Below are 141,230 nucleotides of genomic sequence, written 5' to 3'. Positions count from 1 at the left end.
GGATAAAGAAGTGCTTGTGGTCCATTTTCAAGAAGTTTCCTAGCAAATTGAACCCATATGTCCACAAATTTTCCCACAAGTCCAGGGAAATAAATGCCCTGGACTTTTTCTTTCATCTATCTACACTGTTACAGTTCCAGGGTAAAGTGTAGTTGGGGAGCGAGCGAGAGAACTCAACAGCGCTCTTATTTTTGGAAGTAAATAAAATCAGTGCGGGCCCTAAGCCCAAAAACCGTCATAGATCCTCTAAAACTAATTCTAAAAAGTATTAGTTTTAGAAGATCTATGACATGTAAGCTAAAGTTACCAAGAAAAAAAAGAAAGATAGAACTTCCAGAAATAAGAGCGCGTTGAGTAAATGAGAGATCCTCCAACCAACTACACTTTTCCCCACACTATTCTAAGGACATTTCAAATGGCCTGCCCACACCAATCCTCTATGCCTCTTGACCTGCTGGCTATAGATTTTGCTATGGATGTGCGAGAAACTGCGCACCAGGTCAAAGGAACTGCTGAAGTCTCGGCACACTTAGCCGAGCAAGCACCGTTCAAACACAATCGTCGTCCGCACAGCAAGCAATCGCTACGACGTGGATGACGGTGGCGGCGGTGGCGGTGGCGTCGAAGTGGAGAGCTAATGGTCGTCAATTGCGCCTACTCAAGTGCGCCGGCCGCGTGCTACGGATTGTTTCTAGACGGAATCCGCGCCGCCACCACCACCATCACCACACATACACACACACACGATTGACATCTATCAACAAACATGCTAGGCACTTAGCAAACACACACACACATCAGAGTCGAACAGAGCGGCATATACGCCGAGAATGAATACGACGAATATGCATGGACTTAAAAGAGAAACCGCAGCATGAAATCGTGAGAAAACGATCGACAGTGATCGTCGGCTGGCTGGATGACTGAGTGAATGACTGACTGACTGACTGACTGACTGCCGCTACGAAAAGGTGTCATAACGCCGCTCGCGCTTCTTCACAGCTTTTACGATCGAGGTAAAGCGCCGACGTATCAAAGGCACCGACTTGTCACTGAGGCCGCTTATCGCATTATCAGCGCCCATAAAACTCGAGCTGAGAGCAACAAGCGACGAGGTATTGTGGCAACGGTTAGAGGGGAACACGCGTACTGTGACGCGATGGTGTTGGAGACGACCAGCTGCCAGGTGGTTGGTCGGTGGTCATGATTTGTTTGGAATACGAAATCGTTTATGAATTCCGCACACAAACGCATACGCGGCGACGTATGATCCTTCGACTCGACGAAATAATACGATTAAGGGTTAAATATGCGAACGAATGACGAAAATGCTGTATTTGAATCTTTTGCAGCTCCGATGGTTGGTCCCGAATTGGTCGAAAATCAGCGAAAAAAGAAGGGAAGAAGAGACAGAGGTGTTCAAATTCATTTCCTAACGCGAACAGCGTAAAAGTGGTACATGGACAGAGTAAAATGGCTGATGTAAACAAATCTGAAAGTTGAAAAAAAAATACATTCAAAGTTTGTGTCTAGCGAAAAGAAAAACTGTCTTCGTTCTGAATCTCGCACTGCATTCGACCGACAAAATCAAAAATTGTGAAGATTAAACGGAGCCATTCGATCCATTATATCTTTAATAAACAACATTCAGCTTATCTAGAGAATTATACACTATCAATGTAAAATCCAACATCCTATATAACTTATTCAGGACTTGTTTAGGATTTCTTTGAAATTGATATATACATATACGACAATTTCTATCGCATGCGAAAACCGGTCCCTAACATATTGTTTCCTCATTTTCTGATTTCAGAATTCTGATTCACTTCAGGTTGCTGTTTTATTCGCTATTTATTGCTATACTTCACTTCAAACTTTTCTTTTATGATAATCTATAAACGATGCTGCAAACCGATGTTTATTCGTTTTCAAACTTAATTTTTTTTTTGCTTCATGAAATAATCCCTGTAAAGGTTCGTAATTTCATCGAACGAACAAAAAACGAATAAACATAGGTTTGCAGCATCGTCTGTGGATTCTCATTTTAAAAAAAAAGTTGAGAAGAAAGCATAGCAATAAATAAAAAAAGAAAAAAATAAAATAAAATAATAAAGTAATAAAACGAATAAAACAGCAACCTGAATTAAATCAGAATAGTTTGCTTCTCATTTTTATTTCCTTTACAGTTCTCCATGGTTTCTTTACTTCGACGACTTCTATTTAAAAAAAAAGCGTCGATGAGCACAGATACACGAAATCAGAAAAGCATAAGCCAATTACGCCGTATTTGTACGAAAAGATACAATGTTCTAAACAGAAAATATACAGTATTTAAGGGAAGGTCCTACAGTGGTTACAATAAAAAGGAAAACTTATATTTAAGTACTACAAAGAAAAAAAAAGTGGAACGGTGGTAAAACAAAGAATGTTTGCGTAAAAGAAGGGAATCAGGTGAAAGAACACCGTGGAAGTTGCTGTGAGGAGATCGTCAGGATAGAAAAGAAAAGAAAAAACTGAGAGGAAAGGTTACGTGAGTTCATCTGCTTCTGCTTTAGTTTACATTACTGCACACAAGATTTTTAGCGTTCTATGATGTTCGCGCAAATGTGCTGTGAGAAATTTTCAAAATCTTAGACGGCGGTCGATAACGTGGAAATGTACTGCGCAACGAAAACATCAGGATTTGCAGGATAGTAACGCTTCAATAAAAGAAAAAAGTGGAAATTATCAAAGAAGGATATGAAGACGACATTTTTCTGTGAGTCTTACGTGCAATCACAATCTATCAGTCAATGTGGACAAAAGGACAATGAAATATGGAAAATATGGAATGATAGGCAAAGAGAGAGAGAGAGAAAGTATAACGAAATATGACTCAGAGAGAAGACATATAACGATGAAAAAGACTGAAAAACGAAAAAAAAACGACACCATACGAAGCTCGTTACCATTTCTAAATTTCAGAGTACGTTCGGTAACGATTGAAAGTGAAATTTTGGGTCCTAAAGCGAAATGGTTTCTATTTCCCAATGCTCACGTTTGCGTGCAAATTACGCCGGACTCAATAGTCATATCATAAGCTTCGTTTTCTGTTTCTGATTTTGTAGATTTCACTTTTTTGAACAACCTCTCTCAATGTTACAGGACAATTCAACAATTTTGCTTCTTTTGTCCTCTTTTTTATTCTCGATGATGAGAATCTGAATCACTTTTGGTCCCATTATTTTCTCTTCGAAGATCTTTACCAGTTTATAATTCGTTTAAAGTAACTTTTTTTTCTCGTGAACTCTTATCGTCGGTTCATTCGCCAGTCTCTGAAACATTTTAAAGGAGCCGATATGAAACCAGAAATTGTGGTCCCATGGGGAATTTCCTTCTAACCCTCGAGTTTGAATTGAAGGGACTTTTCGGAACATTCTCCGGAACTTACACAGAACAACGAGGCAACAAACGTTTCCGTTGTGAATTAGAAATCTATGTTTGGTTTCTTCTCGGGTCTGCATTTTTGTGTACTACTTCAGTAAGTTTATTTATTTATTATTAAATTTAACATTTAAATCTCTTCATAGCGCTATTTCTCGACTTTTCAATGGTAACGGTACCCTTTTTGTCAGTGCCCTTTAAAAGCATCACCCCACGAATCTGAAGTGGTACGGATTTCGGGTGGAGTATTCGTATACGGGATCGTAGATTAGGGAGAGGGGTGTGTTTCCATCCATTCCTTTCTAATTGCCGTAAAAACGGCCCGAAAGATGCAGCGCCGCACAGGGCTGGCGCGCTCCAATCGAACTCCCTGTGGAAAATAGTGCGCCGGAACGCTCGAAGCCGTATCTTCCGGGCCGTTTTCTGCGGGAATTAGGAAGAAATGAATGGAATCGCCCTCCAGATTCGTGGGATGATCCCTTTAAGAGAAAATTCCAGCAGCAGCAACACGGAAAAAAAGAGATGAAGATGAATGATCTCACAAATCCTTCTAATTTCTTGGAATCATACCGAGGATTTCGATGTGAAAGTGGGTTAAATGTCACCTTCGGCTAAATCCGAGCATGTCCTTCGCGAAGAAATTGCTTTGAAGAATGTGGTAATTTCGCCATCAAGAGCTGTCATAGGTGTTTCCCAACCGGTGACTAACGTCAATTATTCCTACATTACTGATTCATAGTCAGTATCTAGATCGCCATGTTCCCAACATTTCCAAAATGCTTTTCTGAAAGTATAGGCGCTGTCGAAAGTTGAGAAATGGTAGAATTTCATCGGCATAGTCAGCTGGTTGTTTGAAAACATTCGCAAGCCGGTTTTACCCGGTGTTCACACGTGAAGTAGCATCTATGCTGCACTGCTAATAAATAATGAGGAGTGGTCTTTTGTAAGTGTAACTAGCGCCATAACCAAGATTTCTTCCACATTTATACTTGGTTTACTTCACGCCTTTACTGGGGATCGAATCTGAGGTGGTACGAATTTCAGGTCGAGTATTCGTATACGGGATCGTAGATTATGGAGAGAAGAGTGATTCCGTCCATTTTTTCCTAATTACCGTAAAAAACGGCCCGGAAGATACGACTTCGAGCACTTCGTTGCGCTATTTCCTACAACGAGCTCGATTGGAGCGCGCCAGCCTTGTGCACGCGCCGCATCTTCCGGACCGTTTTTTGCGGTAAATAGGAAGAAATGGACGGAATCACCCCCTTTCCATAATCTACTATCCCGTATAAGACATACCATAATGACATAAATACTCCACCTGAAATCCGTACCACCTCAGATTGTGCCTTTAATACATACAGTCGGGTCAAAACGACATGAAGCACGGTGCAGTTGCGTAAGGGGCTGCGCTCGTAGCGGTGCGGTGAAGAACAGTGGTCAGGATCGAGTGGGAACTCTAGCCAGCACCATCCATCACTGTAGTTCGCGATGGCGTTTTGACCCGTCTATACCGTTAACCAGATATGACTAGCGGAAAACTAGAGACAGTACGATATGTGTGGTATTGTTAGTTACGCATCGTCCGCTGCTTGATTAATTAACTAATCAAACAGCAGATGATTAACCTACGATATGGTCAGCGCCGAATGTTTTCAATCGGGTGCAGCGCGGTGCAGAGAGAGCATGCGCGTTGTGGGCGATGCGTCGCGGACGCCGGGTTGAACACATCGGACGCTACCCATTCATTTACGAATGAGTTGGATGTTAGGACAAGTGACTCAACGAGCAAATACTCAATGGATAAATTTACAAGCTGACAGAAGGATTCACTTAGTAAGAAATTGGTCGAGTGAATGATCGAATCATTCCAGTAGGATGCACGACTACGTAAACAAATGGAACAAATGAAAAAATAGGTGAATATGTTGACGAAACGGGAAGTAAGGAATGGGCGAACTCATGCATTTCGGAGTAAATAAGTTGCAAGAGAATAATAAAAATTAGAATTCAGCTACCAGGAGGACCCCACTCCGAAAAAAAAAACAGTCCATGACATCGGAATCGGAACGCTGTTAGAAATCACGTTGAACACCATTAAGCCACACACACAGAGACAGACACCAGCTGTGCTTTGTCGGTGAATGTGCGTCGGCCGCTAGAGATCCTCATCGCTACCGTCATTTTTCACACGTAATTGCAATTTTCGTTCACCTTTTTTTGCCTAGTCGTCGCCAGCTAAACCATCGCTCATAACCCCAGTCGAACAATGACCAACAAAAACATTGCGTTCCACAGCTTTGAACATTAAACGGTTGGAGCGAACTCGCACCGAATGGAAGTTTTTCGCGGATAACAACATTGGAAATGTTTGTAAAGTTGGCGCTAATCACTTGTCTCCCAGGAAAACTAGTTGAAACGATGTGAGAAATGGAGAAATGACGTCTTGTGAAGCGTCCGGGGATGAATTGATGAAAAACACGATGGAGCGGAAGAATTATGGCAGCAAAACACCTATACACTGACACCTACAACAATTTCACAGCCGTGAGGACAAGCAGCCGCTGAGTGTGCACGGAAATGGTGGAGACGCCGACCGGCGGCGGCATCATCAAAGGACGCCGGCGCGACATCAAAGCATCCGGCATCACGTCGCGCGAGCGAACGATCGCATCCTCCACTTCACATGCGTATGAATGTCATCAGGTCGCGGCACCGATAAGGAGTTGTGGATCAGCATGTGAAGATCAGAACGATCAATCCTTGCCAAACATAGAGGTCAAAAGAAGTTGATGAATGCTCTGAGAACTAGTTCAAATCCCCTTCCCTCCTATTTTGTATGCTTGAAAGACTTGAAAATTATGAGATGGAACGAAAAAAGAATAGAATAGAACAGGTAAAAATAAAATGAAAATAGAAAAGAAGAAAAAATAGAAGAAAAAAGAATGCTGGCCCCCAATCATCATTTTGCAACTACTTCGTGATCTATTTGCAACATCTACCTCGATCTTATTGATATTGTCTACTTTGTGATTTATTACTGGTATTTTTGATTGTTGTTTTATTTGTGTTGTCTCTTGAAATCATTTAGAATATTTAGAATAGCCTCGATTTGCTTTTTTTTCATTTTCTTTTTTTTTCTCTGCTTTTTGTCAATGTGTGATTAATAGACCATCAGCGGAAACATGAGAGAATCTCCAGAGAACCCCCAGAGAAACGATCTCATAACGACCAGCGTCGTCGGGTGTGCTGAATCTTCAAAAAAAACATTGCTCTACAACGAATCATTAGAATTTCTTGAGAAAAAAGCAGAATGTTAAGAGGATGACACTAGTAAACGGAAAAAGTAAGAGGTGTGACTTTGACTCTTGTTTCTGTCTTTAACATGAACTAAAAACTATAGATATAGCTGAAATCAATTGAAATTACAATTACGTGCCTGCTCCAACCCAACCACACCTCAATTTCACGGTGAACACGATCTTTTTTCTTTAATTTGTATGAATAATGTATTTGTACTAGCATTTTACTGTTTTCGGTAATTATTACTCATTTAAAAGTTAAGAAGATAACTCAACATCTACTTTTGAACAAATGAAATCAACGAATGAAATATGTTAGTTTTTCACAATAATACCCATTAAGTTGTCCAGTAGTTTACTAGGTAACTTCAGTAACGCCCTGTTCGAAAACTGAAACTCAGCTAAACATACCTGGTGACAAATCAAATCCCTAAACCACTTCGTTCCTGAAGTTTAAGACTGGTGACTTTTTGTCATAGCCTACACCTTGTGCTCTGTCATCTTCTTCTTATAAATTCGTCTTGCGAAAAGAAAAAAAAAAAACGCAGAAAAGAACATTTAGCTGGAAATTATCCTCGGACTTGTAAAGACTCAATTCCCATGAATTGTTTGTTTTGTAGTGCGCGAAATTAACTTGAAAAACTTGGATCAAAGGACACATTAAAACTTTGCACGTGAGAGATAAAACAACTATACATTCCCAGATTCCTATCCTTTTTATAAGCTATGATTGCCTTTTGGCATTTATCTGCAAATACCTATAAGTGCCTGATCGACTCCGATTCCGCTACTACAGGAAACTTGGCTTCTGCTGCTCTTTCCGGATTTCTAAGTAACACTGATATAACGCAAAGAATGCAAAAAGAGAAACATATGAAGAACTAATTTTCATTTCCTAGCCTTTAAAATCACACCGGAAATCTGCTGAAGGAATAGAACACGAGTCAGAACACTCGATGAGGTTACAGGCGGACATTTAAGTGACATCACACAACCTTCAAGAGAAAAAAAAAAACAGAACAACGAATCATCCAAAAAAAAAGCAAAAATCTTCCTAGTTTTCTCTTGCGACTCATTTTGTGAACAAAAATGAGAGGATCTAATTCGGCGGAATGTTCGAAAATCGGAATCGCTTTCGAAGTGCCTGTGCGTTGTTGGTTATTGGAAACCTTTGCCAATTGCAGTTTGAACGGCTTCCCGCATCTGGCTTATCGCTGTCTTCTGACTAGGCGCCTTTATGACACCCGTTCCAGAGACGATCACATTTGCACCCGCTTCAGCTGGGATCTATAAAGACGTGCTTTAAAAGACCGTCGGTGCGCTTTTGTTGTCAGACAGTCCACTTCATCTAAGAAAATGCTAAGAGTGCAGGGATTTTCCTCGTTGTAAGGCTAAAGAAAGCATGTAAAAAAGAAAGATTAATCTTAGATCAATCAGAAAGTAGTAAAGGAGCGAAGATAGAACCTGAAATGAAATTTTGAAGGAAAAACATCAGCCAGTTATGGTTTCAAAAATGAAAAAGGGTCGTGACAATTTGGCATTAGTCTGTTCAACTCAATCAAACAAATAGCAAATGAACTTAGCAAATCTCACAGAAACGATCCCTTTTCTTTTTGAAAAGAAAAGAAAACATTTTACCCAAAATCTGGTCAGAGAGACAGTCAAATACCGGCTTAATATTTTTAAAACAAAAACATCTTAACATTTTTAAAACACAAGTAGAAAAACAAACTCCTAGGTAAAACACTGCTATTCTCGTCATCTCAAAACGAGCATTTAGTTAAGAATGCTTGTTTAAAACTTTTGGAAGAAAACAAAAAGAACTCAGCAAAAAGAAAGAAAACATGAATGCTAATTAAAAAACCAAATTTGATTTAGAAAATTCACATCAATATTTCTCTATTTAATGTTCACCTCAACGTTATCTGGTGAAAACAAGTAACAAATATCCTCCTCTTGTTCGATGGCGGTTTTCTTGTAAGGGTAACTCAAAGTATCACCCCACGAATCTGAGGTGGTACGGATTTCAGGTGGAGTATTCGTATACGGGACAGTAGATTATGGAGATGGGGGTGATTCCGTCCATTTCTTCCTGATTGCCGATAAAAAAACGGCCTGAAAAATGCGGCGAATGCATAAGGCTGGCGCGCTCCAATCGAACTTCTTGTAGAAAATAGCGTGCCGGAACGCTCGAAGCCGTGTCTTCCGGGCCGTTTTTTATGGCAATTAGGAAGAAATGGACGGAATCACCCCATAATCTACTATCTCGTATACGAATACTCCACCTGAAATCCGCACCACCTCGGATTCGTGGTACGCTGCCTTTAAACTACATAACTGCATAATTTTTCCTTTCTTTCGTCATGAGGAACTTTAAACGGTGTCCAAAGGATGAAGCGTTTCGCGGTATGTTGGAAATTGTTGCAACACGTTGAACCATAACAACTAATCAAGTGGAAATTCAATAATAAACCATCTCTTTCTTCAAAGAACAAATCTCAAGCTGTTAAACGACGCTCACCTGGATATTACCAGGAGAAATTCCGCCATCTACTTGGATGTTGAGGCCAGGATATGCCTTTCTAAGAGTACGAACCTGCAACATCTTATGATACCGCATGTTTAAGAAGTTGAACTAAGCATGAATCAGCAAAAAGGACATCTTCTTCATCTTAACAACTTCGCAACGACATACTTTATCCATCATGTCCCCCATGAACTTCTGCCCTCCAAAACCTGGTTCGACAGTCATAATCAGTACCATGTCGACTTTGTTGGCGAACCTGAAAAGGATTTTTGTTTCCAGTGAAGAGAGGAGCATTGTTACTGTCGCCAAGTATGTTACAAAAGGAATTTGATTACATAATACATTTGGAAATAGCTACAGTTGGACGACTTAGCAATATGTGGCGATTAGAAAGCAGAAACTTAATTCTTTGCACTCACTGCAAAACTTTATCCACTGGTGTCTTCGGCTTGATGGCGAAACCGACCTTCATGTTAGCTTGATGAATCTAAATGTGAGTTCAAGCTTTTTTCATGAGGGTACCCCAGTGAAACCCAACATAAGGTATGGATAACAAACTCCAATACACATTTACACAAGCAGCAAAGGTACTGTCCAACATCCCATACAAAATTCAGTCAAGTGCGTGACTTCATAGTAAATTTGAAGTCATATAACCTGCTAAAATTTTACATCAATGCATGGCTCTAGAAAGATCGCCACTTTGGATAATTTTTTTGCATACTGTATACATTTCTCTGATTAAGGTGAAATTGTGTAGCTTGGCTTATATCCACAATTTAAACTGCAATAAAGGCAGCTTCGTTTAGGAGAATATCTCCTACTGTTTGAAACTGGTTACTGACAGATGTTTCACATGGGGATATGGTTGATCCGATAAATCTCAGTGGTATTAACGGTACAACGGAGAATTCTTAATATCGAAATCGGATTAAACCAGATAGCAAACCAGCGAGTTGAACCGTCCTTTTAACATTTGGGTTAGTCTCAACCTAAAAAATTAATCGTCTCGCAAACCTTAGACTAACTTAGCAAAAATCAATCAAGACCATCAATTTTTCTAATCAGACGCTGAAAACTACTTCATATGGCTGTGAGATGAGGGTATTTATGGCAAGCAGTGCCAAAACGTAGGTTCTCATGATTTTATCGCGCTCCAAGAAACAGAAAAGACAAGTTTGCATCTGTTCAACTAATCTAGCTAACGGATTATACGTTCATACTCTTATACTTATATAGTTCATACGTTTATACTCATACAGTTACAGTTTTGTAGCCTTTGCTGAGGCATAGAACAACTACACAAGCTAGAACAAAACAAAAAAAAGTAGCCACTACTCAGTGGTAACGGGAGAAACAACACTGAAACACAAAGGAATCCCACTGCTATGACGATAGTTCTAATTCGACAAAAAAGCAACGAAGGACACTCTTGGATTCTACTACACAATTGTTGAGTTCCGCTAAGAAAAAAATCGCACGCAACATTAGGAAGCAAACAATTCAGTGAAATAACACATTCGTGGACAACGATACCTTTACTTTCACTGCATACTTTGCCATGCACTACTTGTGACTTCTTCTTGGTTAAAATGATTCATAGAGAATGTTCATGAAGGAAACGAGTAGGAAAAGGTGAACCACGTAAGAATGAAAAAAAAACGATCTAAAAGACTGATGCCTTACCTTATCAATAACACTCGACACCTCAGCATCTCCTCCTTTCTCATGAGCAGCCTCCCAGTGGAATGTGTACTGACTTGCTCCTGCAGCTGCCATGTTTGAAACCCAACGTCCCGGATCTGACACCTAGTAGAAAAGTGTTTCGTGAAGAAAATTAGTATCCATGCTGGATATGTCTATGTTGGAAGAAAACGAACGATGCCAGAAAGTAAGAAGTGGAATACATAAGCACTTTCACTTTTCCACAGGCACATATGACAAGTCGAACAAATGACAATAATCTTAAAATAAATAATCATGTTATAACAAACCATGAGGTGCACGTCGAAAAAAGGCTCAGGACCAAGGCTTTTCCTCAACGACTCAACTACTGGGTGTCCAAATGATAAATTTGGAACAAAGTGGCCATCCATCACATCCAGATGCAACCAATCGGCCCCTCAATAATTGGGAGGTTAGTTAATAGAAACATTCAATTGAACATGTGAAGAAGCCAAACTAGACTAACTACGACTTTCTCCAGAAAAAGAAAGACGTTCGATTAAACTCACCAGCAGCGAGGAGTTTCTTGCATTCACCTGCGAGGTTACCAAGGTCAGAGTTCAGCACTGATGGACATATAATAGGCCGCAGAATCATCTGTCAATATGTTCGCCACTTAGTCTCAATGCTACCGTTTTGAGAGAAATGCTTCAAACCCACAAAGTCAAAAATTTGAGGTCAACCACCCGTGCCATATAATACACAATACAAAACATTGAAGAAAACTTTATCCTTCATCAGAATACTCATCAAGCCTTTCGTACAAATTCAACACGATTAATAGCAGATCGGATGAAATCTGCCGTAGTTAACGACACCATAGGCAAAAAGATATCACAGATAACAAGAAAAAAAAGATAACCGAAACCATTTTCACGCGAAGATTACATGCTGTAATTCTTAACAATCGATATAATACAAATGGAGTTAGCTCCCGTTAGAAACCAAATAACACCGTTACCGACAAATAATGTAGGAACCTAAGGTTCTTCTGACCCTCTACGTAAAACATTAAGTCCCCAAACATAAATGATCACAGCAAAGAGAGTAGCAACAAAACTTCTGAGTATAGAGCATTTCTTTCGAGAAGTGCATTGATATCTAATATTTAAATAAACAATCGTCATGCACAATAAGGCAGCACACAAAATGACCTCAAATTTACAAGCAGCAAAAGATGGTTTCCATCATTCCTCATACGAAGTCGTACCATATAAACATTTCCGAGAACAACTGCTCTTCTACCTAGTTCTTCAGATAGAAAAAAACAAATATTAAGCAGCAAGTAATCACACTCGCTAAGATAATAGCATCTTTTCGCTTCTTGTACTGAATCTTCTGCATCACATTGTTGATCATTGGATACTTCTCTTAATAAGCGAAATTCACGACAAAACGGGGAAGAAAGAGAATAAAGACGGAGCTTCACAAGAGAAGAATAACAGGTATAACTATCAAAATAAACTTACTGGCCAAAGTGTCCATTTTCTTCCCAATTCCTCGAAGACTCATACTTTGACGTTGCAGATTTTCTTTCGTTGCCATCGCAATGCTGCAACAGAACGTCTTCTACAGTCCCAGAGTTCAAGGTAGGAAAATCTTCACGGTATTCGAATGTGAAATTTATTTTGTTGAGATTTCATGGTTTTTGAAGGCAGCACACCAGAATATTGAGTGTTGGGATCCCTCGTGGACAAATGAAGTTCGGAAATCTCTTTCAATTAACCTGTTGATGCAGATAACAAGTTTTTTTTCTAATTTCAGCTACGTATAGCAACCCAATTTCGATCCTAATGTATGCTAAGATAAAGCTCACCGCAGGAAATATACCTTCCGAATCGTTAAATCAACAAGTAGAGTAATTCTCGGATTGGAACATAGAATTACATCCTTGCACATCTACAAACTTAAGAGTCGAGTAGTCTCAGCGCTCCGTAGGTAATCTTAGTTTTCAATTTGCGCGTTCCTCGCCAACACTGGCGTTGGATAAGTAGGGCCAGATTTCAGTTACAAAATCATTAAAGTGGTACTAACGGCACATGCAATTTTTTAAATGTTCTTTACAAAAGGATGTAGAACGATGTTGGCAAAAACTCGCCTCATTTGTTCATCAATCAGCCTGTCGCAGCTGCTGATATGCTCGTTTTCCTTCAAATATAAATCGGATCCTTTCACACGATTATTAAGACAGGAGCCTTCTTGACTGGAGCTACTCATACCACCAGCAAGCAAAAATTCTCTAAAACAAATTATACTTTGGCACTTATTTTGAAAAATAGTTGGTTCGACATGAACTGGTGAAACCGTAGGTGTAATGCGAACCTCTGAAGCTGTTGCTGAACATTATCTCGAGCTCGGCGAAATTCAGTGCCATAATCTCGAAGAATTTCGCGATGTCTTCGAAGTGTGTGCTGTACTGCAGGATTCATCGCCCATCCTGCTGAACCTTGTGCTCCAACAACATCGTTCATCTGTAATCACAAGGAGGAAGTCTCATACACGTCAAACTAAAAACATCTAATCAACCACAATCAAAAACTCAGTTGAACACGACATGATGCGGGGAAAAGTTTCGCAAAACTGCACACCTCATCGTTCACGTGAGTGAGCTTTGTCAACAGTCCTTCAATTTCCTGTGTCAGTGTCTCAAAGAGAGCTTGCCGTGCCGATACTGACTTTTCATCACTGTCTAATCGACCTGAACATGATTCAGATTAGAAGCTGCACAAAAAAAAAAAGATATCATATCTTAGTTTATTTTGGCAAATTTATTGATTTGGAAAAAGTAATTGTTTTGACAAGAATATAAGATCAAACAACAGTTCGAAATACGAAATGGTGATAAAATGAATTTGGCAAAAATATCAATACGATACGATTTTAGCCGAGCCTAAACGTGGGAAAATACGAAAAGAGGGAAGCGATCAAGCCGTTCAAAAGGCCAAGTGCTTGGCGTCAAGCAATCCTTCTGAGATCTGCCAACCCGTTCGACTTCAATATGCAAACATAAAGAGTAACGAACGCGTAAGCACACTACACAATGATATATTGTTTCTGTACTTATGCTCTATAACTAGTCCTCTACTAATTTATTGATCCTGAGAGCAAAGCTGCAATAGGGAGGAGCCGGACCCTCCTCAGATGAAAGGAGTCTCGCTCGTGAGGTGCAGCTCAAGTGATGAGTGATGCTCAACCGTCGAAAAGTGAAAGGAGTCCCTTCGCCAACCGTCCGAAAGTGAAGAGGGTCTTTCGTCAACTGTCCAAAAGTGAAGAATGTCGAAGCACCAGCTCCGACTATCGCAGCTATACCCGAAAGAATGAAAACCTTAAGCTTGGTTGGTGTGAGGCGGTTTTGAACCACCGTTGCAGACGTTGCGAAACTTCATACCGTTGCACCACACCAAATACAAAATGGTGTTTGTACATGATAAAATGAGCTTCCCCGATATTTGAAGACGACTGAAGCAAAAAAAAAAACACCAAGAAGTCAAGAATTGTGCAAAAACGAAGATCTGGAATAACAAAGAAGGTCAAAAAATATTACTTCTTTAACGACGCATCAGAAGCTCCGAGTGGTTGGATGGGGTTCTACCGCACCCGCGCCATAGTCCAGACTTGGCACCAACCAACTATCGCCTTTTCAAGAGTTTGGAAAATTTTCCTGAGGTACAGAAGTGACCTCAAGAGAGGGTTGTGAAAACGAGGTGGTCACTTTGCCGATAAAGACGAGAGCCTCTTCAATTGGTGAATTATGAAATTGCCATCAAAATGGGCAAACGTTATGGTACAAAACGGCACATATTTAATCTAATCTGATGTTCTGTTAGTCCTAACTATGTTGATTTCATCGTCGAAATAAAGAAAAACAAAAAACAAGAAGACAAGCTTCAAACCTGAATGTGAGTTCAGCTTGTTGAGAGACACCAACTTGACATCAATACTGTTCTCGGCAGACCGTGCACGTTTACGCAAAGCTCAAATGATATTCTAATCAGCAAAGAGTAATCGGAACAGAAAAGTGAAGCTAACATTGAATTAATCATACCTTCCCATGTTTCCGACATTTTGAGAAATAACTCTGTCGGACTGGAAACTGACGCCACTGTGCATAAACAAACTCAGTTCTGGAAAACATTGCTCAAAAAGTAGTCAGATAGGACAAAAATCTTCAAGAGGTAGATTGTGGAGCCGAACCACAGCGAAACCAACAGCCAAGACTTCACCCATTTGTGAACTCAAGAAAATGTGATATTTATAACGCCACGAGAGCAAAAAACAAACTAACTAAAGTTACAAACAATTAACTATGATAAAGTTCAAGAAACTACAACCAAATAAAATGGTAAGAAATCATGACGTAAGCATTCACAAATGTTAATACTTAATCTAGAAAACTGTATTGTAGATACTCCTAGAAAAGAAGCAGAAGGAATTACACGTTCCACAGAAAACAGAGAATAAAGAGAAACCACAAAGGAAAATCGGAATAGAGTTAAAAGTGAAATGAAACTACGATTTTTTCTGGGAATTTCCTGAAAACTAGAAAAATCTCACACTAGGATGAAGGCTGTTCTAATAATAAACAAACAGTTAAATTGCAAAAGAATAAGTACTGGCTAACTAATTCTTCAGAAAATCTAATACTGCATATCAACTGCAAGTTTTGGACAGAGAAAAGAAAAGCACAAAACAATCAATGATAGAGTGTCACGCAGCAGCAAATTTTCACTGAGAAATCACTGCAGTAATTGCTTCATTTCATGAAGATGAAAAACCTAGTGCAGTTTTCAGATTTTCAAATACCTGAAGCAAATACTGATTAAGAGAGGTAAGAAGAAAATACCCAGAAATGTAAAGAATCTCTTCGAACCTCTTCGTTTTCCATATTGGGAGGTTCTACAACCACCTCTTCCTCAAAGGATCGCAGTGGCACAAACTGATCGAGTGAACCAAATGTCGTCGGGTTATGCGTCCTGACACAAACTAAAAAACAAATGTTAATCGTTCAGGAGAAGTCTCTCCGAAACAGCTCTTCCCACATATAAAAAGATTGAATGAGACAGTGCGGTTATCTTGACAACAAGTTACAATGATATTATTGCCGCAATCCGTTTCATCGAGCATTTTACGTTTCAGTATGATGACTGCTCTGGGGATAGACTTTTATCCAGAAATTATATTGAATAAAGAAAAAACTTAAAGCAGTCCTATAGGTGAATAAACTTCTCTGAAACAGCTAAGATTGTTTATGATACCCCATTACGACATTAAATCTCCTTTTTGTCGATTGATGAAAGAGAGCGTCACTTAAAAGATGTCCCTTTGTTGTATCTGCTGCTGCTGCATAAACACCCCTCGCACCACCGTTTTTTTCTTCAATCGGATCTCTTCACACTCATAGAAAAATACACAACGAGGACAGGAGAGGATTCAGCAACAAGACTAAGCGGTAGAAAGGATAAACAATTTTTCTTCGCATCGAAGCGATTAACGTTCTATGAACTCAGCGCTCATACACCGGCAGAAGGGCATCGATTGTAAGAGCGCACAATTCTCCTGTGGTTCTTCAAGATCTTCAGTGAAAAGCAAGTAAACAGCGAAGAAACAAAACGGTCTTGATATTCTAACAACACATCAGGACACAGATCATCCGACTAACCGCATTCATGCTTGTACTCTTATATAGAAAAGTGCGGAAGAGGATCACTCACTTCTTTTTTTGTAGCTATCCTTGTCAGTTTGTTCGCTCTCATTTTCCATAATTCCAAACTTCTTAAGAACTTCTCCCGTCAGCAATTTCCTATCGCAATGGCTCAGAAGCTGTGCAAGGGCGCGTTGCCTGCAAATGATAATATCATCCAGGAAATTTTCGTTTCAAACGGACATCTATCCACAATACCTTGGTGTTTCGTAATTATCCAGTTCTTCAGGTCCAATAGCTTTGTCAAGCATCTTAGCAACAGCTTGTTGGGACAAATTTTTAGCTTCTGAAAGAGTTTTTAATAGAGCTGATAAAATAGGAGTAGCAACAAGGTCGCTCACTGCGGATTTATAAAAATATGCACAACTAAGGTTCACAGCATTGATAGCAAGGCTATTTCAAAGGAATGATGTCATCGCGCATAGTGTCATATTGACAATTAGAATTGCACAAAATTACAACCTAGCTGTCAACTGTAAAAATAACCTTCATTTCCCGCGGCTTTGTTTCTGGTTACATCTTGCTCTTCTTTATGCTCTCGTTTCGTTTCAATTCTTCTTTTCAATGACGGTCTTGATTCTTTCTTCACTGGCACGTCTTTAGTGCGCACGGCTCTTCTTTTCTCCGGTAGTCTCACTTCTAGATTGCTAAGTATCCTCTCAACACGTTTGGCGCGCACAGGAAGTCGTGGATGCGAAATGAAACGTCGGCCTTTGAATAGTGTTCCGCGTCTCGGCTGTGACATTGCCGGTCGTACTGATCGTGGAGGCGTTCGTTCACGTAATCGGCGCTCTTTACGTAGTAGTTCTTCTTCTCTTCTGGCCAGTTCTCTTTCACGTCTTCTTAAATTCTCTCGCTCTCGCTCAAGTCTTGCTTGTTCAGCGGCATCCCGCCTTGGTGGAGGGTTTGTTGATGATGAATGAGACGATGAATGTGGTTCGCGGCGTACCCTTCTTTCTCTTCGCGCATCATTCCGATCTCGTTGATACTCCGGACTGCGACTGCCCTAAAGCAGGCAATAGACAAAAGTAATCAAAAGTGATGTCCAACACTGAGTATTTCTCCATTCGAGTGACGGCTTCGAAAGTTTCTGGGAGGCAGCGAGCCGAAGACTGCTGGCTGAACTATATTTTTAAAGGAAAGAATAACTGAGCTTGACCAGCGACGTCGACTGGCGTCGAAGACGTTGCAGCTCAGTTGAAATTCTACTCTGCCTACTTCTCCATTATATTTAGCTGATTTCAATTATTACTAATTTAACAAAAAGTGAATCCCGTCGTAGGCATTGGATTCCAGAGTTCGATCGTAGTTTTCCTTTTTTTTACTTGGTACAAGGTTAGATGTACCAGACTTAAAAGTTATAAAACTAGGTTTGGGTTGGAAGTCTCAGCAACATTGGTATCTTCATGAGTAAGTCGAGATTGTACGATAGTGGAAGATAACTCAACTTGATAAATAGGGTGTTCGCAATAGAGGGAGATAGAAAAGGGAGTAGCAGGGAAGGAAAAAAAACAGCCTAGATTAAGAATAGATATCAATGAGAACCCGCCTACAAATAGTTTATATGCCGATGCACTTCCTGTTAGAAACAAAGAGGTAACACTCTATCGTATCAACAAACTGAAGGTCATCCTCAAACTCGTGAATGAGTATCTTTTTCAGTGTTTTGAAGAAATTATGTTCAGAGGAGGGCTGTGTACGCGATTATGAAGAATTCTGAATATAAACTGAGAAAAGTAACTGACAAAGTAATGGTTAAAAACAATATTAGCTATCATAATAGTGATCAAGTCTACGATAGAAGGAATTCTCAAGCGGTTCCTGAAGAAATTTACAATAAAACTCTCGGGATTCGAGTATGTTTATCAAAATAAACTATTCTACATAACTGAATGGTGTAACGAACCAACTTTTCACAGAAAAAGAGTCAAGAGATCAGAAAGTAGCAGTGGTTCCCTTCCACCATTCAAAAACTGGATTCCCTTTCTATGGACTAAATTTCTAGATTGTTTTCTTGGTGGAAGCAAGTTTTTTTTCTTTTCAAAGAATTTCATGTTTCCTGCTGAACAATTATGAAATGCTTCCCTGCAATAAAACGTTTTTGGTTTTATCACCTTCAACTTCTGGGAGCATTTATCAGCTGATTGATTTCAATGCCAACGATAAACGGTGAACTCTTCAATTTGTCTGGGTCACACCCTTCTCCATTTTTTTTTCGCAAATACGTTCAAACTACGTTGGCAAAATAGAAAAAAAATAAATTGTTATCTGCAGAAGACTGTTTCTGTGGAAGAGAAGGAACGTGAGAATGCCGAAATCGACGAAAATGTCGAAATGTTACAGATAAAAAATCTCCATGCACCTTTAATTCTGTTCTACTTCGTAGTTATAGTTACATCGTGATTATTAAAAACTAAAACTTGAAATAAACCACTTCCCTAATGTCTTTTAATACAGGCGCGCACTTCGCAATGCTTAGTTTAAAGGATGTCAGCTTTCTTAGGGTTTATAATTTGTCAGAAATTTGCAAAGCAAAAGGAATCTAACTTGAAAAATTACTGAATACTGTAAGAGAGCGATTGCAGGTAATTAATATCACGCAAAACTGTAAGTGAGCATAACCGTGCATAAAATGGAATTAATCTACTAAGCACTAAAATGAGGAGGAACAAATGTTGAGAAGGGATGCCACTTTTGCATGATAAACGAACCTTTTTCTTCTCCTTTTCAAGCATGTCCAATTCACGCTGGATGGCTGCCATTCTTTGTTGCAATTCCCTCGTCTCACGCGCTATTGCTAAATTCGAGATAATTATTTGCGTAGCCAAGGAATATAAGTGCCTGAAATCAAAATCGCTTCTCTTTCAGCGAGTGTTGAAACTTACAAGCATTAAGATAACCATATTTAGATATAGTTGGAGAAGGTCCAACGGCCAAATGAGAACTTTTTTCGGCACGTATTCTTTCACTTTCTCGAACAGGAGCTTGATCATTATATCCGTTTCTAGAATCGCGGTAATCACGACTTCCGTAAGAGATCCCTTGAGGAAGTGAAGTAGAGCTGCTAGATGCAGTTGTTTTATAGTCATTATACCTGCAAAATACAATTAACACCGAACGCGTTCTTAAGAAGAAAAAAAAAAAACGAAATTTACCATCCTTCGCTGAGATACTTATAACGAGAGTCACTTTCTCTAGTAGGCACGCGATTATCAGCGGACACAGAGTAACTGAGACTACTCAAAGTTGGAGCATAATTTCGACCGTCCTAAAATGAATACTTCGTTGCACGATGTTGTTGTTCAAAAAAAAAATAAAGTAAAGGAATTGAATTAGAGAAAGAATTACGTAGAGTGGTCCTCCTCGCTCACGTGGAAGATAGCTGCTTCCTCTTCTGTAATTTAAATGTAAGGTACAGCAAAGAGGAAATTAAGAATCTTGATCACCTTTCATCATTTTGTGAGAAGTCGCTCGCTATGCGACTGCTATTCTGGAAATCACTTCTTCTCTCAAATTCTAGATCCCGTCTAGAACGCGAGTATGCCTGAATAAATATCACTGAAAACTTATGAAATTTGAATAGGATTAACATTATCGCTAATTGTCAGAGTACAATGTACTCATATCCATTAAATATCAATAAGCCATAAGAAAAAAGCAAGATGTTATCGAACGCAGCCGTACTACAAAACTTCTTGAAAGCTAGTTGATTTTGTAGCAAGAAATAAAACAAAACCAACTTCATCCGTGCCGCTACTAGAATATACACCAGGAACATCTCGTGGTCGTCGAACATCGTTCGGCCCACTGCAATTATGCTTATTCCAAAAAGTTCCATTTCCGTTTCAAATGAATACTTCCTCAGAAAGAAGGTAATTTTCCAACGTTTGTTAGAAATCACTTAAAAGATACCGAGGGAAGAATTCAATACTGTGGTCCTGATACGTAGTAGTACGTGATGGAAATGTGCCACGACGACTACTTCTCATCATCGACTTTTGGAAGTTTATTTCCTTCACCAACCTCAAACCAGCAGAAATCAATACCTACAAGACAAAAATTTATGATGATTAAAGAGGAGGATTTAAAAGAAGAAAAAGCACGGACAACACGGAACACGCGCTGAAAAAATGACCACGTCTTGGTGACGTCATAGCAATGGCGGTGTCTGTGATCGCAGACATGCGAATAGTACAAGAAACTTCCACCAAGAATGAATAGGGCTTGAGATTTGGACTTTAGTCTCCGATAGGAAATACAGTACGGCCTTGTGGTAGAAGATCCCCTGAGAAGTGGAAGGATGAAGTGTTAGGCGCTAATCAATCGCTGTGGGATCCACTTGTGCGTTCAGCTTCAATTCAGAGTCGTTATTCGAGACTTATGAGCGTATCTTTCTGTACAATGAAATGAGCGGGTCAATCTGTGTATCACGTCGCCCTTTTTTTCCTTCCAGACAAGTTAAGCACCAATTTATCGACCTAGGAGTGCTAAAATAGTTGTCCGAGGTGGTGTGGAACTATGTACCGTACTGTCGCAGCGGAACCTATCACCTAGAATCTGAGACCAAGTAAGAATAGGTGAGTAGTGTCTGGAATCACCACCATCATCAAATTTCATGAAATTAAGATGTAGATACGGTATCAATCGAATGACCGAACTTTTTATCCTCTACTTTCGTATTTTTCTACCCTAGTTAAGCTCCGTATCGGACCACTGCTTTTCACCCGCCCAATAATCAATTAGCATGTAGATGATAATTTTAATTTCTCATTCCTACGCTTCGGTCGTCATATGTCTTTCTTGGGAACGCATGGTTTTCACGTGGATGCTCGTACCGCCTCCCTTAACGGTGATAATCATTTTCTTTGCAAGTAATTTGCAACGAAATAGATGTGCTGGTCATGCTATCGCTTCACGTTTCTCCATTATACAAGGAAAATGCACTTAAAAATATTTGAATTGTGCCGTTATTCGATATTAATTGTTAACCTTTCACGAATCGCACAGTTACGGATGAAAACTACTCATTTTCTTACCAAGGGTTCCAGTTACCATAACTACTTCATTCGACCTTGACCACGATCTAGCCTATAAGTACACAGAACGTCTTTTTGAAAGACAGACAGTGAACGAAGCCGAGGAATGTGCCAAATAGACCAAACTGGAAAAGTATTGATTGCAATGCGATCTTGAGTATGTACACACAACCAACTTGATAATTTTATGTAAGATAAGATAATCACTTGCATAAGATACGATAATACGTTCACCGCGGTTCGCACGGGCGAAGCCAACCAAGAACAAGCGAGCCATTCACCCCTAAGAGTTTGATAAATTAGTGTTAAACTTGTCTCTGAAGATAAAGACACTAACTCAATCCATCGGTTGATCCTCACAAGTCATTGTAGAGGCCACGAAACCAAGATCTACGATCCTGAGCTGATCAAAGCCTGGGACTTCATTCTTTGTCTTTTTTGAAGGAACGGTACTAAGCAAGGCAGGAAATTTGCATAAACTTCTTTTCCTTCGTCTCTCCGGGAAAAAGATGCCGTTCAGTTGATAATGTTAACAATCGATATGACCAATTGTAACTTGGAAGCAACCATCAAAGACAAACTTGGAGGAGACGGCACGAGGTAAAATCGATTGATGTCGTCAGCATAAGCATTTTCTAGGGCTGGGTCAAAACGACATGAGGACCGGTGCAGTTGCGCAAGAGGTTGCACTCGAAGCGGCGCGATGGAGCGTAGCGGTTGTAGTCGAGGTGGGACCATCGCGAACTGCAGCAATGAACGGTGGTAGTAGGGGTCCTGACTCTATCCTAATCGCTTCGCTCCACCCGCAACTGCACCGTGCTTCATGTCGTTTTGACCCGACTATATTTATCTATTCATATACAATCGGATCAAAACGACATGAATCACGAGTGTAGTTGCGGTGCATTTGCGTACGCGCTCGAAACAACGCGGTGGAGACAGCAGTTGGAACTGAGATGGGACAATCGCGAATTGCAGCGATATGTGGTGCCAGCAAGGGCTTCAGTACGCTCCTAACCGCTACGGTCCAGCTCACCGCCTCGAGAGAAGCGGCGTACGCAATTGCACCGTGCTTTATGTCGTTTTGACCCTACTACAGCCTCACTCATCGCTGCAGTTCGTGACGATCCCACGTCGATCCTAGCCGCGAGCTCCACCGCGCCGCCTCGAGCGCAGCCGCTTATGCATGTGCGCCGTGTTTCATGTCGTTTTGACTCTACCATATCACATATACTCACAATCCACCAGAAAAAAGTAAAAAGTCTGAAATATTTAGCAGTGGAGAAACGAGTCGATAGTCCGCTGTGATGATATGGAGAAATAAGAATGAAAGGGATAGAACACGTTCTTGTTTTACGTCATATTGAACTGTACGGAAAGTGCAGTTCTTGTAAACAATTTTGACTTGGGATGGTCATCCAGTAAGAAAGTTGCTTGTCCAAGGGCAAAGAGAAAAATTGAGCTGCGGAAAAAAAGACCTTTGCACAAGGAATATTTACAATGCAGTATCGAGGATGGGAGACCTATACAAAGAAGTTTTCCAGAAACGCATCATATTTCTGTGCAGCGGAAGTCAAAAACAACGCCTACGCTCGTGTTCACATTCTGTTCATCCAACGAAAGAGTGATCAAAAAGATGAAAGATCGCTGGATAAGTGTTTTGATCCGAACTCCTCACTCCTTAAATTCAATAATTCATTCCCTTCGAGAAGATTAGTGTATAAATTATTGAGAGCCGTCATTTGACCGCTCATCTCCATAGTAACATGTATGATCAGTTAAACATAGGTAGGTAGTCCGTAATCCATACACTGAGCACTAAACCTAACCAGTCCTCGATCATCCAAAAAAGAAAAAAAGAAAAAAAGAAAAGAAAGAAAAGAAAAATATCTTCCAGTATGAATAGTCTTAATTCGACTATACGTTGAAAAAATAGGTGGAAAGCAGTTGTTCAAGAAATTTTCGATCATTGATTATTACTGATCTACTTGAATGATATCGAACTACATAGGAATTGAAATCCAATTGAAAAAATTTTTGCCTCATAAAAGTAGAGCGAAAAAATTGTGAACATACAGAATAAACTGCTGAATGAAGTTCCCTTGAAACGAATTAGGAATATAGAAGCAAACAAGAGACGAGAAATAGAGGGGGAATAATTAGAGCTAGAAGTTTTCATAGAAATCGATAGATGAATGTGACACGCATCCAAAGAATGTGAAAAGTTCGATAAGAAGGATAAAAACTGATACTTGGATCAAAAACGAGTTTAGACAAAGACACGCATTCTACCGAAAGCGCACAAGCATTAGTTAAAAGGGCACGGGGACTCGGCGACTGGAGTCAATCATTTCCTGAAACATTCTTTCGTCGTTGCATTCCGTACCGCCTATTTCTGAAAGAGTGCATTCATTGAGTCCTTATATTTAACATTTTAACACGAGGAACATTACAGGCAACCGGTGCACGGGAGTCTGGTTAAATGCATCACCCCACGAATCTGAGGTGGAACGGATTTCAGGTGGGAGTATACCAGATCGTAGATTACGGAGAGGTGGGTGGTTCCGTCCGCTTCTTCCTAATTGCCGTAAAAAACGGCCCGGAAGGTGCGACGCGTCCACAGGGCTGGCGTGCTCCAATCGAATTCGTTGTAGAAAATAGCGCGCCGGAACGCTCAAAGCCGTATTTTCCAGGCCGTTTTTTACGGCAATTACGAAGAAGTGGGCGGAACCACCCCCTTTCCTTAATCTACGATCTCGTATTCGAATACTCCACCTGAAATCCGTTCCACCTCATATTCGTGAGGTGATGCCTTTAACTGGATGTCAGCAGGTGCCCGCGAGCATCAAAAATCCACTCTTGGTGCGCGATGATCATCCGATCCTTTAACAAAGTGATTTCATCATTAAAGGGATTACCCTATGAATTTGTCGAAAACACATTCCGACGAATCGCAGGTGGGGGCGGGGAGCAATGGTTGCGCATTGCAACAGAACCCGTCGCAAGAAACAGTTGCGGGGTCGTCCGTTTGCACTGATACAGGGAGAGGTGAACGGAATCACCCTCTTCCCCACAATCTACGACCCCGTATATGCGTTATGCGCCTAAAACCCGTATCACCCCAGATTCGTAGGGTGACGCCTCTAAACGTTTCGGTTTGATGCTGCACAAATGTGTGCAACATGAGAACATTTTAGAATTCAGAAAAGCACTCAGGGGTAGTGCTACTTGGTTCAAGCAACTTTCCATGGACAAAAGACTGGTTCATCGGCAATTTCGCTCAGTAGCAATGACAGCAACGTCGAAATACGAAAGGTTTGCGGCGGGCGACTAGTGATTAGCAAATGAAATGGGCTCGTTTTCTTCTGTCATAAAAAACACATCATTGTAGTCTTCAAACTTCCAGCAAAACTACGTGGTTCGACGGAGCCTTCGTGTAACAGAGTTCAGCTGAAGGTCATACAAAAAAAAAATTTAGAAAAAGTTCCTCACAACTGAAAAATGTCTCAAAAATACTCTAGAAGCTCTCAACAAGATGTTTTCATAGTGAGCGAGAGAAAAATCTACGGTCATCTCCAATCGGTTCCCGAATCTGCACGAAATATGACAACACTGAGAGGCGTCATCGTGAAGAGGTGCTTCCAGGACATCTCCATTGAGGAAGAAGCAGCTGCGACTGATAAGATGTTTCTGATTTAATAAATTCATGAGGATTTCCGATGATTGCCTTTTTTGTATTAGTAGAGTTCGGTTCAAGTAATATAAGGTGAACCAAACTTTATTATTTAAAAACTATTTAGAAACTAGAAAACTGTTGTTATGTTAATATGTTATAAAATATAATATTGGGCAGCTAGATGGATCGAATGCGAAAGTGCAGAACACTATGGTAGTGTTATGTAATAAAGAATAAAGAAACCAAAACTATTCAAAACTTTAAATTATTCAGGCCGTCCAGAGCGAAGATGCAATAGTTTTAAGGGGCCGACAATGTAAAAATAAAAGTTTTCTTCTGTTGTAAACAGAAAAAAAAACATTGAGCTTCGAAAATATCTCCGTTGTCAGAAGCGTTGAGACGTTTCGCGAACGGATCGACTGTGCCACGCAAGTGCGGCGCGTTGAGTTCGTCCCGTAGCTTTCTTCAATGAATCCACAAAGCGGTAAGGTTTCAAGCAGGTTTCTGCCTCCACAATGGATCAAACACTGTAGTTCATCGGATTCAAACAAGGAAAGGTGCCTGGCCATTCATCGAACACTACTGAAGTTGGGGAACAGCTTTGCACCAGTTCTGCACTACTCCCGTCTTCTTGTGAGCGGGAGCCACTGTTGATAGGTCCCGATGGTATGAGCATTATTTCAGAATATCCATTTATCCTCCAGAGGGTGTATATAGTTCCAGATGCTCACTTTCACTCCTTGAGGAAATGACCATAGTGGTGTTCTGGGTTCGCCTATTGCGTCAACAAAAAATTCATGACAGAAGAAGAATGAGGTGAGCGAGTCACAGTCACATGAACGTTCAAAACAGCGTATATACGATCAGCGTTATCGTTGACTGCTTTTTCAACTGCAAACAAGTTCTCATCTGCGAAGAGAACTAGAGAATGAAGTTGACTTCTGAACCCTCTGAGCAGTTGCTTCGACTGCACCTCTTTCTCTTGATAGTCTTGGCATCAGTGATTTTTTTTGTCTCATACTCTTCCTGTAGGACTTCACTTCCGGCTTGGAAAAGAGTCTTATAATCGAAATCTGCTTGACGACCATTTCTCCATGGCGTTCAGAGGACCAAAGGTTCATGTGAGCTCATTCGCACACTTCCCTAAGATTTTACGTGGTGGTCACAGACACGTCTTCCGCGTCCGCAGTAATCATCTTCGGTCCACATAACTTCGTAGCGTTGAAGCTCTACGCATGACACTTTCATGTACTTACGAACGCTAATCTCACATAAGGATAGGTGCAGCGCAGTAGGTACGAAGTCCCGCTTTAAATACACGATAGATTGGTGGTTCAAAACCGCTCCAGTGACAACGAGGATCTTCATCAATCCTGTAAGTTCTGTAAATTGGTTCTGCAAATTGGCGCCAGAGTTGTCTGAGAGGATAAAATCACTGACTTGATTCATGTGTTAGCCCCGCGTCATTGTATAAGCTGGACACGCGTTCGTAAACCTCAAACAATTCTGAATTTATGCGAACACGTTGGCGCATCCCATGCGGATCGATTACCGCCAGACACTTTATCTTTTAATTTCGCTTGAAAAGAAGTGTTGCCGATGATGCTCGATTATCGAAGAACGCTGGCAGGAGAGTCTCATCTTACTAAGAGTGAGATATTTTCATGATCGAATGTGGCAAGACAGAGTGCACGGCGTTGATCGATCTCTATTTGAAGGCAGGCACACTTTCGATTTCAATTAGGAATCGTTTGATGTTTATGTACGAGTGTGGACCTCTGCAATGAGTTGTGACAAGTCAGTGTTTTTATCTTCTCGAATATTCTTGGTACCAGTTTATCGAGTCAAGAAGGATGAGAGGCTTGGTTGACACTAAAGAACACTAATCGTGTATAGTTGGGTCAAAACGACATGAAGCACGGGCCGTTGCGCAAGCGCAGGCCGCGCTCGGAAGCGGTGCGGTGGAGACAGCGGTTGGAATCGAGGTGAGACCATGGCGAACTGCAGAGGTGTATGGCGGTAGCGTGGATCCTTACACGATCCCAACAGCTGCGCTCCACCGCTCCGCTTTGAGCGCAGCCGCTTACGCAGATGTCCATGTTTCATGTTGTTTTGACCCGACAGTCACGGTCGAGCCTTTTACCGACTCACCCATACATATTTTAAATGTAATAAATATGAACATTGTAACACAATGAAAACAAGAAAAGTAGAGGAAAGTATCAGCTCCAAACACGGGTTCCAATTGTCCGCGCGGGTATTTTCGCTTTAATTTTGGCGCACCCTGATGGTCAGGATAACAACTTATGCCGCGTTCACTTTTGTGTAAGTACAAATGGCCGGAATGAATTGTATTAGTTAGCTATCGCTGAAAATGCCTATTCATCTCGTTACTGCACTGCTGATATTCGGTGTATTTCTAAACTACGTCCATGTTAAATTACAGGGCTTGTGTACAATGAATTCTCCCACTATCATTTTTCTTTAGCACTCGTCAACGAAACAGTACCCTCAATAAATTAAAAATAAAGATTTCTATTGCTCGTTTGGTTTCATTATGCTCTTCAGGCCAAACTTCAGGACAGTTTCGATTTTTTGAAACTCAACTAACCATAGCAGTTGAATGTGTTCGTACTTGAAAAAAGAACCAATGCACTTGAAATACGCTTCAATACGCTTAATATAATATTCATTACACAACTATTTCATACTAACTATTACATATGTTTCCAATAATTACTTATTGTTCAAAGAAGAGTCCTTGAAACATCAAAGTGAACACTTTGCAATCAACGAGACCAAATGAAATGAAGACAAAACGGATAGCAAGGATAAATGCCTGTGGTCACCGACGGAGGAATTCGTAGCTCCTTCTCCATCTTTGTTTTGACGATTTGCAAGAATTTCATCGCCTTACGTTTCTGTTGCCCTCTCTTCCAACGTACCCTTTTCTTCCAAATGAGTCTGGTCTGAAACAAATAAAGTAGTGTTGAATTAGACGGAAATATACGAAAGAAACACAACAAAATTAATATATTAAATTGGCTCAAAATTTTCTAGCACGTAAAGCTTTTTTTTTTACAAGAGGTCAACTTTTTTGAGTACTTTACACATGAAGCATAAAAACAGGCGCTTCTATGAACGACTCACTTGTTAGGTTTTCTCAGTATTTTTCTACATTCTTTAAAATCGTGAACTCAAAACATTCCTGAACGTTGTAGAAGGTGCACGTGGATATCTAACTGCATGCCTGGCTTCAGGCGAGCCATGAAGAAAAGATGGAAAATTCGCGGATTCGCGTCTTTTTCGTCTTCGGTCGAAGCATTACCGTTTTTACTTTATAGCAACTAGGAAGTGAAGCTAAAAAAAAAGACAACTGGAGTCCCTTCAGTCCTACACTTCTGTAACATAAAAAAAGTGTGAAATCCAGCTCTTATCCGTAAGTTGGTGAACTGGTGCAGATTATAATAGTGGATATGTACTGTACAATATTAACGTTCTCAGCTTTGTAAGCTGAACAAACGCTAGATATTCCCTTCCAAAGTAAGGAACTATGATTTGATTTGAAAGGCAATCTCTCATAGTGAAAAAAAACGGAATAGTATTAGCTCACCTGTCAAACGAAAGGGACATCAATTGTGGTATGCCCGTAGATTTGTTATTATCATAAGGACGCCTATTTATCTCCATCATTCCTGTTTTCATGCTGCTCTCTATAGTATTCTGTAAAATACGGACATAGTGCGTACAAATCTAGCAATTTCAGAAACATATCTATCTACAGACGCTAAAAAGATTACAACGGTTCCAAACTTTAAGAAAAAAAAAACACTTTCAATAAAAGCTGTATGCTAAATGCTGTATTTTTATTCCCACACGTGATCAGGAAAAAAAAATTGATGCATGCATCATTTTTGGGGTTGGGCAATTCAGTTTTTAGTTGAAACTTTAGTTGAATGATCAAGAAACGCAGAAAAGAATATTTTGTTTGAAAAATAACTCAATTCAAGCTCGTATGTTTGTTAAATGCTTCCTGTTTACCATCTCATAGAACCCAAACGCACACGACTAATGTTCAACGGTTGTCGTTAAAGCGCATCGATACGTGACCCTTCTCCCTGATTTTACTTTCCATGCCAAACGTCGTATTGTTTCTGCTTTTGTTCGCTGACGCAGGCACACCACGAACCCTTTTTTTTGCATAAAATGCAATGTCCCCACAAACACCCTTGTGTTGTAGTGATCAATGACGCTGACTACACTACGTTTCTCCTTGCGCGAGGTTGTGTTAAAGTGTGTTGTATATTTGCTGTATCTCTGCATGCTCTCCAACCCCTTCGTTTCCTCCTGTGCGGAGATCATGTCGTTTACCATACTCATTTCCTGACATAGAACGCATACCACAAGTAGTCGGTTACGCTCGTTTCTGCACAACGGCAGATTTCACCGTAGTATGTTTAGTTTATTTTGTGTCATCTTTTATATTCGGTTTGTAATAAAAACGAGCTCCATAGCGAACAGATTACCGTCCTTTAAGTACCGTACATCTAGTTTACAAGCTAAAACCAACCAGTCTCTTTTACACACAATATTTTTTACAACATTAAAAGTTTTAACCTTTTCATAATGATTGACAAATATTGCAGTTTTGCAAATCCCAGCAAAACAAGGCCTTTGCGTCCCGAAGACGATATGCTATCGTGGGGTCAAAGCGATAACTCGGTGCAGTTGCATAACTGGTCGGGGCCGAAGCGGCGCGGTAGAGCAGCGGTTGAGATAGTGACGAGAGTGACCGCGAACTGCAGTGAAGAGTGGTGCTATCAAGAGTCCCCATTTGATCCTAATCGCTATGCTCTACCGCATCCGCCTACGCAACTGCGCTTAGCTTCACGTTGTTTTGAGCCAGCTATATCCTAAACTTCGCGAGCAATCATAGACAACGTGATCGAAAACTGTGAAGACCTCAATCAAAAATCCGACCGGAGAAACTCGTGGAACAGAAAACATGTTCAGGTAAATCAGAGTAGTCATCGAAGTAATTCATAACGTCGGTCCTTTACCATAACAGATCCTCAATAGGTGAAAAAAGGTGGAAGAATGAAACCGCGTGTTCTAGAAGATGTCTCTCGAATTCTGAGACGCACTACTGGAGAAGATCTCAGGCAAACAATCTAGAACATAGATGGAGCAGCGAGTGAGAGCACAGCCTTGTACGTCGACACTCGACATACAAATGGAACAACATTGGAAGAGTGTTGTGGAATAAAAATGAAGCTTGCCGCAAACCATAACAACGGTTACAAACGTCTGCAACACTCCCCGGAAAGATATTTCTCAACTTTTCGTCTCGCGAATGACGAAGCTGTCGAAGTTAGACGGGAAGAACTCCGAATAAGATTCTCACGAAAAGAGTTCGAATGTATCCTATATTTCTAGGAAATTAAAGCTGATATAGGTTACAAGTTTAACCACGTAACTGTTAGACTGTTGTATCGAATAGCAGGAAAAACGAAGGAATGTTGAATAAAACATGACCGAGTGGTTTGGAAAATTCTAGCGCTTGGGCCGTTTTATCGAAAAACGCGAACCATGTAACTAATCACACAACAATCAAATTACCTTGCCAGTATTTCTCCAACTTTCAGTCTTTGGTGCGTTAGGCGTGCTCGTACGCCACGAATCCGTGACAACCGTAGGCGAATCCTTCCGAACAACAGGTTTGGACGAGGATTTAGCTTGGTTAGTGCTCAAATTTCTCCATGACTCCCAACGGTTTGCTTCTTTGGTTGGTATCTCACTGCGTAACGTAAGCTCTTTTTTGTAAGGATCTTTTCCGCCTAAGGAAGACGGTGAGGAAAGGGTATTGAATGAATCGGAAGAGTGACGTTTCAAAAACTCTGCATTGGGCGATCCTCCGTTATAGCCTGAGAAATCTTCTTTGTTCCTGAATAAAAGATTAGTGAGTGTGTGATTCCTTCGAAGGTAAAAGATGACAATGATTTGCATTTGTTAACCGGGGAACAGAATAGGGAATAGGGAATTCTAAATCTGGGAAAGATGGCGGAACGTAACACGTCAATAGAAGAAATGGAATTTCTGGGTGATCGGTGGAGACGTGAACGTGGCAAGATTGCACTGGAAGAATGCTTGAAGTCGTACCTTATGACGAAAAATTATGTCGATGTAAGAATTTAAGAATGTCTAGAATGGAAGTTCAGTAAAATAAAAGCTGTAGCTGTACTACCTTTCAGAAAGAAAAATCCAGTGTAAAGTATGAACTTCAAACAGCGCACATGTAGACTACTATGATTCAAGACTAATTGTTCAACTAACTACGTTATCATGAGACATGAGACAATGAAGACAAAATTAGAAAGCATATCTAGTGATTATAACAAAGATAGAACATATGACCGATTTCAACGCTGGATAATGGAGAAGAGTAGGATGACAATCAGTCGCGTCCAGCCGAAAAAAGATTTCAGAATCCCACTAGGTGGGGAAACTGTCATACACTGGTCGCACTTCCACAGCATTATGAAAAGAAACAGATATAGTAGGGTCAAAACGACATGAAACATGATGCAGTCATGTAAGCGGCTGCGGTTGAAGCGGTGCGGTGGAGTGTAACGGTTGGGATCGAGCGAAGACCCATCCTAGCACCTCTCATCGCTGCAGTTCGCAATGGTTCCACCACGATTTCAACCACGTCGTCTGGAACGCAGCCGCTTACGCAAGTGCACCGTGCTTCATGTCTTTCTGACCCGACTATATGGACATCAAGTTCCAGAATGCTGACAACATGGGGTGTCTTGTAACCTTCAGTGTCTGACGAAGTAAATATTTCTCGACAGAAGACTGACGAGGAATGGATAACCGAACGCCATCCAGAATCGTGACTACTAGAGGCGGTGCTGCAGCTACGGAATGATCGGCTTAGCACCAGAGTGCATCAATAAGATGCAAGGAGTCTTCCCGAGTACAAACATTCTCATAGAAATTCAAAAAAAAAATCGGAAAATTTTGAAAAGACACCCACGCAACCTTAATCTGCAAAGCACTTGTGAAATTGATAGTATAGATGGACCTATCGGATAAGAAACGTCATAATCCTGAACAGTGCAGAGCGCTCATTTTGCGTAGAACAAAATTTGAAAAAGGAAAGTACGACTTGGGTTCGTAGTAAATCCACTGGAAGGCGATGAGGTGAATTTGGTTCACTCCAAAATTTGAACCTGCTTCCAGCAAACAAATGTAATTTGGTATCTGTATAGACTAGACGGATGAAGTGCTACGGTTCAGGTGATTCTCATCTGCTGTTGATCATACTTCAGCACGACGGATTTCCTCTCGGGGAAGCGAGTAGCTATTTGTGTCCGAAAGAGTGGTCAGTGGAAGTAGCGCAAATGAAACTTGGCAGACATTTTATGTTGGATCCACCGTCTCGAGAAAATTAGGCTGAAAAAATGATGTAAAGATGTGGTCGGACTACGATATTATACAGTCAATATGTAAAAAAAAACACCAGAACTAAACCTGAAACATAGGTACAACCTCTCTTAATAACAGTGCTCTCAGTCTGGGTTGGTGAGCAAAGAAATCACCACAAAAACTTCACCCAAAATGGAAACACCACAAAATAATGTGATGTTCGCGCGACTTAATATGTTATTCATTAAAAGCGTTGCTCTCACTGTGACATAATCGATCGTCTCAGCAACTCCAGTCAAGAAGATTCGAGAAAGGCAGTCGATTTGCAAAAAGCATAAGTAAATCAAATAATGGATTTCTTTTGCGATAATTGAGACAGTTGGATAGTTGGAGTGATAAAACTTAGAGCACTCGCGCGTGATAGTCGCTAAGGAATGACATTTTGGGGCAGCATTTCTATTTTAAAAAAATCGAATTGGGATACCAATAATATCATTGCATGGCAGCAGTATCTTTGAAAAAATGGTGAAGGCAAAATAGAAAATGAAGCTTGAAGAAAAAAAACTTGCTATTCTGTTGCGGCATGGATACAACATTGCTTTCAATTTTTGCTTTTGGCACGAAGTAAGTGAGTACGAGTGCTTAGACAAACTCGTACTACTCTTAGTCTTAGTGACTAATAAGCGGCTGCAGCAAGAAGACGCCAAGAAAGGCAGAGAATTTAGAAAAAGCATAAGCCAATCAAATCATAGAAGCGATAGAGAGGAGCCGTATCCTCATCAGGTGAAGGGGGTCTGTTTCATAAGGTGCAACTCAAGTGATGAAGTGAGGAACCCTTCGCGGACGGTCGGTAAAAGTGGAGGGGTCGGAGCATCGGCTCCAACTATCGCATCTATGAATCAAATCATAGCTTTCTTTTGAGATTAATGAGCCTGTTGGACACTTGAAATGAGAAAACTTAGTTGGTCGACACGTCGAAACTTGCGCGAAACAACACTGTTGGCACAAGACTCAAAAAAAAAAATGGAGAAAAACATGGTATGATACAGTAGTTATAATCGTTGCTCAAAAATATATGCTGGAGGAATTAAGTAGACTGAAATGCTGGATAAGGCGAAATAAGGATATCGGTCACCAAAAAGGAAATTAGAAAACGAACAGCTTGTTCAAAGTGTTGCCATCGATCAACGAATTCCTCTCCTTTTGTTGGGGACTCTCATTTATCGATCCCATAACGACGTTCATAACTGCATCGTAATTACGCTGTAAAAAAGAAATAGTGATTTCGAACAATTCAGTACTGTGTTTTTAACAACGGACCCCTTTCTTGGAATTTGGAATGTCGGAATCACGCGTAAACCTCATTTTTCTTTCTTCTTCGGACTTTCCTGTAAATAAAGTGATTATTAAGCGAAAATTGATTTATGTGAACTTGATTGAGCAAGTGGTTCCTTCATCGTTCCGTGACAGTCATTTATTGAGGATACCAGCTCCTTAAATTACTACTTGTCACAAGATATTTTTACAAAGCAGATACTAATAAATATGCTACTAATCTTAGTTGAAAAGACTTTAAATATGGAAAACCTAATGAAAATAGCAGAAAAATAGTCAACTTTAGAAGAACCTCCTGGCCTCCTTTCAGCAGCGTTATTTCCTCGTAATTTCCAAATATTTCTTCACGTCTAGATGTTTTTCTATGAAACAGTATGAACTGACCATTGCCAGATAAATGAATTTACCCTTATCAAAATAGTTTTACTTCTCGAAATTAGCTTGAATGGAACCACTGCAAAATTATGCATACAAATTGAAAGAACTCTTCACGTACCATAACGAGGCTCAACACTTTTCGGAGGTAATGGCTTCTCACTAGTTCTCCACGTTTCAGAAACCTGTGTAGTTGAACGCGAACCATATGAATCTCGAAGAAATTCTTTTCTGAAGGATTGCCTTACAAACAGAGAACAAAGGTAAATACTAAATGTAGACCAAATTCTGCCAAGAAATTTGCCAATTCGAGAAATCCCAGATTATAACACTAACTTGCTCATTTTCTCAGGCAAACTCCGCTCTGGAAATGTCAGATCCAACAAGGAAGGAGGTTCGTGAGAAGCGACCTGCAGCATGTCAGGTTACAATTAAAACGTATCACAGCATCAACAGCAACTTCAGATTTTATAAAAAGACATACTTTAGCAGATTTCTGCGCAGGATGAGACAGCAGATTGTCTTTGTACGCGCGTTTGCCATAACTCGAAGGGACCTTGAAGCTGAAAAAAAACCTTATTGTCTGATGAGATTCTTTCGCACTGGCACCGAACAAGTGAAAGCGGCGGAAGCGGTAGAAGTGGTGTTTTTAATCGCACGTATTATAAAATTAAACATATATTTATAAAAACATAAAAGCAGAATATTAAGAGAAAGAAAGAAGAGAAGCTGATGATCTGGCCTCGAAAATTCCGCAATAAATTACGATCGTGATGAGGAACTCGCACCTCACGACAACATGTTCTCAGGCAGACACAACAACAAAAAAGTTTCAAAAGCAGAATTGGAACCTCTCGCACCATTCCAAAAAAGGGGACTTTTGTCTAAATTATAAGTGTTGCACTCTTGGACATTGTTCCTTATTAACATCGTTCCTCACTGATTTTATTCCCTTCACAACAAAATGGCGACTTCAAAACTGTTCCAAATTACCTCTATTTGGCATGGTCGATACATGAGAAGGGAAGACGAGAAGCTTCAAAGATTCGAGAAGTTAAAAGAAATAGAAGGAAGAACCTTTTCTCAAAGACCTTCAGGAATGGATTTTCGCAAGAAAGTTCTAGAAGAAGAAGAAAACTAGCGCAACTGCAATCATTCATGTCAATGATATAAATAGACGAATTACTGGCGCGCGCTTGATTAATTCGAAGAAGAACGGGAGTCAAGGTGATCAAGGCGATTATGGTGACTAAGGTGATTTATTTATGGATTGCAAATCACAAAAAAAAATCATGAATACCTGTAAGTATTAATACTTTCCGGTTTGATCCAGCAACTTGTACTCATCGCGTTCCTTTCTATTTTGATTGAGACAAATTTATCCAGGAAACAACAACAACACTCTACGTTGGGTTTCTGAAAATTACAAGATTAAAGAAAAACTATCTCGAAAGAAGCAGCAGCAAACGACAATGTACTATTTCAGCATGGATGAAAACACTGTTAGGAGAATTCTCGGCAGTTATTCAAGTATTTCCAGAGGTAAAAGGAAAGTTAGATGATGTGCAATCCGGCTTAAGATAGAATATTAAACGAAAAAAAGAGTTAGTGAAGTTAATCAGACCAAATCTTCCTTAAAAATTGAAAGAGAAGAAGGAATACTCAAGTTGGGTACAGTTGATCATGGAAAAACGTCACTCACCCGTTCATTAACGGCTCGGATGGGAAAAATGAAAAAAGAAACAAATATACGTATGGATGAGCATGTAGAGATGGAAGTGTATACTACGATGATCTAATACACCTAAATGGCAAAGGAGGGAGGAAAAACGGTGACTTGCGCTGTCAATGACCTTGACATGCACGTAGAACTTGAAGTGTACAGCTACGTTCGCTCATAATCGTATTTAAAGATAAGCGGTCCTAATAGTTTCACCGTCTCGCCGTATCGTATGGCTAGGGACACAGCATCCAGAACCCTGACCACCAACTGGCGATCAATGACCTCGCACCACGAACTTGTAGATTAGCGACGCGTGTTGAGCAGTCTGCTGGAGCACGCCAGATGACTGCCAGAATGCGAGTCGAGACGACCGCACATTCGTCTGACATTCTCTCTTCTAATGAAAAGAATCCGTGAAAAATTCTATACAAAATAACGACTCACCACAGACTAATTCACTCCAGCTTGACTTTTTTTGCCTTAATCGACAAATTGCTAATATTGCCCACAGCTTGCCGCCGAGCCGTGTTGTCCTTGAGCCCAGCTTTGTTCAACCTTCTGGATCTACAGCCGAGAACTCGCACAGAATCCATCGATTCGTCACTGTTCCATGTCCTGCGAAACTTCGCGCGTCTCGATTGAACTTCCTATCGACATCGAGCGACCTGAGTACCTCAGATTTACAAATGTACGGCAATTAAGCGTAACGAAACGGGGAGTTGTTGCCAACGATTCCGCGATCCATCTAGGTATTTGGCCTGGTTGGGTTGGGCTTCGGCAATGTGCTGGATGACAGAACCTTCTTGTATATTTGAGTAACTTCCGCCCCCAAACTGTGCGAATTATACAGTTCATACGCGTCGAGAGCGTGTACTCAAATGGCTGACTGTATTTGGTATAAAAACAAAGCCACCGAAGCAGGTAGCAATCATAATCGTACACTCGGCCCCACTTCTACAGTTAAAAATGGTATACCACGAATCTAGGGTGGTATGGACTTCAGGTGGAGTATCCGTATACGGGGTCGTAGATTATGGATATCGGGGTGGTTCCGCTCATCTCTCCCTGAATCACTGCGAGCAGCCGGCCCCTGAATGCTGTTTTGTACGATGCCTTCATTTGCAGCGCGCCACCCTTGCACGCTTGGCGTCCCTTACCGCCTATCGGGGCAGTACGAATTGATTTTCGACGAATCGCAGGGCGGAGGCGGTGCAAGAGGTGGAGCATTGCAATAGATGGCGTCGAACAAAACAGAATTCTGGAGGCGGCTGTTTGCAGTGATGCAGGGAGAGATGAGCGGAACTACCCCCGTCTCCGTAATCTACGGCTTTCCACCTGAAATCCGCAACACGTTAGATTGTGGTATATAATCTAACGTGATAAGGGAATCAGCGGTAAAAGCTAGAGAAGGGGTCGTAGATTGCGGGATCAGGGGTGGTTCCGCCCATCTCTTCCTGATAGTCGTAAAAAACTGCGTGGAAACCACTTTGGTTATTAGGATGTACGTTAATACGCTCCTCTATGCCTCTATTTTCCGGTCCCCTTAGCAGCCTATTCATTGGTTTTACTTGAATAGGCTGGTTGGAAGACACTGCTGACCTTCGACCGACCGCACTTGGATGCGGCGCGTGCACGAGAGTGGCGCGTTGCAAATTGAAATCGTCTCAAACAGCGTCGTCTTTCACGCCGTTTCTTACAACGATTAGGGAGAGATGAGCGGAACCACCCTTGATCCACCAATCTACAACCCTAACCCTAGAATTTCCTGCGGATTCCTTGACCACATAAGATTCGTGGTATGCCGTATTTAAAGACATCCCATGAATCTGAGGTGGTACGGATTTCAGATGGAGTTTTCGTATACGGGATCGCAGATTATGGAGGGAGGTTGGGGGAGGGGAGGGAGGGTGATTTCGTCCATTTCTTCCTAATTGCCGTGAAAAACGGCCCGGAAGGTACGGCTTCGAGCGTTCCGGCGCGCTATTTTCTACAACGAGTTCGACTGGAGCGCGCCAGCCTTGTGCTCGCGCCGCATCTTCTAGTTCGTTTTTTGACGCCAATTAGGAAGAAATGGACGGAATCACCTCCCTCTCCATAATCTACGATAACGTATAAGAATACTGAAATCCGAACCACCTCACATTCGTGGGGTGATGCCTTTAAGCATCATAATAAGGAATAATTACTGCGAGATAAGACAGGAAAATGAAAATTTAGAATCATAGTAGACAGAATGTCCAAAATCGCGACATCAGTCATCCGGACGAAATCCCCCAAAAGTGCTGCAGTTGCATCAAAACGATCCGAAGCTCGGTGCAGTTGCGCCTATACGCTTGCGCTCGAAGCAATGCGATGCGGCGTGGATCGAGATGGGACCATCGTGGAGCGAAGGTCTCCTTCTTCTATCATAACCGGTATCGCTTTGACCCGACTTGAAACGTGTGCGAAAGGGTTCAACACATCATCTTCTAACGTAAACTATTTAAAGAATGACAGAAACAAATAGAACAATGACTGGAGTTATTGTGAACATCAGTGTAGGATCGAATAAGCAGAACTATAGGGAGGCAAATGGTCTGAGTAGTCACGATTAGTGAGTGCCATCGACCTAATTTGATCTGAGTTAGAGGAATAAGTTGGTTAATGACGTATTACGCTAATGGAGAGGTGGCCGAGTGTTCCATTTCTTCGTCATGTCACCGTTTTTGCCCCTATTTTCTAAATATGCGTATATAAACAACTAGATAAGCACCTAACATCAGTGGCAGACAAAAGAAAAAAAAACAGTTGACTCAGAATTCCTTCCCCGCTAGTTCCACTCCTTTATGAGAAGGTGAAGAGCAGGCCGAAAAGTCCGGGATGCTGGGCCACATGCGCAGCAGTTCCTTTCCATTCTTTTCTTCTACTGCCTCAGTGTGGATTTATCCCGAAGCGGTGGAGGATAACATGAGTAAGCAGTAAAAGATTCCGCTACGCCTAAACGGTCGATCGTTTGAAGTCCCCTAAACAAACCAAGCATTTCATCCACGGGCACGAGAAATTGGTAATTGATAGAATTAGGAAAAAAAACTATGGCTTGATACAGTCAGGTCAAGACGACATGCAGCTCGCTGCAATTCCATAAGCGGCTGCATAAGAAGTGGCGAGGTGGGTTGCGGACTGACGATTGCGATCGGGGCGGGACCATCACTCACTGCAGTTGGACTACAGAGGTGAACGAGCCGCTATAACCTCCAGTTCGAGGGACACTGCCCGAGTGACTGTACCGAGTTCCAGGTCGTTTTGACTCCTTTATATGTTGGCTACCCCTTCGAGACATTATGTATGCTACGTACGCCCGTGGATGCAAAACGACTCTGATCTGAAGTCGAACGTGTTGATGCATCTCAAAGAGACTGGTTAACGCCAACCAAGCACTTTATTTTTCCTACCCGTCACTGTGGCCTAACGCATTCATCGTCGCCATGACAACCATCGAGAGCGTGAAGCGGTGGCATGACCATGAGCGATTCTTACGGAAACTCCAAATGTTATTAGTGTTAGAGGGAGCATACCACGAGTCTGACGATCATGGGAGCTCTCCACGAAAAAATAGGACCAAGTGTGTAGATCTGGAGTACGAGCGCAGTCCCGCTCAATTACCTCAATTGTCCTGAAAGACAATGTTGGAAAAGGTCTTCCTGCTCGAATTTCCCTACAAGGCGTCTTGTGGCGCCACCGTTGTAAGCGCGCCAGTCTCCTCAACCTATACATTTGTTTCACTTGAATAAGCCGCTAGAAAACCCCACTGATCACCGTAAACTCATCCCGGTCTTGCGGATTGAGTTTTCCTACGATACCAACTGACAAGGTGTCACATCTGCGAGCGAGCGGACAATCAGTTCGACGCCGACGCTGTCTCTCTCGTAGCATCCCATACGTTGGACGTATCCCTGTTCTCGCAGGCGTGGTACGTTCATAGGTGCCTCGTGGGAAAATTCGGTCTACAAGGGCGCTTATTCAGGACAATTGAAGAAAGGCGGTTGTGATTGCCTGCGTAGTCGTGATCTATATCCCTAACCCTTCCTATTTTTCCACAGATCAGATCCTTTCATTTTACAGACCAGTCCTTTCCATGCGTTCAATTTCTATCATTTGAAATAGCCAGCAGTTGCTGTAGGCGATGAGTCTATCATTCCTTTTCACACTGGATCCTATCTCAATCTTTCGGCCATTCTCGGAGAGAATAAGGACTAAAAATTACTTCCATCGCCTCTCATCCTGAAGCTTGAGAAATGTCTCAAAGCTGAAAAAAATCCGCTTATATAGTTGTGTGAAAACCACCTGGACTTCAGTGCGTTCGAAGCGGCACGACGGAGCGGTCGAATCAAGAGGGGCCCTCGCTAGCGTCACTCATCATCATTGCTGTCCAAGTGAACGTATCGATGGCCCTGCCTCGAATCCAAGCGCTTACTCAACCCAACCGCTTTGAGCGCAGCCGTTTACGCAACTGCACCTAGAGTCGGGTCAAAACGGCATGAAGCATGGTGTAGTTGCGTAAGCGGTTGCGCTTGAAGCGGCGCGGTGGAGATAGCGGTAGGAATCGAGGCGGGACCATCGAGAACTGCAGCAATGAACAGTGGTGACAGAGGTCCTCACGCGATCCTAACCGCTGCGCTCCACCGCACCGCTTCGAGCGCAACCGCTTACGCGACAGCACCGTGCTTCATGTCGTTTTGACTCTGCTATAGCTTCAGGTCGTTTTGTACCGACTACAGCAAATATTTCCCTTATAGAGCAGCAATCTGTCAATAAATATATGCTTTAAAATGGAGTACAACTATGTTTCCAAAGAAACTGAGGATTTTGAGAAGGAAAGCAAATATTCTGGAGTTTTATTAGAAAAGGTTTCGTACATGTTGCAAGATAAATGTAGGAATCAGTCTACGAAAGGCCAATTATGGCCGGGATGGCCACTAGGTCATGGCATTGCAGTATGAAGAGTGAGAAAGAAACCATCAAAACTACAAATTCAAGCCAGGAAAATTCTGGAAGAATTTCCTCAGCACAAAAGTGGGTGCAACAAAATTAATTATAATGTTTACAAAGTTTCTGTTGAAGCCAATAGGAATTCTGAAATTGTAGGGGTCTGCCTGAGTTATTATGTAGTACTAGTACAGTCGCAATGGATTGCTAACTGTCGGCAGAATCCCAAAAATCTCCAAAAATCGAAAATCTAAGTCCAAGGGGCGATGAGCGGCATGAAAGCGAACGAAATGAATTACGAATGAATGATCGAAAGTAGAGTATACGATCAGTCAACTGACCAACAGGTTCAGGATTGGGCAATGACCTCTTTACGCAAGTAAAACCCCTGTAATCAGAGGTATTTTAATGCAATTAGAAATTTAGCGCATTAGGCGGCGTGTGTCGGGTGCATGATCCGCCAAACATCGAATTAGAAAAGAAAAGAAGAACAACTCCCCTTGGGAAAATGAAAGTCGTTCTGTTTAGGAACAAAAAAGGATTAAGAAAGCGAACTAAAGAAGCTGCTGGTGTCCAGGAATTAGTTTCAGGAATAGGTCTAGGGGCAGTTCCTCAACTTCTGTAAACAATGAGGTCTCTAATCACTACTGAGGAGTAGTCGAAGTTATGGATGCAAATAAATGGACCAGCGAAAAGTTTACTTCTTCATTATTCAACAACCTGACTTGCATTACCCTTTCTACTTAAAGACATCGTATCATGAAATTGAGGTAGTAGGAGAACCCAAGGGAACCCGTAGAGTTCGTATTGTATTATAGATTATGGGACCCAGCGTAACACCGCTCAATTCCCTTTAGTCGTCCTAAAAAGCAGCGTGGGAACGGAGTTTCTTCCTACGAGATATCTTAGAACACACCTCATTCTACCCGCTCTAATCTTTTTCAGCAGCCTATTCATTGGCGTAACTTGAGTGGGCTGTTGAGGACGCATCACTGATCTTCGACCGATCGCTCGCTCCTACGCGGCGTATGCGCGGGAGTTATACGTCCCAGGTTACCTCGTAGGAGGGAACGCCACCACCTTTCACGCCATTTTTAACGACGATAAGGAGATGTTGAGCGGAATTTTATGTAATCTACAACCCGATGTTACGATGGGGTTTCCGTACTTTTAACCATGACACCTGAATTCATTATATTTAATCTGCACAAGCAAAAAGCCATTTACAAATCTGGAAGAGCTTAGAAATTGCCACGCAGTATCCTTAATCTAAGAGCTAGTAGGTTCATTCATTGATTGTGATCATTTTGAAAATAGTTATCTCCCCGAATTTTATCATCTGTGTACCGACTTTTCTGTATTCAAAGGTTTCATAACAGGTTCATTATTATGCTGAGAGAAAAAAAAATAGAAATTTCTTTAACCGAAATGGAACATGAGGTTGTGGCGAGGTTACGAGTGCTTCAGTATAAACTCAAAAATTCGCGGACTCGTTTCGAGCGCGGCAATCGCTTGATAAATTATGGACTATTTTTGTTTATTTGACATTTTATTTATTTTATTTTATTTTATTTTGTTTGTCGAATTATTTTCGTAAGTGTCAATTCCATAGATAATTCTATACATTTTCATCCGATTCTTCGTTAAATACCTATTTCCTGTGGAATTGATACGTATTCAATGAATTTGCGAATCTTCTTAGAAACGGGCTATGCTCGAGGAGAAAAAAAAACACGTGAATAACCTCGAAAAGCTTTATTTTTTGCAAATATTTCGTATTAGTTCTTTTTACAATTTCTATATTTCCAATGAACAACACTACACAAATCCCTAATATAACTTTTGATTTGAACAAACATCCTGTACACGTACTTTAGTTAATAGATAAAGTATTGTAAAGAAAATAAATTACAAATTAATGCCGTCAACTATATACGATTGAAATAAGCTCTCAGTTAGTGCATAGAAATACAAACTAGCTACAAACATTTTTTCCGTCAGGTCTAGGATCAAAGCATTCAAACAAATAAATTTTTAAAATAAAAGGCCCCAGAAAGTAAATGTCTTAAGCTCCTGTCATAGCGGTTATCCATGGGTGAGTTATAACCTCAGAAAGGGATGCTCTGAAACAAAGAACTTTTTCTTTTGTGGGTATAATTAGCAGCGAAAATGTTTGATTGAGTGAACGCGACGCGTTTCTGATTGAGGCTGGACGGAAGGCAAATGAATTGTGTGAGAGACGGAAAAAAAGCGTGTGCTGCGGTAGACGCGTCGCGTACGCGCATGTGAACACTTCCGACGGCGTCTATATGTACTTCGTGAGTGTAAACTTAATAACAGAGTCACCTTTTAGCTGGATTTCTCACAATTAGTTTCTTTATCAAATCAGCTGGCCATTCTTTTATTGACACCGGTACCTAAAAAAAGAAATCAGTTAAATAAAAGTCAGAAAGTACGGCATACATGCCACCTTTAGAGGCCGATCGGACAATCAATGAGTTGCTGTTTCTTCTGATCGCTGACGGGTGTGCCGCGTACGCCTGTTCACGCAGACATAGCACGTTGTCAGGTGCCTCGTAGGAGGAATTGATGCGCTAGGGCAGCTTCTGATGGAGATTTTCTTGATATTCATGGAGAATTGAGCGTGATCTGCTCTGATCATCGTAAAGTACACCCTTAAACCTATCTATTCGCGAAGAGATCAGAACGCCGTCAGTTTCGTTGCGTACTGCCTTTAATAGTAGTTTATAAGGATGCTAGCATGCTCTTTTGACCTTGCTCCTTGTTTCCCTTTTGTTTTGGGCTGCGGTTACATACACAATATGCGAAGGCTTCGTCAACGCTGCTGAACTCCTATGTAGCAGTTTTCCTGTTATTACTGCTGCCACTTATTGCATAGGTAGATTCTCAAAATTTTTCGTGGAAATGGTTTCAATATCCAAAATTTCAGATTTAGATTCCAAATTTCTGTTTGCTTAGCCATAGCTTTCTTTACAAGAAGCAAAGGCCAAAAAATAGAGGAACCGTACAAGAACAAAACTTCGTAGAGGACTCAGGCTCACAAATCCTGCTGGCAATGTCTCAGCCAGTCTGTAGTATGGAAGTCTTGATTAGAAGGGTAGTGTTATAAGGGTTCTCATGACTGGGATCACTGTCTTCGAGAGGACGAGCCTCAGAAAAAAAAAGTACAGCCTTGTTGTGTCATCATTTTCGAGAATTATACGTTTATACGGCTTCTTACAATATCTTCCAGACAAATAGCTAACTCACTTTAAATTTACAAGCCAAAATTGCTTTTACTATATTGGCTGTATCCTCAGAATAAAATGGTGATTGACCAACAAGCATTTCAAACAATAACACACCGACAGCCCAGTTATCAACCTAGAACGACACTGTTTGAGCCTCTTATCATCGACTTTTTTTAACTGCAAAATGCTAGAAACAGCACATTTTTTTTAAATAAGAAAAAATATAGGTAGAAGATGCACATACGGTGTGATTAAAGGCTTTTTCGTTGATTATTTCTGGAGGCATGTACTCCAAAGTGCCACACGGTGGTCCACGTGCTGTAGTCGCGATGATGGCGTAGCCGAAGTCAGCAAGCTCAAACAGCACATAAATGAAATAGTTCAAAATATTTACTACAATTTCAAATCCCTAGTCATCCAGATAAATAAAATAATTTAAAATATTCATTACAAATTTAAATTTCTAGTCTCCACCTTTATATTTCCGCTCCCATCAAGAAAAATATTTTCTGGTTTCACATCACGATGTATAACTCGTTTCGTGTGACAGTAACAAAGTGCGTCAGTTAGTTGCCGGATATACCTAGAAGCCGTATACAAAAGAAAAAATGTCAAGAATATTTCTAAGAAAAAATAAAAATTACAATAAAATAACAATGATATCAAAGATATGACACGGCAGCAAAATATTTCACTATCTCGATTTTTCTGATTAAGATGTAGAGGCTGTGGTGAGCGTAAAAATAGGCACGAAGCAGAAGATTTAGCAGAGACTAATCTTAACGTCATTAATTCATCGTATGAAATCTAAGAGGTTTCCCAGCTTTTCTCAGCGCCTTATATTTAAGAAATCCTATCTTTTTACTTTGAAAATTTTGTTGTTCTGTGATCTATCGTTTAATGTAAGGATCGTTGATACAAAGATGGCTTGAAGGGACCAGTCCGTCATTTTTTTTTATTTCCGAGTCATCTGGAACTGTGTGTGGGATTATTTCAAACGCTGAGAACAAATATGGCTTCCACTCAGCATACAAATTAAATCTAGATTTCTAGAAAAAGTCAAAACCGCTCTTCGTGGTTTACTTAAGTACTCTCAAATAGGAAAGCCACGAGAATGCCAATTACGGAACGCTGCGCATAGCAAAGAACTAAAACTTGAGTACAGTTTTCGTTCAAAAAAAAAAAGGAAATCGGGTTTTGATTTTGTATTTTCTGGACGCGGCAGCACAATAGCGCAATTCTCTTGTACGAACTAAACTCTTTCAAGTATTCCATCTTTAAATGGGAACATTCGAAACCAACAGGCGTCCTTAACTTTATACCTAACCTAACGGCTCTCTTTACGGCAACGAAAAGTGGTTGAGGTTCTACTCAATTCAAAAGGATGGACAAAATCCGTATCTTTTTGTAAAATTCAGCAAGAAAACTGTATTCGGGTTTAAATTTTGCAATACGTTAGTGTGTTAGTTGTTGTATCGCCACATCGGAAACTAACCCGAAAAAGGTTCTCCAATCTCAACAGGTCCCGCCTACTGGCCCCATCCAACTATTTCAGCATCGACTCCTATGATACAGTAAGCTTTGGTAGTTCTCTAAGGTTGACCTCCAACATCACCTAAGAACTTATGAATCACTTGGATCGAGCCAAAGGCAGGGTACCATAAAACTGACGTAGCTGATAAACCTGTAGGGAAAATGTAGGGTTCCGGGTGTAGATCACGAGTGTAAGCGTGGCCATGGTCAATTTTTCCTAATTGTTCTGAAATACGGCGTGGGGAGCGAGTACTTTCCTACGAGGTACGTCAGAACGCGCCTCCCTTGTACACGCACCGCGTTCACGAAAGAGCGGGTCGAAGATCAGTGAGGTCTCCTCAGCGGTCCATTCGAATAAAAGTAATGAATACACTGTTGAAGAAGCCGGACCGTGTCGGTGGCGTTCTAACGTGCCTAGTAGGAAGAAACGCCGTCCCCACGACGTTTTTCCGGGAGATCAACAGGAAATGAGGGCGGGGCCACATTCTTAGGCTATAACCCGAACTCTCTACACTCTCAAACAAACAGGTTTCCCATCCACGACATATTCGTGATAGGCTGCCTTTCAAGAAATCAATAGAAACAGTGTTGGTGCTTAAAGAATTAGTGAAAACTAGACAAGTAATTAAGTTAACCGATAGTAGATTCAGCTATACACACCTGGACGCTTCATATTCATTTAGTTTCCCCTCCCTCCTTATACGAACATCCAGACTACCGCCTCTTGCAAATTCAGTAATTAGGAAGACACGGTGTAGGTCATGAAAAAATCCCTTCAATCTTAGAATATTTGGATGTCTGTAAAAGAACGTTTTTCAAGGAGATGACTATTTTTCTTTATGACGCTTTTAACTTACAATAAGTGGTACTGGATTTCGATCTCATCTTTTACTTGTTCTCGCATTTTATTCTCGTCAATAGTACGCTTGAACAGCACCTAGAATAAGGGATTTTATCAAACAAGTGGTTTTCGGGTACCAGCGAGAAAAATGAGGTTACACTGTTTGTTCTTTGAATTAGATATTTTGCTAAACTTTGTTTTTCTGAAGCAAAAGACTGCTGTTTGCTTGGTTTTGTTAGTTTCTCTTGCGTGCTAGATGCTAGATTTTGCTTTGTAGAAGCAAAGGACTGCTGTTTTTCCAGACTCCGTCAGAAGAATCCTGAGAAAGTTAGAATACGTTATATGTATAGGCCATCGGGAAGTGCTCGCAGTGATTATGAGAAACAAGGCCAACAATTGCGCAGTTCTGCGCTGACAACGTCACGTACCTCCTCCGCGACGCGTTGTGTCACGTTCGGTTGTGACTGTAGATGTAGTCGAGTCAAGACGACCTGAAACTCGGCGCAGTTGCGTGCGCGGTAGAGCGAGCGAGTTGGGACCCTCGCTGGGTCCTTTTCATCGTTTCGGCACAAGTGATGCATCTGCCGCAGAGCTGCAGATGTTTTGGCCAGACTATATCTGCATTGTTGGTTTTCCCAGGGTTCGCTACTGCTCAAAAATCAGCTGAATTAGCTTAATGGAACTTCCTTCATGGGTACCTATCTAATTAAAAAGGATAGAGCCACCAGAGTCCGTTTGGGATGCGTCAACGCGTTTTATTGGAATTCGCAATCGCTGAGGTTTTGGAACGAATATTGGCCTATACAATCACTTGCAGAGGACAGCCGAAGACTAAGTCAGTGTTTTTATCCCCCCAGACATGTCTGGTACCGATATGGTAGCTTAACGACCGCCGGGAGGATGAAAGGCTTGGTAGGCACTAGTGAGGTTTCGAGCCATCGACCATGTGGCCACAGCGGACTCCTAACCTACTGCCCCACACCCACTCCACTTATCTAATTAAAGAGGTTTTATTCTGAATGAATGCCTTAACGCTTGCGATGACCCTAGTTGGCGAAAAGAGGAAATTATTACAGTATGAAATGTACATGATAGAGCAGACGTACCTTAATCGCAATGAAGAATTTCTCCTTCTTTGAACGAACGGCAAAGACGGATCCAAATCTTCCCCTTCCAATACTATATGCTATGTCAAAATCATCCAATGTCCACATCCTTGGCCTGGAACGATGAATTCGACAATAGCCATCAGCTATTAGCGTTTTACAGAGACCACCTAGAATTTGTCGAGGTCGAGCATTCATCTGCAGAGTTAGCGGCTATTTGGTTAATTTTATTCTGAAAAAGAAGCACAACTCTATGAACCACTAAGGATGATGTTATATGTACTGCGCCGTCCCTGTGGATAATCAACATTATGAACGACAATGTATCCAATAGGTATTGATTGTCATCGGTAAAATCAGTACGGAAATCAGTACATCACAGGTCACATACAGTATTTGAGAGGAATGACTCCATTTTTACCGAGAGAATTCAGCACAACCCACCGTCATTTATACAGTAGCGAGTAGAATGGAACTCCATTGAGCTTACTCACTATCAAACACCAAACTGAACCAGTTACAGTGGAGTCAGAACATGAAGCACGGTGCAGTTGCGTAGGCGGTTGCGTTCGAAGCGGTGCGGGGGAGCGCGGGGGTTAGGATGGCGTGAGGACCTCTGTCACCACCGTTCATTGCTGCAGATCTCGATGGTCCCACCTCGATTCCAACCGCCATCTCCACATTGCCGCTTCGAGCGCAGTCACTTACGCAACTGCACCGTTTTGATCCAACTATATACTGTATGTGATGCATAGTAAGAGGAAGTAAACATGCCAGGAACATAAACTCAGCCCAAAAAATTCTGATTCGCGGCTTTGAAACAGAGAGCATTTAGTACAAATTAGCGTATTTTCGAATTGCTCACAGATACGGTCGCGGTCGCAAAACGAGCAGAAGTGGTGAAGGTACGTAAGCGGCAGCAGCGTAGTAGAGCGAGCGGTCGATGCGGGACCTCAACTCATTAGCAGGTACGAGTGAAGCTGGCAATGGTCGACCTCGACGCTTCCAGCGCATCCGCTTACCCAAATGCACCAAGCTTCAGTTCGTTTTCACTCAACTATACCCACCTCACACAATTTTTGTCTTCTTTTTTGCTCAAAATTGAAATTGAATACTTCCTCTTGATCCAAAGTACACTCCATTTATTACAATCTTCCATATTTCTGGTAGACTTCCAATGCCCCTTTTCCAGAATTCCTCCTCAGATTCTAATTTAAATTAAAAAGCATCGTTTATAGGATGACACATTATTTTGGTATGGACTGTGTCCAAAGAATTTGTGCCAGGTTTATCCTTTTCTTTGTGTGACTTGTCAGCAGGTAGCTCACACTTTTGTCCTATAGTCATTTCAGGCACATGCATATGCACCACTTATAAAAATAAGTCTAGAAGAATCAAGTCAAAACTACACATTATCCTTTCTACGCCTATTTCTAAGGACATGTAACGGGAATTCATCCATGAACGTGCAAACTTTACAACCGGATGACCGCGACGCATCGGCCGCAGCGCAAGCTCTGACTCTGCTCCGCCCACTCTCCGTCTCTCCACGCTTCGACCCAATTAGAGCAACAGGGCGGAGCTAGGTTAAGGAGGATCCTATAGCGCAAATGACTACTGTGGATCATCCGAAGAAGCACAATGGGACATAACATGAGGACCACTAACTTTGCCCGGGCACTGAGTATTACACTGTAGGTGACTATAATATGTATATGGAATGAACTGCGCAGGAGGATGTTATGAGTATTTTTGTACTGTGTACATTACTTTTACCGTACATTACTACATTTTTTTACTGCGGGTTTTGCACTTCTTTATATCCAGAGTACCTTCGTCTACCCAAGTTCCTTGTAACCTCAGAGAGAAAAGAAAGACAGTACAAAACACATGTGTACAGTACACTGCAGTAAACATTATTTATTTTGATACGTACTCTTAAATAATCGTAACAAAGATAGAATGCTTGAAAACCCGATAACTAACAACAGAAATGAGGTCATGAAGTTCTCATTTTCCTACATATTCTGATTTTTAAAGGCAAGAAATTGTTTGACTGAGTACTCTTTTTTTACAGTGTAGACATGGTTGATAATGCTGAACGAATAAGATCTATGATGGAGATCTACAGTAATGCTGCCTAACATTGTGCGATTAAATGAGAGAAAAAAAATTGATACAAATTTGTTGTGCCTTAAGAAATAGATAAGTGTTTTACAGTGCGGATCTGAACTGGGGAGGTCCATCAGCTACTCTTTTCACAGAAACGAATTGTCATTGAAAAAGGCTCGCATCGATACGAACAGGTTGTGAGCAGATCAGATGCTTGAACGCGCTAACGTCGACGCCCGCCAAATCGTCCGGGAACACCTGGAAAAGCATTAGAATAAGCAAAGAGAAACATTTTTTCACAGGTAAAAGATGATTAAAGAAAATCCAGTCTAGAATTCCCATCGACACAACGTTGTGGTCAAAGTCAAGAAGGACTTTAATTTATCCATTGAATTCCAACCTATGTGTAGTCGGGTCAAAACGACATGAACCACGAGTGTAGTTGTGGTGCATTTGCGTAGGAAACGGCGCGGTGGAGGCAGCACTTGGAACCGAGGTGGGACCGTCGCAAACTGCAGCGATTGGTGGTGCCAACAAGGATTTCGCCGCGCTTCTAGCCGCCACACTTCACCGGAACGCGTCGGGAGAAGTCGTCCTACGCAATTGCGTACGTGCTTCATGTCGTTTCGACCCTACGATACGTCCTCTCACTTCACGGCATTCAGTGGCGTGAAAGGAATTCCCCTTGTGAATAAGAAAATTTTCGTTCCTTTTTCAGAACCTCACTGAAACGATTTTAACACAAAAAGAGGTTTCCTTCCTGTACACGGAAAGTGCCTTACAGTCGAGTCGAAACGACATGAAGTACGGTGCAGTTGCGTAAATTGCCGAGCTCGACGCAGCGCGTCGCGGTGGAGATGGTGGTTGGAATCGAGGTGGAATCATCGCAAACTACTAGCAAAAGTCCCTACTTGATCATAACCGTTACGCTCCACCGCGCCGCTTCGAGCGCAGCCGCTTACGCAACTGCACGGCACTTCATGTCGTTTTGATCCTACTGCAATCCAGGTAACATGAATCATCTGCAAATTTCTTTATCAACGTAACATTTCAGGAACCGATTTTTCGAGGTTCCTCTGAGCTCATCGCTATACTCGTGGATTCTAGCGTGAAACTACGTGAAGGCTAAACTACTAGAAGATAAACTTCGGCATTGTCAAAGTAGAAGGATGTTTTAAAGCTCGAATTTTTCCTCGTTTTCATTTTCATTTGAAACGTTGTTCTCAAAAAAGTCCACACAAGTTCACGCAGAGGGCAACACGATCTAATCTGAACTCATCATGCACTTTTCGCTTTTCGCTCCAATGATCACGGTCTTACACGGAAGAAGAAATTAATCAACACTCGATACTACTCGCCGCGTTAACTTCCTCCTAAACAGGGGGGAATCACACGAGATTTTACAACCCAGTCGCTAGCCGATCTATGAAAGCGATTCCAGTTGTCGCGCACTCGTTCACCTTCAACGACAAAATGTTCGCAGCCAAATTGTTGTTGTTGTTATTGTTGACGACTATACATACTATCGGAGGGGGATTGTAAACATCGGTGAGATATCGTCGCACATTTTGCCTAACGTCGCGCTTCTCGACGAACACATGCGCTACTCTCAAGGTTACCTGGCCGTACCATGCGCGCAGCCTACAGCTGATTCTACGGCAGAAAAACGAGTGCTACGAAAAAAAAACGACGACCAATGTGTTTGATCGCCGGCCAAGGCTAACACAAAGCAACACTGCAGTGTGCCGAAGTAGGAAAAAAACGCTTGGAACATAGCCAAACAATACTTTTCTCACCTAGTTCATTTTCTGGAAAATTACTTCTTTTTTCTAGAAAATTCATGCTGTTTTTGATTTCAAAATTTACACTATTATATCTTTTAAGTTATTCTATATGACACATGTGCTACAATATCACCAGATGATTGCTCGTTCAATAGTTTAAGTTATTCTTTACGAGTTATTTTACCCCTCCTTGGGTGTTCACCGATACGTGATTGGTCAAAAATCGGGTCTCAGCAAGAAATCATTCGTTTTTTTTTGTTTACTGAGTTTCCCGCCAGATTGCCAATAACAGCAAATCTGTCGATAATTACAAATACATCGCTGGGTTACCGCGATCCCTTTCCCTTTTATCGGTACTTGATTTAGTAAGTGTCGAAAATTTTCAACAAAAATAAGTGCCTTTGAATTATGCGCCAAGTACGATGTTTTTCTGGAAATATTTCCTTATCATTGCGGGGGACCTAAGTTTGGGACAAAACGTCATGAAGCTTTGTCTAGTTGCTAGTTGTAAACGGCTGTGCTCGTAGCGGCGCTGTGGAGTTAGTGGTTGGAATCGTGGTGGGACCTTGGCGAAGTACATCGATCGGAGGTGTTAGCAAGGTTCCCCCGATGATCCTAACCGCTACGCTTCAACAAACCGTTTCGAGCGGAACCGCTTACGCAACTGCACAGTGCTTCAGATGACCGAACTATACACCCAGAAGGTTTCTGTCGCAATTGCGGACTCACGAGTAAGCGAGGACCTTTAAACACCTGGAGTCTGAAATGGGGGATTCCTCATAAATTACGTACATGTATTCCTGGGCATAGTTTCTCCTACTTCCTTTTTTTTTGCTTTTTGGACGTATTTCCGAGATCGTCACTTTTCGCTTTTCATTTGCGGTGAAGGCAGCAGAATCGCTAATTAGCGAACCGTAAAAACTGACTGTTTCACTGCAAATGCGAGCCTTAGTTTAAAGGCATCACCCCACGAATCTGAGGTGATGCAGATTTCAGGTGGAATATTCTTATAAGGGATAGTAGATTATGAAGAGGAGGGTGATTCCGTCCATTTCTTCCTAATTGCCGTAAAAAACGGCCCGGAAGATGCGGCGCCGCACAATACTGGCGCGCTCCAATCGAACTCCTTGTAGAAAAAAGTGCGCCAGAACGCCTGAAGCCGTATCTTCCGGACCGTTTTTTACGGCAATTGGGAAGAAATGGACGGAATCACTCTACTCCCTATAATCTACTACGCCGTATACGAATACTCCACCTGAAATCCGTACCACCTCACATTTGTGGAGTGATGCCTTTAAGTGTTAGGGGCGAAATTCTGGGACTTTCCCCCGGATGTTTAACTAAAAACGTCGGGAGTTCATATTTTTATAAATTGTTCTGTGGACTCGGATCATAAAGGATCACCCAAAGCGATGAAGTGACAGTCGCCCCAATATCGATAGTTCACCCTCTGAAAGGGCCTTAAAGCAGAGAACGAGGACGACAAGCGGATCCTCGTTATCGGTCATGTCGATGATGCCCTGTTTCGAACCTCTTACTTAGTTTCCAAGTAGGTTAGGTAAACAAAGTACGTCCTAGATGTACTCATGAGCATGAGAAAAAAAAGTTCTCGGACGGTCGGGTTTCTCGGACGCACCCAAGAAGGATGAATGAAAAAATGATCGTTCATTGAACGGAGAGAAAAAGAAGATCGTTGAAATTTAAAACGTTCCAGAGCGTGTGTGGAGCGCCAAACGTCAAAAGGATGAGATTTCAAAACTTGCAATTTCTTTCCAGTCTTAAATTGGAACAAAACCTATCTTTGGTACCTTGATGATAGTAAAAGTACTTTTCACTTTATTCGATGTCGTTAGGCATTAAGAGCTATGTGATTTGTAACTTGTTGTAATGTTCATAATATTGAGCACAGTAGAGTACAATGAGCGAGCAGAGGAGATTAATCATTCAACCATTGGCTTTGGAGACGCCACCGTAGTTCGCTACAGGACCCATAAACGACGCTTTTGGAACAAAGATAATGTTTGGTTCAACAATGTTCTTCGTTCTATTTTTGTGGTTTTTGTTGAAATTCTACATATTGTTGAGTGAGTCCTGAGGAAAGTGTAGTAGGGTGAGGGGCACTCACTAGCGTCGTTATTTCTCGACACCCTAAATTACTTTTTTCTCCTAGTAACTTGAGCTTACATGTCATAGATCCTCTAACGCTTAGGACTTGGGGCCCCGATTCATCTAATTACTTCGAGAAATAGGGGCGCCACTGAGTGCCCCCTTATCCACCCGTTTTCATTTTACTCTAAGTCCTATCTAGTTCGAATTTACTTTACTTTTTTTCTCTCCTTTTGATTTTGGTTACATCACGTTTCCTTCGTGTGTTACAACCGTCAAATAAATGGTACTTCTAATTACGTCGTGCATACTTCGCGTATTAGTGGATTATTCTTAATCATTTTTTGCAATCATACCTCATTATTATAGGTTGCAGATGGCGGAAGATGATACATGTAACTGCATCTGTACTGTGGCATCCCAGCACTCAATTGCGGTTTGATCTCAACCTTCTCGTCCGGTTCGTCCACTCTTTGTTCGAGTTCCATTACTTGTGAGACATAGTCAACGAGCATCTGAAACACTTCCTCATTCGAAATTTTCAGCTGTTTCCCATCAAACTCAAAAAAAAAATTCTCTTTTGTTCATGTGTCACTGAGGTGAAATTGTTTCACGCTAACCACAACCATCGCATAACTGGTATCTTTTCTTTCGCAAGTGCCGAGAAAAAAACCGGTTTTCGCAGCGAAAAAAAGCGGTACCATCCAGTGCCATTCACGTAGCTGCTACTCATAAAATGTTGACCAGTGTTGACCGAAAAGATTTCAAAGAAAAGCGATTTTCTTGGAGAAGTTTTCAGAAAGTGATGCGAAAAAAACAAAGAAGTGTAATAAATCGGTAAGAGTCATGTCCTTATCAGTTACTTCCTTGCTTATCTTGATTCAATAGTTTTATTTTTCCAATTTTTTAGGGGAAGAGTTCGTACTCACCCTGAATGCATTCCTTTCCGAGCTTATTGACGGGACAAAGCGACGGAGTCTCTCGAAGATTTGTATGTCTCGTGAAGTTCGAATTGCTGGGTGAGGTGAGTCAGGGAGTGAACTAAATATACTTGTATTAATTTACGTATGTATACCTTTTTCTAATACCATCCTCATATTATTTTACTCGTTCTTACCTTACTGAACTTGGGCTTGGTTGTGAGCAATCAGAGGAACAAGTTGATCCACCACTAAGGCGTCTGGTTCGATAGGGATGGTGACGAGTGGAGGGCTTAAGAAGTTGTTAGTAGTTAGAAGTTCTAAAGTTGATTAAAGATTTTGTGAAAGACATTTTAATGACGTTAAAGAAACGTTTTCCAAAAAATGCGTGCTAATCAAATTTTGAACTCCCGGTCCATAGTTTTTCGTGACTGAAAACCTTTGAGATAAAACAAATTGTTGATTAAAGGACATTAACTCTCATGTGGAAATCCTATTCCGTCACAATATTCGTGAAGACCGTCTTTGTGGTTTTGAAGATTTTGTTTTGTTTTTGGGCTGTTTTCAACTCATCTGTGGAGATGCGAGCTTTCTTTTTCAAGAAAACGGTAGCTGTCATATAAAGACTCATGAAAAGATGTAAGATATCCATGAAATGTCAAATTTGTTTGAGAAGAGGCAAAACGTCCCATTTTTTAAAACTCTTCAAACCCATCGCAAAAATTTGTGAATGTTTGATTTATTCCAACACTGAAGCAGAGGAGGTAAATAACTTTAGGACTCCATAGGTGGAAGGGTTCGCCTACCTACTTCTTGTTACATCAGTTTAAAAAAGAGTTGCGAAAAAAAATTGCTTTGTGATCACTCATGCATAGGAATGAATTGTTACTGTAGGTAACTTTGGCAGTTAGCCGCTTACCTTATCCCAATCAAGAATCAGTCGGGTTCTCTCTCGAATCACGGCTCCAGAGGTCGGAGATCTCTGCGATTTCTGCATTTCGTTGCGTTAAGGTGCGCTAAGATGATACGTTGTGAAATCCGCGACTTCGTGGACAAGACGAAGACGATCCAATACGTTACGGCGGAACGAAAGCGTGTGCCGCTGCCAAATTTAGGGAGTAGGTGTGGTGTATGTGCAGAAGAGTGATGTTGGCTGGACGGTAACGCGAAAGATATTCGCTGTGCCAGGAAGCACCGGCCTCCTCGTCGGCATCGTCAGCGCACCTCTATCGCTCAGAGAACACTTTCCACGCCAACGTACTGATTCCTCTCGTCGTCACATGATTTCTCGCCGTTGATCGTCGGTTTTCCACCATACTATCTAGTTTTTACGCTCACCATCCACCACCTCTCAAGGCCATACCCAATACCCGAAAAACGCGCGGAGCTGTGTGGTGTATGTCCCCGGCAAAGCTGTATTTCAAGAAGAACAGGATCGTTCATGCAAAATTATCATATGCAATAACGAACGTACGCGGTAGCCGACTGATACGAGATGATACCCGAGTTGAGGAATGCGGCTTCGGGAGCAAAGTGCACGCTACCATCCTTTCGCCAGCAGCCATTCGGAGGCGCTATAACACGGTGGTCCACCGTAATACTCCGTGAAAGCCGCATAGAAAGGAGCGAGCAAACAGACGCGAATAGTAAGAAACAAATAATCGTGTTAGTAGTAAGATTCTGATCCTATTAATAACGAGAATATCAATTGGATTAGAAGACCTCATTTTGTGAAGGAGTTGTGTCTAGCAATTACAACTACATAGGTAGTTGTGATAATGACTACGAATGACTATGACCATAGGATAATCCATATCCTAGCGAATCAAAATCCTCGGCCAGACTGTTAAAATTTCTTCACAAATTGGCCAAAAGAAGCAAAAAAGTAGACTGACCATTTCTTCCGTTGAACGATTCTGTACTGAGTTCGTTAATGAAAGTTTGGAAACAATGACTTTACTCTCTCGATAAATGGATACCCGAAAAACTTCGAACGGATACGACATGATGGGGAAAAAAATCTGAGGAACTGTTCTCGTTCTCGTTAGTTGTCGAGGAACGGACTAAGGTTTGATGAAAGCAATTAACCTACTATTTTAGTTTTAATTTTATATTTCTAGTTGTTGTTTTAGAAACTCTATTTAATAATGGAGATTTCGCACTACTTTCACTTCACGCCCCTGGATTTTCTACTCATCGTTCAACGTTTAATTGAAACGTTTTCATCAACTCTCTTCGTTGCTTCACGCTCTTCATTGGTTTTTTTTAATGGAAATTCATTTATATACTTTTCTTCTTGATTTTTTTTCTAAGATTAGATACACCTATGAAACCTTAAAATTACACCGTTTTTCGACTTCTTAAATTTCTTAGATGATATTTCTAGTTATATAAGCTCAGAAATAATCGAAACTAGTCTGCACTGTTCTAAAATTAATGCTCAAATAGTAGTTCATTGTAGATACATAGTGATGAGAAGAAAAAACCTAGAAAGTTTAACTTCTGTTTTATATTCAACAAGGCTCTCGGAATCCATTCAAAATTTCAAACTAGGGATTCAGGGTAAAATGCTCCATATAATTTAATTAGTACTATAACATTGTACTATTAGTTTAATCATATTTCACCATTTTATTGTTACTCGATATTTTACTTATCATTTATTACGTATTGCATCACTTACGTCATTTATTTTTATCATGTAACTTAGTATTCTTTTTAAAATATTATTTGAATCTAGTTCATCATGTTTTAGTTGTTATATTTATTAGTGTTTGAAACTAGGATAAGTCACGAATTCCGCAACAATACATAAATAATCCGCTAATTACTACACAAAATCAATCACTACAATAAGCATATAATTAGAAACCAATACCCAATACCTACGTCTTCCCGGCTGCTCCTTTTTCATAGCCATAATTATAGCCAGTCATTCTATTGTCGCTGCACGATTAGGTAATTCGCAGCAAATGTGTTGTTCTCGTTTTTTTTTGCTGAAGGTCATTCGAGGTGCTCTCACTGGTTCCGCCAATAGAACTCGAAAAGGAACCATCTTCGTATTTAAAGCTGTGTTCAGTTGTTATTCAAAAAAAGGTGTAGGACCTAACGGAGACCTCGCTTAAAGAAATTATGTGATCATTCACATTCAGAGACGAAGCGTCTAAGAAAATATTCGATACTAGGTTCTTTCCACAAGTAGTATTCATTTTTAAGGTTTAAAATGTAGTTTTCAAGATGGCACCGAAAAATCGTCTACAATGCCAGGCTTTAGTGTACGCAACGAGACAACTCATTACATCCATTGATGTGCTGAAATATAAATAAAATAATAATGAGATAAAATGAATTTCATAAAGAATTTAAATTGTTACTTTGTGATGTAATTTTCGTAGTAGTAAATTTTGCGAGCTTTCATGTTATAACTGTAAGGGTGTAAAGAGTTGTGTCGTCGGATAAACTGAGGCTTGTGATTCCTGAACTTGTAGATGGTGTTCTGCGTTTTCGCTTTCATTCTTGGAAACTACTCGTGTCGCTGGAAGAATCCAACACAAAAACTTCTTAGTGTGTGGTCATTGAAAAAGGAAGTTGCGTACGGAAGTTTTGTTCTGCAAAAATAATAAAAAAAAATTCCGAAATCCGAATCTGAATGAAGATTTTCCTACTTATAAGAACTGGTCGAATCCCTGATTTCTACTGAGACAACTCTGCAGATTTGTTGAAAGATCCAGAAAACTAGTTCGTTCGTGGTCATGTGCCCGTATTCGTAATTGTCGGCAGCGAAGATTTCATTTTGAACGTGGTACTAAAAGTGAGTAATTGTACATATAGTTAAACTTTACGGACATCCGTCCTTTCCGTTCCTTTCCTCTCTAATCAAAACAAAGACTGGATCACATTATTTTGCAATGCAATGACAATAGGAGAAGTTTATTATGAGAAAAAGGGACGGAAACGAACAGAGCATGAGGCTTGTTTTCACCACATCACCTTTAAAAATTTGATGAATTGAACTTTCAGTCCACTTACTAAACTTCTAAGTTATCTTTCGGGAAATTCTATGTGTGGATTAATTAACTAATAAGTGGCGTATAATTAATATGTGTACAATTATTGAAGCCAGAGAGATGTTTTGAATCTAATCTCTTTTTTTTGTTGGAAGTGGCGATGGCTTTAAAAAATTTAGAGCTAGAAAAGATTTTCGGCCCGTTTAAACAAGACTTAGACAAAACAAAATACCTTTTGAAGGTCTTGCATGGTGTACTTGGAACAATATCGAGGGTTGGCGAGGAGAGAGGAGGAGTTTGATGGGATATGCATGGCTTCAAAGACCTCGAACCATTTTCAGGCTTTTCAAAAAGACGAATTTGTCGAAACGTCAGGCCAATAAAAAAGTTTCACCTAAACCTCGTTGGCATAACAAGAAAACATAAATACACTCTCAAATGCCGAGGTTTCCAGAAAAGAGGACTTGGAGATTGTTGGAAAACAAAAATAGATATGGATGGTTAGAAAGCTCTATGAATGAATATCTCAAGATATTTAAAATGAAAAGCCGAAAAGATCCAAACTTTTTAAAATTCAGTCATCCGAATCTTCAAAATTACTTTCCACCCAATCTTTGCGAGAGGGAGGAGGGAAGTCTCTGTTCTCCTTTCCCCTCTCATTTCACCGTAACTGTTATTACGTGATCATGGAAGTATCGTGGAAGCCTGTCAGAAATATCTATCGATCCAAAAATTCAGAGCAAATACAGGCAGAATCGGAAAGTTTAATGGCTGTTTGATTCATTGTGTAAATTTCTAAAGTGACGATATAAAGGATTTTGAGAATCATTTGTTGAACAATTTTTTTCAAGACAAGTAGCCGCATACCCCTTAAGTAACCACACGGAAGCAACACAGAAGGTTTATTTGCCATTCTACTCTTAACACCCGGCAATATTTCATTACAACAACCGTAGTATTTAAGTAAGCGGAGTAGCCCAGTTAGCGTGTAATGATTTCCGATATCGGAGATAATTTTCTGAACTGCGTAAGAACTCACGCACAAATCATGACTGCTAAACTCACGAGTATTAACTTTATGTATACTTCACAAAACCGATAAAATCTTTATGTTAATTAATCCGCTTGGGATGCACCAACGCGTTCGACTTGAATTCAGTATCGTCTGAGTTTTATGGACGCGTTTGCAGCCTATACAATCACTCGCGTGGCCCAACCGATGTATAAACTTCTCTCCTTACGCTTACAAAAGTCTTGCGTATGTACCACTTGAACAACATACTGTACTGTTTGTTACGACATTCGTTCGGTATGACGGTGGAGCAGCGAAACAAAATATCTGTATTTTTTACCTCTAAAAAATCAGTTTTATCCCTTTTTTTTTGGGAGAAACATGCCTTTAAAAGCAAAGTAACGTTGTTTCATAAGTTATAGTTCGTATTTATGATTCAAACGCTTTAGTAAGGGTAAAGTAAATAAGGAAAGTGACCATAACGTTTAGTACAGTCGGTTCAAAACCACATGGAGCTCAGTGCAGTTACGAAAGTGGATCTACTCGAAGTAGGGCGGTGGAGCTAGCGCTCGGCATCGACGTGGATCATCGCGAAATGCAGCGTTGCGTGGTATGGTGGTAAAGGTCCCTCCCCGCAGCCACATATACAAGAAACTGTTGTTGCAGGGCCCAACAAGTATTATATTCGCGATCAGTGCCATAAATAACCTTGTACGGCAAATTTGATAAGATTCTTGAAGATACGGCCCATAAACTTTGACACTGTAACTGTATTCAGGTAGTAAAACAATAGAAAATAGACAATTATAGTTAGCAACATGCCAGACAACCTTGAAATGTTCCAGGGATACTTTTGAGATTTTGGGAACTGCCATAACGAATTATGTTCTCTCCTGTTCATTGATCTAGTCTGGTCCTTATCGGAGAGATGAGCTGGGACGGTGAGAGTTTCGTCGCTTACGGTACTCAGAATTCCAAACGAGTACACCTGACAAATGGCTGTATAGACACATTGTATAACACAGAAGACTAGGGAACACTATTGTGGATCACTATTGTGGTCTCCATAACCCTTCTCACCATTGTTTCCTACTGAATTGGTAAGACCTTAATATTATTTGAATGAACCTATACGCCTTATAAGTGCGTGAAGAGTGTGATGATCTTCTTCTGAGCTATTAGTCCAAAAAAGTTAAGATGGTTGGCCAAAAGTTACATAAATCATTCAGACAAAAAAAAAACAAAAGTTGAGACGTAGTTTACGGAAAACAGTATAGCATTCCCTTATCTCTTAATGTCTTGTTCATTCCCGGTTTTATTTGCCACGACAAAATCGATGATTTCGTCCAACCAACCAGTTGACAATGAATCCCTAACGAGTCCTCGAGACGATCTCTTCAAATCCACTCACTTTCTAGCGAATCCATTAGCGCCCAGCGCGAACTTTCTCCAGGGTAACAAACCGTGAAATGAGAGATCTAAACAACCATGAGATACTACGAAGGCTCTCATAGCCTTCATTATCCTTTGGATAACTATAGAGGTATACAAGGTTAACTATGAGTTAGTAACTACAAAGTACGTACTACACTTAAATGATCTATCAAGTTCCTATCCTATGGATATGGATAATATTTTATTTCAGAAGGTAGATCAAAGCATAATACTCCTATGGATAATATTTTATTTCAGAAGGTAGATCAAAGCAAAAAAACCGGAGAGAAACTAGATTCCATACAACGACGATAGAGAATTAGATCCTTGAACTTAGAGGATAATCTGAAAAGTACTAAAAGAGAACAACTAAAATAACTAACTATCCTGAGGCTACTAAAAAGAGCACTATCCTAGAAATTGAACCCGTAAGAGAAAAACGAACGATTCCGCACATTTTGGTCAGCTGCAGCTAAAACCCTTCTCGGATTGGATTTCGATTTCTTGGGAATCCCACCCAAGAGCAGCATCTTCGAAAGATTTTTCTTTCAAAGGCAGCATACCAAGAAACTGACTAATTTGGGACCTTTCTGCGAAAAGACCAGAGACGTAGATCACGAACATGAGCGGGATCAAGCTCAATTCCCCTTAAATATCCTGAAAAACAGCATGGGAAACGGTCCTGTCGGCATAATTTTTCCACGAATCTAACAACATCTAACAACGGTATCACGTATGCGAGCGAATGAACGGTCAATCATTGGGTCACTGTACCTGAATTGAGCGTGATCACGACATAGTCGTGATCTGCGTCTCTAACCCCAATACTTTCGTGACATCGTTGATTTCTTTGTACGTTGCCTTTAAAAAAAGTCTACCATCCATTTTTCTTTCAGCATTCATCATTGCTTTTTGGAAGAAGTTGACGAGATGACGTCATTAATCTCTATCATGTAGACTCATACTTTTACTTTATTCTGGTATTTCACTATTTCATTTTATATTAAACCGATCGCAAAGAACACATAACAAACAAGAAACTAAACGAGAACAAAGTTCCACGACTGGCACTAAAACAAAAAATGATTCCTGAGACACAACCATTTATACTTCTCTAAAGAATAAAGAGTTCTATCATATCGTAGCTTCCGGATAAAATATTTCCTAAGGTACATTCGTTTCCTTAACCACTAACAAACAACACATATAACAACAATGCTATTATTTCAGTGATCTTTAACCATCGATACAGATTTAATGATAGATGAGCGCTGCGTAAGAGTGAAATCATGACGACGACGCAGAGATAACATCTTTAGATTCTGCGGCGCTAACCATTGGTTTAGTCAAAAATCGTAAACCGCAAAGCGCTATTTGTTATGGGATTCAACATTTAAAAACATCCTTCAGTGCCTAAACACAGTAAAGTTCCTAACAATCATATCCGACATCCATCTGATGTTCGTGTTAGATCAGGCATAACACCATCGTCCTTTAATTTCTTCAGCACAGGTGTCCAGTACTCTTCCGGCAAATTGCGTAATTCAACGATGCGTTTCGAGTACCGGGGATTGTTATCTCTGAAAAAAAAACCCAATTTTCGGAATGCCTATCGCTAACGTTCTCGAATGAGCGTGATGATCATTGATTTTTTCGACAAATTTTCAAAAATGCCATTGTTTCGCAAAACGGTTTATGTTTATGTCAATAGAAACAAATCGGCGTTAATCAATCTGTAAAGGATGCACCATGTTCACTTCAATTCAGAATCTTTAAAGCTTACGGACGCGTAACTAGCCTGTACAGTGACTTGGGTGGCTGGTCAAATGTATCAAATCACTGTTTTTAACCTCGCAGTCGAGTCTGGAACCAATTTATAGACCCCGGAAAGATGAAAACCTTAGTTGGCATTAGGATCTAATCGAAAAACTTCAAAGCTGCGCGGTGGAGCTAGCTGTTGGGACCGAGAGAGACCCCGCCTCTGCAGTGGAACCAGCGAAGATCCCATTTCGATCGTAACTACTGGTTCCACTGCGCCACTTTGAACGCTACCGCTTACGCAACTCCAGACTCAAATGCATGATAACTCAATGTTATTATCCTTCCAGACTAGTCTGGTATCAATTTATCGACAAAAAAAGAATGAAAAGTTTGGTTGGAGTGCCGCCGTACTCTCCGTTGCAAAGATTCATTGATGACTTCTTACCACAACAGCCACTTTCTGTGGGATTTAACGCCATTAGGTCATAGCTACATAGCTACCGGCACTACATACCTTCGCCAAATGCGTTCCTTCTTTGTACATTGCCAAACAGCTTCATCCCAGTAAGAACACTGACCAAAGAGTTTACCTGTGAAACAATAAAATTCTTACATCTTTCTCATAATGGAAAACTTTCGAACTAGATTTTCCAACGAAATTAACCTACCTATAGTTTTCTCTTCATTACATCTTTTGAGAAGTTCGATAAGAAAATTACATTCTCTAGTGTGCAAATGAGGGGAGAGATCCGGCAACATTTATAGGAATACCTCGACTAAACAAAACAAAACAACAGTATTTTCGTTTTTTGAGAGATTCTCTCGGATGATAATGTCACCGGTAAGCAATACTATCGGAGTTTCCCTGGCTGCAAATAGAAAACAATGACGCTAAAAATTTATTCATATATATTCTTCCTTCAAGATAAGCGAAATACTTTTCATGTATAATATGCAGGAATTTTAACTGAATAACAGGGGCATGCTTGCAAATATTGCATTTGATATCATCTAAGTGAGGAATTAAGGATTTGTACGAATAATGAAATATGACCAGGATGTTCACATTCAAAACTCGTTCAAGGGTACATGTTACTTCAAATCTCTGGAACAATTTGAAATTCGAAAGGACCTTCAGCTGGTACCTCTTTTGCATCCTAATTATTGAAATTTGACCTTGGGTACAACCATGATCGAGTTCTCAATGTGTCTACATTTAGTTTCACTTTTGTAGTTCTTGAAACTAAACAACATTATAAAACCACTTCTGTACAATTCTTCGAACTATGCTGGGCGAAAAGAATATGAATTATGGGCACTTAGATAAGAACTAATGACAAGAGAGGACAAAAAAAGCTCGGATACGGACAGCATAACACAGTACAATCACTAACCTAAACATAACACTTCGCAAGCTATTCTTTGGCGTAAGCTGGTTTTTCATCCGACACTTTTTTCCGGTGAAAAGGGTAGTCTGAAATAGTCGAAGGGAATTTTGTTGCCGGAAGCGCTCATCCAAAGAAATAGCTCTGCATGTCAACCCTGTAACTCAAAAGAAGGTGAACAACACCAGATTAGAACAATATAACTAGAGAAGCAGCAAGCATCCTCTTCACAACCTCTGTGCAAGCAAACTCGAGATTAGGAACCACAGAAAGACCACGTCGTGATGGTCCAAAACAAGCACTTGTATTCCGCTTAAAGGAAAAGAGACTCAGGATCGAGACTAGGATCTCTTGTATTTCGAAATTGGTAGGCCAACCAAACCCCAACAACCTAGAACAGTTATGTATTGTACTCGCTATCAAAAAAGAAATAATTGACAACCGACCTCAGTGAAGCTGAAGAAAAGGCCAAGTAATCCCACCCGCACTAGATTGTTACTCGTTACACTGACGATAACCGGAAGACACGGTTCGCAGTAGTTCCAACACGATAACTAAATACGAATGAACAGTTCTTTTAAGTTAGAGATACTAGAGGTAGAGAGCAAAAAGAAAGGACAGAGAGAGAGGAACATCTCACAAAACTAAAAAGCAACAAAGACTAGCAATGAGAGCGAGGCGCTCTAGAAGCATAATATTGCGGACGAAAAGGGACTGAAGTGGATGGAGAGCAAATAGAATGTCGCAATAACCAACTATGAAGGTTTTGTAAAAGCTAAAGCGTATGCTTACTTATCTATTAGAACTTAGGCGATCAAAAATTGCTCACTTTCTTACAGTCACGTTTCAGCATATCCGAATAATCCAAACCACAGCACCCAAACGCCTTCTGTGCATCCCATTTGACAGCCTCATCAGATCTGCTCCATCCAGTCGTCACTAGCTGAATACTTTTCATGATGAAATCAGAATTAATTAATCTATCTAACTCCACAACACACAATCCGGACCCGGCGCCGTTTCAGTTCATGCTACAGCTATCTTTTTTTGACTTGGACTAATTCAATACAAACTTCAAGCGACGTTCTGATACCTGTATTGTTTTCAATAATACCTATTCGGAAACTGGTAATGTGTTCTATAACATTACTACTAATATTACTATTATTACAACATTATTCTTCTATAATATTTGAAACATGAATGTGAACATCGGCTGTCGGGTTCGCAGATCCAGATGTGTGCTTAATGGTTGACAAAGACAGCAAAAAAATGTAATTTAGCAAAATATCAATTAGAATTTTAGTAACAATATGATTGAAATAGCCCACCTCTTCCAAACTAGTTTCAGAGACGTTTCCAAGGCAAACTATGGCGACAATGAATTGAATCAGGAATACGCATGAAAGAATAACCATGTACTGAACATTTCACATTAGAATACTTTAGGATTGCCAACTAATTATTTTATGGATGAATAACTTCTAAGCGTAGGAGGAAAGAAAGTAACAACAGCAGTAAAGGAAGAAAAAAACAGTGCAACAATAAAAACAAAGTACTCAAAACTTACAAAAAACAATGCTACTTGATTCTGTTTTCTTGTTCCATATATACCAAGCAAGGCTACCGCGATGAGAAACACACCTGCGGCAATAATTCCGCCTATAAGAAGCGAATTATTCCTTCCTAATCTTTGCATTTTCGCGGGCCTTTCTATATTTCAGTACGTAGTAGAATAGAACAATTTCAAGGACCAAAAGAAAGTTGGAACTTAGCAGAAGAAGAACGGAAAATATGCGAAACTCTACCTAGCACTGAGACAGATGTAACTATGGAAGCCGATTTAGCATAGGCGCTAGTGCAGATGAGAAGAACGCCAATGACCTGGAATTTTCAGCATTATTATCAATGAGTATCGTTACCAAATTAAAAAAAAAAACTTTTAAGGAAAGCCTGAAAAGCTAACGACAGTTTTGCAAGAATATACACAAAATACATCAAGAATTGTAGAGTTGATTAAGATACTAAGATACCATATGCAACACGGAAATCGACTTTGCGAATTACGGTTTTTGTCGCTGAAACTAAGAAGATGTGGTTTTTTTTTTTATAAATGCTCAGAAATCCTCTGTTGTTATACCAGCCTGGAATTCCCTATTCTATTTTTATTTCTAATTTATTTCCTATTCTAATGTCTGAAACTCTTGGCCTAACATTTAAAGCTTCATCGTGTACAACTAAGCCAGTAACCTTTCGTAGATGGATATTGGTCTGACTTCCTGAGCCAAATCTATTCTACCTACTCTTACTAGGTCTCCCTCACTTAAAAATAACTTTGGAGAATTCTTGACAAAAGCAAGAAGTCAGAGATTTTCTATTCTCCACTGAATGAAAAGTTGCCACTTATCCGCTTTTTTTGCACTGCTTCTCAATATTTTCTGCTCGCACAAGGCCATAACGTAATAAGTGTATAAAATGAGAAAAGTGCAAGGTGAAAACAAGAAACAATTGGTAACTTACGATGTAGAAGACGTTGAGCGACTGAAGAGCTTTTTGTGTGAATTCGTAGCCACATTTTAAACGTGCTATCATCTATGACACGTTTCGGCTAGAATCAGAGATTAAAGGAAACTTTTCCAAGAAGATGACCAAAACAGTAGAGATATGATTTGAATATACATGAACAAAAGAATACAAAATTCTTTACGAATGTTTGATCGTAGAACCTTAATTTTGTAACAACCTAACAAGGAACAAGAAAACAATTCCTGACTATGTAAAACAACTAAAACTGAGCAAAATTACAGTAGAAGTCTGCTATAGGAAACCTGCCTAAGGAATAATAATATAACAAAGACATTAGTGAGATTGTAACAGCACAGCACAGATGTAACGGATTGTAACAGAAACTGTTGGTGGGCAATGCTATTCAAGTCTAGTTTATGTCCACTGAAATATATCACATGTCTGCCCTAGCTTATCCTAAATGAAATAGCAACAAAGAGGTGGCACTCCGGAAAAGGTAAAAAGAATATCCGAGGATAGATGTTTTCACAACTTCCCCTGTTCTAGACTTTCCGCAGGTGAATCAATATCTATGTCTTTCCCATCTTCACCGAATTTATAATTATCGTAAATCTCATTGAAAAGGCCACCACATGAAACAACAGCTTTCAGTTTGGTGGCTAATAAGTAAGATCCCGAAAGTTTACGATGCAATGAGTAGATCTCTTCGGGGGGAGAAGTAAGCCTAAACGAATAGAAGTGAATTTACCACCCAAGCGGAACTACCTTGTAGATTATAGTGAAAAAAAAAACCTGTGCTCCAACATGACAGGTATTAGCTTATGTATCCGTTTAGTAACACTCTGTCGAGAGAAGTCAAAAGGACGGTTGCTTGCCAACGTTTCTCCCATTATGAGCACTGATTCAGCATGCGCATCTTCCATTACTTCAGTCTCGTAACCAGTTAAAAACCCGATTTCTCGGGAATGCCTTAAGTCGATAAGATTAGTATAAAGAAAAAAGTTTGGAATTATCGTTTGACGAAAGAAGCATAAAGTCACGATACGGCGATATAACCAGAGAAAAGACCACTGGAAGCAAATAATACTCTTAAAACAAAATGCCACAAAAGCATGGAAGGTGAATGAACAAAGATTGAAGCAGCAAGTGAATTCAATCATACAGTAAGGCGCCAAAGGGGTACCAAAGAGCTTCCGAAATGTAAACAAAAAAAGAAGAAAAATTAGTCCAGAATACTTAGTGCTAAAACTTACTCGATAATTCTCTTTGTGTCACCATCTGAAGCAGCTTTAATTATTCTCATGTAAAGATCCACAAACTTTTTACGGTACGGCCGTGATGCGCCGAAGTCTAACAGAACCATTCGTGGTTCTCCTAAATGTGACTTAATGAGGTTTACTTCACTTCAAAAACTATATATGGCAAGCATTTTAACCTGTTACTGGATGCACCCCGAGGAAAAAATTTGACCAATTCGGATCAGTTTGCATGAACCTCCACACAAAAATCTGGAAGGATTATTTTTAAACTGACAATAAATCACTACAGCCCAACAAATCTCTAAAGAATTGCAAAAAAGAAACTACCTCATGTAAGCATAATTCAATGAATTTCCCAGCGATGTAATCACGAACGACTTGAGGTTCATTAACACATTTGTCCACAGGTTTCCCAACAACATACTCTGCAGTCAATACTCGATTTGTCGTGAGAGAATCCACAACCTTAAAAAAGACACCATTTAAAAAAACAATTTTGTTACTGTGGAATCTTGACAAAAAAGCATTCTCCTCGGAATTATAAGAAGCTTGTTGAAGAATAAAACGAAAACTCAAACGCGTAAAAAAAAGCTTTTCCTACCACGTATGGAGAATATGTTCGAGAAACAATATCTACTCAATAATAACTGTAACGCTTGGATTTTGAATAAGAGAACGAATCCAGATCTATCAAAACAGATATATCAGTGAAATCAAGTCCACCTTAAAACACACAGCAGACCCGGCATTAACAGTTCCCCAATCACCAGAACAAACTTCACGGTACTGCTGCGGAAAGAGTGACCGGTAAGAAACAAAACGACAAACCTTTCGAGCGACCCAACACCTCATATTTGAATTTTGCGTCAAGAAACAGAGCGAGAATAGATGATTGTATTTTAAGAAAAAAAAACCATAGACTACACCTCAGGAACGAAGAAATCCTTAGACTCAGCAAGCAGTTCACGGAACTTCTTCATGGCACGAGCTTCTCTTATGTAATCACATTCTTCTGCCAATTCCTTGCGAGCTACCCAAAACGAAGAAAATAAGAACACCTCTTTAAAGGACGTGGTTCAACCCTTACCTCAACAAATTTCTCCAAAAACAATCCCTTAGGAAAGAGGTTTCCAATGGAGAGCACGGACACCAGATTGTCAATGTCCGAGTCGATACCTAAACGGAAACTTGCTGAAAATAAACTAACGCAACCGATCCTCTATTATGCTGACCTTCTGCAACCCCTGGGTATTGGATTTTTACAGCAACTTTTCTACCGTCTAGAAGAACAGCCTTATGCACCTATAAAAGAGGCTGTATTAGACAAGATATTACAAGGATGAGCCTGAAAGTACAACTCCAAAAGCATCAGAGAAAATTTTACAAATTTTTCCGCTTCCATCTTTATAAAAGAGTGGCAGAGGATTTTACTGAGAGAACAATTGAAAGCCATTGGAAGAAATTATTGTCACAGGAAAAAAGGAACGAACTTGACCGATTGAAGCAGCAGCGAATGGGCGATCTTCGAAAGTACGAAACTGAGACCTCCAGTCTTTTCCAAATGATGCAATCATCTGTTTCTCCACCTAAATGCGAAATCTCAAACTTCACTAATTCTTTCGTTTGTTACATCTTTTGTAATTTATAATTTGTACCCTTTTCACACACCCCGAAATTCTTAACGAGGAAAAAAAGATGTTTTAGTTCCTACCAAAAAAACAGATAATGCTAAAGAATTATAGCATACTCTGCAGCGATCAGCTTTTTGAATACAGTTTACAACTAGTAACAAAGGAAGATATTACCGGATGCAAATTATGAACGTTAATTTTAACGTATAAGCAGAAAAAGTGAAAAAGAAGAACTTCTACACATTTCGGAAGAAGAACATCAAAACCCGTAGTTTCTAGTTTGACGGATGTCTACTAGCACACTACTAATTTATATAACCTTTTAGTTTGAAAAATACGCACAAAAGATGATGTAGTTTTTTCTTCGACTACAAAATTGTTATCACAATAGAGTAGAATGTCCAGAAAAGCCATGACTGTAACAGCTGGAATCGTGATATCCAGAATTTGTACCCTTTTCACACACCCCGAAATTCTTAACGTGAATATTGGAATGAATATTGAAATATTGAAACAAAAAGAGCGCTTTTAAATGTTTCATGGAGATTCCCTGCACTGCACGAGAAGCGCTGACATTCTCGCACAAATTTTGTGCTTCAGGCGAGAATAACGACTTCTGAGCGTGATATTAATGTCATCCCTCTCCTTCAACATTCAACGCATACTTTCAAGAGCAGCTACATGGAAGACCACAGAATATGAAAACACGAGTCCTTGGTGAAACTAACAGAGTATGCTCAGCAGGATTACAAGGCAACAAAAGTGTTTAGTGAAAAGTCAGAGATCCAAGAGATGCTTATGATTCAAGAGTTTCAAGAACAAGATAAAAAAGAGAAAAACGGCAATATTTGATGTTCAAAAAGCCTTTGGAGCCCTTTTGCCATTCTCTGGATAAGGTCTCCGAGGGTCAGTGAATATGCACGTAAGCTGCTCAATCATATTTAGAAATTAAAGTCCAAGTTAAGCAGAGATTCTGATCGACTTTCTGACAAATGAAGCGAATCAAAGGATTTTCAGGAGGGATTCTATTGATTCGTTGCAGAGTCAAAGATGAGAGTCAGAGTCAAATTGATGAGTTGATTTGTTATGGGATAAAAACAACTCTAGTTCATAGCATCCACTTAATTAGAAATGTTACCTGCTTAAGGGGCATGAAATCTGCACTGTGCCTAACTCTTTCAAAGATTTCCAGCAAAGCAGCAGGTACCGTATCCGGGTCTTGGATTGAAAGCATTTGGCCGAGTTTGAGAGCAGCTCCTCTTACCTAGAAGGGGATGCTGTGGAATTAAAAACACTAATAACAGACTAATGAAAACGTAAGAAGTGGAAGAAATAGCAATGACAATAAACAAAAAACATACCCTGCATAACGTTTGCACAATTCGATCGGCATTTGCTGAAGAAAGAAATGGATTCGATGGCATCCCTTCGATAATTTTCGAGCTCCCAAACGACAAAGTTCGGCGAGTTACTTCCGCTGCAGCTCCACCAGCAAGACCGACAGCTAACTGGCCAAATGAAGCGAGACTGAAAATCCTCAACATTTAATAGGATAAAAGATAAAAAAGACGGCATAAATCAATTTCTGTGGGGATCCGCCTACACGCTGGACACTGACTGTTAACCATTGAACATAAATTATAAATGTGAAAACATTGATTAGGACAACTAAAATAAACCATCTAATTTTCTAAGGAAGAAAAAAATGATGACACAAAGGGACTACGATGTTAAAGGGTGGGAGGATTTCCACTGAATGTTTACTATTACACATTCTTTTTTTTTACAAGTGTAAAAATATCTCCTGAACGACAACTTCTGAGATTTTTTAAAACGTAAAATAATGGATGGAAAGTGTCGCTCATCAAGAAACAATTCCAACGACATTCTCAAAAAAAAACTAGTAAAAATAATGCAATTGTTTGCTACTAATTGTGAAACGAAAAAGGAAAACAGAAAAAGAAACCGAGATTTACCGTCCAATTCTCGTCGAGGGTACTTTGCTCTCTTTGCTTTTAGACAAACTGTCAGCAGTTTCTTCCGCAGTCACAGTGTAGTTGGCTGGGAGCGTTGGCCGATAGATGTTCCTCGATTTTTGACGAAGTTTTTCAGCTGCATCCATATCGTCTACGGATTGAGCAGCTTTCAATAGAAACTCCTCCTCAGAAGGGGTGAGATCAGTTTGCGTATCGCTGAGTTTTGCTCCAGGAGAGAACTTCGATTTCACGAAATCTGAATCTTTAAAAAGTGGTTTCTCCTGAGCCTCTTCTCCAAGCCTCTGCAAATTCGGCAACGGAATGTTCGGCAGTGCAATAGATCCTTTCGAAATGAGATCAGCTAATCTGCTAAGACCTGCGATCACACTAGGACTTGGAGAAATACTGTGGCCGAATACTTTCTCACCAGACGATGAAACTGTATAACCGCCAGTTCCGGGGAAAATCCCTCTCGCAATGAGTTCAGCGTACGTTCGAATACCCGTAGCTACAGCATTTGTTCGTTGCAAAACATCAGTCACAGACTCCGGAGGAGTCCAAGTAGAAGGTGAAGATTGTTTCGGCCTGGATGGGTCGATTACCGATCCTCCTCCAACCACTAGTTTCAAACAGGAGTGACTGAGATTATCCTCTATCTTGCGTCCCTCGTAACCGAGTTGACTTCGCAATAGTAGTCGAAGACCTGTGAAGATGGGTCCGGCTTCTTCACGACACCATTTCAGTGTGGACGTGGATGCCTTCGCAGGCATCCTTACCTGAAATCTAGCGTATAGGCAATTCGAATATCGCACAAAATACGCTCAAGAAATAAGACATATTAATGCTGAAGTATAAAGACTGGAAAATATGCAAAGGGGTTGATCAGAACAGGAGAAGTTATGTATACTCGGAGTTGAATGTGTTCAATCGAGTGAGTGCGGAACGTTATCGATCGGATAAGAGCAGAGAGAAGAGGGTCAAACAGATAATTGAAGAGCGCCGCGGCAGAGGCGTCGCGCTGGTCCGGTTGAACAGTTTTGGCACCAACTATACATATATAGCTATTTATGTATAGTAACATTCAGAATAATTAAAGCGAATGAATTGCCGGGATGACAAAAAGAGGTTGTTGCGTATATAAAACGACTAAGAGTAAAACGGCAGTCGTTCATTCAACCTTCAAAAACTGTTGTATCCTGAACATGTTAACAATATCGTTAATAGTAGTAGTATAATAATAAATTAATAACAGTACTATTTATTTCGAAAATAAAGATCGGCAAGAAATATCACATCAACACTGAAAAATATGCCCTCTGTCCCAGCTCACACAGAAAGTCACTTCTTGCACATTAAATAAGCTTGATCTTCGACAACAAGTTTAATAATTTAAATTGTAAAGATGATCTAAGGATAAGAACAAAGTTATATGGTTGTTCACCCTACACTAGAAATAATCACAAATACTGAAAAACTATCCTCTAGTTCTTAGAAGAAGGATACAATGATGAAGACAGGGAACAAAAAGACCTCCAATATAGCACTATAGAGAAATCAAATAGTGACTGAGAAGTGTTGTTATGACAACTATATAAACCCGACGCTGCCGAGCTCCAGTCACTAAATGATTTCGTAATCCAGAAAGAAAAAAAAACAGAACCCGACCACTGCAACCTTACGAAATCCATGGATCTCTGAGCCCTTTCATACAGATGCGAGGAAAAAACAAACGTGAACCAGAGCTAACTTAAAGGATTGAAACATCCTTTCTGTTTGGAGCACACTATTTCCTTCGAAAGGCGTTTCGAATTCTCTTGTTGAGTTTTCCTTTATTCAAAGGTGCTCAACTTCATTGAATAGTGATCTGCCGATAGTGAATCTGAGATGTTCCGGAAACCAGCAAAGAAACGTGCACAGGTCCAGGTGAGTCATGGTAGTTCTGTCTTTCCCATCAATTTTGTCTCTTCCATCAATTTTTCACCCTACTTCTCTTTTATTTGAATTAATTCATGGGTTCTGACATTAGAAATTACACTTCTTGCACAACGTGAATATGTTTAAGTTTGGGCATCTTATTTGGTTCAGAAGGACTCGAAATCCTCAAAGTTTAATCACATTTTGAGTACTGAAATTTAGTGATAGGAAATGCACGATCATAGCTTTGACATTAACCTCTGTGACTCAAGTTCCATCTGACTCTTTTAGGCTCGGCAACGTCAGGATGAAGATGGGTCCGGTGAGGATGAAACGGATGTGGTCAAAGACTTCAAGCGGCGGAAACGTGCTAATCCTTTTCAACAATCGGTAAGCACTTTTTCAATCTCCCACAGAATCTGGAAGATCCTTCTTCTTCGATCGATTAACACTTTCAGACCTTAAAAACATCAAAGACAAATGATGCTGCTGCGAGCTCTTCAAGTGACTCTGATGATGGTGCAAATGCAATCGTAGCGGAGCATTCGTTCGCAGCCAGCGGAAGCGCTGCCCCACTTGGGCCAAGCGATCAAGGTAAAACAACGGAAATTGATTTACAATTGTTTTAGAATGTACACTTTTGAATGTGTTACATTTTTTGGTTTTGATGACTAAATGTGTCACATTAGGTTTTTCGAAACGGATTCTTGCTTATTATTCTTTATTTATATTATTATTTGCATCGTATTTGCTTTGTTTGTCACGACTAGAAAGTGGTTTTTTTCCAGCCAGATTGCGTAACTAACTTTTTTTTTTGAGAAACTCCCTACGTTACATGCTCAGCGAATATCATCGTTGAGTGTTGTTAAGTGTTTTTTGCTTTTCTGCTCATGGTTCGGCGATTTTCTACCTATACGTTGTGCAATTTTTAGTATGATTTTCGCCATTTGATTGACATTTGTCAAATATTTGTGTGCGTGTTCCCAGGAAATATGCGCATCTGTTTTGCTCGTAACGCTTTTTTTGATCCTTTATTGTTTAGGAGCCACCGCTACTCATGAGATTGATACTGATATTACGGCTGATGCCCAAGCTCAGTTTGAAAGAGTGCAACAACAACTCAAAGAAGGTCTCGTCAAGGTACGCTTACGGTTTCGAAAATTGTTTTCTTCGTTTTGTTTTGCTGTTTTTGAGGTATCTCTGGGGAACAGCTATGCATGTCACTTAAATAAATTATTTTACAGGACGGCAAAACATTATACAGAGGGCAAGCAATGTATGGTGCAAAAGAGGCTAAGGACACTGCTAGAGGAAATGCCAGTAGTGGACTGAATAGGATAGGTAAGCAATTGTTCGTCTTTTGGGCAGAAAAGCGCTATCTTTTATGTTTTCACTGTGCAACACTGAAAGATTAATTCAGGTCCAATACGAGCTCCTCAATTTGTGCGTCAAACAGTTCGGTGGGACTATGCTCCTGATATTTGCAAGGATTACAAAGAAACTGGTTTTTGCACATTTGGAGGTAGGACACTATATGAGTAGTTTCCATTTCTTAAGTACGTGCAAAATCATTAAACCTTTACGTTGTCTATATTCAGATTCATGTAAATTCCTGCATGATCGCTCCGACTATAAACATGGCTGGGAGATCGAGCGTGATTATGCTTCTGGACGTTTGAATCAGGTGCGAAATGAGTCCCAGATCTAATGGCAATTATTTCTTACTGTGTGGTTTTTACTTTTCTCTGAGTATTCTCCAAAGATCTCTCTTAGTGAATCCTATGTTGCTCCAGATTTTTTTGAACCTTCCATAAACCTTTTAGGTTGACGATACCAATTATGAGATCGATGATGGTGAAGATGAGTTCCCTGAAGAGTGCTATATTTGCGGAAAGCCGTTTACTTCGCCGGTTGTCACAAGGTTGCTAGAAAGCTTTTTTTTATTTTCTGATATAACCGGCTTCGGTTTTAGCTTGTAAATTGGATTACGTTAATTCTTCAGATGTAAGCACTATTTTTGTGAGGCATGTGCACTCAGCGCGTTCAGAAAATCGAAACGATGTCAAATATGCAATCAAAATACAGGAGGAGTCTTTAACATTGCAAAAGGTTGCTTTGATTCAGTGTTAGTTCTTCCATATCATAGCCTCACATACTAACTCTCTATTTGCAGATCTTATTGCGAAGCTGAATGGAACAGCGAAACCCAAAAAAGAGCAGCAGTCAGACTCTGAAGAAGCTGAAAATTCGGATAATGAAGATGCTTGCTGTAGCAAGAAAGTAAAAGAAGAAGTCACGAAACAAGAAGAAGAAGAAGAACATATTGATGAAATCAAGCAGGAAGTTCATGATGACAGTGATGAGGAGGAAGGCGACAATGAGGAAGAAGAACATGAGCAAGAAGAAGAAGAAGAGGTTCAAGAGAGCATAGAAATAAAAATGGAAGATGTAGAAGAGGAAAATAATGAAGAGGAAGTTCACGACGATGAGGAAGAGGACCAATCTTCCAGTGAAGACGAGGAAACAAATGCTGCATGCGAAAAACAATCATGATTTTCTTGCCCGTTTACAAAGAATTCCCACTGCTATTCTGTGCAAGGACTTATTCTGCTACCTCATTTTGTAGTTTCCCAAGTAGTCTGAGTTGTTTTCTACATCGGTATGACTTTTATGCATCATTTTGCATTTCTTGTTTATAATCTTTCTGGATTTCACAATTCTTGTGTGGTAACCGGCTCGTTGGCACGTAGACTTTGTTGGTTCATAACCAGATGTGATTAAGGATGGTCGATGAGCTCATACGGCTGGCTTAACATATTTGCACGCAATACAAAGGATTTGAGAAATCCCATTGTTTCTATTTTTACTGGTATCAATCCGACATTGAGCTCAATGATTATAAAACGATCAACATGTGGGGATTTGGCGCAAGGTTTAGAAATTCTACTCTAATGTAAATGGTATTCTTTTTGTCTTTGTATGTGATTTACAAATGACATCCTTGTACGAAATCCCATTGATACGCCCATTGATTCCACACTTGTCGAATTACAGCATACAGTAAAATTTTGTTCTCTTACAAAGTTGGACAGACAGCTCATCGGATCTTTCTCAGCATCTATGACTTTTCTTATCTTAGTGGCGTTATCTGATTGTGTATGTCATTGTTTCTCGGTCCTTGGTTACAAAGACATTTTCCTTTATTTGAATTTGTTGTCCTTTTTAAAGTGCTTCAATAAACATCCTAGTTCTAACCATGTTTATCATTGTTCTATTTATATCACGTATGCACCCTCCTCCTGAAATGACGCTGCTGCACATTTTAAAAAAAGTTCATGGATTTATGAGGCGAAGTTGTTGGGACGATTGATCGAGAGCGGTGCACTGCGCCATAAGTAAACAATGATAGAGCAGAAGTGCAGCAGTGAGGTAGGTATCTCTTTGCCGTGTTCGACAAGCAAAACACTGGATTTCGTCTTTAGTCTATCCGTCATTTTCAATTTTCCTTCGCATTGTGTGTCATTTTTCTACTAACGTTGAAACGTATTGCATTTGCTTATTGCTCTATAGTTTCTCTTTCCTAAACATATCTGGTGGATGATTCAAAAGCCATAATAACGAAAAACATCGGCTTGTCGATAGTCAAATCTAAGCAACAGCCGAGATTATTAACAAACTTTATTACGGCTAACTTTTCGGCGTTGTCGCCTTCGTCTTCCTTAAATTTGACTATCGACAAGTTGCAATCTCTATGCTAAGATTCAAACACGGTCGAACTTTCGCACTTCTGAAAAACATCAGATTTGCCGGTTTTGGCCGGATAAAGCTGCATAAAAAAGAAACTGAACCAAATTTAACCTCTGTAGTGTTTAAGTCACGAATTAACGCTCTAGCCACAAGAAATGTCTTCCGTGACGAGATGAGCACGTGACCAATGATGTCTCAAGTCCTGATGTTCACTTTTTTCTTGTTCATGACCCCGATCTTGTTGAAATGCTAACGTCGCCCCTCTAACAGTGTTTCAATCGAAGAAATGGCATTTGAATTTGTCATGAGTAAAAGAACTAACACAGTCTAAGTCCTACAGTAGCTCAAACAGAATGTAGATGCAATCCACACTGTGCACTACGTGTACATCCCTACGAATTCACTGTCTCCAGACCTAATTCTGTAATTTTGCGTTCAAACGACGAAATTATGCAGAGACGGGCCTCACACATGTTGGTTATTGATTTTTAATGTAATGCTTTCCTTCGGTTTTTGCGTCGCTGATGGTTGCAGTTGTTGCGGAGTTTTTATTCTATCTAATTGCTTCTTGTGTCAATCATTCGCACAGGTATGATGCTGCCGGTTGGAATCAATTTGACCTTTATTCCAGATGAATTGAAGACCTAATAATCTCAAAGGAGGTGCAACTGGTTGGCAATGTCTGCGTTGCAAAGTATTAATGAAGTTCAGGACTCACCGTTGAACGGTTCACCATCTGAGGTAGTATTCAACTACTTTCCACTAGTTTTTCCTAGAAATTACTCTAATTCCCGTCTTCGTAAACCTGCTGTGGAGTTGGACTGCGATACATCACGTGTTTGATTTAATGCAGCTTCTTGAGGCGACTTCACTGCTGTAACATTTTCCGAAAAAAGTGCTCAATCTAAAATCATCCGCTTCTTAGGAAAAAAAGCATTTTCGTCAAGTTCGATTCACATCAAGGTGAACTAAAAATACCGGATTGTTATCATTGCAACAGAATGTTCACGTGATCACCGTCTCCTTATCAGTCTTATTTTGGTTGGCTGTAGTTATATTGTTTTGAGGAATTCTAGTGTGGGCACTGCTTTTTTCGTTTTAATTTTGTGTTCGGTTCCTGTGGAGAAAAAAGAAGAGTTACCTTGGTATCAAATCTTTTACATGCGACACTTCTATCTTACAGTTATTAATCTGCGCATGTTCTGTTCGTATAAGTCTTTTTTTAGGTGGTATACGGTGGCACCGTTTCGCCAACTGGTGACGAACATCGTAATATGTCCGAAAAAGTACAAAATATGGCTTCCGCCATATATCGAGAATTTGAAGTGATGATCCAGAGATATGGCGAAGATGGTGTTAAAGTCAGTCTTCTTTGTGTGAAAAATTTTTAACCTATAGATTTTATTGCATGTTTAGACGCTGATGCCGTTGGTTGTTAACGTCCTGGAAGCGCTTGATCTGGCATTCCTGGAACGCGAGGAGCAAGCGGTGGATCAGGAAATGCTTAAAGAAGACAATGAACAGCTTGTCACTCAATACGAGAGGGAAAAACAACTGAGAAAACAGGCTGAACAGGTATGCCACTAGTGGATTGGTAGAAATACTTAAACTCCTTTCCTTTTCTGAATTGTGCTAGTCGAAAAACGCTTTTGGTATGGCCTTGGTTACTTTTTTTTCAATTTTTGGTTCAATTCTCAAAATTCAGGTGTTGTTGATGGTCAGCGCTGATTTTGTAGATGTGAGCAAAGTAGAGCTTGTTCCAAAAAATCTCTTTAGTTCACTTCTTACTTTCACTGTTTCAGAAATACATGGAAATTGAAGACAACCTCATTGGGCAAAATAAAGAGCTGGAGGCAAAAATTGAATCACTTGAATCCATAATGAGAATGCTTGAACTAAAGGCAAAGAATGCATCAGATCATGGTTAGTTTTAATTTCCTACTTATCACACATCCTCTTTCTCCCATCTAATTATATCAGAGATTCTGTTTTCACTTCCAACGGTTATATTTTGCAGCCGCACGACTCGAAGAACGCGAAGCTGACCAAAAGGCTGAATTTGATCGTCTGCATGAAAGGTTCATTAATATTAAGTGTAGTCGAACATTCCATTCTTGTACGACATGTAGTCCACATTTCAATAAAGCCATGAAAGTTCCCACAAATGCCGGAACCACAGCTGTGGTATACTTTGATTTAAAAACAGCGTATCACGGAATTGGTGATTTTGGGATCTCCGTGTGTAAATATAGAATTCGGGGTGTAGATTACTAGTGTGACTGTGGCTCCGCTCATTTTTCCGTAATCGTCCCGTAAATGGCGCGGTAGTTTGATCCTGCGGGAAACAACGCGCCACCCATGTACATGCTCCGATTTCCTCAGCAGCATCCGTTGGTTTTACTTGAATAGGCTGTTGTGGAGACCTCATTGATTTTCAAGCGCTCGCTCATGGATGGGGCGCGTGCACAAGGGTAATGCTACCATGGAACAAGCGCGGCTTTCAGGACAGTCAAGGGGAATTGAATGGAGCTATGCTCGTGCTTGTAACCTACACTCCGAATTCTTTATTTCCCCACAAATGTCCTAACATCGTCAGATTCGTGATAGGGTGCCTGTAACATTTGGTGGCGAAAATGATCGGAATTTTTCATAACTTTCATGACGAGACAAATTTTAGACAGGTTTTTCTTGGAATACACATATTTAATCTTCATTTGAACTTCATTGTACGTCTTTAGGTATAACGCTTTATTACGTACTCACGTAGACCATATGGAGCGCACTAAATATCTCATGGGCAACGACAAATTTGAACTAATGCAAAATATGCCACTTCCACAGGCACAGTTGCGAACTAGGTGAGTAGCTCAATGATCTGTCTATCTATTGAAAATCTATTATATCCAAGTTGTACCTCTCATTGTGTTTGTCACGCATGAGCGGTGTAAAGTGGACCTCAATTGGTACCACATGAGGAGATTGTTGGCTTCACTCTATCGGCTGTGCGTTAGGAGTGAATATCTGCCGGAATATGATTGTGCTTTCTAGTTACTACTTGCCATGTGGTGTGCAGTATCAGTGAGTTTTGTGCGACAACTGGGTTCTCTGCCATCTTCTAACATGCACTTTTAAAAGAGTTCTGTTCCTGTCCTGTAGTGAATGATTGCTCGGTTGCACGTATTGCATGACTTGACATTCACATTGAATCCTTCGCTTTTTACAAGACACACTGATTGCTTGCTTTATTTGTTTACTCTTAGTTTTACTTGAACCTCCCGGATTCATCAACTGAGACATGCCTTTAGTTTTTTCTTTTGGAAATTTGATCGATGACTTCTTTTTATCGGTGGTGCAGAACACTTTTTTTGTTATGAAAACAGATTCACTCGTATCAACTAGTGGTTAGTTGTGCGCACACAATGGTTTTATTATTATCATTGACATTGTTTGAATTCACATTAACATTACTTTTAACTTATATTAAAGAACTTCCAATGTAACATTAATCAAAAAATAACGAAAAATCCACTCTTCACTGATTTGTAAGAAGTTTTATGTCGGGAGGAATGTTCAGATAGTTGATTAAAATACAAATAGGATCTTTGGACTTTCTATCCTTTTGCAAATGTATTTTTAAAGTAGTTTTTTCGAGCATATGTTTAGCCTCACACCCGAAATCCTATATTTTTTCCTTCATTGCTTCGACATAAACGTTCCATGCCAGCATAGAATCAGGGTTGAAGTGAAGATGTCATTTTTGCTACAAAAAAGGGCTCTTGAACAGATATGTTCAAGGATCTTCGGGATCTAAATGTTATCATATTATTTGATATTATTGTGTGTTATCATCATAATGCTTATTTGACTATGTGCGGGGCACTGACCTCGGTAACTTTTGCACAAGTTCCCTATTCCGGGCATGCTACGGGTTTTGTTTTGTTAGAACTAATATGCCCGGAGGCAAGAATGTTGCCGTTAAAGTTCTCTGCCTCGGTTGGGAATTCCGGAAGGTTACGGGTCACATTTCTCTGACTTTGTGGTGTTTTAGGATGGGCATGGCCGCCTCCGTGGATGCGTCTTCAATTCGTGGTGTCTCTGACTTGATAAGCGCTCACATGTCCCAAAGCACTACCATGGATGTGAACCTTGCTAATCACATCAGTAACGAAGGTTGGATCTATGAATAATCGCTTGACAGTTATTTTAAAGTAACTGTAATTGTATTAAAAATGTTGGATATTTTGTTAATATGCTAGGTTGTAATTCCATTTCGAATCTTGCTGATTCGTTTTTTTCTTTAATTCTTGTTTTTTAGCTGACTGGCAAGACGAGTTTTCATCAGATGTGGAACCATCACCACGGGATGTGGCTTCCGAAGAAGAGAAAGCAACCCCAAGTGCTGGGACGGAGAGTGCATCCAATACCAAGTATGAAAAAGGCAAAGAAGAAGAGTGGGTTACATTTGGTTCGAGGGGAACTTGACAAGTATAAGTACTAATTCGTTGGCTTATTTAGAGAGTCGGAAGACCAACAGGATGGTGAAGATAGTCTCGGTGCAGATCTCACTGGTAGGTTTTTTTTCTTCCAAGCTATGTCTTATTCAACTCTTTTTGAAGCAAATTTTAGACCCTACCCCTTCTTTGGTTTTATCTAAGCCTTCATGTTTTTTCATGATCAATGGTCTATTCTTTGAAGTGTACATACATTTTACCCTTCACCCTATCACGATTAACACTGTCCTTTTATCAAAGCCGTGGATGCAGTAGTACTATACGTCTCACTTAGCTGCTAATGCTTTCTGTCTCTTTTCTGCAGGGAATCTCGTTGATCCGGCGGAGTTTGCGTCAGCGGGTAAATTGTTGCCTTTCTTTTCGTGAAAAGCATGGTTTTCCAATTTTCCGTTTTGTGCACGGTGCACTTTGGGTTTTGTTAATTTCGTGAAATTGTGTTTCATGTGGGTAGTTGAGGAGTGTCCTTCATCAGTGGTTGTGCATATGTAGCTCTTCATATATTGCCATCTGCGCGCAGAAGCGATCGCGACTTTTGCGAATATCGACGGTGCTCGACATCTTAAGATTACACATTCTATTTGTCATTCATTTGTCTTTCCTGCCTTAGTTGCTATATGTTGTGGTAATGTGGTGTGTCTTCAACAGAATCGGAAGACGAAAGCAAAGCGAGACCAACAAGGAAGCGACAACGGAGCTCTTTCTCAGGAGAATCGGAGAGCGGTAAGGCACATTAACTCATCACCTTTGCAGATGGATTGCTTGTTTGTGATGGTGTTAGGGCGGTTTTGAACAAAATCCTCAGCACTACTGAGAAGAAGGGCTTGCTGTGATATTGTTTTTGTTCTTTTCTCAGTTTGTTCATTCTTTCCGCATGGTGTCACTACTACTGATAGAGGCACCCATTGCAGACAAAAATTTGAGGTTGACAGGAATGACTAGTGTCATACACCTATTCTGTTTTATATTTACCGCATTTTGCATTATTCAGCAGTGACCTCATCGGTACTAGTGATTTTGCCTATGTTTCAACTCTCCTTACTCTCTGCATGACGCTTAGCTTTATTTGCAAACTTATCGATTACATCACTAATATTCTAACAATTTCAGTGAACGACACTTTCATAGGTATGTTTCAAAGGTGTTGTAGTGTGGTTTGTGTTATTCTCTTCTGTACTAGAACCAAAATTTGTGAAATATACAATTTTTCTGCTTACGAACAAGTTAGAATGTGGAAACAACTAGCTTATGCAATTTTTGCATGGAAAATAGTATTTAAAGGCATGGAAAATAGTATTTAATTTGATAGTCAGTTTCTTGCTAATTGCCGTAAAAAAAGGGGAAGATGCGGCGCCGCACAAGACTGGCGCGCTCCTCGACCTTTCGTACAAAATGGTGCGAAAAAAAGAAGTTTGCGCTTCTTGAGATGACATGATGGAGATTCTCGTAGTTTATTCCTGTCGTACTCACCTAAATCTCACTATTGGGGTTTTTTTAAATTTTAAAAATTTTTTTTTTCGTTCTCTTTAATGTACATTCTGCAGGAATGGGCCGGGAAGTGGAAAACCTCATTAAGGAAAATATGGAACTACTCGATATGAAAAATGCTCTGAATATTGTCAAAAATGATCTCATTGCTCGGGTTGATGAATTGAGCAGGTAATATATTTACAGTTTACAGTTACACTTTTAAGGGTAACTTCATCGCTGACACATGTTTTAGTGAAAATGCGATCTTGCGTGATGAGGTACACAGTTTTGAAATGGTACGGGTAAAAATGGGTGACACTATTTCAAAGCTCGAAGAGGAGCTGAAGGCGGTAAAACAAAAACTCGCTGAAAAAGAAGCTGAAGCGGAGGAGGTAGTTTCTTTGAATCTTCTTCATAATTAAATTTCTGCATTGTTCCTTATTTTCTAGGAAGAAGTTCCACTAGCACAACGAAAGAGGTTCACACGAATGGAGATGCAGCGGGTTCTTATCGATAGAAATATGTACAAGGTAGGTTTTGTTGAGGGTAATTTTAATATATAAGAATTTGTTTTAGCTACGATACTTATGATTTTCAAAGTACTAATTGGAATTATTGATTTTTGGAGAGTTATTGAGGCAGATTTGAAAAAAAGCGATTGTTTTTCGTTTTTTATATTCCACGGTATCCTCTACTGGAGCAAAATCCTCAAAATATCTGCCAAGGCCGGAGAGTCTCCCTTCTTAACTAATGACATTAATAATAGATTTTGGTGTTGTTGCATTTGTTCTCATTGTACTGCGTAACTTAGTTATTTCTCCTGTCTAGGAAAAACTTATGGAGCTGGAAGAATCTCTAAAATGGACTGAGATGCAGAGGGCACGAAAACTACAGGCACAATCTGCTGCACCGAAGAAAGGCGGAATATGGGATTTGTGAGTAATACTCTACGCTAAATACAGCAGTAAATTGAAATTAAGCATAAATAGCTGAAATAAATTAATACTTCATTGCAGCTTCTCTGGTCTGTTTGGTGACTCATCTCCTCCAATGCAGCAACGTCGAACTGGCCTAAGGGCAGACGCTCGCAAGAACCAGATGACACGTAGTGTGGAGTATCTCGATCCTGAAATGTCAGTGCAGGAATAACCTAGAAGTTTTGATGTAGTGTTGTAATGTTTTGTATCAGTTTCCGCTGGGTTTTTTTCACGGCTTTTAGACTGCATGCTCACCTCTTGCACCTTCTTAACCGCACCATTCTGCACCATAATTTGTCACATCATACGGGTTAAAACGGGATACCGATCGCTCTGCGCTGCCTGTTCCAAGTGAAGTAAAAGTTCTAAAACTGTCTCCTTACACCCATAAAACATCATATGTTGGCATTTGGTAATTCTTTTTTTGAATAGTGCACATCGCAGAGTGAAGGAGATCCGCTGAATTCAACCAAATTGTCGAGTCCTTTTCATTTCTCATTTGCACCTATCTCTATGTAAACCTCAAAAGCAACGCTTCTAATAAAATGCGTTGGAAATATCCAGTGAAGTGTTTAATGAAGAAAATAGGGAGGAAATCATCGATAGTACTACACAGGAAAACTTAGAACCCTGACCTTATGAAAACCCTGCTTGCTAAACGAGCAAATTAGGTGCATATTCAGGTACTATATGTTAGAGAAAGATACGAAGTCCTGTTTTGTTGGTTTTTGAAACTGCTGTTTTTAACTATTAGAGACTTGATAAAGATGATGAAGTTCTATTAGTAGCATGATGGCTTTGTTATCTTAAAATTGGCTGCCATTGTTCTTCGGATCGTCTTTTGCGAAGCAAAACTGTTTTGTTTGTAAAATAGGAGTCCCGCCTAACCCATTTTGTTTTTTTTTTACTTCTGGAGCTTTTTTCCTTGCTATCCTTATGTTTTTTTTTCTTCTCTGCTATCGTTATGTTTACTTAATTCATATACACGATTACCGCTTACGCATTTGGTTGTGATATTCACGATGCAGGGGAATGTTTACCACTGAGAAACCATGCGTGTTTCTGCACTTTTTGAAGCATGTAGTTGAGTGAACGGTGATTCATACGAACTGACAGTGCTGTTTTGCCTGTTATGCCCGGTATTCTCACACTTATTTTCCGCATGCTTGTGCACTGTTTATCGATAAGTATATTTGCACCGTCCTCCTAGAATGTTTCCTTTGCGAATTGGATTAGCTTATTGATGCACCCATATTGGTCTTATGCACTTTTGTTCTATTATTTCACGCAGCAATGAGCAGATCGTTTGGACTGAAACCTAAGAACCAGTGGTGGTTTGGTTTTGGACAGTTTTGTTAATTGAATTTTTGAAGTTGATTAAAATCTGAGAAGATATTTGTTCATCAGTCCAAGCGTTCGCAATTCAAGTGAATTATTGGTCTTGACATGTTCAGTCTTTTGTTTTTGTGAATATAGTGGGACTTTTTTTTTACAAATGAAAGATATGTGATAACATTGTTGTTGTTCTGGTCTTCTTCTTTATACAGGAGAATTTATAGGAATTCTTTCATTTCAGGATCTCTGAGAGACGAGCTGCTGAACGAAGAGAACAGTACAAACTTGTACGTGAACATGTGAAACGAGACGACAGTGGACGTATTGAGGTAGACATTGGTGTATGTACATCACCTCTTTCACAAATTTTGCTTATATATTGTAGTCAGTATCGCTTTCTCGAAGGCTCGTTGAGGACTGCTGGAAGAGCCCTTTGGTAGTTGTTTTGTTTACTTCTTAATAAGTGTTTGGCTAGACTAGATCAGTTTTCTGGGGAATCCTTATCGTATATATGTGTAGCATCTTCTAACACGCTCGAATACGGTTTCGCCTCTGTTGTCTTGGCTATGCGTGTACGTCCAAGTGCGATTGATTTCGAAAAGATTCCTGCTTATCACGCTAGGAGTTATGCTCAAAAATCTACTCCTATGCCAAATATAGTCGCAGCAAAATCGAGAGTTGGGACAACAGGTTTCACAAAACAAAATGTCTTGCTTATGGCTTCACAGAAGATCTTAGTCATCGTTGAAAAATAGTTTTCTTTTTTTCTTCTATTTCTTCCTAACCGAAATCATCAAGACAATTGGAAAAAAAAATAGTACTATTGTCCCTTCAATCGATTCTGTCAACTTTTCGATTTCGTTGCATCCGTAGTTTTCAGAGGCTTATCCGGCAAAGTCCAACCATGATACTGACTTGTACAAGTCTTTGTTCTCTATGTTTTCACATAGTTCAAATCTAAAGATTGATATTTGAGATGTAGTCTTCTATTTTACAGGCGTATGGATGGTCCTTGCCAGCTACACTCGACAAATCAAACTCTGCATCTATGGTACCAGTTCCGGTTTGTTGCCGACCACTTATGGAGAATCAACCATCTATCAAGGTAATACTACTAGTCATTTTAGTTAGTCTGCTTGAATTTTTTAAAGAAGAAAGCGTAGAGTTTCGTTGGACTTTAAATGATTATTTGATCGAGTCTTTGTTCTCCAATAAAACGACTACTGTAGTTATATACAAATTTTTTTGTAATTAGAGTATAGGAGATCTTATTGGCCCTCGTTGGCCAACTTCTTTGGATGAAAATTTGCGAAAAAAAAACAGTAGGCTTGTAAAACTAGTATTTCTCTTGTAGCGATTTTCATACATTTTGATATTTGCTATCGACGTGTACAGAATCGTGATAAAGCTTTATCACGTCCAGAAAAAGAATGATGAGGCCGATAAAGCAATGAAATCGATAACTGATCCGATGCTATCGCACGCAGGATGTATCCTATCCTGTCATCCCTTTTCTTGCTTTCTCCTGAATTCAGTTTAGATTATTTGGTCCCTATCGGTTCAGGCGCTGAAATTTCATGGCGATTTTTTTAAGTGTTAACGACTGGGGATGCAGTGACACATAAGCATGTAATTGTATATTACGAAATAGATAAATTGGTTCACGGAAAATCACGTCTAGTTGAATAAATCCTCAGAAATGATCAAATAAATATAAGATCGAACATTTAAAATGTAATCAACCCCTCAGGGTACAATGTTGTTCAGATTTGCAATCATCCACTTTCTTCACCCTCTTGATATTCCCCACTTCTAATTTTCTATAATCCAATGAAATTATAGCTTTCATTTATTGATGCGCTAGCAAGTCATCACTCTTATCATTGTATCACATGGACAATATCACGATATGAATCCTCTGCTCCTATAGTTGTTTGAATAAATAAAAAAAATATTGTTAAAAGAGAAAAATTGACACTTTTTGAAGGTGTGGTGTGCTAGTGCTGTGACGTTACGCGGAGGATTAGATAAAGATGGAAAGTACATCACTGGAGATCCTATCTATTTCTCTCCCAGTGCTGCAAAAGTTCCGATGGGGAAAGAAGGCAGTGACAAACTCGAAAATGAAATCTCGGTAAGTGAGTCCAGATGTACGTGCCTCGTCTTGATGCACGTCTTTCCTTTTCGTCTTCCAAAGTGAAAACTAAACTTACAGCGAGCACGTGCTCTGGATGCGCGTGAGTGCGAATTAGCCGAGTGGGAAGCGTCATCTCTTGTGTGGGTCGGAAGCTCAAATCAGGGGAAAAGTCACGTGGCTGTGCTTGACGCCAACAATCCAAACAACGTTATCGAGACGTTCCTTGCGTGCGAAAGTCATCTGCTCTGTATAAGAGGTGTTCCAGGTTTGTGTCTTACTTTTGTAACCACCAAACATCTCGGTTTTTTTTCTGCTTGTGTTATTTAATCGTCCAACGACTTTTTCGGAACTTGTTCTTTACTATTCTTTTCTATTGTGTATTTATGACTTGCTCTCCTCTTTTCTGAAATGAATGTTCACGTGCCTAAATAATGTAAACAATGAATAGGTAATCGCACGTCCCCTTTTAATCTCTGTATGACTGGTTGGTATCTTATGTTTTTCTTGATTTTTCAACAGTCACTCGAAATTTCGCAGTGTTACACTTCATTTTATTTTATATATTACTACTCTAAATATTCAAGTTCAGGTGTCTGTGAAGGGGATCCGATCATTGATGACACTGTCGCTAAGGCATTCCTTTGTGGGGGAGGAAAAATTAAAGAGCTTCCAGACGGTAAGTTATGATCCATGCTTCAATTTTCTCTTTCCTTTTTTCGCAAACTCTTACTCAGGATTTTGAAATATCAGTTACTCTAGAATTCGCAGGTATCGAAGGAAGTGATTTGGGTGCTTGTGAATGGGTAGAGTTGCGAAAGATGGAGGATTCTGAGGATGGCGTGCCAACATACTGTAGCAATGACATGCGTCCAAGCCCGAAAAGGACTCGAGATTGTGAGTACATGTTGTGTCTTTTTAGCACTTTTTTAACGCACAAAGTATCTATAATAGCAGCATTTGTGAGGTTGTTGGTGCCTTAAGTGTATAGTTTTGCTGCATCACTCTAACACATGCGTCTAGTGTTGAATTTCTCGTCTCAGGATGCTTCATTTTCAGTTAGTGTTAGCGATGCTGAAGCTGCCAAGGAATCTTCTGAAGGTGCGATTTAGTGTTTAAGTTTCTCACCCCAAGTAAGAGTAATGGTCAAACACAAATTTATAGCAAAAACGAACGTGATGGAAAAATTAGAGGAGGAGGTATCGCAGGACCAAAATGAGCAAAATTCCCCAGAAACAACCGAGACCACCGGGCTAATTTGGCTCGAAAAGAACGATGAGCAAAAAGGTGGAATTGGGTGTTGTAATGTTCTTTGTGGTCGGCTTTATCTATGAGCTTCGGCCTTTTAGTGACTGAGTTATGCTGCTATAGTGCTTCGTCTGCATTTTCACCTTATTGGTTGCTGTTTTCCTGCGATAGCGCACGTTCTGTTCATTTTGTTCCTCTCTTCGAGCACTTTTGAGCTATTAACGTCTTACTTGGGTGATTTTCTGCGTTGTAATCCTTGTTTTCTAATCGGGTTTGTTTAGCGGAAACAGAAACTGAGCACCGACCGAATAGTCGCATAGGAAGAGCTGCACTCCCACCACACATTCGAGATGCAATGAGCAAATACGATGAAACCGCAGGCGACACCTCTACAGGGTGGCCAACAGTATGGTTGGGAAGTCAGAGTCAATAGTGAGTAGTTCTGATTTTGGGCTACCTTGATATTGAGATCAAATGCTATGTATTGGATTTTGTTTCGTCTTTTTCAAAAGCATTGTTCTGAAGTGTAGAGATTTGTGCCTTCAACTGTATTATCGTTAGGATACATGATACTAATTATTTTGTCGAAAAATTTCAATTTTTTTTTTTAGCATTTATATACATTCGGCTATTACACAGTGGAGAAAATGTTTAAGGAGAATAAAAATGACAGATGCCGTGCTGTCTATTATGTAGGTGTTTCTTTTTCTTTTGAGAGAGAGAGAAATTTTTGGTTTTGGTATCTGAATTTCCAAATTCTGCCCGGTTCATTGATTACAGACACCACAAAGGAAAAGTTTTCGCCGCTCTTGCGAATGGAACTGTCGCTGTGTTCCACAGAGGAAAAGGTGCTTTATGTTCAAGCAATCGTTATTTGTTAAAGGCTCATTTGTTAACCTAACTCTTTAAAGTATCGTTAATTTTATGTTGATCTATTCTTACGTTGTGAGTTTTTCAAGGTGGTGAATGGGCAGACTTCGGATACCATTCAATTCGAATTGGTCCTGCAACATCATCAGTGCGCTGTTTATGTGTTGTAGCAAACAATGTATGGGCAGCGTATAAGAACTGTATCGTCGTTGTGGACGGAGAAAGTCTGCAAATTGTGGTGAGCATTATATAAAATAAGTGTTCTGTATGTATAGTAGGGTCAAAACGACATGAAGCACGTACACAGTTACATACGCGGCTTTTCTCGAGGCGCTTCGGTGGAGCGTAGCGGTTAGGAGCGTGGTGAAACCTTTGCTGGCACCACTCATCGCTGCATTCTGCGACGGTCCCACCTCGATTCCAACTGCAGCCTCCGTCACGCCATTTCGAGCGTGTACGCAAATGCAAAACAATTACACTCGTGATTCATGTCGTTTTAACCCGACTATATGTACGAATACATCGAAGTTTTGTGCTATGCTCTCCAAAATCTTTCTTCACATCAGAAGGTATTTGCTGCGCATCCGCGACGTGACAGCCAAGTACGGGCAGTACAATGGATTGGCGCCGGCGTTTGGTTATCTATACGCCTTGATTCCACCCTTCGCCTTTACCATGCACACACTTTTGAACATCTCCAAGATGTGGACATTGAGCCGTATGTCACCAAAATGTTGGGTACGTGCAGCGTTTGAATTGTGAATGGAATTCCACACGAGTGTAGTTTTTTTTAAGGAACATCACGTCTCGACTTTTCATACATGCGCACGACTGCGTTGATGGTGTCGAATCGTCGCATATGGATTGGAACTGGGACAGGAGTTGTTATTTCTGTACCATTAAGTGACAGTACGTATTTAATCTTAACATGCCGTATTTATCGGAAACTCTGATGATGTTTGCGTGAGATTTGTAGGTATTGAACAGAAGGTGGAAACAACAGATGCGAAACAGACATCAAATGGTCCGGGCGGACTAGTTCGAGTCTACAAAGAGAAACAACAGGTGAAATTCACTTGCAAGAACTTAGCTCTTTCTCTTCAGCGAGTCAAAGCTTACAGAATCCAATTTTTTTTTTCAAACTAGTACGGTTCTTGTGATCAAAATTCTTCATTTCTATGATCCACATTCTTTCTATTTTATTCCTTATTTTTGCCAGAAAACGCAGAGTCTTAAGGGTACTTTTGGCGGACTGCAAAATGTCCTTGATAGCTTGGCGTGCTTACCGTTGAAAGCTGTCAATGTTCTTTTACCTATATTTCGTGATACCATTTTCCAGGATGCATCGAACTCTGGGTCCTCGGGAGGAGCATTTATCCCATATTGCAATCTCACCCAAGCCCAACTCTCATTCCATGGTCACAAGGATAGCGTAAAGTTCTTCATCGCTGTACCAGGTTAGATAAATCTTTGTTTAGTTTCATATTGATTCCATTAAACCATTTTAATAGGTGCTCCTCGCGAGGTCGAAGAAGAACAAGAAGCAGAGCTGAGAAAGATGCTTGTACTCTCAGGCGGAGACGGTTACATCGATTTCCGGATAGGTTTGTTCGAAATTAAATGCTGTCAAAAAACTTAATCAGTCAGCGTTAACTCCCAATAATTAACTACCGTTAACTTACTCCCATCATAAACCTGGACGTTTATTGAGAAATGTCGTGTATTGAGAGTTGATCAAAATAATGAGTTTTCGCTTGTGGAATCTTCTTCTTAGGCTTACTACATTACAAAACACGTTTTTCGTTTAGGTGAAGAAAACGAACCACCCGTGACAACAAAAGGCGTGCGAGCACGAGACATGTCTCATCTTATCATTTGGGAAGTCGATGCTGAACTGCCCGTTATTTCTAAATAATCTCTCGTTTGTTTCGTTGTTCACTACGTTAGTTTTCGCTTTCGTTCTAAAACTCGATGTGAATATCTGATCACACGGTACAGATTTATGTCTCGCTCTAGTCAAGACCATGCCTCGGTTTCATACCATTGTTCTCTTTCATTTTACATACACTTACATGCTTTTATGCTCTTTTCCACCCGAATCATTCACCGACTATCTTTGCATTAATATTATTCATTTCCAACTACTTCTATTTCCTTTATGTAACATTTTTTTACAAGAATAATGGAATTATTTTCAAAATATAGGGTCATCTCATAAATATTCCGCTATTCTACACTCCCTTTATCTTTTGAAACTAAGATAAACTAGATACTTTTAAGATCTAGATATACTTTCCTTCTTTTCATACATTTCCTACCCTTCTGGTACATTTTAAAGTCGCTCTTCCAAAATTCACTTTTTCGTGACTTTTCCAGTGCAAGAAAAGCGTTATCTATGAGACGACCAGATATTCCACTCCCTTCGCTTTATTTGTTTAGGTGCAACAGAATTTTGACTTTAAATATGCATTTTTGTAATCACTGATACCAATTAGGACCACCACTTGCCGTTTGCTTAAAAATGTATGATTTGAGAATCTTTGCTAGGTTTCTATTGTGTTTTCCGGTTGTATTAAGTTTTATTGCACAGAATTTGCTAATTTTGCACCTGATTTTTTCTCGCTAGCTTTTCTAGAATATCTCCTCGCATGTTTTGGGTAAGATGTAATCAGATTATGATTCTCCTTTATGAGGTGAAAGCCATGTGGCGATAGTATCGCTTTCATGTACCCTGTGTTTAATCTATCTGTGGTGTGACTTACTGTAAGCTAGTCGTTCCGTGAAAGTTTGTGATTGTTCGAGGATCTTTTCCGCCACAGCGATAATAAATGTACATAAATTCTGTTCTTAGCATATATGATTAGAATAGCAGCATTCAGCAGTAATATTTTCAGATATTATTTTTATTTAGATCATGTAGATAGTTTTTGTTGCAGATGGCGCTGCGAGTTCAACACAGCAAAAAAGCTATGGAGTTTTTCATTAACTTCAGTGCGTTACAAATTTGAATGTTTCTTTTTCTGGGGATTTGATAGAACGAGATCTTGAAAGCAGGGAATAATTCTGTTCATTCCATTTAACATCCTTAGTTGTTACTGTTTCTAAACTAGGTACTGGAAGCCGGGCGACGCTACAATATCGTGAACTACCCAGTAGAGTGCTCGACTTTGAACACACCGAAACACCACCTGATCAGCAAGGAAAAGGAGTTGCAAAGATGCTTGTGAAGGTAAAAAAAAAAAAGATATATGAACCGATACGTAGATGGAGTAGTGTCAAAACGACCTGAAGCGCGGTGTAGTTGCGTAAGCGGCTGCACTCGAAGCGGCGCGGCGGAGGGTGGTAGTTGGGTAGCGGTTGAGATAGAGGTGGGACTGTTGCTGGTTTCATTTCAAGTCGTTTTGACTCGACTATAAGTTGTAATGCTCACATGTTTTATGTCAAATTTCGCCTACTGCATGTTCGTGGGTTGACTTAAAAACTAATTCTCCCCAGTTTAAGCGATGAGACATGAGACGATCAGTTTTTTTTTTAATATTCATCAATTCTAGGAAGGTTTTAAATATGCAGCTGAAAACAACTACAAAGTGAAGCCGACGTGCTGGTATGTGGCAAAATATCTGGATGAAATGGCAACCGAAGACGAACGGAAACTTTCGATTACCTACGCAAGCAATTTATAGCTCCATTATGTTACCATTCTATTCACTGACAAGGTTCTTATAAAAAATTTATATTACAATTTTAGAACAGCTGAAGTAAAAGTTATTTTAAGTAGATAACTGAAAGAAGAGTATGGAAAACCGGGTAACTAATAGCGAAATTGTAACTGACAAAACATAGGACAGAGGTTATAAATGTAAAAGTGAAAAGTAAAAGTATCAGCATTGTACATACTGTCTACTGCTTCGATTAATGCCAACTTTCAAACTTTTTTCTTTCCATCTTTGAACCAGGATGAGCTGTTGTCGTTTTCAATTTCTTTGCGTATTAATTCATCGGCTCTGGGGTCCACCTTACTAAGTTCACGGAATCCCTTATCCCCGACGAAGCAGATCTCGTGGTTATCCTGTAAGGTCACAGCTTTTGGAATTTTGGAATAAAAAAGATTCGCTTTCTGGATCTACTGAATGACTTACAGGATCAAGAAGAATTACGACTTGTACGCTGGCTTTTCCAGGTGTGTCCAGCGTCACCAGCTCCTTCATGATAGGTAGTTTTGCCGCTTTGATTTTTGATTGCAATTCGGACAACTTAAAATATCGTCATTCTCAGCGGAAAAAACGAATCTATTAGAATGCACCTTTTCATCCGGATAAGCAAAAGCAATTCGTCCATAAGCACTGCCACGGTCTAGTTTAGTGCCTTCAAGGAGCTGACGCACTTCAAGACGGCACTAGAAAAGTAGATTTATGAGGGAGGTAGATTTCGCTCAGACATAACGAACAACGTCGAATCCACCTGACCCTCTCCGTAACTCATGGTTACACGTCCACCATCCCTCTCTTCAACGATCTTCATGCCAAGTTGATTCGTCCAATAATCTGAGAGTTGGAAACTCATGACTAGTTTCCATAAGCGATACATTCTCATTCTAGCTGAAAAATGACCTACCTACACTTTTCTTCACATCCTGTACTCGCACACCTACTTTTATCACCTTTGGAGGTCCTTTCCCAGGGCATATAAGGAACCAGTGACCGTCTGGATCCGTTATCTGGGATTGTTAAACGAAACTTTTTGTTGGTGAATAAGAACAAAATCCCAGTGAGAATCAAAAAAAGATAGATGGAATAATATAGATGTCGGTCGATGAATGAGCTATCGATAAAGTATGGTAATGCGGGGATCTAATTCCAAATTACAAACTTTTTGAATATCATTTCGGAACTGCGATCCTGTATCGTCAGGGTGTCTCGGTTATTGATCTGCATTACGGTTCAGGCCAAGAAATGAAAGGGCAGAAAGGCTTTTAAGTAGTTTTTCTACTCCCCAAACTGTATTTATCTCACATATGTAATATGGAATTTCTGTCACTTTTTACTTAAATTTCGAGGAAATTATTTAATTATTATAGAATTCTACTAATTTTAGCATGAACAGTAAAACTAGAATTATCAATTGATGCTTATTAGTTGTTTCACATAGTCCCACCAGCTCCCGATGATCTCCTTGTAATTAGGATTTCCTTTGTGTTTGAATTTGAACCATTGGACTTGGTTTCAAACATTCCTTGTTAAGGAAGGAAAATGTTAGCAAAAGCTTCTTGCGAAAAACTCCATTTAATATATGTAAGTTCATATGCTGGATATATTTACACTTCTAGTGCAGTCTTGCATAGGGACCGCATTCAAATTTGCAATAATATTATAAGTTTCTCATAGTACTAGACGTTTTAGATGACACACGTCGACAAATTCCCAATACATAGTCAAATCAAAACGACATGAAGGTCGGTGCAGTGGGTAAGCGGCTGCGCTCGAAGCAGCGTGGTAAGGCTAGCGGTTAGGATCAAGATGGGACCATCTTGATTTGCAGCGGCGAATGGTGGGCCAGGGTCCTCGCTGTATCCTAACCGCTATGGTCCACCGCACAGCTCCGAGAGAAGCCGCTTACGCTTAGGCAATCGTACTAGGTTTCACTTCGTTTTGACCTGACTGCATCAGCTCAAATCTCAAAGGCGAAACAAGATTAATTAATTCCTAACAGAAAATCAATGAACCACGACCATACAAACCTGGAGCTTCCCACATGGCAATTTCTTAGCATCCTTTCGACCTTCGATAGCTTTGTGCAGATCATCGGATTCGATGAAGATACCCTTAATGAGAGAAGATCCTAAATAGTCACAAAACGCGTTGCTGCCAAGCAAATGAGGACTAACCATGTAGTCGTTACCGAGTGTATAAGACCCGATTTCATAGTTGTATGTTAATTCAATAACGAAATGATCATCTTCACAACCATATCCAACCATTGTTTTGCTCCATTTCCCATTATATGGTCTTAAGAAGGAACATTTCTGAGAATAAAACGAAATGGCTAAGCATGACGAGCACGAATGGGGATAGTAACATTTTATGAAATGGGTAGAATGAAGAGAAAGTGTGAAAAAAAAACAAGAAAATGTTTGGATAAGCAAGAACAAACCCATTGCAAGACGCTTTGCAGCCTTCTTCAAATTCTTCGTGTCGTAGAACCTGAACTGAAGGTGATTTCAAAGAAAATTGTGTGGTGAATCCTGAATGTGTACCTTCATCTGCAACACTTTTGTAAAGAACTCATAAGAAGCCTTCCTATCGCCGATTTTGAAGACATAATGCAGGGCTCTTGCACTCATAGCTTTCTCTTTTTTTCCTTCAGCAAGAACTGGAAATCATTGGTCATAAATCCTCAAGAAGATAAAAATATGTACGAAGATTGAAAATAAAGGGCGTTAGTAACACTGTAAGAATAGAATCGATCGCAGTACTTCTCCTAAAAGAAAAGAAGAAAAGAAAACTGAGAGTAGGCTTAGCCTCCAAAGTGATCGTAGCAAACTCTTAGTTGTAATTGTTATGGATATTAAGCGCAATGGGCTGGTTTACTTACTGTCTTAGAACTAAAAAATATAAAATAAATATATAAAAATACTATAGAATAAAATAGTGCAACACAAGAACATAAAATACATTACAACTCAAGAAATGTCAAATGATTTACGACTCCTACAGGAAAGCAAAGAAACACAAAGCCAACAAAGGACGAAACAGTGATAATAGCGGCTTGTGCCATAGAAGCCGGGTATTGATTCAGAAGCTACGTTTGTTGCACTTTCTCTGTTAATACAGTGGGTAAATATTCCTGGAAATACGTTAACATCTACTTCAAACTGGACCGGTACATTGATAATTCTAATTCCAACTGAGTCACCACTTCACTTCCTGTGCAGTTCCATACTACAAAGATGGGCGGAGAAATTTTTGAGAACAGTTCTCAAGAGAGCTGAAAAAAAAATGAAAGAGACGTCAAGTTTTTAAGTTTTTTTTTTTACGTTTAGTTAATATAAGTATTAAAATAAGTGTCCGAAATCATTGAACCGTATCCCGAGTAGAATTGCTTAGTTCTTCGAAAACCACAAAAAAGTCCCACCCGAAGTCTCATTTTCACCTTTTTGGTGAAAACGTGGAAATTTTTCCTTTGTCTTTTTCTCACTCCCATGCTGAAGGGAGATTGCTCTGACCTACTCCACTATCAGGGATATATCTTAGTCCTAGACTCCGAAATATCTAGAGCGGTGTTAACAAAGTGACAGCCGGTTGTCACAAGGAATAGACGGAGGGAGGTTTGAGAGTTGACTTGCCTTCCTGATGGGAAACCTAGTCACCGTAGTCGATAGACCGGTTTGTAACCTCTACGGCAGTTTTGAAACTCCTATGCCCAAATCCTCAGAACAATCTTGCAATGAAAAACACACAACGGCAAATTGTATTGGGAAATCACAAAATTTGGTGCTATTTCGCGATTTGGACTTCAAAATCTGAGAAGTAATTTTAGCACAAGCTCGGACTATGTGTTAGGATCGCTTGAGGTGCAGATACCACAGGAATGACATTCATTTTTTACGGGAACACAAATGTGTTGGGTTGCTCAACTCATCTCAATTTTTCTTCTCATGTCTGCATCGATTCAAATGCCCTCCTTCTGGTTTACGCCTCAGCGGTTGGTCTGGAAGTTCGGAAGCTTTGCTTAATTCCTTATGATCTTAATCAATTTATGAAAGTCTCATCTTCACCTCTCTTAAACGAGTTCGGTGCCAACTATGTATCTTAGAAATTGATACAAACGAAAATAAAGTTCACATGTAAAAGAAACTGTCCAAACATAAAAGTTTTCATTCGAAAAACTGAGAATTTGGTTCTTTTAAGCGACGACATTTTGGGAAGAAATGAAAACATTAACTGCAGAAAGACTGCGAACCATTTAGAAACGACAAAGATTTGTAAAAGTTTGAAGGTAACTGACTGAAAATAGAACAAAAAAATCAATAGGGCCGATACAATGGAGAGCCACCGGCGCTCCACATTGAGAAGAAAACTGACGAACTGATTTCTAGAGTCACCACACTATTTACCATTTAATGATAAAGAATTGAGGGTTCGAAAGTCATTTTTGGAACCCAGATCGTAGTCACAGGGCGCAAATCACGACTGGAGCACAAAATAATTCAGGAGGGAGGCCACCGCTTGATGATATTCGGTTTTTTTTTCTTGTGGTTTTTTTTGTTCCGCGAAAGCACAAGTATTATTCTTGTTCATTTTTGTTCTCTTCTATTTATTCACATATTTATTTATTTATTGAAAACATCTAAAGGTATGCCATAAAAGAAAAACAAAATGGAACAGAACTCATTAGAATTCCGCCTATGTTTTACATAACACGGCTGGCCTTTCATAGTCTAAAGGGTGGTGGGTTGGCTGCTCATTTTCCCTGCCACATAAGGTGAGAAGTCCTCTTGCGAGATCCTCGGCAGATAAACGTATACCGGGGTTTGGGTGACCATTAACCTCCCTAAGTTCGCTTATTTCGAGGGTTGTTTAGGAAAAAAAGAGTTTGCTGCTTTTTTTGTTTCCTAAAGTAGTTTCCTAAAGTATACTGTTAATACTGCTAGATCATACTATTTGCAAGTACAAGATAAAAGAAAAAACGTACAGTTATGTCACTATGGTAAAAAAAAAACCATAATGTGTGCCTTCAATGCATAAACACTGAGCAGTAATCAGCTATGATTAATTGTCCCTGTTGCTGTGACAACTCGCATTTCAATTCATATTACTCTGTTCGGAGTAATGAGCTGGAGGGAAGGGGTGTGCTGCTTACTGCGGGAAGCAGAGCAAATGTAAATATTGAATGCAAACGTAACTGCACATACATTCTACACTATCTGCTCACAATTTTAAATTAGTTTTATTCACACTACGTAAGCTCTGAGGAGATTCTTGAGGCTATTCTATAATTTTTGTGTAGAAAGTATTGTGCATTCGATACAGTACTCCTTCCATAAAAACTGTATTGTCAGCACAGTAATATACAATAGTACAGTCACCAAGCAGAAGAGATTATATTTGGCTGATTTCAAAATATTTGCCGCTCCGCTTCCCGAGGCGACGCTTACGCAACAGCACCAACGTTCAGGTCTAGCTTAAAGGCATCATCCCACGAATCTGAGGTGGTACGGATTTCAGGTGGAGTATTCGTATACGGGATCGTAGATTATGGAGAGGTGGGTGATTCCATCCATTTCTTTCTAACTGCCGTAAAAACGGCCCGGAAGATACGGCTTTGGGCGTTCTGGCGCACTATTTTCTACAGGGAGTTCGACTGGAGCGCGCCAGCCTTGTGCGGCGCCGCATCTTCCTGGCCGTTTTTTACGGCAATTAGGAAGAAATGGACGAAATTACCCTCCTCTCTAAAATCTACGATCCCGTATACGAATACTCCACCTGAAATCCGTACCACCTCAGATTCGTGGGGTGATGCCTTTAACTCGACCGTAGGCAGAGGTCCTATCGCGACACTGCGAGCGTAAGAACTCAATAAAGGTTCGCAGGGGATTTGTTTTGATATTTTCATATATTTAGCAAGTTACTCCGAATACACTTGACACTAATATTATAAATATTATTTAGATACGTGACATTTACCGAACTTTTCATCTATGAAATAAAGATCATACAATTCTACTGCATCTAATGCCGAGGTATTCCAATGACTCCAATAACTGAGAGACTTTAAAAAAAGAAATCAACAACACCAAAACAACAGTGAGAACAAATATTATAGTTTTGAGGTAAGCGAAATTGAGTTTTGAGGTTTCGAAGACTAGAAAGTGGAGTCAATTCTGATTTTTCAAAAATTGGTACACAATGCCAAAATCCTTGGAAGAGTATTTGGGGTCTTGGGCAAGGAGTCGATAGATTTGATGGGCTAACGATCCAAGTGGAGTCGGTGATTGAGTCGTTGTTGACGCGTTTTGTGCCAATGATAGGTCCTTAAATAAAAGAGAACAGAAATTTCTAAAAATTTTCAAAAATTTCAAAAAATTAAACAAAAACAAAACAAATATAATAAATAAAACAAGCGAAGTCGGAGCCGAATGTATTCGAGCAGGTGAACAGGATGCTATTACAGCAGACGCGTCGCGTTCGCTCAGGTGAACACATTCGGCGCCTACTGTAACTGCATTGAGGTAACTTCGTTTTCTCTATGGAAGAACCAAAGAATCAACTTCGAACATAAAAAAAACAATGCATGTGAATTAGCGCTGACCTTTGCCATTAATGCACTGCCAAAACCTCCTTGGTATCCATTACTAGGCGGGATCCCTTGGATAACACCGGGCACTGGATTATAAGTGTCGGAGGACCAGCATCGTCCCGAAGATGTGTTTATGATACCAGCGAGCACCTTAGCATCCAAACCCATCCTCAAAAATGTATGAACATAAAGTTATGGTAGAGCTGAATACAGAAAGCACCCAATGAGCATTTTTGGGGGGCTAATGTTTCACGAATAAGAAAATAAACAGATTCCTTATGTAGTAAAAGGGTACGATACAAAAAACAACTATAAAAATTATTATGGAACTTACTTGATACCAAGATTCATGGTTTCAGCAACTCCTGCCATCTCTATGGCCAAAAGCATGTTATTACAAATTTTGGCGGCTTGGCCAGCACCAACTTCCCCGCAGTTAACCTGAGTGAAACCAAATTTGGATAATGATAATAAATTGAATAATTTCACCTAAAATTTTATACAAAATCAAAGACCTTATATAGAAGGAAGAGGATCCTCTAAGTCTACCATCTAATCCGGTAAATTGTAGGAAAAATTCAATAAAGAGGAGTTCTAGAAGGTTTTTTTATCTGTGCTCTGCAAGTTATTGACTCTGTCATACATTTGTTTGTTTTGTTGATTGTTTGAGTTTGTTTTCTTTTACACCTTTTCTTCGATTTTTTTCCCAGAACATGGTGATGAAAACATTCGTTCACATAATCACTCAAATTTTTCGAGTTTTCCATTGTGATCAATTATAATAATTGAATAATATATAATTTAATAATAATAATTTCCTATAATTTCTTCACATTTTATTCTTTTTTAATTTCTCTTATCCCTTCCTCAGACTACAAATAATTTTTTGACACCTTATACTGCACATTTAAAGGCATCACCCCACGAATCTGAGGTGGTACGGATTTCAGGTGGAGTATTTGTATACGGGATCGTAGATTATGGAGAGGGGATGATTCCGTCCATTTCTTCCTAATCGCTGTGAAAGAACGGCCCGGAAGATGCGGCGCGTGCACAGATCTGGCGTGCTCCAGTCGAACTCTTGTAGAAAATAGTGCGCCAGAACGCCCGAAGCCGTATCTTCCGGGCCGTTTTTTACGCCAATTAGGAAGAAATGGACGGAATCACCCCCCTCTCCTTAATCTACTATCCCGTATACGAATACTCCACCTGAAATCCGTACCACCTCAAATTCGTGGAATCATGTCTTTAAAGTTATTTTTGTACATGAATTAATGATTTTTTTTTGGAAAAGTTGGAAATTTCAGTTTCACACGTAAAATCATCAGATGAAGCTCAACAAGTAGGATTCTATCATGATCTACTTACCATGTTCTTCCCCATGAATTTGATGAGCGATGTTGCCCGATCGAACGTTTTTTGACATTTTCCACTGCCCAACATAAACGTCAAAGTAGCATTTTGAGCGCCTTAAACGTACGCTTATTATAGCGGTATTACAGTACCAGTAAAAAAGAGTAAGTGTATTTATGTTTTCTTGTTATGTCAACGATGTGTAGATGAGAATTTCTTATTGGCCTGACGTTTCGACAAACTCGTCTTTTTCAAAGGCCTGAAAATGTTTCGAGGTCTTTGAAGTCGTTCATATCCCATCAAACTCCTCCTCTCTCCTCGCCAACCCTCGATATTGTTCCAAGTATAGGAGGAGTTTGATGGGATATGCATGGTATCAAAGACCTCGAACCATTTTCAGGCCTTTGAAAAAGACGAGTTTGTCGAAACGTCAGGCCAATAAAAAAGTTTCACCTAAACCTCGTTGGCATAACAAGAAAACATAAACACACTCTCAAATGCCGAGGTTTCCAGAAGAGAGGACTTGGAGATTGTTGAAAAGAGTAAGCGTCGAAGGATCACCTAGAGTTTTACGAAAAAAGAGACCAAACCTGTTACTCCACCGGATACTGGAGCATCCACATACGTGCTCTCCTTCTCCTTGCACCAATCGGCTACTTCTATCGACGCTGTTTGATCAATGGTGGATGAATCAATACATAGGGTGCCTGGCTGCATTTTTCTGGAAAAAGATTTTAAAAAGTAAATAAAGGAAACGAGCACAATATTAGGCACTGATTTTTATATGATATCATGGGAATTTCTTTCAATATCACTTCGTTTCCGAATTATAAAAATAGATGTAGAATGGACCAAATAACCTATGTACGTAACGTCAAGATATCCACGGAATATTTTTAAGGTTGTCCCATAGGCCATTTAGGTGCTGAGTAAGGATGAGTGAATTGAGTATTTCAAAGACAACAACCAGTTTGAGCACCGTGTTCGAACGAATAAACGTTCACAGCGCGGACATTAAGGAATGACTCGAGAATTCGCATTGTTTTATCCTGAGTTCGAAATATTGTTCGAAGGATTTTGTAGCGTTTGCATACAGTCGCCTCCAAACGACACGTTCAGCCGGACTGACGCGACGCGATGCTCCTCGTCGCCGCGTCGCGCCAACCTGGACAAACACGCTTGGCGGCGATGGTAACTCTGAAAAGATAAACGAACATTAGATTTATCATTACTACATGAAGGTTTACGAGTACAGAAATTACTACTAATAAATGAGTGTTATAGGCAGTAAGTGGAAAAAAATGAAATGTTTGAATACAAAAAGAAATGGGGCTCCCGTGGTCGTTCACACTTTTTAGTCTGTCTTTTCATTGTATGTATTCACTGTATTCATTTGTGTTTGTCCTTACCAAAATCCTTTTGGCACCCCATTGAGCATAATAAATAAATAAATAAATACTCATCAAATTAATTAATTAAAAGCACATTTTTTCTGGACGATATGACATTGCAACGCTTACTTTAATAGACCATCGTCTCCTCCGTACGCTTTTCTAACGTGTGGACTGCTTGGCAGCATTGTTATAATGTCCTTAGCAGCAGCAGCCACTTCTGCCGGACTGCCGGCCACATCGGCTCCGTCCGCCTGGAAATTACGATCGGCTAAAGCTGTTGTCTAGTGGAGAAAAAACCGAAAGGCAGGGCTTACTTTAAAAGCTGAAAGTACAGTTTTGTTAATATCATAAACAACTAATTTGTGTCCATTTTTCATCAGATTACGTGCCATGTGAGCACCCATGTTCCCAAGTCCGATGAATCCAACAGTTGCCATCCTTAAATAAAGAAAATTCTGAAGAGAAATCTGATCATATGTTTTTAGCTGGATATTCAATCACTATTCATATTAGGAGACAATAAATAATAGAAACTTGTCTATAGCGGATGATTTAGCAAGTTTTCGTGGAAATCGGATAATAATTCACTGATAGTTCTCCAAAAAAACATAAAAGATGAAAAAGCAAGGAAATTTTTTGGAAAAATAAAAATACATTGATCATTTTTAACTGATCTGCTACTGCGTGAGATCTCAGCGATTCACTGTACGCAAATCTTTTTCACGGGCTGCAAGAGTAAATAGATCAATCAGGAACTGGTAGAAATTATCTTTTTTCTGCCGTACGTATTGATCGCAATATTTGTTGGTTTATTTATTCAAACACATACATAGAGATCCATGATGGGAAAAAATGTAAAATAAAGAATAAAAAAAATAAATAAATGTGGTTATACTCTCTCATTTATGATTTCTATAGCAATAATGAAGATGAGGATGATAGATAGAGTTAAAAAAAAGCCTCTAATCCAAAAATGGGAGCTCCACACATGGCATGTCTTCAGGAAAAGTGACGGTCGTATATATGAGGATAGAAAAGACAAAAAAAAATAGATCTGTTTGGTCGAATTTCAAGTTCTAAATAAATAAATAAATAACAAGATAATATCAAGTAAGTAATATGTAATAAGTATAGTAAAAGGATAAAAAGTATCGTAAGATAATAAGTATAGTAAGTAATAGTAAGAGTAATATGTAATGAGTGTATTACGTAATAGTATAATAAATAAACAATAAATGAAAATGCATGGTCATTGTTCACATAAACCCTTTGCGAATTTTACCCCCGATGTACTGGACAACGATTTCATTAGGACTAGGATTTCTCTAATTTTTGTAGATGTTTCCTCGTCAGGATACTGTGTGATCGAAGCCGACCGTCAACATTACGGTCCACTAACTGTATAATGTGTCCTAGGATGGCAATTGTTCCGATGGTCACGAGATCCACGTGGTTAGAAGTTTGTAAAGTTTATATAATATGATTTTTTAGAAGTGAAATTCCAAAAGAACTCCAGTTCCCTACTAAAAGCACATCCGACATGATAAGAGAGTTGAAGAGTGCCAAAACGTGTGATCCGTTGATTGATTTGAGCCTAGCGCATCTTTGTTCAATAACGGAGTTAACGGAGCCTGATGAAAGGACCAATGCACCCGAGCAACTGCCTGTTAATGCGATCGGCGGTCGGAACGATCGATATCCGAGAAGGTCTGAGCGCGACCTTCTCGCTTTGCGAGAAAAAAACTGTCCACCGAATGATTAGGCGTTGAGCTTTGGTTTTGGACAGAACAAATCGGACGGAACGCTTCTGAACACTTCCTTTAGAATCGAACTGTGGCGCTTAACGCATGGAATAATAACTGTATTTGTTCAGCTTGTATTCATTGTGAACAGAAGCTTAGAACTAATATAGCCTACTACTAACTAATAAAAGAGGAGAACACGTGTTCACCATTTAACAGTAAAAATCGATCTAATATCGTAACTAATCAGGAAATTCTGACTGACAACACAAAATACTCCCTAGAAATGTCTAGTAATGTTTCGCATGTCGCAGCTTCACTTTGAAAATTTAGCCCTTGCACAAAAGGTCACCTCAGAAGAGCTTAGAACAAAGCAATAGTCTTTCCCGAATATTTGCTTCACCTAAGGTAAAAGCATATATTTAAGACCTTAGTTCAAGAACAAAGGTGTACTCGTTCACTAGCTGCTATCGAATAATTCAAATAGTGCATATTCGTTCACCCTGACTATGACACTATTTTGGCTACCGTCTCTACCATCTTGAAGCGCTGCTAAGGCATCCTTTCAATCAACGCCACATGAGTACAATCAATATAAAGTTTCCCAAATGGCTATCATATTTTATTCATCACTCAACAGACGAATCTATAACAGAATTCAGGCCTAGTCTAAATTCGTTCAAAAACACTAGATAAGACTTCAACGACAATGAATAACTAAAGAGCAACGTGCCGTGTACTTATTCATTCATCAAAAATGACAAACTTCTGGAGTAGAACACACAAGATGGAGACAAACGCAGCAATATCAGTGAGTGTTCAGTGTTATTAAGCATAACGTGCCTTGCACTGTTTGAAAGCTTCGTTGAATCCGTTGCAAAGAGACACATCCGATTGGTTTTGAGTGCTACAAATATATATAACAAACAAAGATACAACAAAGATTATTATTAAGATAAAAATTTTTAAAGCATTAACGAAAAATAAAAGGAGGGAGGAAACTCACCATTCAATGAACTGTTTCCATTCGAATTCACAAGGCTGACTGTATGCTTGTCCTTGAGGGGCAGCAGCTGCTGGAGCTGGTGCTGCTTGAGCAGGAGCAGCTTCTGCAGAATGTCCACCGCCTCCTGTGAACATGCTACCAACAGCATGACCCTGAAAGCCAGAACATTGAAAGGCGCAACTTGCAACTCGCAACTTTCTTTGTCATTTGTCAAGATTTTCTTCTAACCTTACTTTATCACAGAAAGTTCTACCTTCTCGTTGAGCTTTTTTTTTAAAATAGAATATAAAACACTCATTCGAAAAACCTTTCTGGTCGATTTTGGGTGGTTCACTGTACGCAGTGCTTAGGCAATGATACGAAGCCGCGTTTCTTCTAAGGAGAAGAGAAAAATGATGCAAAATTTCCCAAAGCATTAAAAGCAATGATACTTTTCTACATTTTGTATCTGTCCAGACAAACCAAAAATTGTAAAAATAACTCACAACAGCACTTCCTATAGCAACACCTCCCGCAGTTGCTGCCATTTGAGCCATCAATCCAGGCTGAGCTGGAGCAGCCGGAGCTGGATGAGGAGCTCCCATTGGAGGAGCAGCTAAAACAACCAGGAAAATAAGAGAGCTTTGGATCCAGTCAATAGATAAATGGAAAATACCTGTTCTAGCCGGCATTGATGACATTGGAGCGGGAGCTGGAGCAGGAGCAGATCGCATAGTTGGTGGTGGTGAAGAACGAACAGGAGCAGAAGGTCTTGGCGAAGCAGTTCGTCGACGGACCATTTTTCTGAGAAACAACAAGAATTATTTCTTGGAGAATTAAATAGCTATATGCTAAGAAGAAGAAACGAAAAGAAAGAAGAAGAAGTTATATTCGCATCATCACAAACATAAATATGAGCAACAACCGTATACACTGTCCGAAGAGTTATAGAACAGCTAAACTAAGGATGTAACGGCATAGATATTACATTTAAGCTAAGCATCTGAGTGGAGAATGCTTTGATGACAAACGTTCCTCCCACTTAAATACGAAAATATCACGTGATGCAAGAGAAAAGCACCGAAATCGAAATCTGCGAAACATCGAGGAACTCTTGTCAATGGAGGAGGAACTTCGATGACGAAATCACGAACTCCGAGCAATATTGAGAAACTCTTATCGATATGAGAGAAATAGTGATGACGAAGTATCTACGACGAAATCATGCGGATGAGCGCTAAAGCAAGGTCACGAAACGTGTCCGCTGGCGCCAAGTTGGATAAAATGACGTTGGATAAAATCTGCGAGATGCAGCAAAGGAAATCGAGGAACTCGTCACGTATGTCCGTATATGTTGTACGAGTTCGACAAAAACAGAACAAAGAACATACGGATTAATCGTGATTGGAAAATATGTGAGACTCTGACCATCTCACGGCTTTCGCTAAAGAATAACGTCCGTGTGCGCGGACCACCGCCAGGATCCAATGTCGTATATCAGGAACGACACATGACACTGGTGCTAATCGATAGTGTGTTGATTATTTCTTACGCTACACACGAGGTCGCACAATGGTGACTGGTAAGCACAGAACAGAGGGTCATCTTCCCTACACTGAGAGTACGAGCAGAACAACGTTTCTTTTGTCGGTATTGATGTTTACAAATGACAAATTACGCCGTAGGTGGGCTTAAAGTGTACAGGCGCGCGTGAATCTTATACAGATTAAAGAAGTACAAAGTTCTCTTGGTTTTCTTTCGACAAATGTGCTTGACTCTTCGTACGATGGTGAATGTGACGAGACAGGAAGGCCGTCTCCAACAACACGCTATTTAGACGATTAAGGATAAAGTGCCTGGTGTTCCTCCACAACGGTTTATCGCCTCAAAGTGGTGTGGAAGTGACTCTGGGCGTCGAACTGCGATGCAAAGAGGAGGTTCGTCCTCCAGCAAGGTCTCCTAAGCTGAGGAGTTCGACAAATCCGACGTTCCGACGTTCTTCTCGGCATCGGAAACCTGGCTAAGAGTAAACTACTGCTAAGATTCACTACCATCTTAACAAGATCTCGCAAGGTGGTTCCCTCATCCACATAGGTTGGGCGACGACCTGTGGTGAAAGCATAGCAGCATATTCACTGCCTCAGTATCGTGCACACTGGGCCCTGCCGCCTCAGACGTCGGACGGTATGGCGACCGGTGAGAGGTGTTCAAATCTCAGATTGCTCAGGACGTCTTTGATTTCGCACCAAGGCGACACACGCACGACTCGTCACGGAGACTGTCTCAGACTGTGTACTTACAACTCGAGAAACAGTGTCCACAGACGCTGACCTGCATGCCTTTCTCGGAGCTGCAGAGCGTATCAAATTTCACATGATTGCTCTGCAGGAGACGAAGTGCAGTAGGAGCGACGTACGACAGATGAATGACTGTACACTCGCCATTTGTGGAGAGAAGGTTCCGTCGCGAAATGTAGGCGGTGTTGGTTTTGTTGTGCACTCATTTGTCGTCCATCTTGTCTGGCAATTCTTCGCCTTCACCCTCTGCGCCAAAAACCCCCCATGAACCAACATCAGCATCTGATGATTACGAATTGGACGCCTTTTACGAGGAGCTGGAAGAAGTGATCCGCAACGAGAAGTCGTTGTTAGAGATTTCAAATTCGTTGTTAGAGAGAGAGAGAGAAATTGGTTGTTAGAGATTTCAAAGAAAAACCAGGAAAGGCTATAGAAGAGAAATACAGGATTGATAGATTTGGACTAGGGAAGCGAATGAAAATGACAATCATCTCGCCGGGCTGTTGTCCGCCGCTCGCCTCTTTCCCGGTAATTCTCTTTTCATGAAGAAAGATCATCGTCGGTGGACATGGGAGCCGCCCAAGAGCGCAACTCGTGGTCGATCACATACTCGCCTGCCGGAGATGATGTCTACTTGACTTCTCAACAGTACCATCCTTTTGTAGTGGTTCTGATCACCGTCTCCTTCATACAAAAATACGACAGCCACACGATGGAAAAGAACATCTGCTATCGGCAACAAAGGAGGAGAGAAATCGTAAGCGACGGCTGCATACTCGAGGACTCCTTGACGTAAGGTGACTGGCTCATCGAAAAGGACCCAAACCTGGACTACGACATGCTGCTCAGAGATTTACGAGCCTGTGCTGATCGTGGTCTCGAAGCCGCGCACGACAGCACTAGCTGCAGGAAAGCGATGCAGGAGGATTTTTCGAAATACAGACAGCAGAAGATTCTAGAAGCAGCACAAAGAAAAACGAGTCTAAAGAAGTGTCGCAGGGATCTCTGCGACTATAATATTTCGCTAGCAGCTTTGCTCACCGAAGACGAAAAGAGGTTCTATACCAACCTTTTTCGTTCATCAACTCCTGCGTCAAGCCCGATCATCTCCGCTGGTGGAGTTCCACCGCGGATTCTCCCTTCGGAAGCACGCGTCGCTATCAAGAGCATAGAACCTGGCACAGCCTTCGGCCCTGATTTTATATCAGCAGACTCTCTTCGGCTGGTGGCCATCAACTTCATGTAATCATACCAGCGCATATGACGTCCTATCTTCAGAAAGAAAGATCCCAGACCACTGGAAGACCTGGCGAACCGTTCTTATCCATAAGAAAGGTGACCGAGGGGACTTTTGGAACCGATATGCTTGCTGAGTGTGTTATACAAATTATTCACTAAGATCATCCTCATGCGCATATCTAGGACGCTGGATGAAGCCCATCCTCAAGAGCAAGCTGGATTCTGTCAGGGGTTCAGCTGGTCGGACCACATCCAGACCACGGCCACACCTTGTCGAGGGTCATAGAGGTTTGCCGAGAATACCGCCTGCCCCTTGTTCTAACCTTCGTCGACTATTATAAAACCTTCGACAGCGTAGAAACGAAGACAATACTGTCAGCGCTGGACGATCAAGGCGTGGACGCGTCGTATGAGGACATTAGCCAATTGCTACGATTGATGCACCACGAAGATGCAGCTTTTTCGCTGCTCTCTCACCATACCTATTGGAAAAACTGTTCACGGCTGCATCGCAATGGATAATGAAAATACTTTCTTGGGAAGGAAGGGGCATATGTGTTGATGGAAGATTCCTCTCCAGTCTTCGCTTGGCGGGCGACATCGTTTTCTTTTCGAGTAGCACCAATGAAGCAGGAACGATGCTCAAAGAACTGAACGAAACAGGTAAGAGAATAGGACTGCGAATAAACAGAACGAAGATACAGTTCATGAAGAAGTCCTACTGCGAGGACGAAGGAGTACAACTTGAAGGCTCCCAAATCGTGGAAACTTCTTCATATGTATATCTCGGACGTTCTATGAATATGGAAAACGACTTGAAGAAAGAACTAGAGCAGAAGGATGATACCAGCGTGGGCAGCATTAGTACTCGTATAAGAATACTCCACCTGAAATCCGTACCACCTCAGATTCGTGGGATGATGCCTTTAAAGGATAAGGTAACTGGATAATCAAACCGCTTTGGGTTCGCTGCCGCGTTCACTTCTATTCAGAATCGTTTCAGGTTTACGAACGTGTTCCTGGCCTATACAATGACTTGGGAGGGGGAGTAGGGGTATATGTCGATGTTTAAAGTAAATGTTTTTTTAGTCCCAGACAAATCTGGTACCAATTTATCGAATCCGGAGGGATGAAAGACTTGTTGAGCACTCGAACCTCCGATCGATCGTGCAGGAAGCGGAACCTCTAACCGCTACACCACACCCGCCCCTGAATTTGAGAATATAATTAATAATTAAATGAGAAGTTCCAGAAGTTCCTGATAAAGACCTCGAGAAGATGGAGGAAGTAATCCATGGAAGTGCGCAATTAGGTAATTTTCAGCCGCTGCTAGACATTTCGGAGCAATTTTTTTTTCAATGCGTTTTTTCTGGTTTTTCGTCAGGTTTCTCCAGAGACTTTTGACTCCAACACAACGACATAGTCCATATAGTAGATTAGAGTTCTCAAATATAGAACTTTCGGTTCATAAGATTGTAGAAGGAAGAAATAAGGAAGGTCATTTCGCTCGTTTCTAATAAATATTTTAGTTTTGTTGATAAAAAGTGAGCGATGTTGAGAGCGAATCAAAAATTAAAAAAATATTGATATGTATATGGTTTCATGCACCTCTAAGGTCGGAAACTTTGAAGACGTTACCTCTCTCGTAATCGCAAAATAAAAACGAATAGAAGACATAAGAAGAGTCACCTACACAAACAGAACACCATTCAATTTGGACAATTCATTGATGACAGCAAAGTGACCTGGTCAGGAAGAACAATAAGGATGACTAAGGCGCACATCCGGTGGAACACTAAGCCTCTGCAGATGCAGGCGAAGTGTCAAGCTAATAAAGGTTCTTAAAAAAAATTAAGGTTCTAAAAAAAACCACACAGGCACACTAGTATAAAACTAGCATTAATACGAGAGAAAAATTTAACTATATAAATGGCTGAAACGTCTAACCAAAATCAAAAATCAACTTATTCATCAAAACTACTCGAAATTAACGTTACTCGTATTACAATGGAGAAAGTTTTCCGGCGTTCCACGACGAATCAGGTTTTCGATTACTCATCAATGTGGCATGGACGATTTGCTCGTACTCACATTTATTATGATTGCCATCATTATTTGCATATATACATATATCTATGATCTTTGTTTTGCTTTTATTTTGCGATTACGAGAGAGGAAACGTCTTCAAAGTTTTCGTCTTGTAAGTATAAGAAACCATAAAAAAGGATAATCCACTTGGGATGCGCCAACACGTTTTTCCGGAATTCGTAATCGTTGAGGTTTTGGAACGCGTGTTGGCCTAGACAATGATTTGCTGGGGCCAGCTGATGATCAACTCAGTGTTTTTATCCTCCCAGACAAGTCTGGTACCAATTTATTGACCACGGAAGGATGAAAGGCTTGGTCGGCACTACGTCGATCTCGAACCATCGACCGTTCGGCTAAAGCGGACCTCAAACTGACTGCGCTACACCCGCCCCTATGAAACTATATACATATCACAATTTCTTTTTAACCTATCCGCTCTCAATCTCACTTTTTACAACAAATCTTAAATATTTTTTTTAGAAACGAGAGTGCAAAACGATTTGACATTTGTTTCTTATCATTTCTTCCCTCTACAACGACAACCGTGGAATGCGAATAATTTTGCGCAGCGTTTGCAAATTTGCTGTTTTTCCCCCGCTTTGTTATGATTTCTTTCAATTGCTTCTATTTAAAATAGCAGATTCCTATCGCAGAATTATATGCCCGCTGAATTGGCTTCTTTGTTATAAAATTCAAATTTATCACATACAAAACAAACTCTCTATGAGCTCTTTCTTTTTGCTATGACGAACATGCATAGCCACCTAGAATAATTAAATAATTTATGGAGAATTTATGGAGAATTCCTGAAGCCCAGCTGGTGACCGTAGTCATCGCTTTTGGTACAAAAATTGGTATAAAGCATATTGTCGAAACAGTTTGATAGCTGGACAATAGTCCATTTAATAGAAATGGTACTACATACTAGGTTGTCCACTGAACTTCTTTCCTACTTTCCTTGTATTTTGATTTTTTATTCTACAGTAAAGATATTCCAATCAACAAAATGATTAGCAGAATAGCCAATACCCGTCGCGTGTAGGTGTGATAGATTGTTGATTGGGCTAGGAGGTAGGCTGTTATGGATTAAAGGCATCACTCCACGAATCTGAGGTCGTACGGGTTTCAGTATTAGTATTATTATTCGTATACGGGATTTTAGATTATGGAAAGATGGATGATTCCGTTCATTTCTTCCTAATTTACGTAAAAAACGGCCCGGAAGAAACGGCTTCGGGCGTTCTGGCGCACTATTTTACACAGGGAGTTCGACTGGAGCGCGCCAGCCTTGTGCGATTTTACGGCAATTAGGAAGAAATGGACGGAATAACCCTCCTCTCCATAATCTACTATCCCTTATAAGAATACTCCACCTGAAATCTGCATCACCTCAGATTCGTGGGGTGATGCCTTTAAAGTGTTGACGACCATGGGAAGAAACCACTGGGACAACTCAATAGCAATCGTAAACCTCAATAATAATAAAGTGATAAAGTGTAAAGTATCTGGCGCTAGTCAATCCGCTTGGGATGCGCTTCCACGTTCACCTCAACTCAGAATCGTTTGAGGTTTACGAACGTGTAACTGGTCTATACAACGGATTGCAGAGTCTAGCCGATGTGTCAAGCCAGTATTTTCATCCTTTCAGACAAATTTGGCACCAAGTTATCGACCCTGGAGGGATGAAAGGCTTAGTTCGCACTGGAGCGGAATTGAACCTCCGACCGATCATCGTGCAGCCACAGCGGAACCTCTTACCGACTGCGCTACCCTGCCACATTATCTTATACACCACTCAATAAAGAAGAGATCTCTGTTATCCAGTGTGGTTGCTTCTTCGTTAAAAGCTCCGATTAAATCGACATTCCTCTTATTCTTTTTTTTAACTTCTACAGAGAATTTTTTTTTCGTTTATTACTTGCTTAACGTCTTGGATGACAATGGCAGGAGAAGGAAATGACTAAAAAAGATACAAGGGCCCGCATATCCATTGAAGACGGCTCACTTAAGTATCTAAGTAACTATGACTTGTCTAGGACAAAATGAGGTGTATGCTGATGGTTCTGCTGAACGACGACTATATGAATGTCATATAAGATAATGAAGGCAGTTTACCGCGAAACGGCCGATTTAAAGATTTCTCTGGGGAAAGGTTGGGTTAGCGACGTAGATCACGAATACCCACCCACCACTGACACAACACCGCGCGTATACCTGCACGTGGTTGCATACGTGACACGTTGTTAGGTGTTTTGTAGTGAAATTCGATCGACAATGCCGTCGCGACGCTGTTTTTCAAGGGAATCAGAGGGCAGAAGGAGAGTTTGAGCGGAACCAATCGCACCCGTGGTCATCTACACTCCTAACGCTATCATTTTGGTGAAAAATCTCAACATCTTCAATTTCATGATTGGTTGCTTTTAATGGAATTCTTTGATTCGATTATTCATGCTAATCGTTGTTATTCATAGGCCGAATAGGCGGTGAATAATCATAGCATTTAGAAAAATTTTGTCCATTCGCAACATTTTCCACGTTTTTTTCCCCTAGATCTTCTTCTTCCACTCTCTCAATTTGTTTTAATACTAGCAATGTTTTATATCCATTAATATATACTACTGCACGCAAAATATATTCGTTTAACTCCATTTCGGTATCGTGGAGGTTAAAAGTCGCACTGCTATATTAGGTTGATAAGAAAGTCTTGTCAAGTTTTTTTTTGTGGAAAAATCCAGAACCTTCAATTCTTGATCGATACCCATGATGTATCATGTGGTAGTTGTAGAATATACTCGAAGCTTCTCTGTAAAAGGTATATTTTTTATTATTTTTAAATTTTTAAAATTTTAATTTAATTTTTTAAATATATTTTATTATTATTATTTTATATATATATATGTTTAGAAAACAACCTACCCTTCCTGAACTTCAAGCACGATGTCGGTTTTTTACATTTTTCTCTTACAATACTACCATTTTTTACAGGACGATGAACTCTGTTGTATGTTGAATAAAAATGTAAAGAAGAAAGAAAAAAAGAAAAAAAAAAGGACAACTTTTCTTGTCAAACTAGTAGTTGAATTTGAATATGGGCTTAACCACCTCAGGAAAATGTATTCCAAAAAAACATTTAACCCTCTAGAGCAAAAAAAAGATGTAATATGAGACTTTTGTTTCGAGCAATTACTACGCAGCGGTGAGTGAATGAGTGACAATCTCGGTCGGTGATTTGTCGGATGAGTGACGAGATCGGTCGGTATTTGCTGATCCACCGGCGGCGCTCAACGTCCTCATTGGGCCTCCCCCTCCTATCCTTTCACACTCGTCGTTAACCGGTCTTCTATCGATCGACTCAAGTTCTCTACCGATTCGGTTACGATACACCTCTAACCTGCAACAACAATCTTCGCCTTTACATCTTCTTATTTTTTAGGACCAAGTATTGATCACTTCCATGATCTATGTTTATATTGACCTATATTTATTGATCGCGATGCTGAATAGATCTCTGTTCTGGCTCTTCCCGGCCCATCTTTTTTCTCTGTTCACCTTTGTTTGCTATTATATTTGCACACGAACAGCACCTTCTTCGATATTTGACAAGCTATCGATTGATTCTTAGAAAAAATCAATATCAGAGATAGAAAGGAGTAGGAAATATGAGAGTAGAATAGAAAACAATAAACCATCTATTTGTTCACCTTCAAATCCTTCATCACCCTCTCTTGTCGAATTTTCTCAGAAAATTCAACAAAAAATCCCAAGATAGGTAAAAGTATTTCGCAGGAGTTATTTGTTCTCTCTTTTCTAACCGTTTTCTATCGTATTTTTTTTAAAATTTATCTATTTTTTATTCATTCATATGAGCAAGACATATGTTCGACATCGTGCAAGACATATGGAAGATATTAATTAAATGTAGCGCTAATTACCACCAGAACTCTGGGCATTATTAGTACATTACACACATTTACAGTATATTTATTCGAAAAGGATGTTTTGTCTCCAGTTTTTACATAAATCCGTCCTATGAGACGAGTTTTAGATATACAGTGAGTGGTTTCCTTTACTTGTAGAAAATTTTATTAGAAAAGCGTTATACTGTCTGGAATTACTTGGAAAATTCCCCTCTCATCCTAAAAAAATACATACAGCCTTTTTTGGATTCGTCCAGCTCTTTTTTCGTATCCTCTATTTTTTTTTTTTGCACGACAATTCATTTGAACTAGATCTAATCTGAACTCATCAGAATCTGAACTCGATATAATCATCATAATTAGATAGCGGCTCCAACTCATTCTTATCTCCCTTATGATGATATTTTTCCATAAAGAGAGCACTATTTTGGGTTATACTTATAATAATATTAGTACCTATTGCTTAGGGCGGGTGTAGTGTAGCGGTTAGAGGTTCCGCTTCCTGCACGATCGATCGGAGGTTCGAATCCGCAGGCAGTAGTGTTCACGAAGCCTTTCATCCCTCCGGGGTCGATAAATTGGTACCTGACTTGTCTGGGAGGATAAAAACACTGACTGGACACAGCCACCGCAAGTCATTGTGTAGGCCAGCTACCGTTCGTAAACCTCGAACGATTCTGAATTGAAGTGAACGTGGGGGGCGCATCCCACGTGGATTGATTAACGCCAGACACACACACTTTATGTATTGCTTACTACTTTTTTAAAATCATTTCTTTATTTATCTATTTGTTTATTACGCTCAATAGCATGCCAAAAGAATATGCCAATTATCAATACAAACAAATACAGGAAATAAATAGTGAAAAAAGGAACAAACAGAATATGTACAGGGGTTAGGGGTTAGCCCAGTGTACGATTCCGGCCCAAAGGTGATTTAGTACTCAAAAGAATCAAAAACTCAATTAACGCTGACATGATACCTTTATTTTCCCACGGAGGATGAGGTGCAGAAAACAATCATTTGAGATTATGAATGTTGCAGTTATGCCTGATCTTACTCGAGTAAAACACACAGTAAAGGTGTCAAGAGTGACCAGAAATATCCTAACGTCGACATTTCCGTCCTGTTTTTCTTAAAAAAAAAGACTAGCTGAAAAATCTTCGTTTTCGGGTGGAAAAATCCATGCAGAGGATGAGAAGTTCCGCTCAGTACTTCCTTTCCTTTCGATCAACATTTTCCCGTTAACCGATCATCGCTCACTTGGAAGCAGCAAAACAACGGCAAAGAACTTTTCCGTTTCAAGAATTTTAGCCTCACTGACATCATTGAAACTGTGTCTGTGTGTCAGGATTACTGGTGTATTTCCGAAAAATATGAAGCTATCTTTAGGAAATCTTCCCATATCCACATTTTTGTTTTGCACTTTTTCGTTTGTCTCACACTTTTCCTTTAAAAACTGTAATTGATCTTGGAGGCTACATACCGATATGGATCCGAAAATTCCTGGCTAGCACATATTCCCTGAACCCCTTCCTATTTTTCTTGGATCAACACATCCTGTGGTAATGAGGTGTAAATTCTTTCTACACAGCGTCAATGCCCTTTCTACCTGTTTGATGATTGCCTGCTATTACCACAACAGGGCCACTTTATGTGTGTGTGTGCACTATTGAGGTCGATGGTTTTTTCTGAGGTGAAGACGGAGAACCGCTCGTCCTCATCGCTCTCTATGGCCATTAAAATGATTATTCACCTCAGTATAGGAGTATTTTCCACGGTTCGCACCAGAAAACTCCAGAAAGGTTGAAAGCACTCGCTGAAAGATAGGTTTTGACTTTTTATCTTGTAATTATTATTATTATTATTATTATTATTATTATTATTATTATTATTATTATTATTATTATTATTATTATTATTTTTATTATTATTATTATTATTATTTTTATTATTATTTACTACTATCATTTTTCCAATCACTTTTATTATTTTTATTCTTCTTTTTATTATTATTTTTCTTACTATTTATTACTTTTACTATTCCTTATAATTTTTCTTCAAATATTTATCATTTGAAGGTACCGATTTTAGTAATTTATCGCTTTCATTAATTATTTTCATGAACTCTTTCAAACTTCGGAAATTCTCAAGGATTTGCTGCTTAGGTGCTCAATTGCGACATCAGATTTTAACATCGTTTTCATCGCGAAAATTTTATCTTTTTGTTCTCTCGGACTCTTTTTTCCTCCTCTATCGTGAATATTTCATTTGTCAGCGTTGCCATTGCAAAAAAAGAATCGGATCTACAGAACCAGTTTGAAAGCGTTCACCCATAGATACTAGTTTCATCATCGGTCGTATAGGATCCGACGATAATTAGTAGCAATTTGTGACGATTTCCCTGCTCGAGGTAGATGGGCACTTCTTTCGCCGCCGTCGAATCCCGGCTTTCACTGGAACCGGCTTCTGAGTGCGATGAAACCCCCGCTGACCTGGCTCTAACCATAGGCTGGGGCTCGTTCGGACGACGTTCGCTTTCAGAATAAAATATTGTTATCGGGAAATTATTAGAGGAGAATTCGTCTACGCCTTTCTGTTGCTCTTTTTCCCGTTCTTTCTGGAAGTCGTTATGATTTGAAAAAAAAGAAGAGAAGGAAAATTAAACAATAAAAGGAAGAAATGTCTGGTGTTACTCAGCCGGTTTGGCGATGCGCCTTCGCCTTCGAATTCAACTCTGAATCATTTGAGGTTTATCAAAACGAGTGCAGCCTTGGATTCACTTGCGGGGGCGTGTTGATGAATTAAGTCAATGTTTTTATCCTCCCAGACAAGTCTGGGACCAATTTATTGACTTCGAAGAGATGAAAAGGTTCTGGATTGGCCCGTGTTGATGCTTGAGGAAGAAAAACGAAAGTGCACAAGTGCTCATTTGTATTCAGTACGAACGCAGGCATATAAATCATAGAACTCCAGGAATGATATATCGACTATTCGAAAATTCACAGAAAAAAGGAGAATTTGCAAGTCAACTTTGTGCTCGGACAAAAAATTTCCACCAACTATCTATTGTGATATCCATAGTCATCATATAAAATTTTCAGTGTTAAAGAGGTGCCGATTAACCCTCTTTTTCCTCTTCTCACCTCTCCTCGAAGGAATTTCGTTTATACCTGTATTATTCTTGCATAAAGGATGATGCGTAAAGTCTCAGGCGTTAATCAATCCGCTTGGGACCCGCGCCACCACGTTCACTTCAATTCCGAATCGTTCGAGGTTCACGAACGTGTAACTAGCCTATACAATGACTTGCGGTGGTTAGCCGATGTGTCAAGGGAGTATTTTCATCTTTTCAGACAATTTTGGCACCGAGTTATCGACCCCGGAGGGATGAAAGGCTTGGTGAGCACTGGGGCGGATTCGAACCTCTGATCGATCATGTAGACACAGCAGAACTTCTTACCGATTGCACTACACCCGCCCCAACTTAAGTCATAGGGGGAGTTTTTCTCACAATAATTTCATATGTGGCTTTGAAAAAAAAACTAGAGAACCGCAGGAACGTTTCGTTGCTTTTCAGCGTGGGTCGATAATAACCACATAAACATAAACATCCCCGTAAACAAATAAAGTGAGTTCTGAGTTGTTTGGATAACCATGCATCCTAACCACATTCCAGATGTGGTTTTTTTTGGCTCGGCGGAGATAACATTAGTTGCTAGAATCCTGAATATCCAGCGCGCAAGAATTCCGGTTGAATAGGTTGAGCTTCGGTCAGGAAAAATTTCCGCTACTTCTGACGCTGAGTCGCGGAGTCGCGCAGCTCAACGGCGTTTGTGTCGTTCGTCGTCGTCGGCTACCACAAGGTCATCGATACGTGCGCTATATTGATCCCCCACACCCACACATTCAGGTACCTGTCTCCAGCTGGAACTTATCACACCCGAAATGTTCTAATTTCGTGTTTTATCGCTGGCTGCCGCTTCTTTTGTCACCGTAGGATCCCGAAATCTCAGGATTTCTACGCTATCCTCTCATTCGCTGACAACTGAACATTGATAGATGAGATGTGGTGACAATAAATTCTAATTTCCTGCCAGAAAAAAAAACTGTTCCACAGCTGTATATATATGAATGTCCTCAACCTCCTCTATGTACCTCATTTTTAACGTCTCCAATGGTGATGCGCTCTCTACATGTAGAAATAGCAACCATAGATTTTCGTCACATTTCGGGAATTTTTCTATTTTTTTCGCTTTCACCGTACTTATCTTCAGAGGAGCTTGTCGTTTTGCAAATTTTATTTGTTACCTAAGCTTTTTTTTCCAGGAAAAGTGTTTGTCGTTTCAAACATGATCCTAGGAGCAATTTTCGGGAATCATCCATAGAAAAAATTTTCTCCTACTTCGGAATTGATTTTTTTTTTGTGAAAGTGGTCTAAGTTCAATTTTTTTCTGAAGGGGAATCTTCTGATTTCTATTTTTTATAAACTCCTCCGAAATAGAATTTCGGGAAAATTCAAAGAAATTTCACTTTTTTCTCACATTTTAATTTTCTTGTTGTCCTAAACATCAACCGCGCTTTTCTCTGTCACAGAACCCGTTGTTTGATCCACTTTTCCTTTTTTTCCTTGAAGTCTATTGGATATCGGTCGGGATCATTAAATGACTCCAAGAATCTTTCCATAAGTCGCCAGGTGTTCTCCTACTGGTTCAATATGTGAAGAACAGGAGGTTGTTTTTTTATTATGAGGGGAGAAAAAATGCTAAAAAAGTATAAGAAAAGAAAAATGAATAAATGAATTAATAAATAAAACTAACTGAAATTAAACTAATTTAATAAATACAAAAATTTACAGAGGAGTAAAAATAGCTATTAATCAAAAATTATTAGTGTCGTGCTTTTATTATGCAGAACAATGGATTCATTAACTCACCATATTAAGTAAAGGATTAATTGAATAAAATAAATAATAATAATAATAAAATAACTAAATAATCTAATATAAAATATGCAGTAAGAATATTTTCTTTGAGTTGAGTCACACACGAAGCTGTGATTATTTATTTGTTTTCGACTAACATTTCGATGAATTCCTTTGAATTCAATTCGATGAATCCTTTTTCAAAATCTCGAAAAATGAAAATTAAAATGTTCCATCTGAACAGAGAACTCCTATCCGCCGAACTGTGGACGTCCTAAGTGTACTTTTGGATCCCACAATTGGACTTTGAAGTGTAAATACTACGGTATTACTGTAAATAAATAAATAACGGAAGTAATAGCATACATTACGAGCAGAGAGGAATTTTTCTGCCGCTGTTACGTACCGCAGTGCAATTAAACATCAGGATTAAGTAGGGAGAGGATTCCGGCGCAGCAGAGTGCGATTCCTCTTTGCGATTCATTTTTTTTCTCGGACTCTCTCTTGGCACGGATCCAAATCGTCGTACCGAAAGTTTTGCGCACCGCAATGCGGTGTTCGTAGAAAAAGATTTTATCTTAGCATACGAAATAGCGTTTGTTATGATGCAGTGCATATCTTATGACCATCTAATGCCGTAGAGTCACACGATTTCCTTTTTCTTTTTTTTCATCCAGGTGCTTCTTCATATCCTTTATTGCATTTATATGATAGGTAGTAACGGACTAAGTCTTCTCCTATCGTGTAAATCCGCTTCTGCACGTCCTTCCTGTTCCGTTAGAAGTTTCTTTTCTTTGTATTTTTTTTAAAATCCTTGTTTCCCAACTTAGTCATGATCTACTGTTCATGTTCAATTTTTGTGCTCATTCCTTTTTTGCATTCCTTTATTTGGAAGTGAAATTTTCTCAGGTACATAATACATATTCCTTAAATCATTGAAGAAAAATGGTTGCAAACGAAAACACATGAATGATCGATGACAAAATTTATCCTACAGATAAACTACGACTAACTTGTCGAAGATTATTTTTCTTGAAACAGCAGACGGTGAGCAGGTAAACAAGTAGGTAAGTAATTCAAAACACGTTAAATCTGTTAGGGATTGGTAACTTCTCAAATTCATTTTTGAAAGCAAGTTAAAAAAAAGGATAGCCCTTCAAAACAAAATTTGACAACATTATAAAAAAAGAGGATCATAAAAAAAATGGACAACAAAATTCATTGCAAATTTTGCAACGAAACAGGTTCAAAGACGATTAAGTACCACACTGATTGTAGTGATACCGATATGATACACTAATAATAACGGGACGATTTTAATCTTCTATGAAGAGCTATTCTATTATAGTCGAGGATTCTTTTTTTTTTGCTGCATTTGACAAACTTCGAACTTCAAACGTTGAAAATTTTACGCTAACAACGTTTTGAGACATTCTCAATCCGCGAATCAGCGACTTTCCTTCTAGAAAAATGAGAAGAAGTCACAACTCCATCCCTTGCTGTTTCTTTTGTAAAATTATTCTCCGTCGTTCAAATTAAATTGGCGATCAGGTAACCAAGTATACTCAGACGTGATGGTTTTCAGATGTTATGACAAGACATCCTTACCAGTTACTGGGTGTACGTTCCTTGAACAGTGGAAGACGACGAGTTTTGAAGTGAGCCATTAACTTATTCTTTTGTTAGGCCGCAAAATAATTCTTTTTTTCTTTCTTTTTTTTCCCAGGGAGGTTTTACTACCGATCCTTGTCGGGATTTCCATAGGATATGTGCTAGGCCTCATAATTAGTTTCGAAGAAACTGATTCGATTGAACATCTTGTACAAATTGAACATGGTTAGTTCCGATATTTTTTTTCTTACTATTTAGGACACTTTTATTTTGCACTTAATTCGTTAACGCAAAAATCTCTCCTTATTGATTCACTTCAGATGTCCCTGAAACAACGTTATTCTTCCTTCGATGTGTGATCTTAGTTCATCCCGAGGCTAAGGTAGGCAGAAATTACCATTAAGTTCACAAAATAAAAGATTCTCCCTCCATAAGTACGGATTTAGAGACCTCTCAACTTTATGACAGCAATAAGAGACACCTATGGATCAATATGTAATCAAACTATTTACTACACTAATTCGAAAGAGATGAAGAAGAAAGCAGGAGGTGAGAAGTAGATCGGTTTTTTTTTTCTTACAAATAAAAAAAAAATTAAGAAAAAAAGGTAGGATCTCTTCCTAGAAAGAAGTTTGGAAAATTAGGAATACTCTTATGAGAATTGTTTTCCTAGCAAGTACAAATATTCGAAACATTAATCTTTTTTTTTTGAAGATAATCATGATCAGACTATTGGTGTAACTGCAGCAGTTGCTGAGTTTCATTCAAGATACCCTTAGAATTGTTTAGAAGTTGAGATATTTCCCGTACGTCATCTGATGAATCTTATCATCCAGAATGCTAAAACCACGCTGTTATTCCCACCGGGTTCATTTCTTTAATTGCTACAAAACTTTATATTTGTGTTTATTTGGAACCTTTAAAAGGATAAGAATTCTGGCAAATTTTAATTTTTTAAAATTTTTCTGACTGAGCGTATCAATCCAACTTTATGGGATAGTCGCCAACGAGTTTGTTCAACTGAGGACAGTCGTAATCGTTGGGGTTTTGGAACGCGTGTTGTGGCCTATGCAATGAGTTGCGTGGACCAGCCGATCGTTGTCAAGTCGGTTACTTGTATTGATATTATTTCCTTCGGCAGTTGACAATCTATTGGTGTCTGGATACACCTTAGCAACTTTATTCGGCACTCCCTCAGACTTGGGTAATTAGAGGCATATGGTGAGCACCTAGGTGGCGGATTCAGTGAAGTCTTCGTATCCGTGATCGTACTTATGCAAAGGACCTCTATTTCGACTTGCGCCATACTAAACAACGGCCATCGGAGACTTTTAGATGAGGAATGTCAAAAGTTCTTGTAGAAATTTATTTCTTAAATTCAATTAATTAATTTATTTAAATTTATTTTGTGCTGACGCTGACTGAGAATTTCTCGCCAAATTTGTCCTATAGTTAGCATGGAATTTGCTGAACCGAACGACCCCATAACGCTCTATCTACGATTGGAATATACCACCGGACCATCGGTACCAACGCAGATTCGTGTCAAAAAGCGTGTAAGTTATCACCTTCGTCAGATGCGTCGCGCGTACACGGTTGAACATGTCTGACATCGAGTATATCCACAGTCTTGCATTGTTACATAGCAATTTAATATCTGCTCATCTGCATCTATCCTATTTCCGAATTTTCATCAAACGAATAAGAGCATAAGCAGGGAATTTAATTTAGGTATTTTCGTTCTTCCTCTCTAGGCACAAAATTTCATGAAAAATCTCCGTGAGTGCGTTTTGTGACGTTTGTGCAAGTCCAGGCCGCCAGTCTTCGGATTCCGGATAGGTTTTTGCGTCTCCAGCAGAGAAAGCACATGAGTTGCAGGATCAGATGCGGTTGTACGAGCTGAAACAAAATCTGTTGGTCATAATTCCATAAAAAGGACTTGGTTACAGTATTTCTACAGTAGAACATCACAAACAAAATAAAATAAAAAAGTTGGAGGCAAAATAATAGAGTTTGGATTTTTCCTGGATATTTTTACATTCTCTCCAATTCTTTCTGCGCAAAACGTGGATGATACACTTTTCTTAAAATAATCTTTAGAAGTAAATATGCACTGATAGTGGAAAACCGATGGTGACCAATAGATGAAAAGTATCCGATGGTGATCAATAGATAAAAGTATAAATATAAGAAAATATAAAATAGGAAACAGTAATAAATACTCGACACACAAGCGCTTTTCCTCTCCTATCGCAGGCGCGTCGCGGGCTTTCGGTTGAACACGTCCGATCCTGACTATGGGAGAATTTCCACAAGAAAATACCACTTAATACATCCTAAATTCTCCTAAAAGTTTATGTTTTACCTCACTTAAAATATATGATAAATAATAATTTATTTTTTAATAATTTTAATTTTTTAATAATTTGTTCCTATAACAGAAATAGAGCAAAGAATAAAAAATAATGCCCGATGCACATTCCCCCATCTTTAAAGCTCGTTTTCAGATCAGTACGTCGTCGTTGTTGATTCCAACTCTAATGGATTCTATTGGAATTATTTCAAAACAGTTGTTGAAATGTCATCGGAGGTTTGTTTACGTCGATATTTTCACTGCAAATGGTGGTTTTCAGTATTTCCATTATTTATATTCAAATTTTATGTTTGCCCATGCTCCAGGTGCCAGCCCAGTGGACCTACGTTGGCGATGAACAGGGCTCGTTATCAGTGGAGAATTTGCGAAGACTCGTTCGAACTGTAAATCATCGGAAGCCGATCATATTTGGCAGGATATTTGTGCAAAAGTAGGATTTTAAAAGAATATACTATACTTTGAAAAAACTCAAATATGTTATTCTTCTCTTATTTTTAAGGTCATTTCTTTATTACATCTTCCCATTTCTTCATCCGGAACGAATATCACTTCAGAGTGGAATCGTACTTTCCACCTCGGTTCGTTTTTCTTCTTCTTCCACTTTCTTTTCTTTTCTTTTTTCTACACTATATGATTGTTCGAACGTGATATTTTCTCTCACTTTTATAGGCAATCAAAAATCTTTCTCAATGTAAAGGATATTTTCTTCCACGGGCCACCGAATCCACGTTATTCGCTTGTGCTAAAGAAACTGGAATCCAAACAATTGATCCAGTGGATGAAGTAAGTGAAGCGGCTGGGATCGAAGGACAATTGAAATGTCACATGTGAATTAATGAATTTTTCCTCTTCTACCTTCTCGACGAGGAAATATTTTTGAATTGAATTTGAATTGAAAAAAGATTCGAATTCATGAATTCATGAATTATTTTCGCATCGAAGAGATGGAGGAGAAAAAATGACGACTCTGGGAGATTTGAGCAAGAGATAACAGCAACATTTTGCGTAGTTAGTAGTTTTTCGATAAAGGAGATATTTTCCTTGACGATACTTACTGTAGAACTTTAAATGGATGTAATCGGACGTTGATATTTTTCTCCTCAAATGCCTAATGGCTCTTTTCATATCAGTAATTATTGACTTCAGTTTTTTTTTTTCCCAGAGAAGACTTTTTAATTCTCTCATATATAAAAATCTCTTTCTCGGTCTTTGATGAGCAGATGACAACCTCCTCCCTTCTTCTCATTTCTGGCTATGATCCAGTCTAAGCGCTATTCATTCTCCTAACATTCTCCAAGTCCTCTCTTCTAGAAACCTCGGCATTTGGGAGTGTATTTATGTTTTCTTGTTGTGCCAACGAGGTTTAGGTGGAAATTTTTATTGACGAGTTCTTTTAGTTAGTTTATTTTACTATTTTTATTTTTTATTTGATTTTTTTTGAAAAAGACGAGTTTTTCGAAATGTCAGGCCAATAAAAAAGTTTCACTTAAGCCTCGTTGGCATAACAAAAAACATAAATACACTCCTAAGCGCTATTTTTCTTTAAATAAGTGAGATCTTACCGATTTAAGGTGGTCATTTTTGATTTGTTTGGCTAGGGGTCGCTTTTGCTTTTTTTTTTTTTTTTTTTTTTGTTTCTATTCGAACGGGAGCATTTTCAACCGCATCTAGACGAATTCTCTGTCCACTTCCACACAATCTTAGACAAAGTTTCTTGCTACCTCTTACTATTTTAACCTAAGAAGAGTTTTATATTTAACAAAGTTTTGTTTTAATATGATATATTCTAATCTGCACAATTTAAAGATACAGTATTCTTTCAGGATGGTATGCATCTTTTCCATGAAAAAGATATGAAGACACTGATTCCCGAGGCATATGGACCAAGTCATCAACACGGTGTAAGTGCAGTTTGCAGGCTTATTATAGAACTTTTTCTTTCGGAAAAAAAATACACGGTGCAACAGCGAGACAAAATGGGAAAAGTACAAAAAGAACCTGCGAAATATTCCGAAAAAAATGGGATATTAGAAGAACGTACAGCAGAAATTCTGATTTCTCTCAATTTTTCAACAACAATAAAAAAGAATAAAATTTGGGAAGTGTCGCGACTCGCATCGCTCCTCACGATCAAAGCCTGGCCGGGAGCATTGCTTACCGCGCTCGGTAGCCAAAGGTGCGCGCTCTTAGGAGCGAGCTTTGCCATTGGTTACCATCTCCCGCGGAGCTCCGCCCACTCGAGCCCAGGCTATATAAGGGAGCCGGTTTGCCAGCCTGACTGCCTTCTTTTCGTTCTGTTTCTTTTTATTTGTTTGAATTGATTTCGTAACGCAGTAGGCTTGGTATACGCTAACGCATCGCTCCGTTATATTCGCCTCGCGTTGTGTAGTGGTGCCTGTTGTGCATCAAGATGAAAGAGTAATACGCACGTGCAAGACACGTGACGGGAAAGTGATGTAACACCTTGGGAAGGAAGTAAGGAAGGATCACAACAAGGCAGGGAGTGCCACGCCGTCGCGTAACGCCTTGGTGGCGCGCGGTCGGCGCTAGTCGGCATGGTCCATGAGTAGTTTTTCCCCCAACTTAGTAGTGTCCATATGGTTTCCCCTCTCTTCAAGATAACGTAGGATGTCATAATAGAGAAGTTAATAAACATGCAATGTAGCGGTACTGGAGCAGGAGATGACTACTAAAAGACAGGCGGCCCAAGGCCAAAGGCGGGAAACATCTAGGAACATAGAGGGAAAGCAGGGGCCGGTTCGCTGACCATCGGAGAGAGCCTCTCTAGTCGAGACCGAACCCCGAGTCGCAACAGGAAGTAAATCAAGGAAGTTATCAAAAATAGTTTGAGTGTGTGAATGAAAATTTGAAAACAAATTATAAAAAATTATAAAAAAAAATTAATGACAAAAAATAAAAAATAAGAAAGACAGTTGAAAAATTTCGGTTGTTTTTATGTGTCCATCGCTTCTCCGTATCATCCTGCACTGCTCATCTCAGTTATTTAATTTTCAGGATGTTAAATCCGCCGCCGGATGTTGTTCCGATCATGCGATTTCGTTCGGTCAAATGAGTTTTAAGGATATAAGACTAGCTGATTTTGCCTCATTACATTGGAGAGTGTTTGGAATGGGAGGTTAGTGCCGACTTTTTTCTGCCGCACAGTTTACATCCTTATCTTCCCACTTTCTAGCCTTATGCTACAATTTTCCTGAAATTTCTCCGTAAAAGACCACTTCGAGTGCTTCATTTCAGGTTTCGAGGAGGTGAACGCCAGCTACGCTATCGATCCGAACGTTTTTCTGCCTAAAACGACAGCAACGTTGGCGCCGAAGAATATCAGTAAAGCACTGCCAAAATCGATAAAACAACAAACCAGGAGTGTTCCTAAACCTCCTAGTGAGCAGAAAAAAACTGTGGTTGCGGAGAAAAAGGAAAAATTATCGGCAAACTAGAAACACACCGTATTTTTCCTAGAAATTCATTGTATATTATGAAAAATTTTGTTATTGCTATGTACTACGAACGGGAAACAACGTATTGAAAACGACACATGTATCACCATATCGGGATTATTATTGTGATTATTATTTTTTAGGTAATTATTAAATAAATATAAATTTATTGTTGTTGTACAGCACAATGTATTTTTATTTAGTGTATTTTTTTAGGCATATTCCATTTATTTCTTTTACCTTTTACCTAATTTGTGGCAACTTTGGATGAAAAAAGAGAAAAGTCAGAATATATCCTCCAACTTTGGTACTTGTGTTTATCTTTTTCTGTTTATTTCCTGGTCATGTTTACATGCGTTTATAGTTACTCGTGTTTACGAGCGAGAAACTTCAGCCAGGATCACGACCAGAATGGGTCCACCGCACCAAACTACGGAGAACCCTGACCTGTAAATATAAATATAAATATATGCAATGTAATACTATAGTAATAGTAATATAATAGTAATATAATATGTATTATAAATAATGTAAATATAAATCGAAAAATCGAGAAAAAAAAACATCTGCGGAAAAAAAACCAAACTGGGAACCAAAGGACATTATGGATTTATTAATAAGTTAGGTATTAATGGAGTAGTCATAAGTAGTCTTTTTTTCTTTAAGAAGATTTCAGCCGCGCTTTCATCTCTAACTGCTCCAATTTCTTAATTGTCTTCAAAACATGTCGTGATGTGGGTCTCTTCTCTCTCTCCAACCAACAAGACTGTAGAAGCTGAAATTTTTAAAAATTAGCAATCTAAATATTTTAAAATCAATAACCTAAATAATAAATATCTAATAATAAATAATCTATATAAAATCGAATTCTCTTCGTAGTTAGATTTTAATGAAATATTGTCTTCTCGAGTAGAAAAATCATTTGACAGTTTAAAAACGATTTTTGTTTTTCAGGTGCTATTTTTGTGCTCTAAATACAGTTTGATTGGAGCAGTTTTGGAGTGCAACTGCTCCTCCACCGCTCTTCCCTCTCCGAAGTTCTCCTTTCATCCAAACCTATTTCTTCAGTCACACAGACTAATGGACGTAGGTTGTAACTTGTATCATCTATCTATCTTACTGTAGCAAAACCAAGCCCAAACTTATGTGTACCCGAAAGACCGCGTAAGAGAGAGTATACAATTTTATTACAATTATTTATTTTACTACAAATTTATCAGAACAAACTTGATTGTAACCATCATAGTATTACTATTTAAAAAAAAAACTATTCCAAAATCCATCCGGATCAAGAACTGACAAAGGGAAGTGGAGGAGGAAGTAGAGGGAGCGATTTCGAATTTATTACAATAATCCAGGACACCCAAAGGAGGCTTTCGCCAGAGGGGAACTCGGGTGGACCGTCGGCTTGAAGAACACAGAAGAACGTAAACAGAAGAACAACGCCAACGGCAGCAGAACGAAAGCGGTGGTGGCTAATGTAGGACGTCAGGAAAGTTCATGCCAAAGTAAGGATGCTGTATATTCTATTCATTTATACATTGTTTGTTTGTTTATTCATTTTTATTTGTTATTTGTTTTACATTTTGTTCACGTTTGTTTTTATTTGTTTTTGTCACATTTCCACAAATTTGTTTTTTCACATCTGCACAGAAACAAATAAATAAAAGATAATAATAAGATAATTTCTCTGCTTTTATCATTATTTCCACCTAGCCTTCTATCATTTGAGTGAATGAACGAATCAATGAACAGGTAAATGGATAAATTAATGTATAAACAAGCGATAAATAAATTACAAACAAATATACAAAAACGACCCACTTCTAGTACTCCATTTGGTAGCAGTTGTTCGATCACATCCAGCATAATTCCCTTACGATATTCTCTTCTACGAATTTCGTTCACAGTTTCGTTTTCAAAAGGAATAGCGGCTGGGATTTTTTGATGAAGCATTTAAACAAATCATTCACACGAAACTAACAAAATTTATTAACTGCTATAAATGTAAAAATTCCACTCCTATAATTTTTTTAATTTATTTTTTTTTAAATTTTGTGTGGTGAAGATTCCGGCTAGATTATCCAGTAAATTACCTCTATGAAACATGCTCCATATAATAGTAGCAAGAGTCCAAATCATTCCTTTCTTATCGTAAGGTTCCGGCTCAACACCGTCCTCTCCGTTCAAACATTCCCACGGGATCCATCTGCAAAGTTTTATAGAGATTATTGCTGTTCGGCACGACTCACGTAATAACTCAGAAATAGATCAGAGCGGAAGTAGTTGTGATGAGTTAATTTTTTATCTCAATGTTCAATGCTTTTAATGTGTGTTTTTTCCAATGTTTTTAATGTCTTCTTCAAAGGCATCACCCCACGAATCTGGAGTGGTAGGGATTTCCGGTGGAGTATTCGTATACGGGGTCGTAGATCATGGGAAGGAGGGTGATTCCGTTCATTTCTTCCTAATTGCCGTAGAAAACGGCCCGGAAAATACGGCTTCGAGCGCTCCGGCGCACTATTTTCTACAAGGAGTTTGATTGGACCAACCCGCCAACCCTGTGCGCCAACCCTGTGCGGCGCTGAATCTTACGGGCCGTTTTTTACGGCAGTTAGGAAGAAATTATGGACGGAGCCACCTTTCTCTCCATAATCTACTATCCCATATACGAATACTCCACCTCAAATCCGTACCACCTCAGATTCGTGGGGTTATGCCTTTAAATGTGAGTCTTCCCAACAACGAGATCCCGCAACGAACTCCTCCTACCGTAGCTTTCTCACGCCCGACAAGTAAATAAGGGCGAACGCAGGCTGTCCGAGTTCGGCTCTTGTTTCTTTGTTACATTTTTTCGAATTCTCATGTGTTTTTGTTTAAATTTTTATCCATCGAGTCTCCGTGTGAATGTCGAAAATCTATGGACCTATCTGAAATCACTGGCCGGCTTCGCACATCTGAAGGAGCAACCGTCATACCACTACTTTCAGGCGCGGGCATCAATCCGGAGAACATCCACTATCTTAACACACCCTTTAACCATATCATAACCCTTTGACTATAATTGCATTGTGTCCATTCGTGATATCATTTGTATTGTGTGTATATCGTTTGGGGCGGGTGTAACACAATCGGTAAGAGGTTCCGCCTCCTGGACGCTCGATCGGAGGTTCGAATCCGCCCTAGTGCTCACAAAGCCTTTCATCCCTCCTTTGGGGTCGATGAATTGGTACCAGACTTGTTTGGGAGGAAAAACACACTGACTTGACACATCGGCTAGCCACCTCAGGTCACAGTAGAGGCCAGTTGCACGTTCGTGGACCTCAGACGATTCTGAATCGAAGTGAACGCGGGAGCGCGGGTCCCAAGCGGATTGATCAACGCCAGACACTTTATCCTTTTACACTTTATGTACATCGTTTGCAGTTGTTGTGTAGTACTTTTGCAAATATGTTGTTGTTTTGATGTATTGCCAATAAATCAACCATTATCACTAATGTGTCTAGTAATAAGCGAAGTCCGAAGAACCCTGCTGGAAGACAAGGGTGGAGATCTGTGCGATGCAAGAGTAGCTCTGAGACCTTAGAGGGAGTCGTCGGGCGTAGAGGAGGGGACTCTAGCCATGCGCCTATGAATTCAGAGGGGCTACCTCCTCATGCGTATAGGTCCGAGGGGTGGGGGCTAGGTGCCATCTCGAGGCTTAACCCAGTACAAGCGCCTCGTCCTGAATCCAGGCGGTCGTGTTCGGTTGTTCATATTTTTTGCTCGATCCACCGATTCAAGCCGATTCAAATTGAAGAGAACTCGAGGCAAGGCAATCCATTTAACTTTTTTTTAAAGCTCTAGAATGAAAGTCCTAAGTTTTAAGAAAAAAAGTACAAGTACTTTGTTTTTAAATGTTAGTTTCAAAAGTTTCTTCTAAGAAGTTTTCAGATATAGAAGTGGCCTTAACTTTTTCTCGCAAGATTTGATTATACAGTCTGATATAGCCTAAAAAGAAATAGACTGGCTTACCGACATCTATCCACATCATTCAGATATATTCGTTTCGGATACAATCCTGTCGATAAGCCGAACACAACGACCTAAAGTTTGAAAAAATTGAAATTGAATTGAAAAAATTGAGTTTGAACTGTGTGCTCGCACTATTCAAGAACTGCTATGTTTAGTGGCTATCACTTCCCTTCAAAGTTCTATCTGGCGTTAACAGGCAAATGTCTATGGAGAACTTCTTATGGATGAACTTGGATCGTTCAAAATAATCGACAGCGGTAGCCATATGACGAGCGAATTTTAAAAGCTGAAAAATATCAAGAGATCGCCGAGGTTTTTTCTTGGATGGTTCACACGATGGTACTCTTACCTCATCGTTGTTTCTTTGCTCTACACTAACATAGTTCGACAATGAGTCAATAGGAGAATTTTCAAGAAGAACCGTTATTTTTGCGTCCGTAACGATACTACCCCAAAGTCGTTGAGTATGCCTGAAGAAGGACTGTTCGAAAATTCGTGAAATATACGATAAATCAAGGACTAATTTAAGAAAGACTTTTCGCCTTGTAGTCATTTTGAATGTGATGTTGTAATTTGTGATTTTTTTTTATTTTGGGAGCATTTTAGCTTCCAAGTGGCTTCGTCCTTAGAACTAGTTGCTTTTATTATTTGCGAGTAGTTCTCGTGCAAAGGCACATACAAAACGAAATGATAAAGTGCCTGGCGGTAGTCAATCCGCTTGGGATGCGCCAAGACGTTCACCTCAATCCAGAATCGTTCGAAATTTAACGAGAACGCGGGTCTAGCCTACATACGCGTGTTGATCTACAATGACTTATATCAAATTACTGTTTTTATCCTCCCGGATTAGTTTGGTACCAATTCATCGACCCTGGAGGGATGAAAGGCTTGGTGAGCAGTAGGACGGATTCGAACCTCCGATCGAGCGTGCAGGAGGCGGAACCTCTTGCCGGGTGATTCCGTTCATCTTTGCCTTTATCAGCGTAAACGGATGACCACGGAACGCTCTTTCTTACGACGGCTTCTGCTGCAATGCGCAAACTTTGCGCCTCACCTCCCGCCAGCCGATTCGTCCGAATGGATTTTTGAAGAATCGCAGGCGGGAGGGCGCAAAGGTGGTGCATTGGCAGGTGGGGATGAAAAGCTTGGTTAGCCTTAGGCGGTTTCGGACCATCAATCGAGTGTTCAGACATGGCGGGACCTTCTTATCGCTTACCCACTGCGCTAAACCAGGTCTAAGCAAAAACTAAGCAAAAAATGCCAATAAATGAATAATTTAATAAATATGAAACAAAAGCAGCCGCAAGTGTGGCCGGTATTCTATCCTAGAAAGTTCATATGATTCTATCCTGTTACATTTCGAGGAGTCCTCTCTAAAAAAAAGAACCAAGGATAAAAAAGATGTGGAAAAAGGAGTATTATAACTCACAAGCAACCGAAATCTTTATAATCGCAGAGATCATTGATGATCACATTTCGTTCTTCCGGATTGAGATCAGCGACGACTATGGAAATTACGGGGATTCCTTTGTTTGTAGGAAATAGTATATGTCGTCGATTCACTTTTCCAATTTCGTAAATTGAATCAAATGGGAATTCCATATTTTCCAAGATTGGTCCCAACTGGAAAAGTTTAACCTTCTTCAAGATTGGTGTGACTCTTTTTTAGTGGTACGGGATTTTTCTTTAACGCTAACCTGATCATTACGCCAGACGTATTGTCGCTGAACAGGTTGTAGTCCTTCTTCAGCTACAAATTTGTTCAGTTTCTTCGCCGTACCGCTCACGATCAGTTCGTTTGCGGCGCATTTGACCTGGAAGAATTTGAAAAAAAAAAATGAAAAGTTGCGAAAATGAGATCATTTTCAATTACATAAACGTGAATTATTAACAGAACTCAAAGAATGTTTGGTATGCTGTTTAAATTTAGGAGAAATTAGCATTTTTTCGTGAAATTTTACGGTTCATTCAGCAAGATCCTTATAAAATACGAATTATTGAATTTCAGTGGTATTAAGCGCAAACAAATAACATACCAGGAGACAGTAAGGATTGGAGTCCTCGGGAATTTTCGGCGGAAATATTAGCAAATCCAGGGAGAATCTTCCGAACGTACCGAATAATATTTTATAGTGTCTTCTTTTACACAAAGTAGGAACTGGGCACGTTCTCTTCCACCGTAATACGTTGGAGGAGCATCAATAATGACACATTGTTCTGAAGTAACATTTTTTCGGTTATTTGGTCCTGACACGTTTAATAACAATTAATTCTGAGTCAATTTCTGCTATAAATAGGCATTATCGTTGTCATTTATCGCTATCACATTGTTACGTTCATTACGGTATCAACAGTTACACCTACTCTTCGATCCAAGTACACAGTCCACATTTGAACAATCCAGAACTGAAGACCAGTAATAATATACTAGACCAGCTAATTCACTTGCTCTAAATTTTATTGTAAAAAAAGATTGAAACGCAAGAACAAAAATAAAAAATCATTTCTTGGGCTAAAAAAAATAACCAGGTTAAGAATATTCCTCTTGAATCATTATTCTCTCACCTACCTACGGTCATTGCTTTCCCTTACAGCCGCGCTGAATTCTGACTCTTCGCCTTTCTGTTTTCCCCTAGCCATCTGATAAATAAATTATTTTTTCAGTGAAAAAACTAAACAATCGCTTATACTTTCTTACCTTTTCTTGAAAACAACGTTTAAGCTCCTCAAAACTCTGGAATGTGGGGAGATCGTCGCTGTCCTTCCTGATTAAAGCTTCGCCTTTGCCAAGTGACATCGCCTACGATAGGTGATTTGTGCTCTGCTACGGAGCAGTCGACCGCACACGACTACCGTCGTTAAGGACTGAGTTGTTTGCTGTAAATGTAGAACTCAAATATGTAAACAGAATAGGGATCTATGCAAAGGATAAGGATAAAAAGGATAAAGTCTATAACGTTAACCAATCCGCTTGGGACGCACCAACGCATTCACTTTAAAGGCAGCATACCACGGATCTGAGGAGGTACGGATTTCAGGTGGAGTAGCTGTACACGGGATAGTAGATTATGGAAAGGGGTGTGAATCCGTCGATTTCTTCTTAACTGCCGTAAAGGACGGCCCGGAGGATACGGCTTCGAGCGTTCTGATGCGCTACTTTCTACAAGGAGTTCGACTGGAGCACGCCAGCCGTGTGCACACGCCGCATCTTCCTTTTTTATGGAAAATAGTGCGCCGGAACGCTCAGAATCATCCCTCTCTCAATAATCTACGATCCCGTATACGAATACTCCACCGGAAACCCGTACCACTCCAGATTCATGGGGTGATGCCTTTAATTCAGAATTGTCTGAGGTTTACGGCAAGCGGATCTAGCCTCTACAATGACTTATCCGCGCTAGCCGACTTGGCAACTCAGTGTTTTTTTCCTCCCAGACAGGTCTGATACCAATTTTCCGAGTACGGCGGGGTTTGCTGGCTGGAAGGCTTGTTTGGCTCTGATGCGGTTTCGAACCGGTGCGGTCCCAGCGGAACCTCTTATCAGTTGCACAACACCGACTACCACTTCTTCACAGCTCTGAATCACACACCACTTGTGCATGAAATCATTCGAACGTTTCAGTAAGTTGCTAAATAGGAAAACTGTGATTTTGGTGGTTGTGGTTTTCCCAATAACAGAATAACTATGAATAAAAACGAATATTGTCTGCAAAGGGGCGGTGTAGCGCAGTCGGTAAGAGGTTCCGCTGTGGCTACAATCGATCGCAGAAGGTTCGAATCCACCTTAGTGCAAACCAAGCCTTTCATCCTTCTGGGGTCGATAAATTGGCACCATATCTGTCTGGGAGGATAAAAACACTGACTTGTGGCATCCGTTAACCCCTGGAAGTCATTGTAAGGCTGGAAGCGCTTTCATAAACCACAAACAAAGTCTGAGTTGAAGTCGAACGCGTAGGGGCGTATCCCAACAGGGATTCATCAACGTCGTGCACTTTGTCCTTTATCCTTTATTGTCGGGAAAGTGTGTTTTTGCCGGACTAGCTCACGGCGTTCTGCAGAAGATAGAATTTCCCTTCAAGGAAGTGCTGACCATCGCTGTCTCTACCTTTCGGTGCTGCGGATATACTGCAGTGATAAGAGGTTTCTGTAGAGTCAAAGCCCAAAAGAACCCAAACGGTAACAAATCCTTTCATCCCTTCGGTCTTGGAGATTTGGTGAGAATTTATCTGGAAAAGTAGCTTAAAAACACTGACACAATAGATCAATTGGCTTCCGGAATACATTGCTGGACTGATTGATGGACTGAGTCAAAGTGAGCTGATCAAAGTCGAGAGTTTTACCACTTATCCTTCATTTCCTGATAATCCTCGCAAAAACCGAGAGAGCGATAAAAACTAACCGATTGGTAGCAAACGTATTTCCCCAGAATATAAATTCATCCTGAAATTTCAATAAACGCAGCGGTGCAGTGTAGCAAAAGGGGCGTGCGCATACATATGGATGGGCACGAAACTCAATTACCGGAATTACCAATAAATCCGGGCAATCCACTAACGTCATTTTCATTGGTAAACTACCTTCTTCTTAGCGTATCGCTTCTCTTCGCTCCTTTCTAGAGTAGATCACAGCTGTTTTGTAGAAGTTTACTGTCTGCAGCTTAACATTTTACAGTTCCCTCCTAAGGAGTTTGAAGCTAATTAGCTCAGTCAGCTCTTCTTCCTATTCCAAAAAAAAAGTCTTTTTAAAAGTTTGAAGAAAGAATAAGTGGCCGTTGGAGAATTTTTTGAAGTCCGTCCCATAAGACAAATATTACGTTAAAAGTTCTGCACCGCCAAAATCCTCATTCCAGAACTTTTCTGATTCGACAATGTTTTTTTTACATCCACTTTGCAAGTGCTGCATGTCTATAAAGCAACCCGTTGGAATGTTGACCAACGAAAAAAAAGCCCTAAACATATGACGGTTCTCATCATTTCGTTTTTTTTTTCCATTGTGTTTCTTTTAAAAAGAACGGAAGATAAAGTGGGCGGCATTGAGCACTCACCTTGCGATCCCGCAGCGCTTTTTTCGATGTCAATTCAGATTCGATGCGAAGTTTATAAACGCGTATGAAGCTTGTACAATGAATTGACGCGTCAACCAATGTGTATCAAGTCAGTGTTTTTATTCTTCCGGACAACTCTGATACTAATTTTTTAACATCCTATAAATGGAAAAGTTGATTAGCCTGGGGCATTTTTGAACCATCGACCGTGCAGACGCTCTGGGAATCTAATGTGTACAATGAGTTGTAGATGGAGATGATGGAGATGGAGTTGTGGATTGTGCGATGTTTGTCGTACCGTGTATCGTGATACCAAAAGGCAGATCATCAGATCACGATTCTAGCATGGTGTGCGAATCCACGGCAAAAGCTAAAGATGGAGTTGTAGACTAAGGACCAGAGGTGGTTCCGCTCATGTCACCCTGGTCGTCCTAAAAAACGGCGTGGAAACCGCTTTAGTTCCTACTAGGAACGTTTGAACGCTCTTCCATGTATATGTTCCGGTCCCCTCAGCAACCTATTCATAGGTTTCACTCGAATGGACGTCGAGGAGAACTCTCTGACTTCCGAACGCTACGCACCTGGATGCAGCGCGTGTGCGAGAGGGGAGCGTTGCTACTGAAATCGTCGTAAAAAAAAACGGAGTCTTACGCCGTTTTTTTCTTTGTTACGATCAGGGAGAGATGAGCGGAGCCACCCCTGATCCGCCAATCTATGGCCCCGTATGTACATTCGAAATCCATACCACGTCAGATTCGTGGGGTGATGCCTTTAAGTGAAATTGAAGTAATAATGACGAATAGTTGCAAATGTAGAGATCCATCAAGGTATCCACTAGGTGACTGTCACTGTAATTAGTCGTAATTAGGATCGTAGGAGCTGGGATTATTGGAAGTTTGATTGTTGTCTTGTTATTCTCCTGTAGTAAATGACAAATTTTTCGGTATACCAGATAAATAAGTATCACATAGGTTTTGTATCCTCCGTTGTTGGGATCAATGCCAAGATGTAGGCATTTCATCAGTACCTAAAACGTTGAAATTCCCATTATCCGCAATATAATGGAGCTCTCCCTTAAATTCGTACTAATCAAGGTGTAATTTTTAAGTTTGAAAGTGGAACAGATTCCGCTTGAAGTAGTACGAAAATATTATCAATTCTCGAATCATATCTGTGGTTATAGCCACTTCGGTCGATTTTGGCCGAGCTAATCCTATTTGTTTCTTTAGCCACCATGTAAGTGATTTCCCATGTCATTTATTTACTAGGCGGTGGTGTTAATCAAGTAAACTTCTATTTTGATCACTTCCAACCTTCCAATAACTATCATGAACCCATTCTCCTGTCATTAAATGGATCTTATGGACTCCTAGGTCGTGTTATTCCATGAGATGAATCATATCGGCCATATTCGTTTTGTTATGTAGAGATTAGATTCATACAGAAGTTCTATTTCATCTCCAATGCTCTCACCATCATCATTCCTTAAGATTGATCTTTATAAATTTCCTCTGCCCGCCAATTCTTCATTGGGGCGGGAGTGGCGCAGTCGGTTAGAGGTTAGGACCGCTGTAGCCACACTTTCTATGGTTCGAAACCGCCTTAGTGCTCACCAAGCCTTTTATCTCTCCGGGATTGATAGATTGGTACCAGACTTGTCTGGGAGGAACTTGACTTATCGGCTAGCCACCGCAAATCATTGTTTAAGCCAGTCACACGTTCGTAAACCTCAAACGATTCTGAATTGGATGAACGTGGTGGCGCATCCCAAGCGGATTGATTAACGCCAGAAACTTTATCCTTCATCTTTTAATTGTACTCTGCTCCTCGTAAGTGTCTCATTATTTTTTTCTCCAACAAATCAACCAAAGTAAATTTTCTGAAATTTCCACAACAACCTTTTTTTTGAATCCGCAGGAAAAAAGCAGCACGCGACACCACTTATCTCCTCATTCATTTAGTTCTCCATTGCCTGAGTCGAGTGACTGAGTTAGTTACTGGCTTTTTGAACCACGGGTCTTCCTCAGTAAAGAAATCACAGCCGGTTAGTCGTGGTAACGGCACGTCCTGAAGTGGCGGATATGGATTAACTTGGGATCAAGGTGACTTGTGGACATGTGGGTTCAAACCGCGGACTACCTGTGTCTGCTATGCCAGGACTAATTCATAAAATTCATAACTAGAAATAGTCACCTGTCCTCAAGTGTTAAATTTAGTGCTGGACACAGTCATAAAAAGGAGTCTCCTAATTCAGTAGTAGATCCTGGTACGGCAGCACCGAGAACAGCAAGAGTCGTTAACTGTCGAAACTGAAGGGACTAGGATGAGGATTTGTATAAGGATCAAACAAACAACGCACATGCAGTAGCATCGGAAGCGGCAATTGAAGATCAAATGACGTCGGGAAGGTTAAGTACGACGTCATAGGACTGACCGAGGCGGCACGACGTCACCCACTGAACGCCGTATACGAAACTTGGGAAGGACTGTTCTTAGGGAAGAGGAGTATGTGTGATAGGTGTCCTTCTTCACACGGGTATGGCAATAAACATAGAATCTTTCGAATAACCTACGATCCCACATGTCAGTAGAACAGACACTGCTTCATAAAGTTTACAGTCTTCTGAATGAAAGTCAAATAAGTTGACGCATCCCGAGACGTTATCATCATCATCGAGACGACGCATCGTCAGAGACTTCATTCTTTTTACGTTTGTGAACTACACCTATATCCTCTATTTACTCGTTGAGAGATCTTTACATCATGATACGCTCTCTGCTTTTTAATGTGCTCAAACCTCCATAAAACCGATTTTGAAACCTACGAACTGCAAAGCACTGTCCTTAACCGAAATACTTTCGTCTGAATCTTGTTCAATGGAATTACTAATTCATTGTTGAATGTGTCTTCAAAGGCATCACTTCACCAATCTGAGGTGGTACGGATTTCAGGTGGAGTATTCTTATAAGGGATACTGGATTATGGAGAGGAGGGTGATTTCGTTCATTTCTTCCTAATTGCCGTAAAAAACGGTTCGGAAGATACGGCTTCGAGCGTTCCGGTGCGCTATTTTCCACAGGGAATTCGATTGGAGCGCGCCAGCCTTGTGCACGCACCCCATCTTCCAGCCCGTTTTTTACGGCAATTAGGAAGAAATGGACGGAATCACCCGCCTCTCCATAATCTACGATCCTGTATGCGATTACTCCACCTAAAATCCGTGCCACCAAAGATTCATGGGGTGGTGCCTTTAACGAAGCACTTTTGTTTACTTACAAAGTGTGTGATTTTCACGAGACTTAGATTGTTCACATTTTTCAGGGGAAAATGAATAAATTGACATCTTTCGAACATATGGCTATCTCTTCCACGACATATGAGCACAGGTTGGACGAAAAGGACTATCGCAAGTTGACAAAAGCGGAGCGGCGAAAGCGACGGCGAGCTACACCGAAATACAGAAATTTGCATGCGACAAGAGAAAGGTATACGTACGTTTCTTCTCGGAATGGTGCAATTAATTTCAGTCCAATACATTGGATCTGATGAATGTCAAGTGTAATGTGATTAAAAGTTACTTATATAATATTTTAAACTATGTAGTAACACTTTGACACTATTTTATTTTATCAAACAAAAAGCGAAAGAGTATGTTCATGCAAAATTAGAAACTTCCCAATTGATTAGTAATAAGTTGTGTCAAAAAATGATATACTATGACAGTATTTATCGAATATTTTGCATTATTTTTTTAGATTTAGAATAAACTGGATTTTTTCTCTCATTTTCTTTTTTGCGCTCAAAAACACGGTATCGCATACGTCTCGTTCCAATTCTCCTCCTTCACAAATAGCGATAAAAACTGCAGAAAGTTCCTCGCAGGATGACAAAGAGGGTGGAATTACAAGAAAGTGGAGATTTTTTGCTGAGGAAGTAGCTGAGATAAAATAGTTGTAGCACAGTATCGCATAGATGTTTTTATATTTATATTTTTCATAGGTGATCTTTTTTAAAACATAATTAAACGTATTTTAGAAATAAAAACGAGAACATTTTACTGGATTCGCAAAAAAAAAGACTTTAAAAAATCATGGTGTATGACAGTAAATGATACTGATGCTGACATTTTTTTCCATTGAAGGATCAGAGTGGAGTCGTTCAATATGGCTTTCGCACAACTTCGTTCACTCCTTCCAACGCTACCCATCGAGAAGAAATTATCCAAGATTGAAATTCTTCGATTATCAATTTCTTACATCAGTTTTTTGCATACATTGCTTTCGTTTAAATAGATAATAGAAGTTATGTCTGCAGCACCTGCATTTATAGGTAGTGAAGGGTTCATAAAGTCAAAAAGTCAGTATAAAGTCAGTGGCGTATCAGTCCACTTGGGATCCGCCACCACGTTCACTACAATTCAGAATTG

The 141,230-nt window shown here is 39.9% G+C and overlaps 19 protein-coding genes across 30 annotated transcripts; 7 read left to right on the top strand and 12 right to left on the bottom strand.

The window, feature by feature from the left end:
- Positions 1-7,886: 7,886 nt before the first annotated feature.
- Positions 7,887-15,044, bottom strand: RB195_009165 (uncharacterized protein; the record flags this gene model as incomplete). 3 transcript variants are annotated; one of them, XM_064196024.1, is made up of 14 exons in its annotated part: positions 7,887-8,015; positions 9,250-9,324; positions 9,424-9,511; positions 9,675-9,742; positions 10,942-11,064; positions 11,250-11,377; positions 11,490-11,577; positions 12,274-12,350; positions 12,450-12,532; positions 13,079-13,219; positions 13,303-13,451; positions 13,569-13,678; positions 14,874-14,954; positions 15,026-15,044. In XM_064196024.1, the coding sequence occupies 14 exons, from the start codon at positions 15,042-15,044 to the stop codon at positions 7,887-7,889; spliced, it is 1,359 nt and encodes a 452-aa protein (XP_064047167.1). The 3 variants fall into 3 exon arrangements, with proteins under 3 accessions (XP_064047167.1, XP_064047169.1, XP_064047168.1); XM_064196023.1 differs by lacking the exons at positions 12,274-12,350; positions 12,450-12,532; positions 13,079-13,219; ... (2 more) ...; positions 14,874-14,954; positions 15,026-15,044; XM_064196022.1 differs by lacking the exons at positions 7,887-8,015; positions 9,250-9,324; positions 9,424-9,511; ... (2 more) ...; positions 11,250-11,377; positions 11,490-11,577 and having other exon boundaries at positions 12,226-12,350.
- A 694-nt stretch (positions 15,045-15,738) lies between these two features.
- RB195_009164 (uncharacterized protein) lies at positions 15,739-36,646 on the bottom strand (the record flags this gene model as incomplete). Of its 3 annotated transcripts, XM_064196021.1 has the most annotated exons (25): positions 15,739-15,783; positions 15,851-15,963; positions 16,692-16,819; positions 16,880-16,967; positions 17,168-17,687; positions 19,393-19,478; positions 19,567-19,775; positions 19,837-19,949; positions 20,030-20,075; positions 20,128-20,225; positions 20,422-20,488; positions 20,594-20,619; positions 20,705-20,727; positions 21,718-21,769; positions 21,925-22,000; positions 22,055-22,072; positions 28,339-28,362; positions 29,007-29,116; positions 31,013-31,337; positions 33,984-34,087; positions 34,145-34,212; positions 34,656-34,765; positions 34,871-34,944; positions 35,019-35,097; positions 35,835-35,881. In XM_064196021.1, the coding sequence occupies 25 exons, from the start codon at positions 35,879-35,881 to the stop codon at positions 15,739-15,741; spliced, it is 2,649 nt and encodes an 882-aa protein (XP_064047166.1). The 3 variants fall into 3 exon arrangements, with proteins under 3 accessions (XP_064047166.1, XP_013296295.2, XP_064047165.1); XM_013440841.2 differs by lacking the exons at positions 20,705-20,727; positions 21,718-21,769; positions 22,055-22,072; ... (7 more) ...; positions 35,019-35,097; positions 35,835-35,881 and having other exon boundaries at positions 20,594-20,704; positions 21,894-21,994; XM_064196020.1 differs by lacking the exons at positions 15,739-15,783; positions 15,851-15,963; positions 16,692-16,819; ... (11 more) ...; positions 21,925-22,000; positions 22,055-22,072 and adding an exon at positions 36,554-36,646 and having other exon boundaries at positions 28,299-28,362; positions 35,835-35,950.
- Positions 36,647-43,287: 6,641 nt separating this feature from the next.
- RB195_009163 (uncharacterized protein) lies at positions 43,288-48,403 on the bottom strand (the record flags this gene model as incomplete). Of its 2 annotated transcripts, none has more annotated exons than XM_064196019.1 (10): positions 43,288-43,345; positions 43,569-43,639; positions 44,493-44,606; positions 44,718-44,828; positions 44,948-45,056; positions 46,667-46,804; positions 46,864-46,943; positions 47,954-48,068; positions 48,124-48,185; positions 48,398-48,403. In XM_064196019.1, the coding sequence occupies 10 exons, from the start codon at positions 48,401-48,403 to the stop codon at positions 43,288-43,290; spliced, it is 864 nt and encodes a 287-aa protein (XP_064047163.1). The 2 variants fall into 2 exon arrangements, with proteins under 2 accessions (XP_064047163.1, XP_064047164.1); XM_064196018.1 differs by lacking the exon at positions 48,398-48,403 and adding an exon at positions 47,276-47,338 and having other exon boundaries at positions 48,124-48,263.
- Positions 48,404-50,227: 1,824 nt separating this feature from the next.
- On the bottom strand, positions 50,228-63,848 carry RB195_009161 (uncharacterized protein; the record flags this gene model as incomplete). Of its 3 annotated transcripts, XM_064196016.1 has the most annotated exons (9): positions 50,228-50,323; positions 54,312-54,470; positions 54,885-54,996; positions 55,073-55,167; positions 61,250-61,289; positions 61,846-61,975; positions 62,814-62,908; positions 63,604-63,679; positions 63,758-63,848. In XM_064196016.1, the coding sequence occupies 9 exons, from the start codon at positions 63,846-63,848 to the stop codon at positions 50,228-50,230; spliced, it is 894 nt and encodes a 297-aa protein (XP_064047160.1). The 3 variants fall into 3 exon arrangements, with proteins under 3 accessions (XP_064047160.1, XP_064047162.1, XP_013296292.1); XM_064196015.1 differs by lacking the exons at positions 61,250-61,289; positions 61,846-61,975; positions 62,814-62,908; positions 63,604-63,679; positions 63,758-63,848 and adding an exon at positions 55,795-55,872; XM_013440838.2 differs by lacking the exons at positions 50,228-50,323; positions 54,312-54,470; positions 54,885-54,996; ... (1 more) ...; positions 61,250-61,289; positions 61,846-61,975 and having other exon boundaries at positions 62,767-62,908.
- On the bottom strand, positions 58,399-59,132 carry RB195_009162 (uncharacterized protein; the record flags this gene model as incomplete). Its single annotated transcript, XM_064196017.1, has 3 exons — positions 58,399-58,483; positions 58,541-58,680; positions 59,115-59,132. The coding sequence occupies 3 exons, from the start codon at positions 59,130-59,132 to the stop codon at positions 58,399-58,401; spliced, it is 243 nt and encodes an 80-aa protein (XP_064047161.1).
- Positions 63,849-64,625: 777 nt separating the features above from the next.
- On the bottom strand, positions 64,626-67,066 carry RB195_009160 (uncharacterized protein; the record flags this gene model as incomplete). 2 transcript variants are annotated; one of them, XM_064196014.1, is made up of 9 exons in its annotated part: positions 64,626-64,631; positions 64,709-64,786; positions 64,857-64,865; positions 64,921-65,028; positions 65,304-65,417; positions 65,806-65,895; positions 66,045-66,136; positions 66,283-66,358; positions 66,995-67,066. In XM_064196014.1, 9 exons carry the CDS (start codon positions 67,064-67,066, stop codon positions 64,626-64,628), a joined length of 645 nt encoding a protein of 214 aa, XP_064047158.1. The 2 variants fall into 2 exon arrangements, with proteins under 2 accessions (XP_064047158.1, XP_064047159.1); XM_064196013.1 differs by lacking the exons at positions 64,626-64,631; positions 64,709-64,786 and having other exon boundaries at positions 64,788-64,865.
- Positions 67,067-67,525: 459 nt separating this feature from the next.
- On the bottom strand, positions 67,526-72,636 carry RB195_009159 (uncharacterized protein; the record flags this gene model as incomplete). The annotated part of the gene is made up of 12 exons (XM_013440836.2): positions 67,526-67,724; positions 67,793-67,969; positions 68,254-68,374; positions 68,436-68,508; positions 68,587-68,724; positions 69,186-69,281; positions 69,347-69,435; positions 69,492-69,561; positions 69,750-69,845; positions 71,029-71,154; positions 71,252-71,417; positions 71,867-72,636. 12 exons carry the CDS (start codon positions 72,634-72,636, stop codon positions 67,526-67,528), a joined length of 2,121 nt encoding a protein of 706 aa, XP_013296290.2.
- Positions 72,637-73,750: 1,114 nt separating this feature from the next.
- On the top strand, positions 73,751-76,333 carry RB195_009158 (uncharacterized protein; the record flags this gene model as incomplete). Its single annotated transcript, XM_064196012.1, has 10 exons — positions 73,751-73,789; positions 74,072-74,170; positions 74,239-74,374; positions 74,823-74,920; positions 75,025-75,121; positions 75,201-75,302; positions 75,379-75,464; positions 75,604-75,701; positions 75,783-75,889; positions 75,954-76,333. The coding sequence occupies 10 exons, from the start codon at positions 73,751-73,753 to the stop codon at positions 76,331-76,333; spliced, it is 1,242 nt and encodes a 413-aa protein (XP_064047157.1).
- Positions 76,334-78,205: 1,872 nt separating this feature from the next.
- Positions 78,206-91,984, top strand: RB195_009157 (uncharacterized protein; the record flags this gene model as incomplete). 3 transcript variants are annotated; one of them, XM_064196011.1, is made up of 33 exons in its annotated part: positions 78,206-78,268; positions 78,754-78,888; positions 78,944-79,102; positions 79,330-79,450; positions 79,545-79,605; positions 80,266-80,385; positions 81,576-81,697; positions 81,843-81,978; positions 82,043-82,095; positions 82,343-82,378; positions 82,684-82,758; positions 83,580-83,694; positions 83,759-83,897; positions 83,955-84,035; positions 84,334-84,440; positions 84,522-84,638; positions 86,059-86,146; positions 86,815-86,922; positions 87,805-87,951; positions 88,033-88,219; positions 88,544-88,630; positions 88,723-88,848; positions 89,011-89,052; positions 89,481-89,631; positions 89,811-89,891; positions 89,980-90,047; positions 90,159-90,307; positions 90,636-90,807; positions 90,865-90,978; positions 91,046-91,134; positions 91,409-91,526; positions 91,581-91,673; positions 91,878-91,984. In XM_064196011.1, the coding sequence occupies 33 exons, from the start codon at positions 78,206-78,208 to the stop codon at positions 91,982-91,984; spliced, it is 3,567 nt and encodes a 1,188-aa protein (XP_064047156.1). The 3 variants fall into 3 exon arrangements, with proteins under 3 accessions (XP_064047156.1, XP_064047154.1, XP_064047155.1); XM_064196009.1 differs by lacking the exon at positions 82,343-82,378; XM_064196010.1 differs by lacking the exon at positions 82,343-82,378 and having other exon boundaries at positions 88,714-88,848.
- Positions 91,985-93,005: 1,021 nt separating this feature from the next.
- Positions 93,006-93,752, top strand: RB195_009156 (uncharacterized protein; the record flags this gene model as incomplete). The annotated part of the gene is made up of 3 exons (XM_064196008.1): positions 93,006-93,060; positions 93,180-93,298; positions 93,621-93,752. The coding sequence occupies 3 exons, from the start codon at positions 93,006-93,008 to the stop codon at positions 93,750-93,752; spliced, it is 306 nt and encodes a 101-aa protein (XP_064047153.1).
- A 242-nt stretch (positions 93,753-93,994) lies between these two features.
- Positions 93,995-96,409, bottom strand: RB195_009155 (uncharacterized protein; the record flags this gene model as incomplete). The annotated part of the gene is made up of 9 exons (XM_064196007.1): positions 93,995-94,138; positions 94,209-94,322; positions 94,373-94,465; positions 94,531-94,613; positions 94,684-94,786; positions 95,807-95,890; positions 95,954-96,074; positions 96,220-96,269; positions 96,323-96,409. The coding sequence occupies 9 exons, from the start codon at positions 96,407-96,409 to the stop codon at positions 93,995-93,997; spliced, it is 879 nt and encodes a 292-aa protein (XP_064047152.1).
- Positions 96,410-99,943: 3,534 nt separating this feature from the next.
- Positions 99,944-103,549, bottom strand: RB195_009154 (uncharacterized protein; the record flags this gene model as incomplete). Its single annotated transcript, XM_013446535.2, has 7 exons — positions 99,944-100,099; positions 100,378-100,534; positions 100,700-100,806; positions 101,734-101,834; positions 102,309-102,439; positions 103,239-103,363; positions 103,427-103,549. The coding sequence occupies 7 exons, from the start codon at positions 103,547-103,549 to the stop codon at positions 99,944-99,946; spliced, it is 900 nt and encodes a 299-aa protein (XP_013301989.2).
- Positions 103,550-105,682: 2,133 nt separating this feature from the next.
- RB195_009153 (uncharacterized protein) lies at positions 105,683-106,639 on the bottom strand (the record flags this gene model as incomplete). The annotated part of the gene is made up of 4 exons (XM_013446534.2): positions 105,683-105,761; positions 105,861-106,012; positions 106,346-106,455; positions 106,516-106,639. 4 exons carry the CDS (start codon positions 106,637-106,639, stop codon positions 105,683-105,685), a joined length of 465 nt encoding a protein of 154 aa, XP_013301988.1.
- Positions 106,640-107,063: 424 nt separating this feature from the next.
- RB195_009149 (uncharacterized protein) lies at positions 107,064-118,872 on the top strand (the record flags this gene model as incomplete). Its single annotated transcript, XM_064196003.1, has 4 exons — positions 107,064-107,086; positions 109,992-110,313; positions 110,379-110,429; positions 118,738-118,872. The coding sequence occupies 4 exons, from the start codon at positions 107,064-107,066 to the stop codon at positions 118,870-118,872; spliced, it is 531 nt and encodes a 176-aa protein (XP_064047148.1).
- On the top strand, positions 108,975-109,382 carry RB195_009152 (uncharacterized protein; the record flags this gene model as incomplete). Its single annotated transcript, XM_064196006.1, has 1 exon — positions 108,975-109,382. One exon carries the CDS (start codon positions 108,975-108,977, stop codon positions 109,380-109,382), a length of 408 nt encoding a protein of 135 aa, XP_064047151.1.
- RB195_009151 (uncharacterized protein) lies at positions 111,383-113,559 on the top strand (the record flags this gene model as incomplete). The annotated part of the gene is made up of 3 exons (XM_064196005.1): positions 111,383-111,418; positions 113,112-113,291; positions 113,500-113,559. The coding sequence occupies 3 exons, from the start codon at positions 111,383-111,385 to the stop codon at positions 113,557-113,559; spliced, it is 276 nt and encodes a 91-aa protein (XP_064047150.1).
- RB195_009150 (uncharacterized protein) lies at positions 114,650-115,940 on the bottom strand (the record flags this gene model as incomplete). The annotated part of the gene is made up of 2 exons (XM_064196004.1): positions 114,650-114,854; positions 115,837-115,940. 2 exons carry the CDS (start codon positions 115,938-115,940, stop codon positions 114,650-114,652), a joined length of 309 nt encoding a protein of 102 aa, XP_064047149.1.
- A 3,023-nt stretch (positions 118,873-121,895) lies between the features above and the next one.
- Positions 121,896-127,745, top strand: RB195_009148 (uncharacterized protein; the record flags this gene model as incomplete). The annotated part of the gene is made up of 11 exons (XM_013446533.2): positions 121,896-121,963; positions 122,032-122,141; positions 122,237-122,298; positions 122,363-122,465; positions 124,424-124,506; positions 124,596-124,720; positions 124,790-124,868; positions 124,960-125,073; positions 126,114-126,191; positions 127,306-127,426; positions 127,546-127,745. The coding sequence occupies 11 exons, from the start codon at positions 121,896-121,898 to the stop codon at positions 127,743-127,745; spliced, it is 1,143 nt and encodes a 380-aa protein (XP_013301987.2).
- A 661-nt stretch (positions 127,746-128,406) lies between these two features.
- RB195_009147 (uncharacterized protein) lies at positions 128,407-134,556 on the bottom strand (the record flags this gene model as incomplete). 2 transcript variants are annotated; one of them, XM_064196002.1, is made up of 12 exons in its annotated part: positions 128,407-128,520; positions 129,570-129,679; positions 129,842-129,954; positions 131,760-131,805; positions 131,925-132,045; positions 132,109-132,229; positions 133,189-133,382; positions 133,457-133,573; positions 133,876-133,976; positions 134,124-134,209; positions 134,329-134,399; positions 134,458-134,556. In XM_064196002.1, 12 exons carry the CDS (start codon positions 134,554-134,556, stop codon positions 128,407-128,409), a joined length of 1,293 nt encoding a protein of 430 aa, XP_064047146.1. The 2 variants fall into 2 exon arrangements, with proteins under 2 accessions (XP_064047146.1, XP_064047147.1); XM_064196001.1 differs by having other exon boundaries at positions 131,760-131,830; positions 132,013-132,045.
- Positions 134,557-141,230: the final 6,674 nt, after the last annotated feature.

The sequence above is a fragment of the Necator americanus genome, chromosome III (genome assembly GCF_031761385.1).
Source record: "Necator americanus strain Aroian chromosome III, whole genome shotgun sequence".
Lineage (NCBI taxonomy): Eukaryota > Metazoa > Nematoda > Chromadorea > Rhabditida > Ancylostomatidae > Necator > Necator americanus.
This window is presented reverse-complemented; position numbering and strand designations above follow the sequence as displayed.